We start from the raw sequence: 125,767 nt of genomic DNA, 5'->3' as shown, positions 1-125,767 counted from the left end.
CTTTTCGGAGATCTCTCAGCCCCACCCACCTCACAGGGTGCTTGTTGTGAGGGAGGAAGGGCAAGAAGATTGTAAGCTCCTTTGAGTCTCCTACAGGAGAGAAAGGGGGGATATAAATCCAAACTCTTCTTGTTCTAAACTGAGGACCTCAGATTCTCCCTTTAAATCCATGCCGAAGGGGGTGGATTTAAAAAGAAAATTTGGGGAAATTAGGGGGGTGCCTGCTGTCAGGGGTGCAATTGTTAAGCTAGAAGCACCAAACTTTCAGGGTATCTTTAGGAGACTCTCCTAATGATACCACCCAGGTTTGGTGAAGTTTGGTTTAGGGGGTCCTAAATTATGGACCCTCAAAGGTGTAGTCCCCATCTTCTATTACAGTGGTGGCGAACCTATGGCACAGGTGCCAGAGGTGGCACTCAGAGCCCTCTCTGTGGGCATGCGCAAACAGAGTGGTGCCCCCCCCCCAAATCTAGGCTGACCTGGGCCACTGGGCTCGGTTATTAGCATTAAACCTAAGACCACGTTTTGGGGAAGCAGTGTAGGTAACCCTGTTAAGCGCTGTTAAACCCCACTGATTTTCCCGCGAACTAAAACGTGATCCTTTACGTAAGTAAGCTTGGTTGATGGCAATGGGGCTTGCTTCTGAGTAAACCCTCCTAGGGTCGTGATTTATCTGTTGGAAGAGTTGCACAGTTGTTTCAAAGCAAAGCCACCGACTACCACCAAGCTTACTCCCGAGTAACGCGCGCCTCGGAGCCAACCGTTTTTTTCTAAACTAAAGTCTCAGTATTCAGGTTAAATTGCCAGGTTGGCACTTTGTGATAAATAAGTGGGCTTTGGGTTGCAATTTGGGCACTCGGTCTTGAAAAGGTCCGCCATCACTGGCCCTTTCCCCACTTATCGTAAGCCCCGCGCTACTTGAGGAGAGTAGTGTGGGGTTCCTCCTCCCTCCCCACGGCAGGGGCGGCCACAGCGCAGCCGCCCCGACGCTGCCGCTGTCGCGCCCCCTTAGTGCGCGGCATCCCAGGCGCTCTTCCGAACGGCGCCTTTTGACGACCCCGCACAGAGCGTGGGGTTGTGGGGACGCCTGGGATGCAGCGCGCTGAGAGCAGCGCGCGGCATAGGGGGGATAGAAGGGAGTGGGAAAAGGCCCACTGTTCTATTAGCTCCCATTGGAAACAATGGAGGATGGGGGCACCCCCTTTGGATGTCCATAACTTTGGACCCCCTGAACCAAACCTCACCAAACCCGGGTAGTATCATCAGGAGAGTCCCCCAAAGAACCCCTGAATGTTTGGTGCTGCTGGCCCAAACAGGCCCCTGCAGGCCAAAAACCAAAAAACGCTAAAATGTTTTTAAAACCCACAAATGGAGGGGCGGAGCTTCGGACATGAATGAGGAGGTTTGAACCCGAGAACCCCCCCCTTACCTACGTCCTTAGCCTCTCCCCATATTGCCCCGCTAGGCCCCTCCATTCTTTGGAGGAGGACCTACTGGTGATCCCTGGCCCAAAAGCTATCAGGGTGGCCTCTACAAGGGCCACGGCTTATACAGCCCCTATCTGGTGGAACAGGCTCCCGAGGGAGATCAGGACCCTGCGAGACCTGCAGAGTTTTCGCAGGGCCTGTAAGACGGACCTGTTCTGCCAGGCATTTGGCCAGCCTGGCTGAATATATTGTGCCTTTTCCATCTGGCCTCCCATGGGTATGAAGAGGGGAGGGTGCTTGACAACATCGGTTGTTTTATAGCTCCTGTTTTTATAGATTGTATATGGGGCATTTTATATTGTGTTTTAAATCTATGTTTTGAGACTTATGTTTTATTTTGTTGTTCACTGCCCTGAGGTTTATAAATTTGAAATAATAACAACAACAACGAGGAAATTCCTGACGATCCACTGGGCGCTACATCCGCGTAGTGATACTGACCGGCTGTACTTGCCATGCAAATCCGGTGGCAGAGGACTTTTACAAGTGAAACAGACTGTTGAGGAAGAAAAGCATGCATTTGCTGACTACGTAAAAAGTAGTGAACAATGGGAACTTAAAGAAGTGAACAATAAAAAACTGCTGAAAGTTGACATCACGAAGAGAGAGTATCGTCAGAAAGTGTTGAAAGAAAGGACAGAAAGTTGGCAAAACAAGGCACTGCATGGCCAATTTTTGGAAAAGATCAAAGGAAAAGTGGATGACACCAAAACATGGGGATGGTTAACATCAGGGACGCTAAAGAAAGAGACGGAAGGCCTAATTCTTGCCGCTCAAGAACAGGCGATAAGAACAAATGCAATCAAAGGGAAAATCGACAAAACTTCAACTGATCCCAAATGCAGACTCTGCCAGGAAGCGGATGAAACTGTGGACCATATACTCAGCTCCTTCAAAAAGATTGCGCAAACTGACTACAAACTCCGCCACAACAGTGTGGCCAAAACGGTCCACTGGAACATTTGCAAAAATTATGACTTGTCCACCTTTAACAACTGGTGGGAACATCAAACTGAAAAAGTCCTCAAAAATCATCAAGCCAAAATACTGTGGGACTTTCGTATACAAACAGACAAAGTCCTGCAGCACAACACACCTGACATTGTCATCGTCGAACCAGAAAAGGTGTGGATCATTGATATCGCAATACCCAACGACAATACAGTCAACGAAAAACAACAGGAAAAGATCACGAAATACCTGGATCTAAAGATTGAGATCCAGCGTCTTTGGCACAAACCAGCAGCAGTGGTGCCAGTGGTCATCGGCGTGCTGGGTGCTGTTTCAAAAGACCTGGGGCAGAACTTGAAACAAATTAACATCGACAAAATCTAAAATATAAATAAAATAAAAATATATATAAAATCAACATCTGTCAACTTCAAAAAGTTGGGCTCCACAAACATCCTTCGCTGATATGTCACAACATCCTAGGCCCCTGGCTGGGGCTCAGTGGTGATGTAGACCAACACCAACAGTGATACCTGGCTGCTGTGTATTTTGTATAATGATGATGATGATGATGATGATGATAATTTAAAAAGTTGCTTTGGCAGCATTTGCAACAAAAATATTTTCATTGCATGACTGAAGGTAAAGTGTGTGCAAGCAAGAAAATATTTAAAATCAGGTTTATTTGTTTTATATATATAAATCTTTATTAGGCATAGAATCCATATAACAGTCAACATTGTCCGAACAAGTATCCCATACATGAGAACCATCACAGGTTCATTCCAAAGTTTCTATAAGGAACCTAGCTACAAAATTTAAAATCTCAGAGTTGGAATTGTTTAGTAGAAACGTAATCTTCCCCACAGTGGAGTATTCATTAAGCACTACAGGACAAAGAGCAAAAAGTCTGGTCCTAGATCCCTCATATTTGGGGCAGTCGAGCAATATATGTTCCATGGTTTGAATCGCTGTGATACAATGAGGACATTTCCGCTCTTACAGGTCGATTTTTTGGAACCTCCCTTGTAATGTAGAGCAAGGGAAGGAGTTACAACGAGCCCTAGTAATTATTTTTATTTTATTTTAGGTTTATTTTTAAAGGCATCTTGTTTAACACAGATTCTTCTTGAAGTGTTGAACAGCTACTATTGGAATTATACATAACCTCACTCCCTAACATTTTGATATTGGCTCTGCTTTTGCTGACAGCCATAATGTTGTTGCCCCCTGCCCCCTTTTGTCAAAATTCCAAAGGTGCCTGCGTGTTCAAAAAGATTGGGAACCACTGCCATTAAGATTGGGAGTGCCACTATAGCCATTTAATAAGACCTATTAAAATTCTGATCTTTTAATGCTGGCAACCAACCTGTTGCAAAGCTTCTGTTTTAGTTTTTTTTTTTAATTACTGTAAAATATGGGCAGCCCAGTCCTATGGGGTTTGGGTGTGTGTGAATGAACCGATGAAGATGGTGTGGGACAACACTTGCACATTTGCCCCTCTGCTAGTGTAAGGTGTACCCTTGCTGGCAGAGAGTGGGAAAGGTGCCAGCAGCCAAGCACCCCTTAGCTTTGTAGTAGCGCAACCAGGAAGTGACCACTGCCATGAAGGAATACTGGAGTCCAATCAGACACTGGCACAGGGGGCATGGCGGCCCTGGGGTGGAGCCAATATAAGTTGACTTCCACCCTGGCTTTAAGGCCAGAAACATGGCATCTGGGCTTGGAGTCTAGTTCAATGGAGGGCTTTCAGGTGGCTGTGTTTTTGTTGTTTTTGTTCTGGCTGTCTCCATGCTGCCTGAAAGCCCTGTGGAGGTGGTGGAGCAGAACAGCAGCAGTGCCTTCCTGGCCACCAAGGGCATTTCGATTAGACTGTCAGTTTAAAAAAAGGTCATTCTTAAATAGCCAATGGAATCAATAAATGACAATGGCTTTAATTTCTTTTTTAAAAAACCAGTTGCATGCATCTTTATTTGCGAATTCTATGTCACTAGTGTTGATGTGCAACCAAATTCTAATGAAACAGATCATATACAGGTTGCAGTGAACATTGAAATAGGGTAGTGGGCACCCAGCTGTGGAGTCTTCTCCTGCAGAGGCGGTATACTGTGCAGATTTCCACACACACACACCCTTGCCTATTTGTGCAGTAAATATTCATGCACTTTTCAGTGAATCAGTCCTTCCTAATACACTCCTAGTTAGTATTAGTTTGGCTTCTGTGCTGTACACAACGTAGGTTTTGATCCATCCTAAAACCTGAGATATATCTCACAAATAGCTTAAACACAATTTTCTGCCAGATTGACTTCTGGGGTAACTCTGATGCAGGTTCTGGTTGTAAAACCTGATATTAAAGGTGTAAAACAAGCCGTTGTTCTTGGTTCAGATAGGACCCCAATCTGTGGTTTGTTGAAAACCAGACACACTTCAGTTCCCAAACTATGTGAAGAGAGGAGGGAGGAGAAGGAGGACAGAATGTTCCAGGACTTCTAAGGCTCATTCCCCTGATGGCAAACTGGTTTGTTGTTATATTTGAATAAATCCATTGTTTTCAAGCTCAGCCGTACCTATACAGGCTAGGGTTGCCAGATCTGCTCTCTATGGAGCAGTGGTGGGAGAAGAAAACTCTATAGCTGGTATGATGTGATTCACTTCTGGAGAAAACTGCAGAAAACTCTATGGTAAATCCAAATAATTTCTGGTGATTCCTAGAATAGTATGATGTCAGGTTCAGTTCCCCCAGAAGTGGCTATTGCCTGCAGAATAACTAGGCCAAAAGCCAGAATTAAATATAATTTGACTAAAGTTGACACAGAAAAAAAGTCTGCAGACTAAGTAGGTCAGTGACATTCTTCCCTTGGTTACATTGCTGAGATGTTCCAAACAGATTTAAAATGCAATCTTACACAGAGCTACACCCTTTTAAGCCCAGTGATTTTAGAAGAATGGGGTTAGAAGAGTGTAGCTGAGTTCAGGATTGTATTTATAACAGCTCAATCCTACAAATATTTACTAAGATGTAAGCCCTATTGAATGAAGTTCAGCTAATTCCAAGCAAGTGTGCTTAAAAGTGCAGCTTTAGTTGATGTAAGTTTCCATCAGGGAATTAACTGCAAACAATGACTGACAAAATATTTCAGGCCAGAGAAACTGCTATTTTTGAGGGCTTGAGGACTGATTGGCAGACATGGAGAATGAGGAGGAATGAGATGGACCAGCCACTCCCCTATGAGGCCTTGAGATCCTGCCGCCTCAACAATAACAGGGGTTGCCCATTGAGCGAGGGGTGCACAAGGAGTCTCACAATCTACATATATAACCTGTGAGATGGCTACTCTTGCTGCTAGTTTAATGAAGACCTTTAGTTATGGTGGACTATGCCATCTTGTTGAGAAGTATAGGAGCAGAAGTAAATACTAGAGGATGTGCTTTGTATTCTTTAAATCATTCTTTACATGCAGAATTCAATGGCTTGCCATTGCAGACCAGTTTTTCATTAGTGTAGGACTTGTCATGTGGGCACCCACAGAGAACACCTTATTCCCCATGCCATTCCACCTGGTTTTAGAACAGGTTGTCATCAATTCATTGATGAGACTTGGCTCTATATTTCTTTATGAAAATTTCCTGGAGTTGTGGTAATGGTCTTGAGCCACTTGCTGGTTACATGGCTGAATGTGAACAAGTTGAAACTGAACACTGACAGGGAAGAGAGAGATTGCTGGGAAGGCTGAGCTCTTAAAGAACAGTCTGCTTCCTATGTTTGGTAGGATTCAGCTGATGTTAACTGACTTAGTGAAGAGCCTAGGGCAGGGGTAGGGAACCTGCGGCTCTCCAGATGTTCAGGAACTACAATTCCCATCAGCCTCTGTCAGCATGGCCAATTGGGGCTGATGGGAATTGTAGTTCCTGAACATCTGGAGAGCCGCAGGTTCCCTACCCCTGGCCTAGGGGTTATCTGTTTAATCAGAAACAAATTAGTGTGGCTCCAACAGCCCAATCCTGATGGTAAGCTCAACTGGGCTTTGAAAAGCCAGCCCTTTATTAATTTGCATATTTTGCAAAGGCTCATGGGTATGTTGTTGAAATGGTCACCATAACTGGAAAAGATAGTCCAAGGCAGGACTAGGCCTGCTAAAGGGCCAGCTTTTCTAAGCACAGAGCTGGGGGGGGGGGGGCTCTGTCCAGGCTGGGGGGACTTGCCTCCTCCTGCTTGGCCTAAGTGAGAGGGGGTAGGCTGAGCTGGTCATCCCTTGAGCCTGGGCTTGACCTGGGCTGTTGTTGAAGCCTGGCTATCAGGCTGCTCATGTGGGGAGCCATTTTTCATACACACACACACACACACATGTACATACATGACTCAGCTGGAGGCGTCTGGGGTGGATGGTAGCTATGCCACTGAGCCTGTGTGAACAGATATGATTTATCTGTTGCCTAAAAGAAAGCAACAGGTGCTGGGTGAGCAAGATGCTCCTACTGAAAAATCTTTGTTTCAGGTTACCACCTTCCTTTCCTCAGAAGGTGAGGACACCGGGCAGGGGTAGTGAGGCAAGTCTTCACTGGTGGGCTGGACAATAGGGGAGGTAGCAGCCATTCAGGTATTCTGGCCCTAAAAGTATTTAGGGCATTAAGGGCAAAAACTAGAACATAGAATTGTGCCCAGAAACAAATGGGCAGCCAGTGCAGATCTTTCTGCACTGAGGTGATTGAAAATCTACCCCTGAAAATAGCCTGGCTCCTGCATTTTTGATGGGTTGAAGTTTCCAGACTGTTTTCAAAGACAGCCCATGTAGAACACTTTACAGTAATCTAACCTGGATAGAGGATGAATCTCTGTGGCTAGATCAGCTGAAGATGATAAAAAGCACTACTTACTATAGAGGTGATCCAGGCCTCCAGCTGGAGGCATAATCTGGTACTATCCACAGCTACAAACCTGTTCCTTCTGAGGGAATGCAACCCTCTCCAGGTCAGGCTGACTACTCAGTACTTGAACAGTGTTGTCATTGACAAGCAGCACCTCAATCTAGTCTGGATTGAGCTTCAGTTATTTATTTTATACTAGACACAGCATTATTGCTGAAGAAGCAAGTTAATGGAGCTGCAATACATTCATCATATTCATTTCACCCATAAAAATGGATCTCTGCCTTAATTTGGCTAATCTGCTCACTGGTTCCATGTCACAGTGACCTTGAGACACACTTTCTCTTATTGTGCATGGGTCTGTCCTTGCAGTCAAGTTGGAAACTTCATCTGGTAGAGAATGCTGCAGCTTGGTTAACTATTGATAGTTAGGCACACTATGCATATTACATCCATTATGCTGTCATTCCTATTGGTTACTGGGTTCAGCTCAGTGTCCTGGTTATTATATACAAACCATTTGAACCCTCGTATCTGCAAAACTGCCCCTCCCCTCATGCTTCCCCACAACAGCTTTGCTCATATGAACTGTCTGAAGGTACCACCCTGTAAGTGATACCACTACCGCCCATACATGTGCATTTTCTGCTGTGCTTCCACCACTTTGTGGAATATCCTGCCTGAAAAGGTCAGGAACTATCATTCTGCAAGCTATGTAAATCAGGGCATTTTTAAAAAGATAAATGAACGGTAGTGTAATGGAATGATTCAAGAAGGTTTTTTTAAATAAAAGGAGCAGTTCTATACTCTATGCTACTTAACTATCTGTTTATTGCATGATGATCCAGGCTTTTGAAGTGGGGAGGGACAGTACCCATAATGAGAATGTCCACAGCTTCATGACATTAAAGAGACATATTTTCCAATATCTGCTTCTTGTCTTTATTAGGTTAGCCCAGTTTAAACAGTACCTGACTCCTGTAGTGCACCACTCCCAGGTGCGCAGTACCATTCCACACAGGCTTCCCATGCTGTCTCGATCCCTGGCTGCTTCCCAACTATGCACAACCACCACCTTAAGAGCCCAACCCAGTAACTGGCTCCACTCTCCTTCCCCATCCCTCCACTGTTGATCCCAATTTGCCCTCAGCTCTAACAGGACTCCTTCACCTCACACAACCTCAGCATGGATTAGCCAGCTGCACATGCTTTCTATAGGCCAGGGCATCTGCCTGGCACCCACTTTGTCTCGCTGTTGGGGTCTTGCCTTCCACCTCCCTGGCTCCAGTCCCCTAGGGTTGCTGCAGAGTATCTTATTGTATTATTTTCTGCTTTTGTAATTGTTTTCTGCATTGTTTGACATATCATGTCTGATACCTTTTCACACTGTTTCTAATTTTGTATTTCTAGTCCTATTGTATTGATGTCTCATACTGTTTATTGCATTGTTCTACACAGTGTACTTTGCCTTGATTCTCTATAAGAAAGACAGGCTATAAATAAAATAAAAATCCTTGCAGAAATTGAATAGACATGCAATTCTATGTAATTTTGCAAGTATTTAAATTGTACATTTGGGGAGCTGGATGCAAAGATGCAGTTAAGTAATTACTTTATTTACAGATTGTAACTAAGAGTATATGTAACTTCATTTCTACCCTGAGTATATTTACTTAATTTCTTTTCTGCCTTTCTCCCTAATGCAGTTCCCAAGCTGTATACATCATTTCCCTCACTTCTATTTTTATGTTCACAACAGTCCTCTGAGGCAGGTTAGGCTGAGAGTGAGGGAGGATCCCGTGGTCACCCAGCAAGTTTCCATGGCACAGTAGAAGATTGGAATCTGGTTTTAACAACTCCTAATCCAACTCAACACTTTCCCTCAATCAACCTGGAAGTAAACATTGTGCTACTATCACGTTTCATCAGATCAGTCCTGAATTCATATAGCTTTCTACCCTTCATCAAAAATACCCTTCTGGCTCCAGTGTAGTTTTGGAAAATACCTTGAAGATTGTACTCTGGCTATTTTGATTGGCTTCAGTGTGGTTTTAATAATTCATTTGAGAAAAGTAATTAACAACGATGAATCAATCGAACTTTTTCAAAAGGCCGGGCTAAGGCTGTTCCTGTCCATCAATATTTTTCCTATCCCTTTTGCTACTTCCCTGGAGAGGCACACCTGATGCCACAGACGTTCTACGTCACTGGCCGACGGTGTGGGAAAGTGTAGTGGAGGGAATCCCGTGTTTTTATTGGTTGGCAGGGGCGGATCTAAGCCCCTGGATTGGTCGGTAGTTGTTAGTGCCGTCAGGACGCATTATTGGGTATGGCTGTTAGTCGTGGAAACGAGGATTGGTTATTTTTACAGACCTGAGAAGAGCAGTGCCGGCTTGGCGATTGGTCAGGGCAGTCGGACGGGGCGGGGGAGCAGCCATGGCGTGGTCCCTCGGGCCGCACTGAGCCCGGCTTGCCGCTTTCTGTCGCATTCACGAAGGGGCGGCTGAGGGTGCCGCTGCCACCGCGGCGAGGATGAAGGGCGCGCTGGCCAGCCCCGTGGCCGGCGCGACTATGCAGGAAAGTTTTGGCTGCGCCGTCGCCAACCGCTTTCACCAGCTGCTAGACGACGAGTCCGACCCTTTCGACATCCTCCGCGAGGCTGAGAAACGTAAACAGCAAAGCAAGAAGCGCGAAGAAGCCGCGGTCTCAGCTGGTCGGAAGCCCGGTCCGGGCGGAGCTGCCGTGCCGGCCAAAAGAGAGTCGCAGAAGGAGCGCAAGGGCTCCCCGCTCTCGCAACTGGAGAGCTCCCCGGCACTTGGTAAGAACGGCGGGGCGGGAAGCAAGTGAGGCGCGAGGGTCAGGGAGCGCAGGAGGAATGAATGAGAAGCCTTTCGTCAGGAGGAGGGGCGGCGGGGGTGGGGGGGTCCCGAGTAGCCCAAGTAGCCCAAGTCCGAGCACACTCAGCCACAAGTAAGCCCCACTTAGTTCAGTGGGCCATATGCCAGTATAAAGGCGCATAGCGTTTCCCCCACAGTTGCGCCCGGGAAAGACAGCCCGTTGAAGTCGGCAGAACTCACCTCCGAGTAGGCTTGCATTGGCTGGCGTTGCCAGTGTCTTAACACTGCTTACTTTCGCTTTGTGTGATTCCACAATTAATTTTTAAAAGTTTCTCGTCCTTTTCTATCCGTGGGTGGGAGTCTGGGCGATACATGTAATCTGCTTTGGAAATGTGAATCGGAAGCGGAGTGGGGAAGGGGGGGGGGGGACCCGTAGGCAGTTCGAATTAAGATCGCTCAGCACTTGACTTGGAGGTGGCTGCGTCCTTGAGGCGGGTTCCAGTGCTCCATCGCTTTGGCTTCGGTTTTTTGTGGTCCCTCCTCTCATTTGTGCTTTGGTCTGCAGAGCTGCCCTGCACGAGACACTGGGAGCCGGCTCTACCCTTTCGTACCCATAGAGAGGAAGAAGATTGTATACTCTTCACCTTGAAGGTGCCCTGTGTGCCCACGTCACTTGGGCAAAAGGTGACCAATTGTGTCGGGTGCAGGGGAGTTTCGTGTCATTTGCTGCCTTGAAAGTTGCAGCTGCATATAGTCTGTGCTTTCAGTCTGTTGGAACAGACTGGCGTCAAGAGGGAGTGGGTGCTTCTGCTATGTCCCCACCCATTGTTTCTGCTTACCCACATCAGTGGCAAGAAACTTTTATACCAAGCTGTCCAAATATGCTAGGTAAGCTGCCTTTAAAATGCTTTGTGATGTGGGTTGCCACAGCATTCTTGGATGCTGCTAGGCCAAAGAGATTGGAATACATATATTCAAGCAAGTCTAGGCAAAGTAAGCTTTCCCTTGTCTGCCTCTTATACTCACACATATTTCTGCAGGCCACACTGATTGTCTTTGTAAACAGGTGACTACCATTTATGACTGTAAAAACCAGCACTAAGTAAGTGACTGTCCAAATTAAATACAAGAGCAACAGAGGTTGAAGTGTTCTTTATAAAATTAAGCCACTGTGTAGGGGGCGTATCCTTGAGTGTAAGGAGGCCCCATGGTCTGCCCGTTCTTCTTTATTTCTGATAGTAGGAACAGCAACACCATGCCAAGGGAAGGAGTAAAGCATATACTGAGATTGCCTGACAAAACCAACAGGCATGGGGGAATGTCAGAAGCAAAATAATTGCCCACCCAATGTTGGTGTGTTTCTCAGGCTTGATGGATTGGATGAAAGGAAATATAGGATGCCAGCAGACATTAATCAGGCACTGTTGCAGAGAGGTTATCCATTTATTTATATCTTTCCAAGCAGTTCCTAGAGATGTGCATTTGAGTGATACAGGTTGCCATTGTGGGGATGAAATCTGTGCCCAGTTATCAAAACTTGGTAATCTTGCATTTTGAAATAACAGTATGTGTGTGTCACCAAGTCACAGTTGACTTATGGTGCCCCTTAGGGTTTTCATGGAAGATACATTTGGAGGTCATTTGCCGTTGCCTGTCTTCTCATGGGTTGAGAGAATTCTGAGAGATTGGCCTAAGGTCAGCAAACTTCATGTTGGAGAGTGGGGAATCAAACCCGGAACTCCAGGCTAGAGAGCCCTTCACTCTTAATCACTGTGCTATGCTGGTGGTAGTAATAGCACTATATGTAAAAATTTTCAAAAGAATCTTGATTCAAAAACTTGGCCAGATATATTGCTATGAAAAGAAACACTTTAGGAGATTATGTCAGAGTAGATGTATGACTTTTAAATCCATTGTGATTTGGTATGCAGAGTTTATTTATTGTATTGTATTTATATCCCACCCTGTCCCCAAAGTGTATAGTTGTGCTGAATGTGCTTGTAAAGATAGGGTGTGGTATTTCTGTCTGTCTCTAGTATGTAGCTTTCCTTTTCCAGATGCTTCAGTTTAACACTTAGTTTGATCCAGTGCACTTGTTTAAAATCTTCATGCTATGTAACGTAGCTACCACTGCAGATTCATCCATGTAGAGATTGTGGCTTCTTGGCAGTGATTCCATGTCATAGAGCACTTTTTGAGTTGCATGATGATATGATTTGTTTTTGATGTGATGATTTGTTACACCTATGTTCTCAAGACAGTTGGGACCTAAGTGGAAAAATTGTGAATATCTAAACGAACTGGAAGAGACCACAAGGGCCATCAAGTCCAATCCCCCTGGCATGTAGGAAGACACAATCAAAGCACTCTTGACAGATTTGCATCCCGCCTCTGTTTAAAATCCTCCAAAGAAGGAGACCCTATCACCCTCTGAGGCAGCATATTCCACTGCTGAACAGAAGGGCTGCTTGCAACTCAAAAAGTACTCTATGATATGGGATTACTGCCAAGAAGCCACAGGTTTGTTATCACTGATTTGTGTGGTGGTGTCATGGAGAACAACTGGAGATAATGAAGACGAGAAGTACAGACTCCTTTTGAAAGAGGCCTAGACCAGAGATGTCTTTTTTCATTTCAGGGGTGGAAACAAGGGTTTCAGGGGTGATATATAGTTACAAGATCTCAAATGTATCAACATTATTATAACACTGGGAGCACTTGTTTATCAGAGGCAACATGCACATGCAGCTGCATCCAGCTCTCCAAAACAAAGTACTATTGAGTTGTTCAATAATATGTTTCCCTTTACAACTGTTATGCTACTGTTGGCAGTATTAATGACATGAAAAATCAATGTTTTAAAAATCAGATCAATAGTTTCTCACTGTTAGTGTTCCTATTTATCTCAGTAGACTTCTCTGAATTGAAGATTTAAAGAGGAGATAAGCGTGTTTCCTCCTGTTAGCATGGTCTGATGTGCATATTTTCAGAGCTAAAGTAATATCCCCCCCACATGCTTCAGGAGTAATCTGAAGCAGTCAAAATAACTTAGAACTTGTATAGGTCTGCAGTAGGGTTTCTGCAGATTTCTCACTGAGTTTCTTAGGCCATCAAACTTCACTCAACGCTCACAATCAAACCGTGAGCTTCACTGTGGATGTGTTTTTATTGCATTGAGCAACTTGAATAGCTGTGGAACAAGTTTGCAGCTGCATAGTCAGTTGGGAGTCAGGTTCTGATCCATCACCACCCCACCCTGCTTTGACAAAATAGCTGTATAGTGAAGTTGCAAAAGTGAGAGGGAAAAAAGAGCTCTGTGCTCCTTTTCTCTGTAGCCGATCCCCCCACCCAACGTTGCTGGGTATAGAGCAAAATTCTTCAGCAGGAGATCAGAAGCCAACAAACCGTTGATTTCCCCTTAAGCCAAGAGTCAGCTGATGATGGTTGAAAGTATTCTTTTGCAGCAAATACATGAGCAGTTTGCCAACATCTATTGATGTAATTAACTGCCTGATCACCACTGGTGAACAGGAAGTGATCTGAACCAGCAGGTGTTCACACATTGTTAGTCTATACTATGTAGGGATTATAATAACCATGTAAGACAAACTACAGTATTAGGCAATTACATAATTACTAGGATTGAGGGAGTAAGGGGAAGCTGAAGCACTCAAGAACCCGGTTTGTCTATTCCAGTAGGTCAAGCCTACTCTTTACAAAAGGAAAAAGGAGCTGTCCTGTGGCCTCTCTAGTGAAATTGAGCATATTTTATCAGATGAGTCCTTAGTTGGGAAATTTAGTATGCTCTTGGAAGTAGAAAATTGTGAGCAATGAAGTAAGAAGGCTATGGCAAGAAATTCACAACAATGTATATGGTCCAGTTGCAAGGTAACGTTGACTTTCCACCTTGATTGTCTAAACATGGGAAGGCTGTTTCTTTATGCTTGGAAAAAGAAACCAGAGGTGCCATTGTTGACTGAAAATATATTCCCTGGCTCCGTGGCCACAGAAAGAACATTTTGTCATCTTCAGATGTTAGTGTTCTCAGTTGGAATAGATAGATAGATAGATAGATAGATAGATATTGAATCCCTGATTCTATTTTGGTTGGATTATCTTTTCTAAAATTGATGGTAATTTTTTGTAGGAAAAGAGAGTGTTCACGTTGTTTGAAAAGTGGTACAGGATTTTTACTGGCTTGTGGAAAGGGGATAATGGGTATACCCCAAGCTGCAGCCTGTTGCCCAAATCTTCTTGCTCATTCAGTATACTTTTGGTGAAAGGCAGTTGCTCTCACTGCATTCCAGATGTCATGACTTTGTATATCCTGCATAGGGTATTTTAGCATGGGATAAAATATCTGCCTTCTGAAGCCTTCCCTGATTATTCCAGTTTTCACAATGTTGCATTTTTTAAAAAAATTAACTTCACTGTACTTGCACACAGTTAGCATTTTGGCAGTTTGCCTTCTCTGAGGTGGAAGTTATCAAAGTGACTCTTGGGTGGAGCAGTCAGGACATGCTAGACTAGCCTCTTCGTGTTCATTCATTTGTGTAAAGCATTCATTTATATTAGCATTTCTTTATATTACCTTCAGACAAATTAGATAGTTGCTTCTGAGTAGCAGTGGGTGGAACTACTGCTAATTAGGTAACTTTTGGCATCTAACTACACCTAAGGTCTATGTGGTGGATGGTGTTAGAACACTGAAATGTGCGTGATACATTTTTCACTTGGTAGGTTTCATTGTATTTGGGAACATCTTAATTTATGATGTTATAAAAAGTGTTTAGTGATGACTGCTTTCAAAGTGTGATTGTGAAAGATGGCATATGCACCTGTTAGGAATATTTTTTAAATCAAAAGATTGTTGTATGACTATACTTCTTGAGGAAGAAGCGACAACATTTTCAACAGCCTTCAAACAAATACAATATTTGGACGCAGATGACAAAGATAAGTCCAGTCCTTGCAACCTGGAACATGGTATGAGGAATTTGTGTAATTCTGTTATGTCAATTATACCATCTTGAGGTCATATACGTGTCCTCCAATGTATAGCTGCTGTGTATAGCTGCAGAATATATATATATAGAGAGAGCGAGAGAGCGAACGAGAGAGAGCGAGAGAGAGCAAGAGAGAGAGAGAGAGAGAGAGAGCGCAGAGGGAGCACAGCAGCTATACATTGGAGGACACGTATATGACCTCAAGATGGTATAATTGACATAACAGAATTACACAAATATATATATGTTCCAATAGAGGAACACTTGAATCTTCCAAGTCATTCTGTAGATGATCCAAATATTCTCCTAGAAAAACACTTCAAAGGGAAAATGCAGTGTGAAAATGCTGAATTAAATTTCCTTGCCACAGTAAGAGCAGGAGCCCTCCCTATTTATGGGGGATATCCACACCATGTTTTGTTCATTCTCGGCATGGTGTCCATGGTTCTTTCCCTTTCAACTGGATCAAAACTATGTTGAACTAGTTTGAAGAGATTGTTGATTGGTGGGTTTTCCGGGCTGTGTGGCCGTGGTCTGGTGGATCTTGTTCCTAACGTTTCGCCTGCATCTGTGGCTGGCATCTTCAGAGGTGTATCACAGAGGGAAGTCTGTTACACACTGTTACACACATTGTTGATAGTTACTGTGGAAAGTGTCTGCTATTTCTTTTGCCACTATGAAAGGAGGCAAAGTGGAGCTCCCCTTTCAGGGTGGGCGATGGAAACTTGCTGTTATGTACAGTTCCCCCAACCCCTTTTAGTAAGGGCTTATTCCATTTCTCTGCCAAATTGTACTTTGCCACTATAGCATAACTTGACAGGGAAAGGGGAGCTTGAGAGCCATAGTAGGGCATCTGTGTATGACCAGTATTATGCTTTTGGACATGTACATTGAGGAAAAGAGGCAGCAGCAGTGAGGGAAGCAATCAACCCTGAATGGATTAATTATTAGGAACTGGTTTTAAATTGGTTTATTTGTAACATGTTTAATATAACGTATTTACTCATATGGAATGATGCACACAAAAGTTTATTATTGGATTTTCTATTTGTATGTGAATTTAAGTCTCTTTTGATGAATACCTGGAAAAACAGCTAGTGTTGCATTTGAGTGCATAGTATAAATGCATATGCCTCTAACAGATAGAGGCAGAGGTGGGATCCAGCAAGTTCTCACAGGTTCCCGAGAGTAGGTTACTAATTATTTGTGTGTGCCAAGAGGGGGTTACTAATTGGTGATTTTGCCATGTGATTTTTGCCTTAGTTACGCCCCTCCTCTCAGCAATAGCACGCAGAACTTGAAGCAGTCTAGCAGGAGGTGCACTGGCGTGCATGGCAGCCTGCGCCTGCGTGCATCTGTTTCCCGCCCAAGGACCGGCGCAGCAGCTGCGTCCTTGCCACAGCCCCGCCCAGGAATGCCCCTCCGCCGCCGTTCCCTGCCCAGCCCCATTGGCGCTATGCCACAGTTTGAATCCCACCACCATGGGAACCTGTTACTAAAATTTTTGGATCCCACCACTGGATAGAGGTACACTTCATGCATTTGATGACATGAGCTCTGACTTTTCAACAACATATGCTAGAAAAAATGAAATCTTGAGAGTGTTGCCCAACTCCTGCCTTATATGCTGCCACCAATGAGCATGGCTGGCTATCCATCTGGATTATAGAGACATGGCTACCCATTTATAATATAGATACTGATAGAGTCCCATTTAGCTCTGGTAAAGGGCCTTCTCTGTGAGGCACCATTGGCAGGTTTGCAGACAGGGTTTAGCACAGGATTTGTATAAGCAAGCTACTTCATACTGATCATTCATTCGTGCTACTCTGAATGATAACAGCTCTAAAAGGGAAGAAAGGTTGCATTTATTTGGATACGTTTCTATAAAGAAGTTGGAGCTAAAAATGCTTAGCCATTTTTTTAAAAATTCCTTCTGCCATGATATACGGATGAATGAGTCTTGAATAGAAGCAAGCTGGACACAGTGTCCAGAAGAGACAGTGATAGGGGATGTGTTGCTGTGTAGAAAAGTCTTGGCCTACTTTTAGTTAAAAGCTGTTGAACTCTTCATTAAATTTGTCAAAGGCCACCTTTCCATGTGTCAGGCGAGGTTGCTTTAATACAGGAGTTGTGCATTAAAACATATGCTCTACCTTGGAGCTATGACAGAGTTGTTGCCAGTGCTGTCTACCTGCCCTTCTCACTCAAGTTGACAACACTGCATAATTTCTGCAAGGGTGGGAATGGAAAGCAACAAATAGTATTGTATTTTAATAATTTATTAATTTAAGATTGTTTCTGCTACCCATTTAAACAATTTGTTTTTTGTTACCACAGGCCAAAAACGAGCTCCAAAAAGGGGAGAACATCAGGGATGGAATAACAATAGAGGTATAGAGATAAAGCAAGATAAAACTGAATGGAGACCTTCTTTCAGGGAATACCGTCCTCATGAAATGGAAAGGCAAGCAGAATTCACACTAGACAGGCAAGTGTTGTTGAAGGCATATGACTTTTTTCTTTTGAAGGATTTTCAGGGTACCTTCTGGAGTCTAGTCTAGTCCAGTCTAGAATCTTTATTAGGCATATAATCAAGAAAATGTCAAATATTTCCAGATACCTTCTGGAGTCTACAATAGAGAGCTCCTAGAGGTGGTCACAGTGATGACTTCGATCAAAAACTCATTTTGTCCCTTCTGTGCTTAATTAAGAATCACCTGTGCTTATGAGAAGATTATAGAGTCCGTTGTTCCTTTTGTGCATCAGATTTGTTTGGCTCCCTATGGCTTAATAATGTGAATGTGTCTGTACATTTCACTGTTCTCTTGAAATAAGGTGAAATGTAAAAAATCATGCTGCTGCTTTATCATGGTAGTATGTGAGGATATTAACACTTGAAACAGTTGAATCTTTTCATGTTGGCATCACATTGCTGAGTTTATATAATGTGTGTAGCATGGACATAATGGCTTGCATGGTAGCACAACAACTATTAGGTGGAGCCTAGCCATAAATCAGTCTTCTATTTTAACAGCAATTTGGAGCTGAGATTAGTATGCAGCACTCGGGGGAGGGGTGTCCAGCCAAATTATTGAACCTTTGGCTGCCCTTTAGAGAAATTTAAAAAATTAGATTGCAGCCTTTGGAATGTATCTTCACAATGAGTTTCACTTTTGCTTTTACAGATAGCAGAATTAAGCCTCATTACTGTTCATTGGATTAAAACAGTGTAATCATAGCTTTGATTTGTTTTGTAAACTTTTTAGGGAAAATGTACAATTAAGGACTGTGTAAGCTGTCAAGCCTGATATTTGCATATTCAGTGCATTTCTATAGGGTTGCTATTTAAGGTACATTGGACCAAACAAAGTATATTATCCTTTAGACCAATAGAACGGGTTGATCGGGAAAGGCCAATGAGAGGCCGTGGGGGAGGAAGAGGTGGATTGCGAGGCAGAGGCAGAGGTGGTGGAATGAACAGGACTTTCAATGGCTTTGACCAGAGAGGGAAACGAGAATTTGAACGGCAGAGCGGGAGTGATAAAACGTAAGTGCTTTTGTATACTGTTCATGGTCTGATATTCTATAAGTTTGTTTTTTATTTCTTGAAAACATATGTTAGCTGCTTTTCTCCCTTGTGGAACTCAAGGTGGCTTACAATATAAATAAAACATCATAAAATTGCAATAAAATTCTTATTTGATAAGCCAGTGGGGTTAAAACACCTGCGGAACTTGTGTTCACATAGCCACTCTTGGTATAAAGGCTTGTAATTGCCAAGGACAGGAGAGCTAAAAATACTGTTTTTGTTTCTAGAGGAATCCGAGCAGAAGACAAAAAGGGTGGAAGTGGTGCTCGCAATTGGGGAGCAGTGAAAGATGATTTGAGGTATATAATCTTGTCTTAATGGATGCTGTAGTCATTTGAGTCGAACTATATTTTTCATGCTTTGTCTATTAGGAGTGATTCAGTTTGACTTTACTCCTGGCTCCTAAACTTTCAATTGTCATATTCTGTTATATGCCTCATTCATAGACAATGTAAATTACTCAGACTTGTTTAAGTATCATTGGTATGGTCAATAAGTTTGCTACAGAAGAGATGGTGGCTTTAAACTAGCCAAGTTGTTTTTGGAGTTGCCTGTTGCATCTCTAGTGGATCTTATGACTGCCACATCATTGTAGGCATTTAGAAGTAAATGAAACAAACAGCCTGGCCAAAGCTGAAAAACCCCTCAGCAAGCGGCAAGGAATAACACCAAAACCTATTGTGATAAACGGTATATTGTAAAGAATGCCAAATATGTGAAAGAATCCTTATTAAACAACTAACGACATATATCACGTTACCCCAGTCCTGGGGTATATATATTGTTAGTTGTTTAATTGTTGTTAGTTGTTTCCTTTGTTTCTCTAATCCCCACCTCTGTATTCCTGGCTTTTAGAAGTAAACCAGGTATTTAGAGTTGACATGGGATACTTCCGGGGAAGTAAAGCCAGGCTGCGTGTTGGACAAGATAAATACCTTTACAGGGTTTTCCTAGGAGTCTGCCTGTGCATTTCTTTTGGACTTTTTGACCAGCATGCTGAGATGCTTTTGGTTCTATTTAGGTTTTTTGTTCTGCTTTCCAAAGTGAGAGGTGGCATGGAATGAAAATAGAGGGGTTTTGTAATTTAAAAATTCTGGCAAGAGGAATTGGCAGAACTGAGACAATTGTGTTTAGTGTATTTTCTCTGCACAGATGTCTTTCCTAGTACATACAACATGTCAGGGAAGCTATTGTAAGATGGTAGGTTTTCCATTTTTATCTTATTTTACATTTTCTTCATTTTGCCACCATCTTTTATGGTTAAGAATTTGTATGTGTTCCCTTGGGGAACAATTATGCTAATATTGGAACACTAGTTTTTATTTCTAGCTCTTCTAGATGCCATAAAGCAGAGAGGCAAAGGTAAAACTGGCACATAGTAAATGATCTTAATGTTAGTATCTGCAAGCTGGCTGCACCAGAGTTTAGATAGCAGTCTTTTGAGATTTTTTAAAAATTGGATTTTTGAAGCCTCCGTTATGCAGTTGTGCTGCTTTTGACATACCACACAGACTGCTCTTGGAGCCACTTCTGTGAGAGATGAAAATTGGAGAAGTACAATATTCAGAACTTAACAAAGTGTAGCCTTCAGTTTAAATGGGTAATACTAAGTGTATTAAATGTCTTTTGCAGTGAGATGGAACTGACTTCTCCTATGGAAGAGACTGCAGAACCAGAGGAGCATCCAAGCATACCAGAGGAAGAATCTCCAACCAAGTATGAGCTAGGCTTGAATACCTTGATCTGGTTGATGGTCTTCTTGAAGGCATTGTTTAAAAATGGGGTGGATCTTGCCACTCCAAAAAGCCATCCTTTAATTTAAATGCTTTTTCTGTTAGAGGAAGACACTTTGAAAGAGCCATTGCAGTATGTCTTTGTATCTAAATTTTTTTTCTAATACCATGCTAGTCGCCAAGATAGTCTGATGGCATTTACATACTGAGTGATGCACTTTCAATACACTTTAGTGATTGTTTGCAAGTGGATTTTGCCATTTCATACAAAAAAGTCCTGTTGCATTTTGAAAGTGGATTGAAATGTGCAAGAGTGCCGAAATCATCAGAATGGAATTAGTTCTGCTCAACAGTGCTGCTTGTGTTATGGATTCTTGGCAGCATTACAAAAATGTTTTTACAGACAGCCTTCTCTTGAGAGGATAATGTAACTTCAGCACTCTGCCTAGTTTATGACCCACCAAATTACATTCAGTCTACCAGCATAGAATTGTCACACACCTGGTAGTTGCAACTCCCTTGTTCTTTGCAGTCTTAAACAGGTGGCAAAAAATAGAAAACTGCTGACCACTGTGCATAACTGGTTCTAACTCTACTGAGCTAGAAACTCTAGGGCATTTATTACTTAACAGGGTCCTAGTTGCTTTCCTGATTTAAATATTCTTCACTGGTCTCTAAAAGATGGCACTGCTCCTTGAATGTACATACACTTTTATAAATGTGAACTTACCATATATACTCGAGTATAAGTAGACCCGAATATAAGTCGAGGCACCTAATTTTACCACAAAAACTGGGAAACTTGTTGACTCGAGTATAAGTCAAGGGTGGGAAATGCAGCAGCTACTGGTAAATTTCAAAAATAAAATAGATACCAATAAAATTCATGAAGGCATCTCACTAGTTGTAAGAAAAGTTGACTAAAAGCAGTCTTCATGATCAGAGGACGAACAGGATGAAAGCAAGAAGGGAGACTGCCTGGCTGCTTCATGCCAAAGACTGTGAGTACCCACAAGGCCTCCCTCAAAAATGGCTCACTAGAATTTTAAAAATGTAATTCAGCAAGGCAGTTTTTTAAAGGAAGCAGATACTGTTTGCTAGCACCACCTTGTGAACAGTGTACACTTTTATCCTTGCAAGTTCAGGGACATATTTTATTCAAAGGTAAGATTTTGGCATTAGGAAGATGTACAGTGTCTCTTTGTCTCCTGCCACACTTGCTAAATAGCGCAGAGGGTATTTCTGTCCTTAGAACTGTAAGACCCTCTCTTTTCAGCTTTAATTTGTACTGCTTTACAGAGAGGAATTTGCACAAAAACTCAGCTTGACCTGATTTTAGTAACAAATCTTGACTTGCATTTTGAAGTCTTTACATGCAACAAGTGCAATGGAATCTCTCTCCAAGAGGATGCCATGCCTGTCAGAACACAAATTTCAAGGGCACAGAGTAATACCTAACAGGGCATTCAGAGCCAATGAAGCAACTCTAATTGCCAAGACTGTGGCTTTATCAAAGCTGGAGGATTTACAAGCCTAGCTTTACATAAAAAACACAAAATGGAATGATGAATTTAATACTCAAAGTTGGATGCAGGCAAATACTTCTGCCCAGTGGCGTAACTAGGCAAACTGGAGCCCTGGGCAAAACCTGAGTTTGATGCCCCCCCCCAGGCGCATGCCCAATGCAACACGCACCCCCCCTTGTAGCTACGCCCAGTGGCGTATCTAGGCAAACTGGAGTTTGGTGCCCCCCATGGGCAGCCACCCTCCCCCACTGTGACCAAGCAATGATTTTTACACCAGGTTGTTTCAAAGTCACCATCACATTATAGAACATGCCCCAACTCACAAATCTGAACACAGCAATAAGCCATGCCACACAGCAGAAATAATTTTTGAAAACATTTTCAAAATACTTTCAAAATGTTTTATTACTGCTATGAAAACATTTTATGGTGTTGTATCCAGTCCACCCAATTGGGGGAAACAGCATCACTTTCAGTGTTTCAAAGGAGAATCTGGGCTCCCTAGTTTAAATAAGTGATGCTGGAATCCACCCCCAAATAGCATCATTTTCAATGGTGTTTAAACTAGGGAGCCCAGATTCTCCTTTTAAATCCACATTAAAGGAAGAATCTGGGGTTCCCAGTTTAAACAACATTGAAAGTGATGCTATTTTGGGGTTGATTCTCCACCACCTTGAAACAGCATCACTTTCAATGTTTAAACTGGGGACCTCAGATTCTCCCTTTAAATCCATATCAAAGGCGGGGGGATTTAAAAGGAAAATCTGGGGAAATTTGGGAGGTGCCTGCTGTCAGGGGTACAATTGTTAAGATAGCAGCACCAAACTTTCAGGGTATCTTTAGGAGACTCTCCTAATGATACCACCCAGGTTTGGTGAAGTTTGGTTCAGGGGGTCCAAAGTTATGGACCCTCAAAGGTGTAGCCCCCATCTTCTGTTAGCTCCCATTGGAAACAATGGGTGATGGGGCACCCCCTTTGGGAGTCCATAGCTTTGGACTCCCTGAATCAAACTTCACAAAACCTGGGTGGTATCAGTAAAAGATTCTCCTGATAATACCTCCCAAGTTTGGTGAATTTTGGTTCAGGGGGTCCAACGTTATCGACCCTCAAAGGTGTAGTCTCATCTCCTATTAGCTCCCATTGGAAACAATGGGGGATGGGGCACCCCCTTTAAGAGTCCATAACTTTGGACTCCCAGAACCAAACCTCACCAAACCTGGGTGATAGCATCAGGAGAGTCTCCCAAAACATCCCTGAAATTTTCGTGCTGCTAGCCTAAAAACTGCACCCTCTGCAGGCCAAAAATGGAAAAACACTGAAAATACAAAAAATCCCACAAACGAACCTGCAGTTTTTGCGCCCCCCACAGGGCTGCGCCCAGGGCAGCTGCCCACTTTGCCCAATGGGAGGAACGCCTCTGCTTCTGCCACAGCTGCTGTGATCTCCTTTCTCGGTGTGCCATAGCTCCGGCAGCCATTTTGGAATTACCGTATATACTTGAGTATAAGCCAAGGGGGGCTTTTTCAGCCTTAAAAATGTGCTGAAAAAGTGACTTATATTCAAGTATATACAGTGAATTTAAGGTGAACTTAAGACCCTTCAGTAACTCTTTACAGATCTTGTTTCAGGTGTCAGATGGTGCAGTTTTCACAGGGACTTTGTACAGTTTCACAAGACCTGTGAGACAGAGCTGTTCCTCCACGGTCATGGTTGAGGAAAGCAACAGTATCCATTCTAAATGAACTCCCTTTCTCTTCCCCTTTCCCTGTTATTCCCTTTCACCTTTCTCTTTCCCCCCCTAATACATGTATGAATGTGGAGCTGATATTAAGCTTTGACTCTGGAACTTAGATAACATGTTTTTATTGAAGTATTGTTATTAATTGTTGTGTATGCTGCCTTGAGCCTGTATGGAGAAGCATGGCCTATAAAATCAAATAAATAAATAAAACATAAAGTTACCTAGAAAAAGAAAATTTGAACATAATTTTAAAATTTTGGTTAAACCATTTTGTGCCAACTGTTTTTACCAACTATACAATTTCTCTGAATAACATATATGTTAGATGAAATCTTGAATACATTCATCAAATCATCAAGATAATTTTAACCTTTTTCTCCAAGGAACTCTTTTCCATTTTATCCTCTCAGCATGCCTGAGAGGTAGGTTACACTTAGATTATGTGACTAACCCTCAGATTTCAATGACAGTCATTACTTTATGCCTGGATGGTTCACAGCTATAGTCTTAACACCCTGATCACTACAATAAACTGGGGGTACTGCAATACTTAGGTTCATCGTCTTTAACTTTTCATTGCCATGCATCTCTGTGTTAAATGATACACATTGCTTGGGATGCTGGGCCAGTAGTGATACTCAGGAAGAATTTTCTAGGACATGTTTTTTATTTGGGAATAGCTGTAAATTTTCACAAACCTGATCAACACTCTATGATGTGAATTAGTAGGGGTAGCCTACGAAGTTTGCATTCAAGCTAACAACTTAGTACATTCAAGCTAACAATTTGAACAATGAGAGAGCCCTTAAAGGAAAATTTCCCCCTGTATTCAAGATTGTCTTTTAATGCCAAGTTTGACAAAAGTGCTTTTGCAATTGGCTAATTCTATTGTGTAGTTGGCAGCAGAGTTATTACTCCATTTGTAGTCATGTTCTCTCTAATTACACTTGCTCAAGTAACTTCATACACCTATTCAGAAAATGTATGCACCTTATTTTGCAATAAATAAGGGTTTAAACATCCAACAATGAACTCTTAGCCAATTGGTGTGCAGGACACGTCCCAAGTCATGTGCATCTTGTGCGCCCATTGGCCTGTGCCTTGCCTGACTACTCCCAGTCTGCTCTGCCACTACTCTCAAGGTTCCCCTTCCACCATCCCACTACCTCCGCCACCCTGGCCAGCCTGGCGGAAGCACCACTGAGAGGTGGAATAATAGTGGTGCAATTTGTCCATCACTGGCTCGCTTTTCCTGCAGTCCTGGTGCCCAGTCTGGCATCTGCCTGGCTGCCAGCACATTTCCCAACCACAGCCCTCCCGTGTCCCCTCTCCCAACACCCAAATAAGCCACCCAGTCTACCCCAGCACCAAGTGGCAGAACAATGGCCCTGGACCCATTCATCCCTCGTCCTCTTTTCCCCGAACCACCTGCAAGCCTGGCCCAGCAGCCGCTGGGCCACAAGGCCCACCACACACTCTCCACCCTTGAAAACCCTTCTGTCTCCCCCCACCAATACAGGCCACCCTGGCTGTAAGTTGCCTTTAGCCAAGAAAAAATGGAGTAAAAATGTTTTTTTTTAAATATATATGTATATGCCAGGCTTGTAAACAGTTGATTGTAGAGAGTAAGAATTTGTTTTAGTTCCCTGACATAGTTACTGGTATTTATGAGCAGATAAATCAGGAAAAACTTTTGTGGGCTGGTAACACTCTGGAACTTTTTTTCAGGCCTTTTCTTAGGTGAGTTTCTAATAGACTTAGTATATCAGATGCATACAAAACCAATATTAGTACATTTTAGTTCAGGTGGCAAAAACGTGATAAAATGTTTTTGGGGTTTAAGAAAACAAATTGTTTTAATCAAACATTTGCTGTTGGAGTGTAGAAAAAGTAAATCTTGCACATTTATGACCCACTACACATTCTTATAAAAAGTGATGTTAGAATCTTATAGAGCTTTTTTAATGTCAATTGGTTTACAAGTGTCAGAGGGTGAATACAGTGAAAATACCAGGTACAGGACTCTAGCCCAGTTGTATTAATGCTGGGCAAGCTCACAGTGCCACTGCTTTGAAAGTAGGTATTCCAGTCTAATACTTCATCCAAGCAAATGGAAGTCAAATAGCAAAGGTGTAGTCTGTATATTGAGATCAATAATTGAGTTGATTTTAGTGTGATGTTTCAGGCTAAACTGTTTTATGCGCAGTTGTGGAAGAAGCACAAAGGGAGAACTTGCACAAATCCATAGGCGCCATGCTTGTTCCTTGACTTATTGATTTCCTGTGAGGCTAGTAATAGAGTTAATCCTCAGCCAGATAATCAATACTTATTCTCTTTGATTAATTTTTTTTTAGTGTGGAGGGTCTGATTTTCCACAGCATACATTGCTGAGAGGTGTTTCACATGCAACTAAGTAGCTGCCCACAATGAGACATTGCACCTTTCCTTTCTTTTTCATGGCATTTCACAGAAGAATACTTTTAACTTTCCACTGTAAACCTTTAGAATTGCTGAAGGGGAGCCTGTGGAAGAAGTAGTTCACGAGATGACTTTGGATGAATGGAAAAATCTCCAGGAACAAAACCGACTCAAGCCTGAATTCAACATCCGGAGGCCTGAAACCCTGGTTCCTTCCAAAGCAGTGGTAATTCACAAATCAAAATACAGAGATGATGATGTAAGTATTCAGTAGTCACCCTTTCAACCGAATGCTAAAATGCATGGCTCTGTGTTACTGAATTTAGTGCTAAAATGTTCTGAATAGATCTAGGAAAGCATACTTGAGCCTTTCCATTTCTAGGCCCTTTTTTTGGTACAGAGCTGTTTGAGTTCTGAAGTTCAATTTTAATGATCAAATAGAATAATCTTTGCAGTTCTTTTTTTGGTTTGCTGTAGTTATTGAAAATGAGTGGTTCAGTTGGCTATGTTTCTTATAGCCTGATTTGAAATCTCATTCTGATTCCTAAAGCCATTTTGCTAATGCAGTTTTTCCCCTAGAATGTTTTGGCAGGCTCAGAGCATAGGTCTCATGAGTTAGTCATACCCTTGCCCCTTACCGTTTTTTCTGCAGCAGCTGTTTCAATATCAGAACTGCCTGCCATCCACAGTCCTCATTAGACAAGGGCTTTGCCCACTTTCCTGATACATTGGGGAATGGTGCTCAAAAAAGTCACAGGTGGGATGTCAAAGCTCATGGACACTTCTCTAATAGATGAACATGTTTGTTAGCTCTTATCTATTAGAGTCAGCCACAGGAGGAGTAGCTTAAATAAAGCTTCTTTAAGGCTGTTCCCCATCCTTTGAGATAAATAATATGTGCTCCACTTTTCACGGATAAGTGTGTAAAGTGAGGTCCCTTCTCCTTGAAATTCTGTCAGTATCTTTGCTGCAGATACTGTTGGGAGATTAGGATGTGTTTATATCAAAGGACACCCTGTGATGAACTGCTGGCTCATGTGCAGGCTGATCTGCTATCTTAGTCTTTACAGCATCTCAGTAGAGGAGTTTTTATAGCTGGTCTTTTAAACATCAGTTGAATATGATCTTGCAGGCAAGTGACTAATACATTTATGTAATTTGTTGCTTAGGTTGTTCAGTATAAATCTTGCCATCATAAGTATATAGTCTTTCTGAAGTATAATTTCTGGCTCTGAAGAAAAATTAAATGTCTCACTTCACTGACATAGCTGTAGTGAGGAATAAGCAAGAGGAGGCATAAGAATAAACTTGCCAAAAGCACCTAAGTCTCCCACTATGCAAGGGAGCTTAAGCTCCTAGGAGCCAAGCAGCATCCTCCACAACCCAGGTAAGCTGCAGTACTTTGATCTAAGCTGTTTTTTATCTTGTGCTTGAAGTGTGTTTTTATTGTGAAGTCTTGGAGCACACAAGTGTGACAAAGAAGGGACATTAATAAAAACAGGCCTTTAAAAAAAAGCTTAAATCAATGTACATTTGGGAACTGTGAAAAGAATAGCTCAGAAGTTCTTAATGTTTAACAGCTGGTCATAGTACACTGACATAAAGTGGTGGCTGCTACTTTCACAAAGGAGGAACATCTGGTGAATAGATCAGTGCCTGCCTTGTGTCATTTCTGTACAATGGAAGAGACAGTTCAGTAAGCCTGCTGCACTTGTAACACATTTGGTGACTTATGTGCACTTCAGAGAACAACTTATCTAATGCTTGCAAGTCACTGATAAGCCGTTAAAAGTTCTGAAAGAGATCACTCATTTTCCACGACCTTTTCATTGCTTATTTAAGATGCTTTTGACATTACTTTGCCTGAACAGAATGTCCAGGTTCTGTTCTTAATGGAGATAAATTCATTTCTAGATGCTGAAGGAGGATTTTGATGATGATACACACTTTTTCCGAAAAGCAACCAATGACATCACTTCTCAGCTGGACATTAATTTTGGGAACCTGCCCCGACCTGGGCGGGGAGCCAGAGGAGTGCAAGGGGGTCGAGGCCGTGTCCGGAAAGTAGAGCACTTGAGGCCCAGGCCAGAAGTGACGGTAACATTACTTATTACTGCAGGGTTAACTGCTGCTGTGTCATGTCTCCCACCATAACTTGAATGGGATGAAGGCTTAGGACACTTACCGTGGTCACGTATAGCTGAAGCAGATTAAAGTATACACTTGATAAAGTTGCATTATTCCCACTTTGCCCTCCCCAAAAGATGGTAACAGGAAGTACAACCCCTTCTGGTTGTTCATTCTGAGCCCCCATCCACTGAGTTCTGAGAGGTTCATGGAATGTCTAGGTAACTAAAACAATTGGCTTTTGGCACAAAGACTGTGACTGGTAGTGAGGAGTGAAGCAATCTGCCTTGAAACTTCTAGGATACCACACATGGCTGATACTACTTGAGCAAGGAGGTAATAGTTTTGTTCAAGTGTTACCATTGGTTGGGAAATGAGCAGTTAGGAAAAGAAACTGAATTTAGATTAAATGAATGAGGAATATTAATATCCCATTCTACAGGATGATATATGCACATATTTCCCATCTTTATTCTCACAACTATAGAGAATGACTGACCTTAGGTTACCTAGACCTTTTCTGCTTGCTTGAATTACTCCTGATATTCTTGCAAGCTGATCCACAAATATTGCAATCCATTTGGGTAGGGTTCTTCCACATGTCTGCCCTCCCTTTGCTTTTTACAATTTTGGCATCCATTTATTTATTTCTGCACAAGGCTTAAATGAGAATTTGAAGGGAGGGTTCAAGAAGAGTTGGATTTATATCTCCATTTCTCTTTTGTAAAGAGACTCAAAGGGGCTGACAATCTCCTTTCCCTCCCTCCCCCCGCAACAAACACCCTGTGAGGTAGGTGGGGCTGAGAGAGCTCAGAAGAACTGTGACTAGCTCAAGCTCACCCAGCTGGAGTGTGTTGGAGTGCACAGGCTAATCTGAATTCCCCAGATAAGCCTCCACAGCTCAAGCGGCAGAGCAGGGAATCAAACCTAGTTCCTCCTGATAAGAGTATACCTGCTCTTAACCACTACACCACTGCTGCTTTGGTGGCATCACTCCCCACACCCTTAATTTTTTTAAAAAAGTGTTAAAATATTGATACGAATGTCCAGCTTTCATTTTAAAAAAGATGTCTTTAGCTTCTTTCATGGAGATATGCCTTTTCCTTATATCTCTATTTGAGAAGAGGCTAGAGACTTTAAAAAAGTGAAAGTGGGGAATTCTAGAACTTGCTTAAATTGGCATTACAACACCACACTGATATATCAATACTTAAAGACTTAAAAAAAACTTGCAGAGAGGGGAGTGGTTTTAACAAAAAGGAGCTGTAGCCAATGGCACAGCCCCCATGGCGTGGGGTGTGCGATGCTCTGGGCGCGCCCCGGTTGGGGGGCATGGAGGGGATGCTCCAGGGCGGGTTGGGGGGCACTGCAGCAGGGGCGCAGGGTGCGCATGTGCCCCTGGCGCAGTTCCCGGCACAGTTTCCCCTCGCTACGCCCCTGGCTATGGCTCAGTGGAAGAACCTCTGCTTCGTGTGCAGCAGGTCCCAAGTTCAGTTCCTGGCATCTCCAATTAAAAAGGACTAGGCAGTAGGTGATATTAAAGACTCTACCTGCACTCCAGAGAGCTGCTGCCAGTCCACAAAGACAATATGAACTTGATAGACTGATGGTCTAATTCAACATAAGCAGCTTCATCTGTGTTCATGTGATAACAGTCCATCATTGAAGAGTAGGATGGAATAAGTAGGATGAAGAAAATTGGTAGGAACATTACGAACGAAGAAAAAGACAACTCAAAATCCCTGTCTGGAAAAAGATTGTGGTAAAACTGGTCTCAAAAGGACCAGAAAAAAAAGCTGCGGGGAAAACCCATAGTAAAAACTGAAAGCACAAAAATGCATTCAGAAATCAATACAAGGCTAGAACTAATGGGGAAAAAATATGTGAGAAAGTCTCCAGTCAGTCTCAGAACTGAATGGGGTGACAATCAGGTTAGTTCCAATGCAGTGTTCAGCTTGTAACATAGATGCTGTAAATTTCAGGCATCACTTGGACTTCTAATTTTTTCTTAAAAAGGCTTAAATGTAAACACATTGTTTTGTTCAGAGAAATACTGATGTACTTAGCATGCCTACTGAAGTTGTCTTTCTATAGTTCCAGATAATATGGACACTAATAGAGGTTTACATTAAATATTTGGTCTATAGGTCAAACTAGATGTATTTTATTTATTGTAATATGTATGTATATTGTGTTTTTCTTTATGGCTCTTGTTGTGGGGACGGGGTGTGGCTCCATGTATAATTCACAGGTCTGTCAGTGCTTCTATAAAGTAGAGGGTGGGTAAGGTTTATTAAACAAACTAAATATACCCCATGAATGTAACTAAATCCATTCTCCTTGATCCCCTTTATTTGTCTTTACTCTGCTGTGAAACATTTTTTCTAGTCGGATTTATACCAGAAGAGCACCAGGCTAGAAGAAAAATGCTTAAAATAATGGTGGCATAACGTTTTTCTCTTCCCACTTGGCTTTCTTTCCTGTTTACATGAAAATGGGTAAATCCGAGTAAATTCACATGGCTACTACGTTATATCTAATTTTGCCCCAGGGCAGTGCCACAGCAGAAATGGTGGTTGGGCAAGGCCCTCTTGATGTGTACTCTGTGTCCCCTCTGTAAAACTATAGTACAACTAGTAAACCTATTCTAATGTGCAGTGTTCCTCTTCCTAGATGCACATCACCGCTCCAAACCCAGATGACCCTGACGATTTTCCTGCTTTAGCTTGAAAGAACTAAATAACAACACTTCAGAAGTAGCTGTGAAGACACAAACCAGTTCTGTTTGTGGTGGAAAAGAATCATACAAGACTACAAAGAGAAATGACTTTTGTGTGAATTTTGCACTTCTATTGGGTTAAGGGTTTAAGCACACCCAGTGGGGCTCTTGGATTAGCAATACGAAGGCTTGTGATATCGTACATGAGGGATTTGAAATAAAGGTTCCAGATGATGATGTCAAGCAGGTACAACTGGGTGACTCTCTTTTACTGGGGTAATGCAGTATAAAACAAGTTTACAAGATGTCTGGTGTGAGGAACAGAAACAAACAAAACAGCCGTGGATGCTTTCAGTTATTGTAACTTTGCATACTCAAGCAATTGCACAATAACTTTTTGGGGTTAGCAAATTAAAAGAAGCAAACCCCAATGATCAGGTGCTATTTTCACAATCCTTTTCTCCCCCCTCCCCCCCTGTTCCATGTCACTGGAGGCTGTTGATTTTGAAAATGAAACCCATTTCTTTGTAAGATTTTTGAGCATGTAGATCACACTGAGTGGCTGTTTGGAAGTATCAGATAATTACTGGCCTGTAATTTGGCATTACAGCCAAATACCCTCAGCATGCTGGACTATAAAGAGACCAGAATAATGTGATGTGCAGAAACCAGGTTTAGCAGAATGCAGCACACTAGCAGTAGTAAAATAGGAACATGTTCAGGAATGTCTAATAGGAAAGGCTTGAGCAAGGAGGCTGTGTGAACATCTAGAGCAACAAGTCAGTCTGATGTGGATGAAAAAAATTCAGTAACCTGAGGCCCTGTCCCTTTAAACTATCCTGGGAAGCTACTGCTTAGAGCTGCTGCCTTCATTGCTATGTCAGTTGCCCTTTAAGCAGGCCAGGAATTAGATTGAACTGCAGTAAAAAAAAAAAACCCTTTCACACTTTAAATAAGAACAGAATTTCATCAATTGATGGAAAGTTACTTGTTGAAGCTGAACTAGAATAGGGAAAAAAAGTTACATGGCCTGCTCAGAGTACAAACGTGGCTTAAAGATAGTCTGAAGTAGTATTCAGTAGTGGTTGTCGGGCAAAATAAAATATGTACATGCAAATAGTGAAGAGTTTGGGGCCATAGCGTTTCCATTTTGCCTTCCTTGAAAGCTGAGGAACAGCAGGCAGGAAAGAGCTCTGCTGGATTAAAGTTGTAAGGACTTTTAACTGACTGAGGATAAAGACCTGTGTAGAGCAAGCGGGAGGGAGGCAGTATTCTAGTGTGTTACAGAGTGCATTCTCACTCTATCACTGAAATTTTACTTTCTTTCCTGGCCTAAGGCCTTGGGGAATTCAGCATCTGCAGTTAGTTTAAAAACTTACGAACTGGCTTCATCTGTGTTGGCTAGCCACCAAACTCACAGAAATCAGATTCCTTACAGAAATCAGATTCTATACTATGTGGGTCCAGGATGTTTGGTCAGTTAGACCCATTAACTGTCACTGTGTAGATTAGTGCCACACCACAAGTGAGAACAGTTTCGGTGTACTGTGCTGATCACAGAACTTTCAGAAGCAGAACTCCACTACTTCACAGCTAAACCTAAACAGAGCAGATCACACAGAGGAATGGCTTCACCTCATGTTTTTGTTATTAACTTTGTAGAATAGGATAGAGGACATGAATAGGACAAAAGACACAATGGTTTAATATACAAATGAGTTCATTAAAAGGTGTTTGTTTCCAGATTTGTGTTTTGTTGATCTTTAGGTTACATTTGAAGGATAGCTATAGGAGTGACATTCGGTAAATGAGGATTTTTTTAATTATTAAAGATGCAGTACAAGGATAGAACTTAACACACATTAAGTGATGATTTGTTCCAGCCACTACTTATATGCCAAAAAAATGGGTGCATGTCGTATGATACATTTTTGGTTAGTTGGATAATTTGTATTTGGGGAGTATATAGTCATCTTAAACGCTGAAAGTACATGGTCCAAGTAGCCTGCAAAAATTGTCAAGAGAATTTGTCTAAAATTATGAAAATAGGATCTGGAAATTATATACCTACTGATACAATTTTCTCTGAGGGCATGCTGCTTGCTGTATGGATATAAAGAAAGGGATACTTTAAGACTGGCTAATTGAAATTCATCTAGCTAGCATCATGTTCCTAAACAATCACAATATGGCTGCTAAAAGAGGCCAACTACAAAATGTCAGGAGTGAGAGTATGCTGAACTATAGTAGTAATTCTTTAATATTTTAAGCAAAAGGTATGCTTCGGGGAGATGCCTTTTAAAATGGCCATACTGTTCAAAATATTTTCTTGCACATATATAGCTTGTCTTCAGTCACATAGTGAAGATCTTTATGCTGTAGCATTTTTTAAAAAAAAAATCTGCACAACTGATCAACCCCTACTGGGCAAAAAAAACCTCTGCCATCCTTTCCACTATCTATAAAGACATGATTAGCATCTATTGAAAAAAAAATCAGGTAGGAGATGGTGATAGACCTGAGATCCCAAAATGCTGCTGTTGGTCAGAATAGGTAACACTAAGTTAAGTAGATCATTGGTCTTAACTTGGAATAAGGCAGCTTTGTGCATTCATGTCCTTCTCTAGGTTATCTTTGCAGTGCAAAAGTAGAATTCGTTTTATTAAGTATATGCATCACTTTGCTGACTTTAGGCTTTCATATGCCTTGTGTTAATCTTCCAAGTGCCTTCTAATTCTTCTGTAAATATCAGAATAATTTATCCAGCTTATTTATTACCTGAAGATACTGTTTCATTTTACAGTACAGTTTGCCATTCATGAAGAGTAATTGCAAAACCAGATAAATTTCAATATTCTCTGTTCACTCCTCCTGTTGACACAGAGCTAAAACTAAAAGCTGACATATTTGCACAAAAATGTTGAGTGTTTTACTAAAATCACCTCATTCTATTTTTGAAATTGGGACTGAACTAGTGAGCTGTTATACCAAAACTGCAGACATTTTCTTAAGATTGCGTATTATTCATTGTTGTAAAGCCCCAAACAAATCAATTTCTGCATAAAATTTTATTTGTATACAGCTTTTTACAAGTCTATATATATATGTCTGTATATAATCAAATTACACTGATAGAATAAGAAATACCTATCTTCCATATAGTACCAAGTTACCCTTTAAAATACCTTCTGTAAAATAAACTTCCAGTCTGATTTTAAAAATTAGAATTTTTTTAAAAAGGCAAGCAGTATCAATTTTACTATATTTCTGAACAAATGGTCTGTACAAGAGTTTGAGGCAGAACATATAAAACTGCCCACTAAGGGCACATATTCGGCCTGTGCTTCACCATCTGCACTGATTACCAGTTGAGTTTCAGGTAATGTCCAAGGTTTTGATGTTAACCTTTAAGGCCTTGAGTGTCTGTTACTGTTGTATCTATGGGACTGCCTCTCTCTGTATCACCCCCCGAGAGCAATACACTCCGCTGCTAGCAACTTTCTGGTGTCCCCTGGGCCCAAGAGTGTCCTGCTAGCCTCAACCAGGACCAGAGTCATTTCCACTCTGTTGCTGTTGCAAGCCTCCCAGAGCCACCCCTCCATCCTTCCTCTTCTTCCCCTTACTGCTTCTAGTCACTAGTGTAATTTTGTATTGGGAAGAACAAGATGATTTTGATGGAACTCTAGGTACAGAGGCATACTGTGGGGGATGAAGGTGGGCATTCTCCCCAAGCACCATTCACCTGGGTTACATGGATGCATTTTGGATCTGTGCCCCCTCCCCACAGATCATAATCTCTCTTGTGCTATCTCCCCCACTAGTGCCCCACTGCAATTGCCTGCCAACCCACCCTCCTCTCCTCCAGTCTCCCTTGTGCACCTGTCTGCTGGCTCCAAGAGCCGATTCTCACCCCCAAGCCTTGACTGCAAGCTACTGTTGCTTACAATGCAGGTAAAGCAACTGACAGTCTGGGATCTTTTTCTCCACTGGCCTCCTTTCTTGTGCGCTCTTTCTCCCCAGCCCTGCTTGGCCGAGCTCTTTTGCTTCCTTCAAAGAGTGGGGAGGGGGAGATCTGACACCCTGAATGGAGTTGTTTAACTTTCAGAAGACCTGCTTGAATGTCTGAGCTGCTGGTTGATATTAACTTGGGGAAGGGGGGGGGGGAGAGAAGGCAAACAGAATAAACTTTCTCGAAAGACCCAGAAGGTCATGTGGGGGGCGAGGAGGATGAACAATTTTAATTCTTGCGCTGAGCATCATTTTCTGTGTGGGACTCCTTTTTAATCAGCATATGAAAAGGTTAAATGCCCTAAGGTGGTACCATCTGTAGGTATATAATATACATATTTTTAAAATTAATTATGGGCAGTATTAAGTCTGCACATGAATTGTTTGTATATGTAACATTGTTTTAAATCTGTCAGCTGCCCTGAGCCTGGTCTTGGACTAGGAAAGAGTTGGATAGCAAACCTAATTTTAAAAAAGAAAAGAATTGTGGGCTAGAAGTAAGCTCAATATTTTTTGCCTAATCTTCAAATGGCACAGCTGTGTTGGTCAGCAGAACAGGTGCATGAAACTATGTCAATGTGTATGTCAGAGGCACAACCTCAGAGCCATTAATTTAAACCTTGAAGAGGAATAATTGCAATAGAAATGGAAGCTGAACCCTTCTTTGGTTTACAAGGCAGGAAAATAGGATGGTGCATGTTGTGGATAGATACTCAGTCACTGTGGAATCCACTATTTTCTGCCCTGCTTAGATGCCTGTAGTACATAGTCTGAACTTTCAGAACTAGAATAACCAACCTTAAGCCAATCACATCCCTATATTTGAATAGCTGTTCTTCAACTGGTAGGTTGCAGAAGTAGTGTTACTGACATTTGATCTAATGGGAAGAGGCATGGTAGTTGACAAGAATAAAAAACTACACCATGCAATAGGTTAAAGTAAAATTCTATGTTATAGTGCATGGTTTAAACATAAACTCTAAATCTCAAAAGTATGAGCATTCTGTTAAAACAGCTATTCCCAGGCCCTTCTTAGGGACAACTTTCTCAGGTCAATGTTAAATTTGACATGGATGTAGCAAATTGGGAACTAGGGAAACTGAGGAAGCCAATTTGGCTTAGGTTATTTTGAATTGCAGGCTGTAAGGAAGCCCACTACTGTCAAAGCCCTGGCTCTCACCAGATAGGGTGTTCACCTCCTGAACATTTATGAAGATTGGCTGCTGTTCATAGCAGAGTATCTAAACAACTGACAAGTCATAGCAGGAGATCAGCATGAATTCACTGCTTGCTCAGCAATAAGCTACCAAAATAGCATTTATAGTTAGCTATAAAATTAAAATACTTCTAGTATTTGTTTTCAATATGCTATCCATTTTTAAATCAGTGCAACGCTTTTACACCATTTCTAATGTTGCACCATGTTGAATGGAATTGCTTTCTCACAGTAATTTACTGGCAAAGTACCCATTTACCAAAATGAATTTGAAAAAGGGAAATTAAATATATTGGTTATTACAAAATACAGATTCATAGAAGCAGATCTTTGGTAGCTTCTCCTAGCAGTCCATTGACTCTAGCCAAAGTGGGGAGAGCGGTCTCATGGACAAAATGCCATGGAGCACAAAGGGGAAGATGGATAGGAAGGTTAGGCCATTTTACTGAACTGCTGCTTCCCACACTGGTTTGGCCTGGGGTGTGTGTGTGCGTGTTACAAGAGATTTCTAGGAACATGCAGGAAAGAACCATCCCTGGTCAATTATGGTTTGTAAGGTCAGTCCGATAGTAGAGAAGAACATAATACATATGTACTTTGTTCCAATGCTTTTGTTGCTTTATAGAAATGGGTATGTTCTCCAACAGCACCACCTCCATTGTAAGCCTGCTGCTTGTCTGTCTAGACTGCCACTCTTCATTTGACACACTAGGTTCAACCCTGGGCAAGACAAAATGATATTCAAAATTTAGCAAGTGGCTTTGAATTTAGCACGTCAGCTTGGCAATTTAGAGAATTGGTGTAAGAAAAGCTGTCTGGCTGTTCACATTCATATTTCACACTACAGTATTAATAACCTATCTGGTGTTTGGCCCTACTACAGTCCTAAATTATTTAGACATATCTTTTGGAAACACCCAGTATATACAGCTTTAGTTATGGCCATATAAGTGACCTGTTTAAGAGGACATTACTAGAACTGAATTGCTGACCTTTCAGCTGAGCCTAAATATACTAAGGAATGTCCAGGTAGATCTCAGTGCCTTCCTATAACAATAGGAAGCAGTATGTGTGCCTTAAAAGCAACCTACACCATTTTGTTCTCCAGTGATCAGAGCAGGACAATGTTAATGCTTCTGACCTTGGTGTGTAATTTGAAACAAAGCAACTGTTTGAACTCCTGATTATCACATATGCTGATGAGTGACATCCTAGCCTACATTTATTCCATCTACTATGGGAAAAGGGGTGTTTACATAAAAACTATGCTAACAGTGAAGTTCTGTAAATTTAAAACTTTTCCATAGATTTTAATCTCACACAGATGAATGTGATTAAAGAAATAATGGATGTACATTAAAACTATAAATTTATGAAAGCTTATTTCTACGGTAGCTGTTTTCTGAGATTTTGGGGGGTTTTATTGTTGCACTTTTCCAAATGAGAGGTGACATTCAACAAAAATATTCAGAATTATACGTGTCACCCATAAATTGTGGATGATATGTCCTTAGTAAACAGTTAAACATGCTTGGATTTCAAAATGGGAGCCCTACTTTCTACTTGAGTAGCCAGATGTACACTTTTCTTTATAGTGGTCATTTTCCTTTTAGCCTAAACAACAATTTAAGTTATTTACTAATTAGATTTTGAAATCCTATGCTCACTTCCCTGTGACTAAACCCAAATGAGTAAATTGTGACTGAATTCTGAGTAAACATGAATAGGACTCCACCTGAAGCATGTGAAAAGAAATCACAACTATTCAACTCCTGTAAAACAGGGTGGGTAACTAATGCAGAAATAGTAGCAGGAAAGAGCCACAAAATTTTGGAAAACCTTTCAGGTACTTTCTTTAAAGATTGAGTTTAAATCTCACACAAAATGAGCACTGCTTATTTTACAGGGCCCAGCTTTAAATGCAAATAAAGACACTGAGCCCTGTCAGTTAAGTTATTGTAAAATAAAAACTACAAGAACCAAAGATTTATGTTATGAATTCAACTAATATCCTTGAGCAGCTGTAGGTAATCCACTTTCCTATATGCCAGACCGCGGTGAGCTAAGGTGGTGGCAGTGTTGCTGGGGCTAGTGGGAAAGACATGGCTTTTATCCACCATCACATGTGTTGGCAGAAACACTTGACTTGCTGTCAGTGTGTCTGGTCAAGTTCAACCCTTATCTCTGTCTCCTGCTTCTTTTTGCCAGCACACCAACCTCTTTAACAGATGAGGTATACTTTTGGAACGTGAGCCAAAAAACCTGCTCTTTTAACCTGCTGGTTCCAACAAGAAACACATGTAGGTAGACGTACATATGTTAATCTTAGCCACTTGGGTTCTCCAGGAACATGCATGCAACATGCTCATTTCACATGTTTTATCCTGGAAAGAGTATAGAAGAAATTTAAATACATTTACTTGGAAATAAGGTTTGCCAACTAGCAAGCAGTATTTTATGAGCCTGTTTAGGAGAAAAGTGACAATGGTAGAGATACCTGTGAGACAGCTTGATGAGCAACCTGATTTCCTTGGTGATACTCAACTGTAAAATGATGTTGAATATGTTCACCTCCATAGCATGACAACAGCAAACCCTATAAGGCTGATCCATGTTTTGAATAGAAAGTGCACCTTGGGACATGTCCCAAAATCTTCGGCAACATGCAGAAATGCTCTAGACACTGTGGAAAGGATTGCAAGAGAAGCCTAGCAAACTCATTTCCTATCACTTACCTTATAAGGAAAGTCATTTCTGTGAGAGAATCTGCTAATTACCCTCCAGCAGTTCAGATGAAATTAATCTACATGTTCTAATTTTACTTTCTATTTATACTCCATATATACAGATTGGCTCTCTGTCCAATGTGTACATTACTATATTCAACTTCCTAAACAAAAACTATCTGAAGGACACAGGAAATAGAATGTATGTTCAAACCAAGAATAATAATGTTGGACAGTACTGAATGCAGATAAGGCAACAAAGTTGATGGGCCCCTGCTTGTGAACAAATAGCTCATTAGAAATAAGGGGTCTTTTCTAGATCACATATGAGCAGGCTGGCATTTTTTGTTTTTATACATAGTACAATATTTCTGAAAAGACAGTCCAGCTCTTAGAACTGCTGTGCGATGCTAAAATTTCAACTTTTCCCCCCATGCTAAAATAAGCAACTTGCTCAAATTGCCCGGGGGATATCAGTATGTTGAGGTTTTTTTTTCCATTGATCCTATAAGATTTAGATAGTTATAGGATAAAATTCAGAAATACAACTAGCTGATTAACTACTCAGACAACAGCAACCAAGTAAGAGCTTATATTGCCTTCTAGCTGTTGCAAATAATTTTTCTGTTGCTCTTCTAGGGTAGAAGTCGTACAGCTCCGGAGAACTGCATAATCCATCTCTTTGAGGTCAAGAAGATTACAGTTCTACTGTACCCTGCTAGAAAGAACACCATGCTTCTTTTTGCCTCCTTGAGGTAATGGGGTTGGTTCCCAGTTCATTTTATAGGCTGTACAGCAGCATCAGCAAGAATGGAGATTAAAGCACTATTGCATCCATCTCTTCCAGACTAATATTGAGAGCCATTGTTAGAATAAAAATTACAATGCCTATCTTATTTTTTCTCCCAGTCTTATGACGATAGATGCTACAAGTCCCTTTTATCCCTCTTTGTGTGTCAGGAAATTTATATCTATCTATGCTGTATCTCACTTCCTATTGCTAATTCCTTTACAATGATTTTCCTACCTACAACTGTATCTCTAATACCTGAATAAGATGGCAGTTCACCAGTGGCTTTAAAATGCAGAATTCATGCTTAATTCTTATTGATTTTGTGCTACGCAAAACTTCAGACAGTATTGGACCTTGGAAAAGCTGGAAAAGTGATGAAAATAAAGCACTCTTTGTGGACAGTTGACATTAACTACAGCTTGAAAAAGATCCTAAAAATAGGATCCTCCTACTTGGCAAAAAATCTCTTGAACAATGAGCAAAGATGGCATGTTAACTCAAATGTCCTTTCTATGTAGGTGCAGAAGAATTATAGTGCAGTGACAAGAGAAAGCTATTCAACAGTTCTGATACTCACCCCAATTCCCTTGTGGTAGACAGAAGCTAAGTGATTGCCTTCACATTTTGTACACATGCATCATACAGAAAGGTAAACTCCCTTGCTGAGAGGGGTCTTTAGATCAAAGGTTAAAATTTACAAGCCATTCTTTATCTTTACACTTGAGAATTCTTCTGACATAAACAGAGTTTTGGAGTAATCAGAGTTCTTTCCATAAGTCTTCTTCAAAAAGCTTAGACATTTCCATCTGATTGTTAAAATAGACCACTGTTTTCTTTTTGTTATTGTTGTTTAAAAAGTCTTCCTTTGATTTTTAATTGACAGCAATATTCACCCTTTCCCTCCCTCTGCTTCCTCTTCCATTCGAATTGCTTAACGCAACACTGTTCTGGTTCTTGGGAAAGGAACACTGCTGAAAAGATAAAATACGTTTATATATTATGTCAGAACTGTCAAAACACAATAATTCAGGCAATACTATGAATTCAAACTAAGCAAGAAAACCAAGAAATGGTTGGCATCCTCCCCCCAAAAGGATGGTAAATAATGCAACTTCAGCAGTAAAAAAAGCAAAGAGTGGTCACCCAGATGAGAAATATTAAAAGAAAAAAGCATATTTGGTATGAAAAGAAAAAGCAGTGGAATCAAAGTACCATAAGCGCATTTGTTGTAAAGCATCCCTTTTCCTTCTTTCCCTCTGAGGCATCATACTGTGGGGAGGAGGGGTAGAAAGGTAAAGAAAAATAGTTTTAAGATTTATACTTGAAGCTGTGATTTTATTCAGCTTCCAGTTTATCCAGACAGCCAAATGAAGCTGACAGCGGCAAAAGGCGACAGAGAGTTTATATTTTTAAATGTCTTACCATTTTAAAAAACACTGTTTTTTAATTTTGTTTAAAAAGAAACATTACTCCTAAAATGTCAGACGTGTGCCTTACTACCTACTATTTAATCAACAGGACAGCACTTACTGTGTATTTACTCCCATTCACCAAGTGTCTTTTAAATCCAGTCTCTCTCCACTCATCGTCTCAATATATTATCTTGTTCCCTAAACCGCTAACTGTAGCACCAAGGCATGAGTCTTTCATTTGAAGTATGGGATTTCCGGCCATTTTCAAGAGAAAGAAGGAGGGGTTACTTAAGCACTCTTGAAAAGCATCTCTCAAGAACTAACGGCTCCATTGGAAGGGGGTGGGTGTATCACCGCTTGGATGTGGTGCAGCCTCATGCCAGCATCTCTGCACTCTCCGCCAGTGTAAGGGGCACCCCTGCTGGTGGAGATGGCAATGATGTCAGTGTCCAACCGCTCCTCAGCTCCACAGTGGCGAAAGCCAGAAATGGTTGTGACTGTGGATCTATGCTGGCATCTCATCAGGTATCAGTGCAGAGGAGGGCGGGCTAGGGCATTCCACCTCAGCTTTGCAGATAGGCATCCCGTGGCCTGTGGCTTGGAGGTACACCACTTTTTTAGGTGGCATAACTCCATTTAGTCCTATGGAGAGATTTCTGTTTCATTTTCCCTGCCTCCCCATGCCACCAGAAAGCCCTCTGTAGGTGATGGGACAATGTGGCAACAACACCGTCCCCGGCAGCCTTGGGCTGTGGATTGGGCTGTAAAGGTCTCATTTTCAGAAGCATCTGAAATATGATACACTGACACAAATATGAGGGCTGGTCTATGCATTATGGTCACTGTTTGAGAAGCATCTCTTTGAGGTGTAAATAAAGTAGCTGACACACAGATTGCTCATAGTGCAGATAGAACTTCCTACCAATTATTCGGTGTCTGGCAATAGCATGAGACTTTCTCTGCCAAATGGGAGTCTCTTTCATTAGAACTGTTGTGTGATGTTACCTGGGCAACAATTGTGAACAGAAAGCTGTACTAGAATTCCTAATATTAAATTATCCAGTTAGAAATATTTTCTACCATGTATAAGGTAGAACATCCCGTTTTATTTCAGTAAATGAGTGAACTGTGAAACTGCTGGAAATTTTGATAAAGAATTTTGAAAAGACAAAACTTTTTTTAAAAAAGAGTATACACAAGACCAACTGACATCATAAGAACATAAGAACATAAGAAAGAGCCTTGCTGCATCAGACCAGAGTCCATCTAGTCCAGCACTCTGCTACTTGCAGTGGCCCACAAGGTGCCTTTGGGAGCTCACATGCAGGAGGTGAAAGCAATGGCCTTCTGCTGCTGCTGTTCCCGAGCACCTGGTCTGCTAAGGCATTTGCAACCTCAGATCAAGAAGGATCAAGATTGGTAGCCAGAGATCGACTTTTCCTCCATAAATCTGTCCAAGCCCTTTTTAAAGCTATCCAGGTTAGTGGCCATCACCACCTCCTGTGGCAGCATATTCGAAACACCAATCACAAGTTGAGTGAAGAAGTGTTTCCTTTTATTAGTCCTAATTCTTCCCTCCAGCATTTTCAATGTATGCCCCCTGGTTCTAGTATTGTAAGAGAGAAAAATTTCTCTCTGTCAATATTTTCTATCCCATGCATAATTTTATAGACTTCAGTCATATCCCCCCTCAAATGTCTCCTCTCCAAACTAAAGAGTCCCAAACGCTGCAGCCTGTCCTCATAAGGAAGGTGCTCCAGTCCCTCAATCATCCTTGTTGCCCTTCACTGCACTTTTTCTATCTCTTCGATATCCTTTTTGAGATGTGGCGACCAGAACTGAACACAGTACTCCAAGTGTGGTCACACCACTGCTTTATATAAGGGCATAACAATCTTTGCAGTTTTATTCTCAATTCCTTTCCTAATTATCCCCAGCATAGAGTTTGCCTTTTTCACAGCTGCCATGCATTGAGTTGACATTCCCATGGAACTATCAACTAAGACGCCCAAATCCCTTTCCTGGTCTGTGACTGATATCACTGACAAACAGCAATTAATTCTATGTAGAAAAAATTACTTCAACAATTTCTTGATTTAGCCTCATAGTTAGTGTCACATAAAGTAGATTCTGGTGAACACATGATAGGGAAAAAAAATCAACTCTATGAATAGCTAGACAAGGATAATGAAGTGCAGAATAGGACAGATACAGAATCTCACTTGACAGTTCCAGAAAGTGGCTAGCTAAACCTCTGTCAAGGGTTTGCTCAAACTTCAGTTTCAAAAAGCCAGACATCCAATATCAATTTTCCAAGCACATATTTCAAAGTGCTCAATCAATTCACACACACTCTTCTATGTATGAATGCAGATATATGTTTTTTACATGGCAGACATAACCAATCATTGCCTGCCTCCAAATAAAACAATGGCCAACCTGTTGATTCTTTATCATACTCCTCTATTATTTTTTATGAATAGATACTGAACTGAAATAACATTGTTTCCTCTTCAGTTTTGTTCCATCTCTGAATCAGAAAAAGATCTTGCCCCCCCTTAAAAATTATCTTAATTGCCCTTTGTTCTTGAAGTGTCCTCAACTTTTTAATATTTTATATAAAACACCAAGGCTGCAACTGTAAGTGCACTTTCTCAGCAGAAAGTCACACTGAATAACATGGAACTTACTTCCAAATAAACCTGCTTAGGATTACTCCTAAAGTTTGTCAGAACTTCTGATATATGTTCACAATAGACAGTCTTCAATTATGAAGACTCAATGCTTCCACACAGTCTAGCTATGAAACAAGGAAATACTTTGGTTTATCAGTGGGAATTAAAAAAAAAAGACGTTTGGCCCATCTTGACAGGATAGCAAATCTCACCTTTTAAAACTGTTTTTTCTTGCAGTAGACCTGGTAGTTCTTTTAGAAAAGCCTGCATTGCCAGAAATGCTAGGTTCAGAGTGTTTATTTTTCTGAACACTGGATTGAAGAATTACTCTGAAAAGAGTAGGAGAGAGAAGTTATATAAAATGAATGAAAACTGAAAGTATGTAACACACAATGAGAAGACCAACATGGCATGGTTTTCTACAAATATCTGAAAAAAATAGATTTTGTGGATAAATATGATTTCTGTTTTGCAACTGGGTGAGAATAGTCTTGCTACAGTAAGATCTCCTACTCTTCTCTTCTGAGAGAAATAAAAGGTTTTGTAAAAAATGGAAAACCAGGAGTCTCCATGAGGCACAGACCTCACATTCTTTAAGGAAATCTGGATGATGAACTTGTTACCATACCGCCCTGGCATAGTGGGCGGAAGTGCTTACTCAAAGATATCTCTGCCCACGTGCCAACCTAAAGAGTGATGCTGGTGCTGTCGAGATGGGGAGCCCATTCTCTGACAATAGCCAGGTCCATCTACAAGAATTGTTTTCCGATTCTTATGGTCTCAGCTTGCTTGCCGTATCAGCACATTTTCAGCTGCACCGCCAAGGAAGAATGTGTCCTCAACACGATACAGTAGCCCAGCTGAATGGATACTCATTTCCAGCCACAAGAAGACTCCTGATGTCATTGCCTCCCCTGATTATGTTAACCCAGATACTCCCTTCTGTAACTAACTTCTTCTGACCATCTTACAATACACTCTACTGTTTCTCAAACAAGCCATCCAGACACCTCCCAGAGGTTGTCCTAACATCCCCCAAAGGTTGTCCTGACACCCCCAGAGATAGTTCTTCACCCTATAAATATCCTACTTTCCAAAGAGCTAATCGCTCAGTGCCACTGACACCTTTCCATCTTTGAGCAGCAGGCGTAGGAGGTTAAGAGCTTGTGTATCTAATCTGGAGGAACCAGGTTTGATTCCCAACTGTGCCGCCTGAGCTGTGGAAGTTTATCTGGGGAATTCAGATTAGCCTGTACACTCCCACACATGCCAGCTGGGTGACCTTGGGCTAGTCACAGCTTCTCGGAGCGCTCTCAGCCCCACCTACCTCACAGGGTGTTTGTTGTGAGGGGGGAAGGGCAAGGAGATTGTAAGCCCCTTTGAGTCTCCTGCAGGAGAGAAAGGGGGAATATAAATCCAAACTCTTCTTCTTCTTCTTCTTCTTTGTCACTGTGTCCAATGCATTGCCCCGGAACTAAACGCTGGTTGTTTGGCTCTGAACCCTTGATCTTCATGTCGCAATCAGGTCGTATTACCCATAAATCCCATATCCCTTTATATTACAAATCTATTTTCCAACCTATCTATATCTTAGGAACTCTGTATGCGAGTTTGCTGCATTGAACCATGTGATTGTAAACCCCTTATCCCTACAATAAAGATTGTCAAATTTGCGTTATGTCCTTCTCTGTGGATTTTCTTCCGAAAGCTGATCTTCATATACACAGGTCCTAAAGATGCTTTACCCAGCCTCTTGCAACACTAAGAAGAAGTCTGCTCTAAGATAATATTCCCCACTATATTGTGAGACAGTGTCTCCACATTTCAAACTCCTCAGTTTAAGAGGTCAGATGCAAGAAATGCAGACAAAGGTATTTGCTAACCAGAGTTTCTAACAAATTAGATTTGGATATTAGATACACCAAAGAGCAAACTAAATGCCCAGACCAAAAGGACCAGATCTGCTACATTACAGAATATTATTAAGTTTGATAACAAATAAGTGCTTTTGAAAATAAGGCATTGTCTAATATGCTTAACCTATTCTATTCTCCCATTTTACTTTCGAGATGATACTCAGTAGTGAAAAAGAGGAGTTCTGTTGAGAAAACTTTACCAAATAAATCTTTTTCCTTCCTCATCCACTAAGATTTGCCTTGAAGGCCTGCATAAGTTCGGATTGAGCAAGTATTAAAGTCTTCTTTCCTACGGCTGACAGTAGTGGCTGTGCCTGGATACAGCTGCTCAATCTTTTCCTCTCACTAATTAAAAAGTCTGAAAATATGTTAAGTAAGGGACAATGAACAGAGAGCTCTTGGTATTTTCGACCCATTGCCTAGGGTTTTTAAAACATGTAGCATATTTTACAGATTTTGGGGATATGTTTAAACAAGGGCTTACCTGCCACAGGGACATGTAGGGTGACATGTCCCCAGGCACCATTCATTTGATCATTGGGGGTGCAAAATAGCACCCCCACATGATCAAGCTGTTGTCAAGGAGCTGCACATGTCCCTCTGGCAGGTAGGCGGCCTCCAATGGAGGGGTGGGGGCAGGCTGGCAGCAGCCAGCACTGGGCCGGGAGCCTGCCACAGGCTCATCAAGGGTGGCCGGCATACTCCCGGCCTGGTACTGGCTGCTGCTGTCCCCCCCATCGGAGGCCGGGGGCACAAAAATAAGGTTGCCCGGCGTGACATTTTCTTCTGGTATGCCTCTGTGTTTAAACTGATTTCTCATATTAACTATTTTTGATGCATAGAAAAGCAGTCTCTGAATTTATAAATTGCATATTTAAAAGTCAATTGAGCAACAATATTTCAGTAAAGCAATGTCTTAGAGTTTAACACAGCTTTCCTTTTCAAAGGAATCCTGACCCAGTCATGGGAGCTAGGAAAGCACTAACAGATGTTAAACCACCTGGTTTAACAATAGTGTTTCGCCCCTCAGCCACTCTTGTTAAAGTGCACTTTTTACAACTTAGAATGTACTGTAAAATGGTAGCAAAACTGTCTTTCAACACAATTGACGCCCTCATTCTGTAAAATGCATTTCTATCGACTGTGTCACCCTATTGTGCTGTTGTGCAAAGCTGATCATTGCTGTAAATTTTAAAAAAGGAAAAATATTATCAATATCACCCCCACAACTGATGTAAGTATTCCACCTACATTAAATTACTTTCATATATGATAATATAGCTGATTTGAGCCATGAAGAAAGGTGAGATATTTCATTCCACCTGTTCTCATAGCTCAAGACCATGAACAATATAGTACTCTCCAGAAGTAAGACTTAGAATAAAGCAATAGGCTGAAAATTTAAGACATATATTACGCTTAAGAAAAGCTCTGTTTTATTGACTATGTTTCAAAGATAGAATATGAATTATTGAACTTGTAAGAGTGAGGAGAGTTCATAGACACATTCACAACATTTACAGCAAGATGTTAAACAAGAACTGCTCAACACAGCACAAGATCTCACAGAGAAAGTGGAAAATGTGAAATATTCCAAAGAATCACTAGGGGGCGTACAGTCTTATTCACTCCAAATATTACCTTATAAAATGTGTTCTACCACTATCCTAAATCAAAGACAGAAAGATCTAACCTCAGACTGATACATATTTTAGATAAAAGTCTAGAACAACAGTAGCAACGCCAAAAACAAATTTTGCAATGATCTCAGTGCAAAGATTCTTTCACCTAAAGCCCAGTCTTATGCACACTTCCTTAGAAGAAAATCCTACTGGTCTGATATGCCTTATTCATAGATAAATATAGATGGCAACCCAAAGTGTCTGACTTCTGCCTAAGCACACTAGCCACTGGTCTTCATATGCACAATCTGCAGTTTTCTACAATGTAAGCAATATGGGTAAGGCAAGTGTTCAAAGAACTGAAACTCCAACATCCTCAGACACTACATAACATAAAGCAAGACCAGACATACATTCAACAGTACTGCCATAAACTGTGTTAAAACTGTATCTCAACAAGCACACAGAAAAGGATCCAGCATAAGCACGCACCTTTGTTTAAATGTTTGGCATTTTTCAAAGGAGAATTCTAAGATGGCTAAATCATGACTTGTTGATCTAGTACATCCTCTCTCTAAACAAGCAGAATAGGTTAAATAAACCTTTGCATACCCACACAAAAAAGGAAGACGTGCCAGTAAAAAAAATTGATACATGCATTTTGCAAAAGAGGCAAAAAGGTGAGCTACTGCAGAGAATGGAACGGGGCACTTACACAGTGGCTCTCTCAAGGGGGGGTCCTGATGGAACTATGTTCTTAAACCATTTAGACAGAATAGTAGGTTGGGCAGAAGGGAGCCACACAATATCCACCAGATGATAATGCTACCCAGGACAGAGACCAGAATAGCTAGGAGACATCTAAAAGGGGTGAGGGTAGGGAGGAAGAGAGGAACATGAATTCAAAATGAAATCAAGAAACTTAAAGCTACTGGCAGAACATTTCAACCAGTGGTAGTTTAAAAAACAAAACAAAGATTGCTAACTTTAACTAGGGAAAATATTTCCCCTCTCTACTTCAAGGCTATGCTGCTCTTTCTGGCATACTATTTTACCTTTCCTTTAATTTATACAATACTTCCACAAATTGTAAATGATTCTACAAATCATTTTCCACCTCAAAAAAACCCTGCCATTGAAAGAAATTAAATCTAGAATAATTAAATATCATTCAAAAGACCTCTTTGTTTAATTTATTTTACAGTCTCTGCAGGAGGATCAATGGATTAAATTACCTCTGCTTTACAGATGCGTGTGTGATTTAAGGTCAACAATATGCATACACTTTATACAAGAGGTAGCAAAGGGGACTATATTACTTTTTATGTTCAAAACTGAAGTTAAGACACACAGCACACAGCCTTATTTCCAAACATAACACACATTCAGAGAAATTTGTCAGCTATTTGCTTTCACTCACACATTGCCAAGTCCATCCTATCTAAGAACTAGTTCTAGCAGCAACTCTGCTAAATGATAAACAATAGAAAATAAGGTTCTTCAGGGAAAAACATACGTGTAAATATTAAAACCAATCTAGAATAGCCTTTTAATGTCACTGATTTTATTTTTTTAAAAATACACTGTGACAAAGGAGATTGTAGGCACTGTCCTAACATTCAAATTTGAGGAAGCACTTTGTGATGTTTAGCTGCTGGACCTGTTAAGATAGAGGATGCATAACTTGCTGGTACAGAGAAGACCGCTTATTGGTGGTAAAAACATCAAACAAGCAAAGCACAAGACTAAGATATTGCAGCAAAAGTTAGTGGCAATAAATTCATCTACACTTATTATGAACACATACTCTGGTCAGTTTGCAAGAAAGGGGCTTTGGCATTTATAGAAGCATAGTAAAGTTAACTTACGATAGTGGAATTGAGTTTGCTTTTGCCTGCCTTTTACTTTTCACGGCTCGAAGCTTATCCCCTTGTGTAAATGTGTTTGTTTCATCTTCATCACTGTACTGTAAATAAATGGCAAGCCATTTATATAGACATATAATTATTTATATTCACATTAAACTCCAAAGGCTTACTTTCAAAATATTAAATTTAATATATATATATATCACAACTGATAACATTAATGAATATTTCATGCTGTGTCAAGAGATTTTGTTTCAAAGGGTAGTGTGTTGGTCTTCAATAGAACTACTAGATTTGAGTCCAGTAGCATCTTAGATCATATGATTTTTGGAGTATAAGCTTTTGAAAGCCAAAGTTCCCTTCATTAGATACCAAATGGAGCTTTGATTATTGAAAGTTTATAACTCAACAGTGTTGTTGGTCTCCATGGTGCTACTGGACTTGAATCAAGATATTTTGATATAAGCATTTAGCACTTCTTCATTTACACACTTGAGGTCCCCTTTACATTGAGCGTACATTCCCTTTGGGTTTGATTCTTGGTTACACATGTGTTTTTGCCTCTTCAGAACTCACTGCACCCACACAGCAGAATCTCCTTGCAGTTTCCAGAACCAGTTAAAGTGTGACTTTTTGTCTCCCTTCACAGGGAGAGTAAAGGACAGCAGTGTGTTATCTGTTTTCTTCAGGTTTTCCTGATCCTCCCAATCTTTTTCCATCCACATAGGAGCAGTTACACCCACTCTTTGGGCCACCTTTTAAGGAAGATCAGAGGCACTTCTCTTTTTAAAATTTTAATGCTGTAGGTATAGCAGCAGAGCGATAGACCACATAAACCAATTTTTTAAATATAAATCAGCAGACAAATGGAAACAAGAAGGAAGGGGAATGGGCAAAATTGTGGCTCAATTTGCTTTGGTTGCCCCTGCTCTTCAATGAGTAAACAGAAAATGCCACATGCATAAATGGCCTAAAGACATTTATTTATACCCAAACTTCTACCATGGAACATTCTTTCATTTTGATATTAATTGCATGTTTCCTGCCCCAGCACACTACCCCATTCTTGTATTCGTACTAAAAACACAGAAGAACATACAAAAGGAATCCATTGACTTTTGTTTTTATTATGCTATTTTAGTAAATAATTTAGTAAAGTTAACAACAGCACAACTTTCGGGTGTTTACCAGTTCAGTGTCTTTCCTGTTTGTCCTCTCATTCATGGAATCATTAATTGAAATGTCATCTACTCCTGACAGGATTTTTGTAACTGCAAGTTTTGAGTTCTTCCTTAACTTTGAACGGAAAGAATCACCTTCCATCCAAAGTTCTGATTGTTTCCTATAAAGGAAAAGGGGGAAAAAGAGCTACCTTAGTTAGAAGTCAGGTGATTTCAATGTACAGTAAAAAAAATTAATTGCCTGGCACTTGTGTATTCAGAACATTCAGTTAACTGGCATTGCCTGAAGGGTGTGTACATGTCCCCTCCTGCCTGCTAGTTCAATGCCTGAAGTCAGCACTGCCAGACATCTTCATCATCAGGTGCCTCCTCCTTTCCCCTCAGCCTCTCTGAAGCTGAGGAAGCCATCTCTACTAGGGGATTCCTGGTCAGCTGGCCTACTTGTCTAATGTGCATAGATGACTTCCTGCAGGGGAGGAAAGGATTCCTGCAGGTGTGGAGGTTATTAGGATTGTTTTTGTTTTATTTGGTACCCCACCTTTAATTTGTACCCCATTTTTATACAGAATGGGGAACCAAAGCAGCTTACATTGCTTTCATCTCCTCCAATTTATTCTCAGACAACTCTATGAGATAGGTTAGGCAGAGAGTGTGCGATTGGTTCAAGGTCAGTCAGTGAGCTTAAAACCCACTCCAGTTTCTGAGGCAGTCAGGGTTGGCACTGCTGCCATACCACTGCGAGAGGGCTTCCAGACATTGTGAGGACACAACTAAAATGGAAAAAAAACCAAGCTGCCTGGAAGCTCTCCATAGAGCTTAATCTAAAGTCACACCCGCAGCATCCCTGGCCCTAAAGCCTGGTAGAAATTGACTAAAGTTGGCTCCACCTCTCCCCCCCCCCCCCAGAACACTTTGGCCTGCCACCTCTGTGCCAGCATCCAATCAGATGTCAGTTTTCCTCTGCAGCATTGCTCACTCCCAGGTTTCACCATCATGGAGTTAAGGGGTGCCCGGCTGCTAGCACCTTTGCCCTCTCTGCTGGCGGAGGTGTCTCTTGTGCCAGTGGAGGGGGCAAATACATCAATGTAGCTTGGTGCCACACCCACAGCCCATTTGCCCCCTTGCCCATAACATGGCTGGGGATTTGAATCCAGGACTCCCAGATACATGTCTGACATTCAGTTACCCAAATATTCTTGTACAAAGGTCTACTTACTCTAAAAGGAAATGCTGCTGTGAGCCAATCACAGAGCCAGGTCGGCATATTCTAATCCAGGCAATGCTTTCAGCAGCAGTCATCCTAAAATGTTTCATAATATAACATCCTATAAGGGTGCCAGTTCTACCAAGTCCAGCTGTGTAAAACACAAACCAAATATTTTCTTCAGTCTTTTGCGGGAATCATCCATTCAATTTTGAAAAGCAACTGGACACAATGCAAAATTGGTTGCCACTATTGTTAACCAGACCAAACCATGTTGGTTGGGGAGCTCAGTTTCTAAGACGACAGTGTCTCTGCCAATCCTGTCAACCTTTGGGGTGATCTAGCAGTGCAATGACAAGATGGGGTACCATTTGCTGCTTTGGCTCAGTGTTACCCATAAGGACAAGAAAACCTGTCTGGACTAGCCCTTACCAATATCAGCCTTGCAAAATAACCTGCCTCACCCTCTTCCTAAAGGATTAATGAAGAGATAATACTCCAGCTTGAGAAAGTCAGTTCCCATCTCCATCCCTAGTCTACAAGATTCCATGAAACAAAGAGTATACTAATATGACCATCAAGGAATTCCTTCCATCCAGTCTTCTAATACTAATCTCATTTTCTAACTTCTGACTAACCTGTCCCAACACCATCTTCATTTACATTGGCATTGTTTAGAAGTGGTGATTGTGTCAGGTTCCCTCTCTCTCTGGACACTTCTTGGCTTAGAACATTAAGTCTAAGTGTCAAACATTAGTCTTAGGTATCCAGCACTTAACTTAAGCATCTACCACTTAAGTACCCTTCTCTTGTCTCTTCTCTGGAAGATAAAATCCTTGGAAGACAAGATTCAACTCTGTTAATATGGCTAGAGGGTCTAATCTTCCCTACAAATTAGCTGCCCATTCTGCAGTCAGTGCCCAGTACTTTTGAGTCAGCCTTTCAGTTACACTGCATGCCATCTGCTTTCTACCCTGCTTCCTTGGATCCCAGTGTGGGCACTGAACTCTGCTTTTCTGGACCCCCATCTTCAGGAACAAGTAATTATGGCCTTTATTCTCTCGCAAATCCCTCACTTTTTCATAGCTATCTTCTCAACTCTATATACATCCTATGACTGTCTGAACTCTCTGTGTGCTTTGATTTGTGTGCTTGTATATTTATTATTTTTGCTTTCTTAATAAAATTGTTAAACTTTTACTCCATTCTCCTGCAAATTTCTTGGGGAGACCCATCTCCCCAAAAAAGATCTCAAACTTAACCAGCCTCTCACCACTAATTCCCCACTCTAAAAGGGGATAGATCCCATCATTTCAGGTAATACTATGACCTACAGTTTAGATGAGGTCTTTACAATAATGGCACCCCCATCATCAAGCCATTATTGTGGGGCTTGATAAACTCTCTGTGTACCCAGCTAGGCCCTTCAGATCATTTCAGTCTTGTATCTTACAACTTCCCCTATGATCAGATGAAAGAATCTTCCCTCTGTAAGCAAATACAAGCAGCCAGGGCACTTATTTAATGGTGCAAATAATTTAATGGTGCAAATAATGACCATACACAAATAAGAGGACACTACAACCTAATATTTATTTTGCTTAGTGTGGGTTAATTCTTCATACTTGTTTAACTGCTAACTCCAAGTGGTCTATAGAACAAATTAGAAATAGAAGTTTATTTGGGTCTTTAATCCATCAAATTAACATAATCCATATCTGAAAACAATAAGAGCAAATGCCTAAAAATGTACCAGATATAAAACTACATTTCAGGAGAAGACAGAGAATTTGTTTCAAATAAAAATGGTTTTGGAAACATAACTATGAGCACTGGTAGTCAACTTTTTAACACGCCAAACAAAGATAATTCAGTCCATAGCCATGAAATGAAGATCAGTTTGGGTCTGAACATGCTGATTACCGTTGAAGTACAGTTGAACGCAGGCTCTCTGAAGATTTACAGTACAATCCTAAAAAGAGTTAATACTCTTCTAAATCTCTTGGCTTGAATTGCTTAAAACTGTTTAAATTGGTAAACAAGAAGCAAAAAAAGTGACAGAAAAAGAATCAAAAGTCTAAATGAAGCATTGAATCAACTTGCATTGAGAACTGTTATAATAAACAGTGTAAAGAAATAGAAAAAACAACAAAAAAGAAAAGGAGATCTGTTCCACAACATCCAAGAAATCAAAATGAAGTTTAAAGCACAGATAGGCATGCTGAAATATCAGTATGGAAATATCTTAACGGAGCAGGGCAAAATAAAGAAAGGGTGGGAACAATACACTGAAGAACTATACAGAAGAGATAAAAGGATGAGAGATTCCTTCCAAGAAGAATCTTTTGAAGAAGAACCTACAGTTTTAGAAAGGAAAGTAAAAGCTGAACTGACAGCAATTGGGAGAAGCAAATGATCAGGAGCAGATGGAATATAAATAGAGTTATTCCAAGCCACATAAAAAAGACCTTCAAAATCTTGATAAGAGTACACCCACAAATATGAAAAACAAAACTATGGCCAACAGACTGGAAATAGTCAATTTATATTGCAATTCCCAAAAAAGGGACATCAAAAACCGCAGCGATTATTGAATCACTGCATTAATTTCTCATAAAAGTGATGCTTGAAATCTTACAACAGAGACTGTTATCATACATGGAATTAAAAATTCCTGATGTTCAAGCTGGATTCAGAAAAGGAAGAGGCACCAGAGATCATATTGCAACCTCATGATGATTACTGGAGCATACAAGAGAATTTAAGAAGAGAATCAGCTTGTGCGTCAAAGATTTTTGATTGCATAGATCATGAAAAGCTATGGCTGGTTTTTAAAAAATGAGTGTGCTATAGCATCTGATTATTTTGATGTGCAATGTGTACTCTGGACAAGAGGCAACTGTTAGGGCAGAATATGAGTAACAGAATGGTTTCCAATTGGCAAAGATGTCAGACAAGGATGTATTTTATCTCCCTATCTCTTTCATCTATATGCAGAACATAGTATAAATTAGATTTAGATGAGGGTGTATTGAAAACTTCGGGGAGGAGTATTAACAATTTGAAATTTGCCAATGAATACTACATAACTGGCAGAAAATATTGCAGACTTAAAATACCTACTGGTGAAAGTTAAAGCAGAGAGTGCCAAAGCAGGACTACAGCTGAACATCAAGAAGACAAGAGTAATGACTACTGGGAAATTACTCAACCTTAAGGTTGACAATGAGGAAAGTGAAATTGTTGAAGACTTTCTATTCCTTGGCTCTATTATCAATCAAAAGGGAGACTGCAACCAAAAAATCAGAAGGAAACTGAAACTGGGAAAGGCAGCCATGAAGGAGCTAGAAAAGATTCTGAAGTGTAAATATGTGACGCTGTCAACCAAGATCAAGTTAATTCAGGCCATAGCATTCGCTATGTATGGGCGTGAAAGTTGGACAATGAAGAAAGCAGACAGGAAAGCAAATTGATTCCTTTGAAATATGGTATTGGAGGATGGCTTTATGGATACCATATAAGTGGATTCCAGATCAAATCAAGCAAGGTTGGAGAATTGTTCCTAGGAACTAAAATGACTCAACTGAAGCTGTGGTACTTTGGTTGAGAAGACAAGAGTCACTGGAAAAGACAATATTGCTAGTAAAAGCAGAAGGCAGCTGGAAAACAGAAAGACCCAACATGACACGTATTGATTCAATGAAGGAAGCCATTGAACATAAGACCATTGCTTTCAGTTTGAAAGACCTGAGCAAGACTGTCAATGATAGGGCATTTTGAGGGACAGCGATTCATAGGGCTGCTATGAGCCAGAAATGACGTCACAATATTTAATACTACCAGGCATGGCACCTGCCTTCCGTGGTATCAAACCTTTCAGGCTTCAAGGCTACACCTGGTCAGTGGGAACATCCTTTCCTATACCTATCTGTCATATGTTAATGGAGTAGTTGTTCTCAATTTCTGTGCTTGGTAACATAGCTAAGCAGGCGACCTCACCTTGGGCCTGCAGAAGGGGGGAGGAACGGAGGCTTCAGGCAGAAGACTATTGCTTGGTTTTGAGACACTCAGAACTCCACAACAAAGCTGTTAACACCTTGTTGTTCTACTAATCTATGGGAAGATAGGAGGGGGTGTTTGAGCGGAAAAAAGAGGGAATAAATGTGTTTGCAGGAACCAGAATCCCCAGATCTGGCTTCCTGCAGTTTGAGTCCTTGTGACAACCCAATAAAGGCTACTGATTTTATATCCTGAGTCAATTTATTGAACGTTATACCATGACCTAACATTTGTTGTACCAAGACCTAACAAATACACACAAAATCTCTGAAGCTCCAACTAAACCATATTTGATTAGCAAGCTCCCACAAATATGGAACTTCTAACTGCTTTTACAGATAGTTTGATCAAGGGACAAGGACCAACTCCCTTGACAATTCCTTGTAAATTCCAAATGGAGGAGATTAATCAAACATCCTTGTTTGTGGTGCAACTCAATAGATAAAGGAGATCAAGGAGAGTTATATATTCAAGGAAAGCAAGTAATGTGGACCATGCCAGAGTTTGCCAGGTTTCTTTCTCTTCTTTACATGGTAAATTTCCCTGGGGAGGGGTTGGCTTTTAGGAAGAAGCAGCTCTTGCCTTTAAGAAAGGCACAGATTTTTTTTTCCAGAGATATCATCAGATATCTTGGAGAAGACACACCCAGGAACATGGTCTGAACAAAGATGGCAGATAAGATGAGGAAGATGGTAAAGACAGCCCAAACAACCAATACATTAAAATATTGCAGCTTCTCCTATTTTCATCACAGGGACAAATTTTAGATGTAGGAAAAAAAGGATTCCATTTTTCTTTACTTTTTTGTTTAGATGTTGTAGTAAACTGATGTTCAACTGTATGCTTTTACTTGTATTAAATGCTGGTTGCTTATACAACTGAAGATAATTTTGATTTTTAAAAATTTTGGCTCATTCCGCACATGCAGAATAACGCACTTTCAAACTGCTTTCAGTGCTCTTTGAAGCTGTGCGGAATGGCAAAATCCACTTGCAAACAGTTGTGAAAGTGGTTTGAAAACGCATTATTTTGCGTGTGCGGAAGGGGCCTTTGTCTTGGCAATCACACAAAAAACTCCTCTAAGCTTGTCACATACTTACCAAGGTGCAAGGGAAAGGCAAATAAATAAATAAATAAATCCTGCTCTAGTTGTGAATATCCGTAACAAATGGGGTAGCCAAAAATCTTCCACATCTCCATGGTAGTTTAGAAATAGAGGAGGAATTTGGTATTTGAAACAGAGAGCCGGCTACAGGTCACCAGATTACAAAACCTCCATTGCCTTGGTGGTGGAGAGTATATTCTAATTATGCAAGGGAATGTGCATGACAAAGCAGGATTCCTTAGTATGACCCGCTGAGTAAATTCTGCATTCGCTGAGGTAAAGAACGGTAGCTATGTGATCTGCTTTATCAGAGTGGTTGCTGTCACAAAAGTTTTGATACTACAGATTTTGACTTACCTTTGCAATGAACTGCTACAGCACCTTCAGCATTTTCACAAATATTTAGGAACGTTTGGACAATAGTATCAGTAGGTATACTTCCATCTGCAAAGAAGAGATCGTAATGTTCAAAACCTGCTTCCCTGAATCTTTTAGCATCATACATCCTCTTGTTCAGGCGAACTATAGTGGTAACATTATGCCTTCTGAAGTAGGGAAAATAGGCCTCGGGAGCATGATGTGGGTAACCTGAAAGGAAAAAAGGGAAAGAAATGAAGAAAGTTAGTTAGTGAAAAAGCATATTTATATGTGAAAAATGATATTTAAAAAGCCAACAATTGTGGAGGTGGGAGGAGGATAACAAATTCCACATATTGTGTGTTTGTACTTCTAAAGCTCAGATTTTTTTAAAACAGATATTACTTAATAAATAGCCATTAATTGTTTCTGTCCCATTCCCCTTAAATCATACCATTTTCAGTTCTACTTCTTGAATGAGGTCCGCTGAAGGCAAGAATTTTTTTTGGTATTATCCAGTTGAAATCTCCATTTTCTGCCTTCTGTCAAGGAAATTAATACATTGTTTATTTAATTCCTAAAGCATTCTACCATTAGTCATATTTGTGTAGGTGAACAAAGTGAAGATGACAAGGAATGCTGATGTAATTTTGTTTTGGCAATACAAAAAGTCTAATTCCAATTTTGTCTGTGACTATAAACCACATGCTCTCACACTGTCATGCGACAGCCTTCTATTAAGTATATTAAAACATCTTTTTGTTATTTACCTTACTTTCCTTGTCTCCACATATTTAGATATAGACTCTCTTGAAAACAGAAAAAATCAAGAGCTATAAGTAATGCATGCCGATTTTATGCAAAGACAGTCTCAGAAGTAATTACAACAGTACTCAGCAATGAGAATGATGCTTACTTCATAATGTTCATATTCTTCTACATCAAATGTACTGAAATCAAGGAACCCAAACTGTAAAGCCTAAAATCCATGAAAGAGACAGAGATAGAAAAAAATTGTTGAATGAATAATGTATTTTCAGAACAATTCAATGAAACACATACATGGAAGGCACTGATGGATTGTAGTTGTCACTTGTGTTTCCTTTCCCCAGCAGTCCCTTTGACCACCAGAATGATGAAAGAGGGAAGTGATTTTGTCCAGTTGTTCCTGCTTACTACAGTGAGCTGACTCACGTGACTCTGTCCATGAATTATCTTTCTAGGGGGTAAAAACAACTGCTGGGGGAAGAAAGATATGGCACAAATCCATGCGCATTGGTAGGATAAAACCCACTACTTATTTCGTCTGAATCAAAACTTTAATTCTATATGATTTACATATGTGAAGCATTTCGTACATTTTGAACAAGTAGCCACTATATAAATACTACTACAAGCAGCCTTTGCTTTGGTTTTGCCTTTTTTCCTCTAGTCAGTAACATTTTACACTAAAATGATCTGAGTTCCATATGGCTCCCAAATTAAATCCACTGCCAAACAGAATAATTTTACCAACCTTGTTTATTGCATGAAAGCAGTCAAGCAGTGTTAGATGAAAACTGCAGGTACCAAATGCAGCATCCCTGCAAGGCATACATAACTGAACTCATTTCTGACAACTGGAACAAGCAAATTCAGTTTCCAAAGCAAAATAATGTAAAGTTTTTTGATACAGCTATAATACAGTATGGGTTGCATCTAGGAGAACCATGAATAAAATGAGTGCATAGTTTTTGGGGGTTTCTGCCATTTCCCCTACCCAACTGCAGCTTCATACAACCCCAGGAAAAAGTTTATCCAGATACTAATTGTTGATCATGAAATTTCGAAAGTGAGTTGATAAAGAGTTCCCTAAAATGTTTGCAATAACTACAACAGAATAATAATTATCCCAGTTTCCCCAGCTTCCATCATGTTTCGGTACCTCACCAATAAATGGAATCCAGGGAAAGGATGTACAGCTGAAAGGTTGAGTTGTGTTCTTCAATGTTCAATGAGCCCTTAAATCCTTGCTGGTAGAAAGTGCCATTAAGTCACAGTTGACTTATGGGGACCCCCATAGGGTTATCATGGCTAGAGAAGTTCAGAAATGGCTGGCCCTGCAACCCACACACATTGGTCAGCAGCAGCACCTGGCAGCAGCATGGTCAAATGCTTCTCAGGGCAAAGTTGGTCACTTCACAAAGGCTGTTGCAGCTAGATTTGGGCCACAGGGTCGGTTTTTCACCTGCCAGCTGGCCCAGGAATCCATGCACTGCCCCCTTACTACCCCAAAATTTCTCACCACCTCCATGGTGCTGCCACTGCCCCCCCCCCGGGGGTGGGGGTGATAGAGCCCATTTTAGGAATCTCTTCTCTAAACTATAGATCAAATACCATGTGTATCGCTTCATCTATATCAGCGGTTCTCAACCTGTGGGTCGTGACCCCTTGCCTAAGATTCTCTGCATCAGTGTCCTCCATCTGTAAAATGGATAAATGTTAGGGTTGGGGGTCACCACAACATGAGGAACTGTATTAAAGGGTGGCGGCATTAGGAAGGTTGAGAACCACTGATCTATATCTTGTGGCTTGTTACTTTGTTTCTGCAGTCTAGATTGTGCTGCAACCTCTGGGGTGGCAAGGCTTTTTGCAGAAGATAGTACTTGAGGCAGGGAATTTGTAAGGACCCATAACACCCTTGAGTGTTTTCATGGGCTCTGTACTATGTGCTGAAGCTTCTTATTTTAAGTGCTGGCAACCTTATCCTAATAAAAGTAATGATGCCTTCCCTCCTATGTGGAAAAAAAGCACTGCAATTGGGGTGAACATAACCATAGAAGCCAAAAAAGAAAAGAAAAAAAACCATTAGCCTCCTCTTACAATATTTGATTTGGCCTCCATCCACAATAAGCTAATGGGGTGGAGTATTGCATCTCTGGGTATACACCCTCACACATGGCCCATATGACAAGAACTCTGCTAATGTAAATATTAAGCTGTGTAGGTTTCATGTCATCAAGGATAGGCACAGTAGGTTTCAGTTCTGCATCTTCTGCCCATGTTTTGTGTATCAGCAACTCAAATGCAATATACAGAATAGTTGCTCAAGCCCTTACCAATAATACTCATAAACAAGTGTACACTGAAACTGCCTGTTACTGTTTTACCCTACTGATTTTCCAGTACCTGTCATTTAACTAATTGGTCCTAAGAAGTGGAGGAAAAGTACCAAAGTATACAGTAACTCTAACAAAACAAAATAATCAAAAATGGCTGAGCAGCCAAGACTTATTTTACAGAAAGGAACAGGAAGAATATGCAAGTGCTAAGTCCTTGGTCAGAACTCTGAGAACCACGGTGCTAGTTCCATTTGCTCAGGAGGTTTAGGGTTATTTTTCTTAAGACAGCAGTTCCCAGTGACAAAATGCTCTGGTCATCCAGGGGAGGTCCTAGGTCTGTGGTGGCGAACCTTTGGCACTCTAGATGTCATGGGCTACAATTCCCATCAGCCCCTGCCTGCATGGTCCTAGGTAGTTTGTGATAATGGCATGAAGAGTCAGCAAATCAAAACAGCTAGCTCAAGAATGCTACATGAGTTTAAGTGGCTTTTTACTTAACAAGTAAAGTTTTGCTTAGCTACTGTAATCTGTTGAGTAAACCACCCAAAGGCTGCATGTTTTTCCAAGCAAAAGACCTCACCTTACCCTGAAAATGAACTTTAAAAGGTTATAGGTCATCAGGAATTTCCATGCAGTAGATAGAAAAAGACCTTAAATGGCTAGGAAGCTAGTTTTCTCTCCCCAAAGAACAACTTCAAACCAGCATTGTTAAGGATAGGTGGAACTTACACATGTGCTTTTTTGTTTTTTTTACCTGAATGGAAGATATGCTGTGTTCCCAGACAATAAAAGCCTGTACGCAGTTTCTGGAGATTCTCCCAGATAGATTATCTATTTAAGAAAGAGAAAAAGAAGATGAGATATTCTTATGGAACTTTACAGAAAAACAATTATATTTTGCTAATAATTTTTTTTCCTGTAGGCATGGTATAAAGCAGAGAATATGATAACATGCACACAACATTACAGAGGATGACCAAGCAAAGTGGATATTACAGAGTATTTGTGGCCCCTACATAAAGCCAGGATTACAATAAGCAGAACTCAAGAATATAAATATATTAGGACTCCAAGCTCCAAAAAGCATTATTGTAACAATTGTAGCTCAACATCAGATATTTATTTTAAGAGTCATGTCAATGTTTACTTCGTGAGTGGCAAAGCTGGCCCAAAATAAAGCTAGGACTTGCCAATCAGGAATTTTAGAATTAATTTTTTTGGCAAAATCAAAAGCAAAGCAACAGCATGGGATATAGCAACCAAAGCCAAGAGTTGTAGTTAATACCAGACCAATCCATTTAGACATCGTTTCTTATTAAGTGTTTTTATCCAGCAGTAAAAGTGACACGTGGTTTGCAAACTCAGAGGCAATCATGTGGTGGAAAATGCCATCAAGAAGCAACTGACTTATGGCAACTCCATGGGGTTTTCAAGACAAAAGACATACAGAGGTTGTTTGCCGTTGCCTGTCTCTGTGTCACAACCCTGGATTTCTTTGATGGTCTCCAAGTTCTAATCAGAGCCAAGCCTGCTTAATGTCCAAGATCTGACAAGATGGGGCTCGCCTGGGCTACCCAGGTCAAGGCCAGTGGTGACCATATCACACCTATAATGAATCAATTAGGTCTCAGACTGTAACAGATAGCCCCCATTTGGCTTAAAAGGCTAGACTTCTAACAACTGTATCTCTGAATAATTTGCTTTACACTGCAACAAATAGAACTTCTGGCTAAGCAAGGTTAGTAGTGTTGATATGCACAGCAGAAAATAGTCATAGTCTGGCCTCAGCCCCCAGTCAGCACAAGATGCAAAGAGTATCTGCATCACCATACTACTTATCTCATATTCTAATAACAAAGTTGGCCAAATGTGAGAATACTTAAATCTAGTGACTAGACATGTGAACAGGCAGGGCAGAGCTTTCTGAAAATCTGAAAATGCCCTAGGTTTGCAGAAAAGTGTGAAATCTTTTTAAAAAAAAGCATTAGAGGTTTTAAAAAACCCATAAAACAAGCATGTGTAATTTTAAGCAATAGATTTCCTCAGTGACTGTTGCTTGGCAACAACAACATTCCAGTCTGGAGTTCAGCAAGGAAAAGGCAGTGTGAGGGGGGGCAGGGTCCTTTCCAGGGTTGTTTTGACCTTTGAGGGAGGATTTATTGGGACAGTGATTAGCCAGGGTTGCCAACTTTAGGTTGGGAAATCCCTGGGGATTTTGGGATGAACTCTGGGGAGGGCAGAGTATTGGGAGGAAAGAGGCCTCAGGATATAATGCAAGTCTACCCTCCAAAGCAACCATTTTCTTTAGGGGGACAGATCTCTGTTGTTTGGAGAGCAATTGCAATTTTTGCAGAACTCCATGTCCTACCTGGGTTTTGGCAACCCAGTTTGTATGACTCAGCTAGGCCTGGCTGCTCGCTACTATTCAACAGCAGCCAGTGTAGTATAGCAGTTAATTAAGAGCTTCAGAGTAGGTTCTGGGAGACCTAGGTTCAAATCTCCATCTTTCAGTGGAAGGTCACTGGGTGGTTTTAGCTTAGTCATGTCCTTTTACCCCAACCTAATCTACCTCAAAGGCTTGTTGTGAGGATTGAAAATGATGTAAGCTGCTTTTGTCCAAACTATGGAGAAAGGTGGGTTATAAATGAAGCAGATACATAACAAATATAGTGGAAGATGAGAGGCAGGTAAAAGGTAGGTTGGTGAATGGCTGAGAATGACAGAATAAGGTAGGGAACTGGGAGAGTTATGGGTTGCCAGAAGGACAGAAAAAGAAAACAGTGTGAGAAGGGGAATACAGGGGAAAGTGATGTGCCCCTTTGAGAGTTTCCTGCCATGTAAGTTGGCCTGGGTCAGTAACCACCACCAGACAACATGGGGGGGGGGGAGGGGAGGAGTTAGCACTCCAATGTGCTTGTTAATTTTTAAGATTTCAGACTTTTTTTACAAACCTAGGGCATTTTTCAGGTTTGTAGAAAGATCTGTCTCATCTATTCATGGCTCCAATTTTGGATTTAAATATCTCTGTTTTCTGGAGTTCAGTTGTAATTTGGGAGATCTCCAGGTCCCACTAGGAGGTTGATAAACCCAGGCAAAAGAATAAAAAGTTGCAGAGAAACAATATATAAATATGTATTATCAAAAGTGAATACAAAATATCTCTGCCTAGGTTGCTTCTGCACATCCTTGTGTATTCCCATATATGTTATATTGTCATTGTTACTGTATTATTGCTATCTTATTATGAAATGTTATGCTATTGTTGTTATGTAACTACCATTTAATGTCATTATTGTTATGAAATGTTATATTAATATTGTTGATGCTGTTATAAATTATAAGTTGATTAATTTGTTATTAGCTGTTAACCTGATAGTATTATTGATTATAATTGAATTGCTGGTTTGTGGGGCTAGTGAAATTGGTTTTGTTATTATGTTCAGATCTACTGTACCAGGGGCTGATGGGAATTGTAGTCCATGAACATCTGGAGAGCCACAGGTTGCAGTTCCCTGTACTGTATTATTATGTTATTGTTTTTTATTATGTTGTGCACCGTCCTGAGCCTCCGGGGGAGGGCAGTATATCAATTAAATATCTACCGTATATAATTGAGTATAAGCTGACCCGAATATAAGCCAAGGCACCTAATTTTACCACAAAAAACTGGGAAACTTATTGACTCGAGTATAAGTCTTCGAACTTGACTCCGTAGCAGCTAAAAACAGAAGATTTGGGAGCAAGATGAGATAGAGTTGCTTAACAGAGTTTGCATTAGGAATGAGCAGCTTTCTAGCACTCTTGGAACACAAATGAACCACTGTTTTTTCTCCAGTGTAGAATAATTCTGGGATTCATGGCCATGCCAGCCTAAACTTTGTTCCAAAGAAAGTCTTTGTCTTCAGCAACACCAGTATTTGGCATTAAACTGCTGTATGAAGAATTGTATTCATCTAGAATGCAACGCACCAATAACCCTTAGGAGAGAAATGCCTCTGTTTCTTCTCTCTCTCTCTCTCTCTCTCTCTCTCTCTCTCTCTCTCTCTCACTCACTCACTCACTCACTCACTCACTCACTCACTCACTCACTCACTCACTCACTCACTCACTCACTCACTCACTCACTCACTCACTCACTCACTCACTCACTCACCCTAGTTGTAATGCTATGCAGGCTGTCCTTACAGCTTGTTTTTACACCTTTCTGGTGAGTTAGATAAAAAGCAGCAACATGCTTACCAGATCTCCACAGCAGCTCCAGCTCCAACCTCCATCTTGGAATTACCATATATACTCAAGCCGAGGGGGGCTTTTTCAGCATATAAAATGTGCTGAAAAAGTCAGCTTGTACTGGAGTATATGTAATCTAATCTAATAAAACAGAATTTTTAGGACTAAAATCATTTTGTAGTAAAACAGGACTTACAGAGACAGTTCACATAAAGTATTTGAAGAAAGGAACATATATCATGTACCTTATTTAAGTTCCTCAACAAATGTATATTAAAAAAGTAACAAATGCTATGCAATTTAGTTTTGTACTCCTTTTTCAAAACAACTGTATTCTTCCATTAGATAAAACAAAAGCTAAAGTCACTGCCAAATATATAATTCAGTGGCTGCAAGTCTTGATTATCCAATTAGCATTCCCAAGGTAACGTGACTGTACACAAGGCTATTATAAATTACATGACTGAATCGAGCAGGCTGGCCATGTTTAAAGAACATCCAGATCCTGTTTTGATGAACAGATGCTACACATTCAGCAACACAACAAGCTATTACTGTGAAGGAGAAGTTCACTGGCTTTGCACACTGGCACTGTCAGTGCATCAAAACAACAAGTGTCCCAAGAAGTATAAAAATTAGAGGCCTCATGCAACAACAGTGAACATTAATAGACACTGACAAAAAGTTTTAAAAGGCAATTGCATTAACACTAAGACGCTGTACATAGCACTGTCATATACATGAGTAAACATCTACTGTAGCAACATGCAGGCAGACACTGATCATGTCTTTTAAAATGTATTTTAAAGTGGCAGCTCCTCTTTGCTTCTCCAGAGGTTGCTTCTGAAATTTAGGGAGGGTGGCACAGAGAACATATACAGTTCTACAAAAAAGCAAGATACCTGCTGTAAATAAACAGTCCCAATTTTAGCTATAGAGGCATCTTCTAGATCAGAACCCATGAATGGAAATTTCTGATGATGCTAAAGTATTGTACAATTTATACATAATACACTAACACCACCTCTAGAGTGAAGAATCTCCAATGTCAGCATCACAGGAGGGCAGTATGAGAAATCACATTTCTAATAGGGAAGTGTGTAAGCAACCCTCACAAATAAAGGAGGTGGTGCTCACTCCTTCCTTATGGTTTTCCCAGGACTACCTACCATCATAGTTCAAGATGACAGCCACCTATAATGTGAGAAACGAGACATGTGATTGCACACTCCCTCTCCCAGACCTTCCCTGGTTGGGTAAATTCTCACTGCACATCATAATCAAATGTAATATCACAGAAAGCTGGTGGATTCAAAAGCAAGAAAAGAAGGTTGCTACTGATTTTTTAACAGCTAGCTAATAATAGATTGGCACCAGCTGCAAGTCACATCTTTAACTAACATTTCCAAACCACCATCAGTGTGCCACACAATAAATTCCAGGGGAGTTATTAATGCAGTTTCAAAAAGTAAGCAATGAGACATAAAAAGATTTGCAACCCCCCCAATCTAGAACAAAATAAGCCCTCAGTACTCAAACAATTTTGCACCCAGCTGTACATTTCCAAAGATGATACTTTGTCCCTCCCACTATTAACCCCCCTACTGCATGGGTCCAGTGGCCCCCAGGAAGAAGAAAATAGACAGGGAGAATCAGTGCGCAATAATAGAAGAATTTCTCACTTGCTGAAGTAAGAAAATCATATGTGCTCCATAGATTCCGCAATCATAATGTTTTTAAAACAACCATCTTTTCCTTACAACAAGAAAAAGGAGCAGCTCCCAGAGAAATGCAGCGGGGTACAGTGGGGAGCTCCAGAAATCCCTATTCTATACTAAGGCACAAAACGTAACTTAGAAATGCTTAGAACAACACTGCAAAATAAATATAACTGACGTTACCTAGCAAATATAAGAATGTAAGGTAATTTAAGTGCAAGAGAAATCAAATCTTCAGTACTACATGAGAGAATAATGTATCAGCCCTTAGGAAAATGAAAGATAACACCACTAGCTGAAATATGCATCCAAAGAGAGGGAACGCATTATTAAAAACAAAACAAAACAAGAACACAAACCACCACCAGATTTTGAAGAAATATATTTTTAAACAGCATAAGTAGTACAAAACCCAGTGCAAATACTGCACATTAAATATGTTAGCATTATTTCCCATGCACGAGCTTAAAAATTAAAATTCATATTTATTCTCATACATTTAACTGCAACCACTAACAGAGAAGTTAGATGTTCAAATTTTCATCAGAACAGTTGCTCCTGCTGCCAAAATTCCATCTAAAACAAGGTTATGTCTAGAAACACTGACAAATTGAACCTAAGAAGAGTTTTAAAAAGAAAGAAAGAAAAAAATAAGGATCACAAGAGGTGAAGGAAACTGCTTACCCTGAAGGAAGAAGATGAGAAAATAAAGTACACAGAGATGAGTCCTGGAGAAGATGACCTGAATTATATCAATTCTTGGGGTAGGACCCTAGAAGGGTAGCCCTCCAAAAGGACATAATTAGAGCCAAGCCTGAGAAAAAGAAATACTGTTACTAAGTTAATGCAGGAGTGGGAAGGAAGAGCTGAGGGACAGGAAGATCAGGAGAAAGGAAAAAAAGAATGGAAAGTAAACCTGGGTTTAAACTGACGAAGGAAGATAGAAGACAAGAAGTTCTCTCTCTTATTTCCTGAAATATTAGAGAGGATCAAAAGCACTCATTACAGAATACAAAGAGTAATATGAAAGACTACATAATACCAGCTTTATTTAGCCATAATTATTTATTCAAATTATGGGAAAGGGTGTGTATTAATTATTTAAAATAAGCAAATCAAAACATTAATTTCATAGTTCAGAATAACTAATGTTACTACTTTGCTGAATATTCCTTATGTCCTTTATACAAACATATGCTTCTAGACTGATACTATTCTGATCAATTTATGGCAGAAAGTATATCAGAGACAAATTCAGATCACTATTACTGGGATTCAATATTGTTAGCGTTACTATTTTGGATTATTATTGCATGACATTGGTTTGGCATTAAAGTTCATATCTAGGTAGTTCATTAGTTAGATCACACAGGTGGCTTAGATCATCTGTTCTAACTTTTTGTGAGAGCATGGAGAAAGCAAAAACAAGACAGAAAAAGACAGCAGAAAGGCAAAGCATCACCTAGAAGGAAAAGATCTATATATATCTTTATATTGTATATTATATATTAATTATATATATTATGTTATATATATATTAATATTATGTATATTAATTATATATATTAAAAGTTAACTAAGCAGTTGAACCTCTTAGCAAGTGCCACAATCCTAATGGAATAAAGGAGCAACACATTCTTCTCCATGCTTCAAATTCCACACAGCACAAATATAAAGTCTTCAGGACTTTATAAAAACTGTCTTGGGGAAGAACTTCACACAGCATTCTTCCCCAAAATGAGTTCAGCCCATTATATTCCTTTCAACCTGAGTTTTTCAAAAACCATTGAACCAGAGATCTTTTCCCCCCAACCCGGATTGAGGACCATTTCTACCTGCTGAGTGAATGTCAGCAGGCAGGAAACACTTTATTTCTCTTGCCCAAACCTCTTACTTTCATTTCTGCCGCTCATGCCCTGTAGAGAGTCCTTATGGAGATTTCCTCTGCTTGCAGCTCATCCAGTTGCTATTTCACTATCATAAGTAGATGGATAACGTTTGTTTAGCCCTAGTTATCCCATCCACGTGTCATTTTTCTATTTTGTTTGTTTTGAGGGGGCTGTCTGTGAAGCTACGGTGACACGACTAGATAAGCTGCAATATGCTTATGTTTGTGTCATCGTAGCTTCACAAACAGCCCCCTCAAAGCAAAAAACCCATGGGCACAGGATTGCTAGGCTAAACAAACTTTATTCATCTACTTTTGACAGCAAAATGGCAAATGAATGAGCTGCATGCAGAGAAAATTTCCACGGGGATTCTCCACAGAGAATCTCCTACAGCACACAAAATGGTGGGCGCCACTGTGAAACTGACAAGAGCTCTATGCAGCAGGCGGGACAAAAGATCCATTTTGGCTGTGGGAACACAAAATGCCAAAAATGGATCTTTTTATAATGTCCTAAAGATGTTAAACTTATGCTGTGTGGAATCCATCTCTCTGACATAAAAATAAATAATCACTACAAATACATTATAAAATACTCTATTTGTTCTGCAAAATATCTCTCATAGCATTAACATTCTGATAAGCTACTGGGCATGCTATTGATTCTACAATGCTTCAATTTAGTTTTCTGAAATAACATTGCAACCTTGAGGGTCCCATGGTAGGGACCTTTAAAATGATGTTAACATTGCCATGCATACAAGAAGAATGTTCAAATGAGCAGTATTCACTTTGCTGAAGGTATGCTGCACTAATTTTGCTTGCTAAATATTTTCTTCAGCTGGGTCAAAGTTATTGAGACACTTCCTAAATATATCTACTAAAGGGAAAAACAGATGGTGAAAATGCAAACAAGTCTTCACAAAGTCATTAGCCAACAGATATTAAAGATGGTTTAAAAACCTGGTCCATTAAAAAGTAATGCATTTATTGTTCAGTAGTCCATGATACAAAAATGAGGACATGCTCATGGCAAAGTACAAAACACCAGAGTTAAAATAACAAATTAAAAAGCATGGACTCAGTCTGTATTAAATACAGTTTCACCACAGCAGTTACATAAGAAACTAAAGTGAAGATTTTGATTTCCCACATAGCTGTGCATTTGTTTTCCCCAAATCCAACTTCCTCAACCAGTGTTAATAAAAACTCAGTTTTAACAACCTACTTGCAGCGGGTAAGGATCCTTTCAGCTACAACAGATATTACAAAAAAGGTAAAATGCATAGAAAATGTTGAACTTCGTCTGATGCAGTAACTGAAGTACCACTTCACAATAATAATCTGAGCAGCCACTAACCGTAACAGTTCACTATGACTCAGGTCATATGAGGTTTAATTGATTAATTCACTTGATTAATTCTGAGAAATTTATTGTTGAAGGCTTTCATGTCTGGATTCAACTGGTTGTGGTGGGTTTTCCGGGCTGCGTGGCCATGGTCTGGTAGATCTTGTTCCTAACGTTTCGCCTGCATCTGTGGCTGGCATTTTCAGAGGTGTATCACTGAGAGAAGTCTGTTATATACTGTGTCTAGTGAGAAGAGAATGTTTAGTGCAGTGGTGGGATCCATAAATTTTAGTAACAGGTTTCCATGGTGGTGGGATTCAAACAGTGGTGTAGTGCCAATGGGGCTGGACGGGGCAAGACAGGGGCATGGCCGGGAATTCTGGGGGCGGGGCATTCCTGGGCAGGGCTGTGGCAAGGATGCAGCCACTGCGCCAGTCCTTGGGCAGGAAACAAATGCACGCAGGCGCAGGCTGCCACGCATGCTGGCGCACGTCCTGCTAGACTGCTTCAAGTTCTGCGTGCTACTGCTGAGGAGTGGAGAAGGGGTGTAACTAAGGCAAAAATCACGTGGCAAAATCACCAATTAGTAACCCCCTCTCGGCACACACCAATAATTAGTAACCTACTCTCGGGAACCTGTGAGAACCTGTTCGATCCCATCTCTGGTTTAGTGGGGTATATATTGTCCATGTCCCAGGGTGAGGAACCAATCAGTAAATGTTTGGGTGGAACTTGCTATGCAAAGGTGTAATTGAGTGCATTGTATTGTGGGTGTGGTTATCAGTCCATTTACATTTGTAGTCACATTTGCATTTCTTGCAGCAGCAGCAATATTGGTGAATGCAAATCCTGTGCATGGGTGGAGTCCATTGTCCATGAACTTAGCATGCCCTTGGCCTTTGATTCTGGTGTTTTTAAGAACTGGTAGCCAAGCTTTGTTAATTCTAGGAGTCTCTTCTTTCCTGTTGAAGTTGTCTTAGTGTTTGTGAATTTCAGTGGCTTCCCTTTGCAATCTGACATATTATCCATCGGAATTGTCCAGAATTCGTGTTTTCAAATAAAATGTTACATCCAGTGTTGTTTAGGACACGTTCTGCTACTGCAGGTTTTTCAGAATGGTTAAGCCAACAGTGTCTTTCGTGCTCCTTAATACGAGTCTAAATGCTGCATTTTGCAGTTCCTATGTAGACCTTTCCACAGCTGCAGGGTATGCAATAGACTCCTGCAGAAGTGAGGGGGTCTCTCTTGTCCTTTGCTGAGCGTAGCATCTGCTGTATTTTCCTGGTAGGTTTGAAGATTGTTTATAGGTTATGTTTTTTCATCAGTTTCCCTATTTGATCTGTGATTCCCTTGATGTATGGTAGAAATATTTTTCCTATAGTGTGTAGCAAGTTCCACTCAAACACTTACTGATTGGTTCCCCACCCAGGGATGTGGACAATATATACCCCACTAAACATTCACTTATCCCTAGACACAGTGTGTAACAGACTTCTCTCTGTGATACACCTTTGAAGATGCCAGCCACAGATGCAGGTGAAACGTTAGGAACAAGATCTACCAGACCACGGACACACAGCCTGGAAAACCCACCGCAACCCACCAATTTTTCTCTGCATTTGAGCTAGTGAGTTATGAGGCGGAAAGGGTTCTTTCACAAAAGTAGTTCTGAAGGGTAGAAGCAACCAATGTAGCAGATGCAACTGTAGCTCACAATTGTAACTACACACTCTTCAACTACTGACCTCTCATCTATTATGATATAGCAGCATAATGTTCTGCTATGCATAGATTTTGCTGGTAAAAATGGACAGAACTGAGTGTGAAAATGTGCAGTATCATGATCATGACAATTGCATCTAGGGATCTAAACAGCATATCTCTTTAATCAGAAATCCTGTCCGTGCTTCACTACACTATCATCATATGCTAATTTAGGTAAAACAGAAGTTGACTCCCCACATACTCAGCATAGGAAGTCTTGTGACTTCTCATTAATACAATAGGGAGTCCCATTTTGTCCTCAGTTTCTGCATAACCTAAAATATACATAATTCAAAAAGACTTTAGAACAATGTGTTGCTATTTTGCCACACAAAACTATTCAGAAAAATTGGCTTCAAAACATTCCACCTGCATTCTGAGGAAGCCCAGCATGTTATATAGGACTCTCAGGCACATGTGAGGTGTAGCTTCAGATCTGTTTGCCATTTACTCTGTGGGGATGCAAACCCCTAGAATACACCCAACACTCTATAGCTGCCAGTTCTCCCTAGTAACATCCAACCTTTGACCAGAAAGCTTGTTCACTATTACTGATCTTCTCACAGATGAAACCTTCTAAGGAACTCCAAGTTCCTCAGACCACAGTCTGAAAACAATTCTAGTTTAAAAGATTAAAGTTTTTCACACCAACTTAAGATCAACGCTCAAAGAAAAGTCTGCACCTCAATTTCCAGTATGAGTTTTATAAGTATAGACGCCAGGGAGAGATACCCCTCCCAAGTCTGATTCCCAGATTATATACTGCATGATTTGTTTCAACAGAAGCTTTCTGCATGTCACTGCTTAAGTATTCTGTTTCTTTACAAGCAATGTTTTTCTGCCATTCTTGATGTTAGGGTTGTTGTTTGTTAAACTGATCTCACTCAATTTCCACTATCCTGCTACAGATTTTCCTCAAATCTCTGTAATTTTAACACTCTTGACTGTTAAGAAAAAATTTGAATTAGAGAGAAACCCACCAGTAAAACTATAAAACAATGTAATCATATAATGCACTCCTTTACACAAGTGGGGGGAAAAGGTTGGGTGAGTCCAATACATAGTTTCCAGGGTTAGGGAAAAAAAATCCCAGAGACAGCATCATGAGGATTGTGGGCCTTTTTGAAGATAGATGGTTAGAATACTTACTGTATAAGAACCTATCAGGAAGGCTGCATTGGCTTGCTTTTTCTGATCAAAACCAGTATAATGAACAATCTTCTTCCTTATCACGGTAAAGGACTGCATTAAGAAATGAACAGAGTTACAACTGGATTCCTTCCATTTTAATTTTTTATACTGTAGTAATGAACAGAAATGGCCCCACCACACAAACACCCAGAAGTGACTGCATCACAAACAATGCCATGTTACATTGCACTTAAATGTAAAGCAACTTATAACAGTCCTAAAGTATTGCTTCATTATTAGTGCCTGAAACAGAAGAGAAGAGCATTGGGACCCATCATGCACAGAATAGTGTGGGTCAGTTGAAGAGGAAATAGTACCCTAAAATGAAACCTATCAGCTTTTCTACTGGCATTGGAAAGAGAAGAACTTGCCAGATTCTTCACCTTGCAGCAACTAAATCCCACATAACTTTCTCCACATGGGTCTCACAACCGCAGCATAGCTTATAAGAGTTAAAAAAGGAGATCCTTCTCCTTTGAATCAGTAGAAGAGCTGGTAGGATCCAACACACAGCCATTCCCCTTTGCTTTTATTAAATGATTACAAAACAATGTTGAAATGTTTTGCATTGTTGTTTTCAGTGATGCTAAAGGATATTAATAATGTCCTATTAATTAAGATCTGAGGCTGCTACTCCTAACTTTTCCAGGTTATTCTTGTTTCGGATGCACTTTATAGTGCTTGTGAGATATTTCAACTTCAGGAAAAAGCAAAATAAAGTATTTTAAATGATGTAAATAAATTACCATCTCAGCATTTTTAAAATGATTAATTGGCTTGGATTTATAGTTTTAATGCTTAATGTTTAGAGATTGTTTTAAATTATGTTGTAACCTGCACAGAGCCCTTTGAGATAGGGCAGGATATAAATCCAACAAAACAAAACAAACAATCTATAGAAATAATCTCAAAAGCATTTTGAATTAAACATAGGTATTTGAGCCAGATATACACCCTGGGCAAATAATAAGCTCATATGAACAGCAATTTCCCTCAGCTATATTATTTTGACAGAATTTTCAATCAACTTTAATTATATTCTAAGTAGTGTGTAATTTCTTTTCATACATGTAAAATTAACTAGCCATTGCACTTTTGCTATCAAAAGACTTACATTAGCACCTATTCTGTTCCAAGACATGTCCTTCTAAACCTCCTGTTCCTAATCACACTGCATCCTCATTCACTAGAAAATCATGGCATCATCACATTGGAATTCTGAAGACAGCCTTGCAAAGCACAATCTATGACCCATGCCACAGCCAAGTCACAGATTTATATTTTAACCATAGGTACATGCTTCAAATCTTGTGACTGTTGCTAAATGCTGTACTACATATTTCAATGCTGTACTATCAATTTGCAGTTAAAGTTTTTCAGAAACTCTCGGACAGAATGAATTTAAAGTTTCTAATTGACTAAGTTGATATCTAACCAAACAGGCTTTTGCACTGCTATCTATATTGGCAAAGCTCACGCTAAATCTAAAACATATGGAAAGGCTTATACACTGCAACATAAAAGTTGTTGTCACAATTGTTGAGAGATCACAACACCAAACATGCTGCATTTCTACAGTACAAAAATGTTATTGAAATGAGAACCTATTTTTTCAATGAACTCTTGCCACACACTCCTCTTAATTATTACACTAAAGAAAAGAGCAAAATAGCTACAAGCTGTTAAATTTGTAACTAATAATTCCTATCAACAGAAGAAGAAGCATGCATAGTAATAATGAAGTTTTCCACCTTACAGAAACCATCAGGTTTCTTTACCATTAAATATTTTTTCCACGTTACTGGGGTCTCCAAAAGAATAGACTACTGGGGTTAATTTTTGTTAGAATATTTAGTTTTACAGGGAATGTTTGATGTTCTTAAATCTTTCTAAAGAAAAAATTAAAAACCCTCTCCATTTATATAAATGTGTTTCTGTGCCCTGAAGCACTCCAGACATTGGCAGGTGGCCAGGAAAATTCCTAAGGTGGGAGGGAGGGTGGGGATCACACTACAAAGAACACTGCCTAATAAGTTTCTTCTGTTCCCATGGCACCACTACTTTAAAACCCCAGAACTCTTGTACTTCTCGGCTTCATACTTCAACCATTAACCGCAGTACAAGGTCTCAGATTTATATTCTAAAATAAAATCAAGCAAGACCCATCACCTTATTCTTTCCCACCTTCTGTCAAAAATGCAAATATAGCTCAACCCTTGACTATCAGTGTAAAAATCAACCTAAACCAATATCCTTACACAGCTTTTCAAGCATATATAAAATAATATATGCTTTAAAATTAGCGACCTAGAATAATATTAGCTTAGGTTGTGATCACTACATCTCAGCATTAAAGGAACACAAACCAATACAGTTCTATTTGGTGCAGAGTAATTTTTACCTTTAATTTTTTATTTAGCTTGCAACAGTATCTATAAAGCATTGCCAGATTGAGTGGTCCAAAATCTGCATAGAAGCTTGGGAAGGAGAAGAGATAAAAAGAAAAAAGTTAGCTTAAATTGCAACATCTGCATTAAAATTGTTCAAAGTATCTTTTTCACAGCCTCACATGCTATAATTACTGCTGATACAACAACTGATATATTGCACAACATCTCTGAAGTATCTCATATTAGAATGTCTATGGATGTTGTCATGATTTTTGGACTCGCAATAAACATTTCACAGGCACTACTTTCAGAATTCAGTTTGAAATGGCACAGAACATAGACGACTTACAGCCAATCCACAGCAGGCCATGGGCAAGGATGGGACCACTCTGGCACCGCAATGCCTCCCCCAAAGGGCTTTCCCACAGCACAGGAAGATCAAAAAGTGTTTTTTAATCCTCAAGAGAATCTCCCAAAGGGGATAACAGAGATGTGCAAGCCACCCCCTGCCAGTGCATGGGGGCTGGGCCGACAGTGGAAGCCAACTAAGGTCGTCTCCACCCCCTGATCCACCCCAACTATGCTGATGCAGCTGGGAGTGATATGGGAGCTCCAACATGAGGCTGGGCACTGCAGCTGGTCATATAGGGTGCCATAGCAGCCAGCAGCCAGATTTGCCCTTTCGCTAGTAATGGTCCTGGTGAGGGCATTTCTGCTGACATAGGTCCATGCTGCATCTAGAGGGGGATTCACCCACCCTTGGACTGCAATTTGAAAAGATAGAAAAGCAGCCTTTTAAAAAGTTACAATCCATAATATATACTTAAATGGCTAATCCAGTTAACTCCTAAACTGTGCATCTAGAGAAACAAGTATGCCACAACAGTATGGGCACTGTGTTGCAAAATAAATATGTAAGATAATTAAAGTACTCCATGCTGCACCTATAGTACTCCATGCTGTACCTCTGTATGACTGACTGCTCTGGTTTTGCCTCTTTTGGCTTTGTATTAAGCATTATAGCACTGAACTACTACTGATGCAGAGGCAAGACAAAATTATCTACCTGCAGAACAAGTTATCATTGTTTGTTTGCTTCTACTAAAAAGTATACATAACACTATTACTGGTGTAAAAAACAAAATATATGGATCCTCTGAAGGCTGGCAATTTTTATTCTGACATACTATTAAGTACTGTAACATCTTGCTCAGGAAAAAAGTGACTCAACATTTAGAAGTTTGAGGGAAAAAACTGTATTAATCCAAGAATTCTGAAATGTTATACAACCTACTATATACAGAACATCACAACAATGAGACAACATACACACACCACATTGAGCAACTGGTGGCATGAAAACGTATGTTCTTGCTGAAACCAGTGGACCCAAACGGAACAAACAGCACAATCACTGTTAAATAGAGCTTTCAAAGTCTCAAAAAACATACAAACCAAGGAAGATTTTTAGCAGTAAGATTAGCACATACTTTTAAACCATGTAAGCCAAAGTTGAACAAGTTTGCCTCCTGGTCAACCATCTAAGCAATTTCCTCTGAGCACAAAATCCCCCCCCCCCCCAACTTTAGCTTGTCTGAATTTTAGAATTTCATCATAATCCTAGAACTACTGTTCTAAATTTAATCCCACCAGCTAAATTCTGAAGTTGGACCCTACAAAAAAATTTAATGAAGACCTTGGCCTTAACCCAACAGACATATCTGGATCCTTAAAAGATAAATTGCAAGACAGCAGTAGCAAGGAATTGTGAAAGAAGCTTCTTAAGAATAGAATGAGACTATATGAAAACTTAAATAGTTCTTACTAGGACCACAGTTATTCAGAAGATATTTTATTCTGTGTTTTGACATCAGCCCTCCCAAAGGGGCATGCAAAACCTTGAAAAAAGTCATCGCAAAACTAACAATGAAAACACAATTCCATGATAACTGCAGAAATATAAAATACAGAAGAAATATTTTTTTAAAAATATAGAAAGACCATAAGTGCAGCCATTAGGAATGAAATAATCTGTTGTCATTTCTAATGGGGAGGGTTGCTGCTTTCATGCTCTGCTTTCAGATCTTTCAGAAGTCACTGGCTGCCCATGTTGGAAAAAAAATACTGGGTTAGGTGGTCTAATCAAGCGGGGCTGTGGTGTCTCAGTTTTATACTGGTTACCTAACATACATTGTTTTGTTTAACTGTAAGTAAACTTCAACAAGCATTAAGATTTTATAAATTAAAGTCAGAGAATGCAGATGCCTTGTATGCTATAGGAAATAAACAGTAAAAATACATCCAGAAATTATCAGAACATTTCCCTTCTAGTTTACTTCACAAGCCATGCCTCTAGAGCAGGGGTCTGCCACCTGCGGCTCTCCAGATGTTTATGGACTACAATTCCCAATTGGCCATTCTGGCAGGGGCTGATGGAAATTGTAGTCGATGAACATCTGGAGAGCCACAGACCACTGCTCTAGAGCAACCACAGATTTTCCTTCTCAGTCATAACTTTTATGATCATATTTTTTTAAAAATCCCCTCATAGGTGCTACTCATATGCTGTTAATAGTTCCAGTAGCTTTTACATAATCAGAGGGCTGCAAACTTATTTCCAAACGAAGGTAAGTATTAAACTGCCAAATCTGATTGTTGTTGTTTATTAACAAAAATAAAGTTCTACATGGTTGCAGTCTGGGATATTTTCACTCCTGCAAAAGAAATTATGTTTTCATAACATTGCCTGTACCTCTGATGACATTCAGACCATCTTACTTGATGCATTACATTTTCCATCAGAGCTATGTGTCATAACATCTATGTGTCACATCTTCATTAAGACTACTATTCATGTTACTATTCTGTCTTACAGAACAAGGAAATAACATTCTACTTACTTCTCATATGCAAATTCATCATCAGTGCAGAAATAGTGCGTACTTGTACTACCGTTCTTTGGTTTCTGGCAGATAACGGCAAAATAAAGTCGATCTGAAATTGAAAGAAAGAAAGAAAGAAAGAAAGAAAGAAAGAAAGAAAGAAAGAAAGAAAGAAAGAAAGAAAGAAAGAAAGAAAGAAAATTACATTGGTACTTAGAATACAGGAACTGGAAAAAGTATATCGATATTATGATTTTAACAGTAACACAAACACCTCTGTTCAGAATTTTAGGAGCAAATATCTGTTAAAGAGCCAGGAAAACAACCCCGTTTAATCAGTGTAGTAACTAAAATGTTGCATTTGAATGTGGAAAATCCAAGTTCACATCCACTCGACCTTCGGAAACTCTCTGGATGGTTTTAGGCAAGTAGTGGTCTCTAACCTATCTCACAAGGTGGTTGAGAAATTAGATTAAAACTCTGAGTTGCATGAAAGTAGTGTGGCAACTATACTTTGTTCTGTTGGAGATAATACTTTAATTTATCAAGACTAAATAGAAGGAAAGAAACTTGGCATTGTTCCTTTAAATGTCTGATGCGTCAAAGTGGAGGTCAATCCAATGGCCTTGAAGAAACTCTTACAGCCCATCTCTAATTTCCTGAAGTTTGAAATGCAAGTATGGGAGGAGGATAAAGAGGAAACCTAAAAAGCTAGGCTAATTTTACTTATTTATTCTATTTTACCCAGGCCATTCCTGACACACTGGGCTCAGAGCAGCTTCCAACAAACTTCTTGACAAAAAATCATATAAATAACATTAAAAGCTTAATTAATAAAACTTGAAAGGTGCTAAAACAACCTAAGCCAATCAAGGAAGGGCAAGCCAAATTAAATTCTAATAAAAAGGGAACAATTTACACTAGTGGATAATAAGAAAAGTGGGAAAAGGAAGAAAAGGGAAAGAGGAAAGGGGACAAGCAAAAGAGGGGGCAGCAAGATGGAAACTGCTGCAGTCCTCAACCATAGGTCTGGCAGAACTTCTCAGTCCTGCAGGACCTGAAGACTGGCATCAGGTCCATTAGGGCACAAGTCTCACTTGAGAGAGAGCTCCATCAAGCTTGAGGAGAGCTGGATACTTTTTGGGTCAAGGACTACCAGCCAGTTGTCAGCTGATGAGAGAAGTGTTCTTTGGGGAGTTTATCAAGAGGGGCAGTCCCACAACTATGAGGGTCTCGGACTGTTAAGGGCTTTAAATGTCAACACCAAAACCTTCAACTTGATGTTGTACGCATGGAGCCAGTGCAGTTGGTGGAGAACTGGCTGAATGTATGCCCACCATGGTGTCCCTGTGGCTAGGTCAGGGTGAGATAGGTTGGGCACCAGTTGCTGGAGGCAAATATGGAAAAATCCCACTCTGACTACACTGGTGACCTACACTTCTATTGATAAGGAGGCATCTGGAATCACCCCCAAACTCTCAATTGATGGAGCTGATGTCCACTGAACCCTGAATCTGAGGCCCCTTCTGCACATGCAAAATAATGCATTTTCAAACCACTTTCACAACTGTTTGCAAGTGGATTTTGCTATTCCACACAGCTTCAAAGAGCAGTTTGAAACTGCATTATTTGGCATGTGCGTAATGAGCCATAGTCTCCCCAGCCCAGTCACAGAACTTCTACCTTAAATTGATTCAGTTTCAGCCAACTCTGTCTCAATCACTTCAACACAGCCTCCAGAGAACTGGCCAAAATAACTAGGGCAGTATCAGGCTGGTCAGCCACCAATGAAGTATAGCTGGGTATCATCAACATATTGATGGCAAACCAGTCGGAAACTCTAGACTGGCTGGGTTAGGGGGTGCATGTAGACATTAAATAACATAGGGGCAAGGATTTGAATGAACATTTCTCAAGGTCCTCTTGATACAAAAAAATCAAGAAATCTACCATATGAACACTGATAACACCTATGTTGCCAACCAGAGCCCTTCGGAGATGGGTGGGGTAAAAATTTGAAAAAGAAATGTGCCAAAATATATGCCAAACTCTTCACTGCACCATTTCAGGAGAACTGCCATGTTGGTCTGCTGCAGCAAAAACGAACAGAAATCTTGTTTATATTAACCATTTACATCTAGCATAAGTTTTTACAGACCAGAACCTAGTTGCATGAAGCAAGTCCTTGTTAGGTTATTTAATTTTGTGCTTCATTTGCAATCCTACTTTCCCACTGAGACTCAAGATTATGAAATAGTGTTTAAATTGCAAAGGCAAAGGGCCATCAAATATAGGGAGTACAGGGGGGAAATGTAATTATGTAAATCTAAAATGTAATAAAAAGAAGTCAGAGACAATTGCAATCATAATACAATTTCTCAGAACTGCTTGGTTAGAACATATAATTTGGAAAAAAAAACACTCTGATTTTGCCAACACTGAGAAATATTACTCAGCCCTCAGAGGATAGTGTCAAATTTCTTGATGAATTCTAATTCAGCAGCTTTGCACTGGAGTTTTATGTTGAGGTTGTTTTACTAGAAAATACAACAAAACAGTAAGTTTTGGGAGATTTCTTTGGCTATATTTCTAACAGGGCAAGGTTTAACACAGGCACACCTTTCTACTTCTGTTAAGGGCCACAGAAAGAACAACTGTTTTTAACATCGTACTGTTAAACAGTCAACTTGTTAAACTCATTCCCTTTCCAGGAAATCTTATTTCAAGGATCTACTTAGAACTTCTGCCCCTGTAGTTCAACCCTAAACATGTGTACAATATAAAATGAAAGATATTGTAGCTTCTGTTTGTTTATTTTCTTTTAAAATGAGCGATGTTCAAAACACCCTTCCCCGGAAAACAGTAATTTATAAAATTTGCCGTGTGACTAACATTGCCAAACCACTCCTATTTATTCCAGATAGTGTTGCAACGTACTACAGCTTGGGCTCCGAGAAAGGCAGGAAGTCACGCCTTCTCTTAAACTGAGACTCTTTGTTACTCTACCACGCTACACTGGAGCTAACAGACCAAGCGATGTTGACTCCCATCGACTCCAAGTAACAGAATATCAACTCGGGTAAGAAGTGGTTAAAAAGCAGGTTCTCGTTGATTCCCAGCCTCTCCGTTCCTACTGAAAACTTGTGCCAAGAGAAGTTGAAAAGACGGGTGTGGGTTTTTTAAAACTCACAAGACAGACAATAAAGGCAGTCCCACCACCGACCATTTCAGTGAACGACCAGCCTCACCTTTGATCCACTCCACACAGAGGCACAGGTCCTTCCTGCCACTCATTGTTTACAAACATTTAAAGACGAGCCAGAACACTTCGAAATGGCTGCGGCAAATGCGGAGGGCGCAGGAGAAGCCGACGCGCCCCTCTCAGCGTCCTCCTCGCCAACGCGAAAGCGGAAAAGAGCAGCTCTTCAAGCGCCAAGGCGGCCAGCAGAGCGCAGCCAGACCCGAAAGCCCGTCGGGCGTCTTTCTTCCCCAACACAAGAGACCGAGCTAAGCTTCATCCCCGCCGAGTTCCTCTTCGGCAGGCAGCCTTTAACTGGTCGCAAGACTCTTGGCCCGGCTTCCCTTGCAATTGTTTGGCCTCTGCCATCCAAGAAACAATTTGCAGACACGCAAGTTACTTTCTTGCCCCAGGTAATCGTGGAAACGTCTGAACGCTCTTGAGTTTGCACCCGCCAGCAAAAGAACTTGCCTGATAGTGGCCTCTACTACTGTGGCGAAGGTAGGCAGGCTGGTCATCAACTAACCACCCCCCCCCGCCCCCCGCCCCCCGCCCCCCGCTCGGTGAGTTCAGCGGCTCTACAAACCGCTTCACTCAATTGGCGCCACTGGCTGGCCAACGGGGCAGAGCCAGAGCGCCGCCACTCCCGCGGACTCCGAAGCCGGCCAGCAGCGCTCTTCGCGTTCCAAGCTGGGGCCCGGCCCGCTGGAGAGACAAATGCAGCTCGCAACCGAGAAGGGTGGCCGGCGCCCGGCAGGCCCAGCTCCAGGCCGTGGCGGTCGCTTCAAGTCTCTTTTGCCGGCTGAGTCTACCGACTTGCGCCTCTTTTGGAGGGAACTTTTTTTAGTCTCCATAACCGGAGTGGAGTGCAGGTGTTTACAAGAAGCGGGGTTATAATGGTTTGAAAAGCTTCAAGTCTCATGTTTTGTTCTTCCTCTGGCGTCCATGGATCTCCAAGTTGGGCAGCCGTTTACGGAAACGCAATAAATGTACAGGCTGCCCTTTTGCTTTTTAGCTCGAGTATCACAATGCTTTTCTATATTCACACATTACGCTTTCAAGACTGCTAATGTAACCCCTGTGTCAGAATGGGATGACCCAGAAAGGGGTGGAGTCTGAAAAGAAGCAGAATGCTGCAGAACTCATGAGGTTGGAGGAAGCAAGGCTCCCAGGCTGGGACCTTGATTGATTTTATTAAGCCCTTAACACCTTGTTTAAGGTAACTGCAATGTTGTGGGGAACTAGTGGGAAGGGAGTTTATTTTCTTGCTATATTTTAAATGTTAGAATTTATTGTTTCAGGGTTTTTGTGTATGTAAATGGTGAGAGTTTTCTGGGAACCTTCATCATCTTGAATCCCGTTCACCAAGCCTCTGAAGTCTTCAAAACCAACCACCAGCAAAGAAGAATTGGACTTGGCAATATCAGTAGAGTGTAAATATAAGGACTTGAAATGCAAAACCTGAACAGGACCTTGAATTGTAAATGTTAAATGTTGATGTTTAATGTTATTTGTAAAGAGAAGTAAACTGTTTTGTTTAAATTTGGTTCTTTGCAACTCCTTCCAAGTACTGCCCCACAGAACCCACAAGCTGAGGTTACACTAACATTATGCAAGAGTTCTCTGGCCAGCTTCAGTGCCCGATCTACAGGATGAGGATACTGACTTGGCTTCCAGTAGGTGAAACCAGAGAATATCTAGGGGCAATGGAATCAGGGCAAAATCTGAGTGCCCCCCCCCCCCCCAATGCATGGCCACCCTCCCTCTCCCCACCATGACCAAACAACTTTTTTTTCACTAGGTCATCTCAAAGTCACCATCACGTTATAGAACATGCCCCAACTCAAAAATCTGAACACAGCAATGGTCCATGCCACACAGTGGAAATCCTCATGATTTCTGCACTAAGTCACCCCCAAATCACCAGCACATCACAGCTCAAGGCCTTACACACATGTCTGTACACAACAATCACACACTCCGCACTCCGTGGCGCCACAGTGGCACAAAAACGTACTTGAAAAACACGGATCCTCGTGGATCCTCAAGATTTTTGCACTAAGTCACCTCGATTTTTGCACTAAGTCACCAGCACATCACAGCTCATGCCCCTGGCATGAAACTGAAATCCAAAGACTTTCCACCCTAAGGAAAGGAGGAGAGGGGTGAATTTAGCAAGATTTTTTTTTGTCCAAGATAGTTTAGATTTAGAATAAACTTTACATGTATAAAAGGAGGGGGGGGGGTCAAGTTTACCATTAGTTGAATGCAGCTAAAGAGAACATTGCTAGTTTCAGTTCATTGGTGCTTGGTCCTAATCACTCAAGGGCACACACTATTTCTTCAATGCTTTCCCTACCCTAATCTTTGCACTCCAAGGAAAGGTTTCAGTATATCCCCCCCCCCCATTGTTATTTATTCATCCCAACTGCTCAAGCGCCTCTCCTTCCCTGTTCCTATCACTACAAGAAACTGCTAGTTTCTTATCTGGATTCCCTATTTTAATCAAGGTCTACTTTCCATATGATCTTCCTGGCAGATTTCCCTCAGATTTACTTATTACTGAACAATAGAGGGAGGGTGGGTAACAGAACCATTTGTGCAGAATACAATAACATCTTTTCTGCCCAGATCAGACCAAAGCCATCTTTATGGTTTCTCTGTAGGCAGCAAAAGAAAAGGAGGAGAGAGGTGCTGCCTAGGCAGGGGGCTCCAGCAGATGTGCCACCTTTGGAAGAAAGGAGGCTGCCAAGCCCACAGCAACTTCAAATCCAGTCCTCAGTTTCCCTTTGGCTGGAATGATCCTGGATCACAAAGCCAACACCTCGCCCCACCCTCCTCCATCAAACATGGCGAGGGATCCAGTGGGGATCCTTCTGCACCTGCCGGGCCAACTGGCTCTATGTGCAGCACATTGCCCCCCTCCCCAGACTGACTGGCACCGCATTGGGGGGAAGAGGACCCAGTCAGCCTCTCCGTCCTCCGCCACTCCCCAGGCTCCAGCAGAGGCCTGCTGCAGCTGCCCCAGGTGCCCTCTAGTGTGAGACTTGCTCATGGCTGTTACCTCACTCAAGCTAGATCAGGGGTAGGGAACCTTTAACACTCAAAGAGCCATTTGGACCTGTTTTCCACGGGAAAAGAAAACACTTGGAGCCACAAATAATTTTTGACATTTAAAATAAAGATAACACTGTATATATTGGGGTTTCTTTACCTTTTACTCCACTCATTCTGAGAAGCGCATGGATGCGCCCGCCCTGCTGCCAGCAGGGTGGGCAAGGATAAAGCCGGCGGCTTGGCCTTGCCAGCCCCCGGGAAAGTGCCCGCCCCGTTCCAACGGGGCAGGTGAGAGGGGAAGCCCGCAGCGCGGTCCAGCTGGCCGCAGGCAGTTGGTGCGCCCACCCTGCTACCTGCAGGGCGGGCAAGGATGGGGATGGCAGCTCAGCTCGTGGAGCCGCAGTGCAAGGGCAGAAGAGCCGCATGCGGCTCTCGAGCCACAGGTTCCCTACCCCTGAGCTAGATGAACCAACTGCTCCTTCTGAGGGTAGCCCACACGGAGGGAGCCACTGGGTGCAGGGCATGGAGGGAGCTGCTGGGCACCACGCTGCAGGAGAGGCAAGGTGCAAGGATCCGACTGGCACCCGGCAGTTCCCTCCATGCCAGGGCCCCACTTGCTGGCTTTGGGCTGGCTGCAGGCCTGCTGGAAGCTGCTGTTGCTGCTGCCTTCTAGTGAAGTGGAGGGGAATTCTGCACCCCCACTAGACTAGAAGGCCTGTGCCCGGGGACAGGTGAAATGTTTTGAGCATTTGACAGCAGTATAAAAATACCTCAATTATCATCCTCTTAGTGGCACTTCTGTGACAGATGCATGTAGCGGGGCCTCACAAGCCAGAGACATACATACAACACGATGAAGGAAAAGCAGCTGTAAACAGCAAGGTCAAAAGATCGTACAATGCAAGTGTGTAGGATGAGATTTAACTTGTAAAAATAGGATGTATTCAAGTTAAGTGCAAAATGGGTTCTGATCTACAAAAGAATATACTAAAGAAATGTTAATCTTTAACATGCAGCAAGACTCCTGTTTGTATCTGATTTAGTTAGTGAAGGAGAAATTATACCATTACAAAATTTAATAGAAATGGGAGGGAGAGAAAATTGGCTGGCGATAAGAGGCTTATGGGAAAAACAAAGGCTGATTCCACATGGGCCAAAAAACAGTGGTGTGAAAATGGTGTGAAAACAGTATAAACCCTTTTACATCGTTTTAAACCCTTTTACACCATTTTCACACTGCTGTTTTTGGCCCATGCGGAATCAGCCCAAGGAAATTTAGAATAAAAGATGATTGTATAATAACTCAATGGTTAAAACTCCACGAAATATCACAAGGGAAAATTATAGGAGCAGTATACAAGCATATGGTAGAGGATAAAGAATTTATGGTAAGAACTTTAAATCAAAAATGGGAGAAAGAAAATATCTTAGATCCTGAAAAAAATAGAAAGAATCATGGTTAAAACTCACGAGAAGTTAAAGATAGGTGAAAATATGTGGAACTAGACAAGAAAGATTTTAGAGGATAAATGGTCACAGAACCCCAATACAACTAGCCTATATGATAAAAGGACTGGAGAGTATGAAGAAGTTAAAGATTGAAAAATATGTGGAACTAGAAAGAAAGATTTTACTTAAAATGGTGCAAGAACCAATACAACTAGCCTATATGATAAAAGGACTAAGCCCAAAATGTTGGCATTGTGGAGAAAAAGGAGCATATTACACTCATATGTGGATAGAATGTAAAATGGTGAAAAAGTTTTGGGAAAATATATTGAAATATGTTGAACAGAGTAAAAGTAAAAAATTGATATAAATAATGAATTATTAATTGTGGGGATAATGGATGATAAAAGAGTGAATAGAAGCTTGGAACCAATGTATAAAATAATGATTAGAGCAGCAGCACATGAAAGTGGCGTTAGGCTGGGCTGAAAGATAATAAAATGGACAGTGTCAAAATGGTTGGAATACATAAGGGAACAAATACAGTTAGAGATCTTTGAGACTGAAAGCAAAATAAACTATGGGAAGAAAAGATGGAAGATATCAGCAAATTATGGACAGTCTATGAAACATGGATGGAAGAAGCCGGATTTAACAAAGAACTATGGAATAAGAGAATAAGAAGAATGAATCTCCTGCTGCTTTCAGAAAACAACCAATAGATAAGGAATAAAAAAACAAAGAACTACAATTAGATAAGGGGGAAAAATGAAAAAATGTATAGATGAAATGAAGATATTGAATGTAAAAAATGTATACATATTCTATACAATAAAAATCTATATATATATATATATATATATATATATATATATATATATATATATATATATATATATATATATATATATATATATATATATATATATATATATATATATATAAAAGACTCCTGTTTGTGTGCACTGTGTTTTGCAAATATAATCATGCTCGTAACTTGGTGAAAAGATTCACTTAGGCTTTCATTTTAACCTATGAAAAATTAGAGGAAATAACTTGCTAGTGGTACCCTGGGCCACAGTGGGTATTTAGAGGAAATAAGTGGGAGATTCCAGTTCTGGCTTTGGGTGGGTTCACATGCCAAGCAGGAGCTCCTTCATTAACTACAGATAAGACTCTTACTATTTAGCTTCTGAACTCACTTGCATGTACTTTTGTGCTATCGTTTCTTATGATTACTGAGACTATTGTATGCATTCCTGACTTTTTTCTAAAATGACTGCTGGAAAGCATCCCAGATCTAAAGGGGAAATAAGCCCTCCAGTATGTAAACAAGCTAAATTGGAAGACTATTTTACAACTACAGCCACTGAAATGAATACCGAACTTATACATACATACTCGGTTCTGATGTTAAACCACTTTGCTATTCTGACTCAGGAGGAGAACTTTGGTGGAGAGACTCCTTCAGCGTCCGAGAAACCAAATGAAGATATAACAGCTGAAACTCCTCCAGAGCCTGATGATAACAACTGCAATAATTTGCGGGCTGCAAATAAACTGATGAACAAAGTAAAGAGCTAATCTTGGACAGTGATAAAGATTTTAAATCACTTTGTAATCTAGTATGCTATTACTGTTGAGAAAATTTGTAATTAAATACAGAAGATCAATTTGAAAGTGGATACTATAATTAATTCCATGCCATACTGTCTGCTACCGAAAGGAAACCTGAATCAAGCTAAAAGGGAGAACACAAGCAGTAAGCAATCCTCTCAACACCTAGTCTTGGACACTAATAAAATCTGTTCAACAATTCACAACTACAGAGGGTGTCAACTGAATTTGAAAAAATACAGCCTGGCCAGAAGACATCTGAACATTCTTCTCAAAATGGAAGCCAGGGATATTGATTGAAGAATGTGGAAGATATAAAGCCCAAATGTGAGATAGGATAATCACAAAGAATATTGCTAATATTTAATTCAACAAAAATTCCCCAAAAGGATTCTGGGCATTAAATGTCATCTCATTAATAAGGGGGTGTTTCCAATTTGTGCCTTTCATAATACATTAACTCTCCCACTGTTTGAACCTCAAATCTGCCCAAGGATAAGGCCAACAGATAACAAGGCTATCAGACAGACGACCAATTTAGGAAAATGATGTTTAAAATATTTGAAATGGAACATGATTCTACAGATCCTATAGATGGAGGTATGAGAGAAGCTTTCACTCAACTCTTAACTCAAGAACAAGAAAAGTCAATTAACAAACTTATTAAAAACTAGCCTTCTGTCCAGTAAGGAAGCATTGCAGAGGAAGAAAATAACAGAACTGCTGACAAACAATGAGAGGAGAGGTAAGAGTAACAGCTTAAACACACTGAAACTATTCCATTAAATCTGAAAACTTCAAACAATAGGTGTGTTTTTGTTGATCACGAGAAAACATTAGAGAGACTGAGTTAAACTGACACCAGGCTAAGCAAGATCGGCAGACTATGGCCCTAACTAATTCCTATACACAGAAAATACAGATCCTGTCATTAATATAGCAGGATGGAGTAACAAAATGGCCAATCCAGGCCTTACAAAATATTTGAATAGGTTTGACTGTATATTATTGCAAGTAACCTGGTTCTCAAGGGAAATTAATCTTAAGGGGTTTACTGCAATAAGCCTGGTAGCCAATAGAGTGACTGGGAGAGGACGGTATAGTGATATTATACAAATCCCACCTGACAATGAGGCTGATTTATGAGTTATCGCCACTGGCACAAGTAGTTTTATTTCAATTTCAAGAAACCAAAGCAATAATAACCATTACATGACGTACTCAAAAAGGGAAGATGGGGTGACCCAGTAGAATAAACTCTCCAAGCTACTCATTGCCATACAAAAATAATACAATCCATAAGAAATATTTATTCTTGAGGATTTAAATGCCAGAATTGGGCAAAGTAATTCAAAAATAGGGAATTATATAGGATTTGATTCTGAAGAATGTCTCCCTGAAGTTGTGTCCCAACTAAGATATTCAAAAGGCAGAATTGTAAACACAGTGAGTATCTGCCTAATGGAATTTTGTATAGGAAATAACTTGATCATTCTAAATGGATCTGTCAAGTTTCCTGGATCTGAGGAATTTACTTTCATATCCCCTAGAGGCTATAGCACAATTGATTGTGCCATCTGTTCATCATCTGTACAAATATGTAAATCATTTAGCTATAGGAAAGAGATCTGAGCATGATCACCAGCCGATAGAAATTTCACTATTTAATAAAAACATGACTGATTGGATTTTAGAAAAAGACACCTAAGGTAGATCTAAAGAAGTAATCAAGGGAATAAAATAGTCACCCAAAGCTGAAGGAGAGTTAGAATAATGAAGCCTGATTGATCCTGCTATCATCTTCTTATGAAGATTATATTAATAATGAAGATTATATTAATAAATATAACAACCTTATAAATCTCTTTAATGTACTTAAAACCCCTGTACATGCTAGCTCCCCTAATAATTTAACATGGTACGATATGGATTGTGTAAGGGCGAAAAAAATCTTTGCTTATTATATGAGAGCTTTTGCAAATGTGATAACTCAGATGCCCTTAAAACTATATAATCCAAAAAAACACAATACCAATTTATGCTTCAACAGAAAAAAAATTCTTCCAAAAATGGGAACAATTATTGATGTCTATCAAATTTAAAGGGGGGGGGGGACTTTCTGGAAGGCAATTGGCCCCTATTTGAATACAAAAGAATCTCAAGACCTAATCTGGACTCTGGTCTGATCCAGCAGGCTTGTTCATATGTTATTATGTTCTTAAATTTTGCATTTAAATGTCAAAAGGCAAGCTTTCTTGCTGCTTCTATAATTGATTACAATGTATATATTGATTTATACATTCATTTTGAAGCTACTTTGGGTACCTTTCTTATGTTTTTTACTAACCATTTTTAATTCAGTTAAATCTCACATCAGGGACACTCCATTACAAATCTCAAATCCTCCCACAGATATGGGTAAGTCACTTTTGTGCCATAGAAAATGATCTTACTATCAACTTTGCCAAATCCAAAATTATGATACTTTCAAGAAGTTGGAAACGATATAGTCAGGAACAGAATTCTTAATCAAGTACTGTACTTACTTCGGAGTGAATTTCCAATGTAATTTAAGACGGAATGCCTATATATCTAAAATAACTAACTCAGTGAGATGTACAATAGTTGCTTTAAAATGTTGCTTCTATCTTCTACCTTTATTGTAACCAATATATACCTGCAGCCATGAAAGTTTACGATGCAAAAACTCTGGCTGATTCCGCATGGGCCAAAAACAGTGGTGTGAAAATGGTGTAAACCCTTTTACACCATTTAAACCCTTTTACACCATTTTCACACTGCTGTTTTTGGCCCCTGCAGAATTCGCCTCTGTCCCAACTTATATATGGTATACCCGTGGATGGAGAGATTTAAGAAGTCGACTGAGAAAATTCAAACTAATTTTTTTCAACAAATTATAGGTGAGCCTGGGTGTGTGCCAAATCTATGTAGAACTGGGGCAACATCTGTTTGAATCTAGAGTCTGGATATAAACCATCTGCCATTGGCTCAAAATACATTTTAGAATGAAGCAGAACATCTTGCTATTTCATCTACAAAACAACTCTTTTAGTCACCATTGGTTGTTTTTTTATTGAAAATAAAATTCATTCTATAGGGTTTTCTATTGAATACTTTAAAAACATGAATGAAATTAAAATATTTAGAACAGTAAAACAAATAATTTTAGACCAAGAGATCCAAAAATTGAATCCAACGAATCCACCAGTATGTTCGCCATCTTTCCTAAAATTAAAAACATATAATGGGAAGATGGCTGATTATGTATATGAACTGGACAACCCCAATTTTCAGAGAGATTTGTATTAGCACACTTCAATGTTTTTCCATTGAATAATCTTTGGAGAAGATTCCAAAAACTTCCCCCACACAAGAGAATGTATAACTGTGATGGTAAAACAATTTATTCACTTGAACATATTATAATGGAGTGTAAAACACACAAGAGCAATCCTAACACATATATAACCCATCTAATACAAAAAAATTAGATAATACAAATATTGTTCAATACCTTCTTCAAGGAAGTACAAATGCAAGTGAGCTAACAATTGCCTTAGCTAAATTTCTCACAAATATATTGAAGTAAGCTAAATTAAGTCATCTGTAATAAGTTATGTTAATGTTAAGAAGGAAGAATAACAGACAATTGAGTAATTGGTTTAATATAATGTAATTTCCCATGCTTTGGAAATGTATGAGATTTTCTGGAATTACTATGTAACCTTGAAAGAAGAAGAAGAGTTTGGATTTATATCCTCCCTTTTCAGTAGGAGACTCTAAGGGGCTTACAATCTCCTTGCCCTTCCCCCTCACAACAAACACCTGTGAAGTGGGTGGGGCTGAGAGAGCTCTGAAAAGCTGTGACTAGCCCAAGATCACTCAGCTGGCATATGTGGGAGTGCACAGGCTAATCTGAATTCCCCAGATAAACCTCCGCAGCTCAAGCAGCAGAGCAGGGAATCAAACCCGGTTCCTCCAGATTAGAATGCACCAGCTCTTAACCACTATGCCACTGCTGCTAAAGACATATATTTATGCCTAATAAAGGATTACTGATTGATTGATTTAGAACCAGTATCCAATTGGGAACATGACATAATACTTTTCACATGCGGCCATAAAATAATAGTTTTCACATGTGGACTTCTTTTCTGTGAATTAGACTTCCATTTGTAGATCTCCTGTACCCAAGTCAAAAAGGTGGAGGGTGAATCACTCTTGTTGTAAATCACCATGGTTGGAAAACATAACGTATGAATAGCCTATCCCTGAGACTGGCTCCTCTCAAGTGGACATTTTAGACTAATTTATGCACGCTGAGGAAAATGCAGAGAAGTGTATTGAGGTGGCAAATTGCAATCTCAAAATGGGGCAAAGCATTCAGAAAAGGCTTTACATAGTTCAACCATAACTGTCTGTCCATCTCCATTCTACTCTGATCCCCCCAGGACAATCAGTCCAGGTATGGTTGACTTTTGGGGAAGCAAGGACATTGCTTTTCCTTGAGGAGAGGAAGAATTTAAGTGACTCCCCTTCCCTCAAAAGAAGTCTGTTTAGAATTGCATTGTTCGGTTTTCTTCACATTATTCTTAACACTATTATCATTCTTACTGTTTTGACCATCTAGTGCAGTGATGGCGAACCTATGGCATGGGTGCCAGAGGTGGCACTTGGAGCCCTCTCTTTGGGCACGCGCACACAGAGTTCGTTATGTGGGGGGGCGGAAAATCACCCCCCCCCACACACACACACATCTAGGCTGGCCTGGGCCTCTGAGCACGACGTGTGCGCACCGCGGTGAGCAGGGAGGACTCGGCTGGTGGGCCTGGTGCCTGTGCTCTGGGTGGCTGTTGCCTTGGGTAGGGGCACAGAGGAGGTAGAGATGCTAGATACGGACAGAGCACTGTGTGCGGGACTTGCTGCAGGCTAGAGCAGGCTGGCCCCTGCTCGAACGGGTGGGGCGGAGGAAGAGGGAGCCAACCGTTTTTTTCTGTACTAAAACCTCAGCATTCAGGTTAAATTGCTGTGTTGGCACTTTGCAATAAATAAGTGGGGTTTGGGTTGCAATTTGGGCACTCAGTCTCATAAAGGTCCGCCATCACTGATCTAGTGGCAGCAACCTATGAGTATAAAGAAAAGGGTTTTGATTTATTTGCTTTTAGCTTTTTTCTTGTTAAGCAAGTCCTTGGGTGTATCATGGAGTATCTCAGAAGTTATGTTTAAAGATGTAATTGTAGGGTGTGGAAATATTGTTTCAGGGTGCTAACTTTTAAGGAATGCTCATGGCTGAATATTTTTATAGTTCTTTACTACACTTAGTCATGCTGAAGAAACACTTGTTGGCAGGCAGCCCAAGGCAAGATGTGGGTCACCTCTATTGGTGTCATAGACAGTTTAAACTAAGATGGATGCCAAATCTTAATTCTGGACTGTGATACCAACAGAGAAGCTTCACCTGAACATGTCTCCCTTTCTCAATCAACATTCATAGCAGCTAGCAACACCTTTCCTGCAGCTTTGACCATTGCCATCTGGGTAACCATAGGCTGGCCCTGGGAAGGGCACACCTGTTCTCCAACCCACAAATGAAATGCAAACACCAGCCAATCATAACTCAATCAGTTCTCCTGAGTCTTTTCTTCCCTAGCTGAACCTATCACACCCTTCCTGTCCAACTACTGGAGAACAGTCCAACCTTACTCCAAATTAGAATACCCTGGAGATGTACATTCATCAACACCATCTAAATCTAATCAACAACTGGCCCATCCCCAGCTCTGACTCATCTGAGTAATCATCCTCAGTATTGCTCTCTCCTTAGAATTGAAACTGAGCTTTGTCCAGGAAGTTTGGCTTTTTAGCATCACCATAGGTTAATTTTTCCTATATGTAGCCTGCCCAAACAACATCTCTTTGCCCAGCATTTTCTGAACTATTTTTGGTTTGGTTGCACTGTATGCCAGACATTACCTCCTTCTCTGCATCTAACACAGGCATTGGATTCTGCCTCCTTGGACCTTTGTCTTTTAGACTAGGTAAATATCACCCTTCCCACAACAACCTCTCTTATTCCAAACCTGTCTTCAACCGCTATCTAAATCTTTGGCCTCTTGTCACAGCAAAAGCTTTTCTCTGTGCCAACTTCAACTCTCTGGAATCCCTTTTCATAAGAAATTATAAGAGCCAGCTCTCAGATATTCATAAGTGTGTGCATGTGCATGCATGCAAGAAGGCCTTTCTTTTTACAATAATTTTTAATCTGCATGTGTGTGTTATGACAAGGAGTGCCTTATTCCTAGGGCAGAGTTACACTGATTCTATTTTTACCCCATCATGTCTGGGTTTTAACTGTTAGGATTAAAATGCATAATGTGAATATGTTGCAGATTGTTTTTAATGCTCATCACCACCCTTGAGTTTAAGGAAGATGCTATGTAAACAAGTACTACCTCTGTGAGTGCTTTAACCAGTTACACATTCAGTTGAACTGTATTGCCTCTTGTGTCTTTAAGATTTCAGTACTTTTGTAGATCAAGTGTCAATATTTACAGAATAAGGCTGCATTTGGAGAGTGACTAATGATCACTGTGAGAAAGCACTGCAGTATTCAGAACAGACACACAAAGAGTAATATCCTTGCAGTATGGAATATTTAAAATTAATTAGATGCCTACAAGTTGGAAATACCCCCCTTTTTTGGCCAGGACCAGCATCAGATATTAAAATATCATTTGTTTCTTGAGGAAAAGTGACACCACATCCAAGCCACCCACTTGCCAGTTCAGTGAGTATCTACTCAGGCTCCCTTCTTTCCATTGTTTTTACTTGCCCCATACATACAATCAAAGGCAATTTTATAGTACTACAAAAGGTCCATCAGCTGAAATACATCCCACCCTTCCCTGCTAAGATGTCCTGCAAGTCACTTTAGCCCAGACTTCCCATTGACTTCAGCAAAAAAGGCAACATTATGTGTTCTGAGTGACTTCCGATATAAACAGTTATAATGTAGTGAGCAGCTTGAAACTGTATGGATACTCTGTATGAGACAACTGAAGCAACTCTGTTTCATTATGTTACCAATTGAAATACCATTGAACAATCTACTAGAATTCACCAGGCAATATGCCAACATACAAACTCATAGTGACCAAGAGATAATTAATTTAAAAGGCATTTAATAAGGTGCACAGGAGTGTTTTTCCTTAATAATTGGTGGAGAATAGTGGTCAAGAGTAGCCAATGAAAGTTAGAAAGCTCTTGGTTCAAAAGTGATCTCAGCTAGAATAGCTGTAAGACAAGCCATTCTATCCTCCCCCAACTTCCAACTGCTTTAGAGAAACAGTACTGACCTGCCTTGTGGGTATCTGGTAAGAGTTATCATGATTTCCCCTTTCTTGCTGTTAAAAATAAATCTTTAACCCAGGAGTGTCAAACTAATTGGGCCACATATGACATAAATGTGACAGTATGTCAGACAATGGTCTTTCAGTCTTAAGATTTTTTTTTGACAGGTAGCAAAATTAGGTTGAGTACTTGAAAGACTACCATAGGTCTATGGTCAGTTGTATTCATCTTGGGTAGACACATGTAATTTTCACATGTAACTAATTTTAACGGGAAAAGTCAGTTTTATGTTAATATGCCCATTTGTGAACTGTATTATACATGCCCACCATACATATCTCGCAGTTAGTTCAAGGTCTTGTCAATAAACCTTGAGGCTTCGAGGCAATAGTTGGGTGAATTATTAAATGGGTGACTTATGAGCAACCAATACTTAGGATATTTTTTCAGTCCAAAAGAGTTAAATTAATAGTTTTAGGATCAATAGCTTACAAAATACTGCTGTTATTAGATCACATATTCTGCAGTACTCTCTCATTACTTCTAGCATTTCTATAACACAAGTGATTACAATTCCTACCCTGTAGAAAAAGCTGAGAATGAATGATCTTCATGAGCACAGCCTGAAAATAGTTCTCTGAGGTCTGCTTTATGCTATACCCAAGACACTACAAATCTTCTAGTCACTGATGCATACCAAGGGGAGAAAACAGCTGAATTTGCTGCATATTTTCAAGAATTACATGGCGTGTTTCTGTCAGGGACATTTGGCAAGAGTGACATCTGAAATAGACCTCAGATTCAAGTCTGACGTGTCATCCAATGGATCACTCACATTCTTTAACATTCTCATCATGAACTTGTACAAATAACTGATTGTTTTTAAATGCTAAATTAACATGTACTCTTAGTACTAGAGTCATCCTACACTGTTTGTTTCTTGTCTATCTACCTCTTCAATGACTAATCAGGCAACACTGGAATAACTTCTCCAGCCAGTCTAATTATATATCATCTCTACATTGAAATGTGATGCCTTTATCCTTCCTGGTTTTTAATTTTTTTAATTTCTATGGCATCTCCAGTTCACTTTTAAAGGATGTTGTACTCCCTGCTCCAGTAACAAGTGGAATGGTTTACTTCTGGTGAAATTTTACTTTAAATTCTGTATGTTACAATTGAATTGCTTTCTTATTAAAATGCTAATTTTAGTTTTATTCTTCTTGTAAAGTAATATTAGTACTGCAAACTGTGGAAAGCATAACTTGATGCTGTGTAAATGAGGCCTGTACTCTTATCTCACTTATCCGTATATACTCACATATAAGTCGAATTTTTCAGCACATTTTTTGTGCTGAAAAAGCCCCCCTCGACTTATACAAAAGTGAGGTGTATTTTAAAAAATATTTTAGGGTTTTTACTTTGTCAGCCACCAGGGGGCACAGTTTTTAGGCTAGTGGCACCAAAATTTCAGGGTATCATCAGGTGACACTCCTGGTGATACCAGCCAGGTTTGGTGAAGTTTGGTTCAGGGTTTGGTGCTGATTTAAAGTTATGGACCCTAACAAAGGGAATGCTCAAAATACTCCGTTGTTTCCAATGGGAGCTAATAGTAGATGGGGCTACATTTTGAGGGTCCATAACTTTGGATCCCCTGAACCAAACTTCACCAAACTTGGGTGGTATCATCAGGAAGGAACCTCTCTAAAGATACTCTAAAATGTTAGTACTTTTTTTAACATAAATGATTCCTCCTGACAGGCACTTACCCTCAAATTAAATCACCCAGTGGATTTAAAGGGAGAATCAGGGCTTAGAGAGCTAGTTTACTGTTTTTCTTTGAAATAAATATTCAAAAACATTTAACCTACTGATGCCTCAATTAATGTAATTTTATTGGTATCTATTTTTTATTTTTTTGAAATTTACCAGTAGCTCCTGCATTTCCCACCCTCAACTTATACACGAGTCAATAAGTTTTCCCAGTTTTTTGTGGTAAAATTAGGTGCCTTGACTTATACACGGGTCGACTTATACACGAGTATATACGGGCACTTTTATTCTGTCTTCCTTCCAAGGACTTAAGGTTCTCCCTTTTCTCCATTTTAACCTCACAAAAACCCTGTGATGTAGATTGGGCTGAGTGAGAATGATTGGCCCAAGTCACCCACTGAGCTTTATGGCAAAATAAGGATTTGATTCTGAGTTTCTCAAATCACTGGCTCATTCCGCAGAATAATGCACTTTCAAACTGCTTTCAGTGCTCTTTGAAGCTGTGCGGTATAGCAAAATCCACTTGCAAACAGTTGTGAAAGTGGTTTGAAAACGCATTATTTGGCGTGTGCGAAAGGGGCCACTGAGTTAGTCTTACTGCTATATCACACTAGTCCTCCCCCATGGGCAGTAAGCCTCCAAAAGTTTCTGTTTTTGCACTGACCACAATTTGATATAGCATCTAGCTAAATAGATGCTACATCCATTCCAAATAGATGCTATATCCACTCCAACCCGCTCCAACCCAGGACTGCAAACCAACTTCAAATATGGTTTGCAAGCCTGCCTTGGAGAAAAACCTCAAATTGTAGTTTGCTGGTCCTCAGGTAATGGCAACCTATAGTTCAACTAAATTTTAGTTATTTCTACCATGTACTCACACAAGATGTTATGCAAGCACAGAGACTGTGATGTCATGATGTATGTAAAACTATGTAATTCTATGGATTTTAAGAATATATAAACAATTGCCAAATATAAATGCCAACATTAATACAGAGGAACTTGTCTGGCACTATATAGACTTCAAAAGCCTGCATGATTTTAAATGTTTGTTTACCTTTCACTTAACAGTAATAAAGAATACACTATATAATTGTGGGCCGGGGGAGGTTTACAATTTTTTCCTGAGTACTTAGGCATAGAGTTCATTTATAGTGACAAAATGCTGTCCACAAAAGCAGATCAGTTCAATTATGCATTTATGGGAGAAAGATTTCCTATCATTAGAAGACTGATACGGATAAGAAAATATGAAGCAATCACAAGAAATTTTATCAGGTAAATACATTGAGTCTCATATTTAAGAAACAGTTTAAAAACTTGTTTAAACCCTGCAACAGTTTAAAGATTTCTCATATTTTTAATATCACATTCCTAGCTTTATTGCATTCATTATGTTTTATAGGTCTTGTTTGATTTGTGCATTTGCATTATATTATTTCCCCTCATATTCATTAAATTCATAACAACTTTCTCTTAAGGAGAGGAAGATCTAAAAGCCACATAGTCTCTCAAGGAAGAAGGGTCATGTTGTTGATTAATCACATCTCTTATTTAAAAGATTTTCAGTTCAACCTCAATGAAAACGTGGAATCATTCATAACTGGAAAGATGCTGAGGCTCAATAGCAGAACTCCTGGTCTAAAAACAATGTTTCACTTTAGGGCAAATACCAAGATAAAAACTGAACATAAATACTTTGTGTACAGGTTGAATTGATTAAAACAAGTTGATTTAAACCAAAATTTGATTTTCTAATGTATCTGTTTCCTGACTGACTATGCTTATCAATTGGTTGTTATAAGCAGTAAATTGTAGCATTTAAAATACACCAAAGACGAAATACCAAAACCATTCATTGTGCAGCTCTCTCATGATTTTTGCACTTAAGAATTTATATCTACTTAGAGACATGGGAACAACTGTGAATTGCTGCTGTCAAAAACACCAGAAAACAATATTGAACAGAGGGACCAATGGTCTGACAAGAGTATGGTATGTTCATCATGAAAGCATTATAAAATATTTTCATCATCACTCAGAATCCTACTGTCTTCAGCTTGCTGATCACAACTTATACCTTTTCTTGGAAAACAGTAGCATTAGTTGCAAAGGGAAGGGGTGGATGGATGTCGCTATTTTGCTATATTTGTGAAATTAAGGATTTCCTTGACCTTGTCAATTTCACCAAGCATGTCTAAATTTGCTTAGGTATAAATTCCTGCATGCATTAAAAGAATGCAGTTTTAGGGCATACAACATTTCCAGGAAAGTAAAAGAGCTGTTCAATAAAGAAAGCACAACAGTGGCATGTTTGCTGCCATGGGTGATTTTCCATCTATCCCTCAGAATAGGCCAGAATAGAAGAGGAACCACTACTTGAATGAAAACACTTTAAAACTTTAGCAACCAAAATACTTTACAGATGTGCTATAGAAGGGTAGTTCAAAGCTAGCATTGTTTTGATGTACTGCTGCTATCTAACAAATAATATTCTACAAAACATAACATTACCAGTCTACATTATGTAATTCCAACAATATCCCGTTAGCAGAAAAATAGTGGCAGATCAACTCAGAGTGCTTTTCACTTTAATTGCTTCCCTATCAAGATAATAGCCAGCAGAATCACAAAGATTCTTGCATCAGCAATAGCCTTTTAAAAATAAAAACTATTCCTTGAGCAGGTAATTAAAAATTCCAGGAAGCAGCAGTTTTTCCAAGAGAACTCACAAATAGGAGCCAGAACAATTTCCATGGGTTCATGTGAGTAGACAATTGCAATCCAAGTCTTGACCCCTAATCAAGATACCATATTAACCAAGTGCCAGGGAAGCAGAGACAAGAATGCCTGACCTATCTGAGTTCTAGAAATACCAGACAAACAGTTATTCCAGTCGCTGGTCATAGAGGTTAGAAACTTCCTGCTCAAATAGTTTATCTGGGTTTTAAGCCTGTCCAGATTCTATAGGGCTGAAGGCGCCTAAAAAGACTTGATAGCGGCACCTGTCTCATGGATAATTTGTACAACTTCATCAAAATGTGTTAAGTGTTCACCGAACTACGTCTGCCAACATGAAAGGTCTGCCTCAAAACTGAATTATCAGGAGACCCCAAGGCACACTATTTTGAAAGTTATTCTTTGGAAAGCAGTAAGGCTCATTATGAACAAGTTACGATGGTGAAAGTTCGTGGCTTGAACACACCCCTTTTTGCTTATTTCGAATCCTCCCCCTGAGGAGCATCTTATTGTGTAATAAGACACCTCCCCCCCCCGCCCGAACGTCCCGTGCACCCCACTCCTGCTTTGTTGGAGCCGATCGCTGCTTGCATCACCCAGGCCACCCCTCACCTGTGATCTGCAGGCAAGATTCCCGGCTGTGGGGTCGGGGAGATGGCTCGTCCTCTTCGCTCACCTCCTGGAAAGTGGCGGAGCTCCGAGTTTTCTTGACCGCCGGCGGCAGCGTGGCAGGGTACGTTGCTAGGGCCGAGTTTCTCCGGCTCCCCGCCACCGAGGTCTTCCGCTTCATGGCGACTGTGCTTCCAGCAGCGGTGGTGGCGGCGGCTGCTGCAGGGCACCCGAGCTCATCCCTGCCGCTTCGCCCTACCCCCCAAAGGGGGCTTGGGCAGCCCAGGCGGCGAAGGAGGGGAGGGCTGCGGTCGCTATCCCAAGCTCCGCCCCCGCCTGTTCCCAACCTGCCGTTGCTGCTGCTGCCGCTCTCGGCCCCCTCTCCCTCCCCATTCGATCCCCCACCCTCCCGCTTCTCATTAGGTTATGTCAGTGTGGCGTCACAATCACCCTGGCTTCAGCCTGGGTGATGTCATAGTGAAACACTTGAATATCAACAGCAGGGACAAAGAGGGAAATTGAACTTGATGTGTCACCCTTCTACAAGACGTTAGACATCAATGATGTTTGGTGCTAGCCATCTTCCTGCCACATAAAAGCTGTTTATATATTACACAAAGGCATTGAGATGCTGACCAAAAATGGCAGATGGAAAACCTCCTTTATATCTGAGGAAGGGAGCTTTAATATTACATAAGCCATCATAGAAGATAACTGTGGGTAATTTTTGTTGGTCACTAAGGTGCTCCTATACATAGCATAGACTCCTATACACAGCATAGCACAGACTCATGATGGTTTTCAAATTTTTCAATATTTCTTCAGTGGCCTTCACATAACATGTCAACTGAAGACACCTGCAAGGATGTGTTACCCAGTTATCTTCTATGGCTAATGTAAAGTATGGAGGTTTTCATGGCATAATATCCTACGTGAACTTCCCAGGGTAATCACACTTTAACATTTATTTATTCTCCCCTCCCAGGTCAGATTTAGTCCCACTTTAATCAATGTTGCATCCCTCATTTGTCATAATTTTGATACTTTCCCCTTCCATTGAGGCATACACAGGACAAACAATACCAAGCTTACACAAGGTAAGCCTCAATCAGCCACACACATCCCACTGATCATATGTGGTTGGTGACAAGGGGCTCAATTCACTTCCTGGGCCAGCTGGGCACTGCCAGGGTCCCCCTCAGCAACCCCATCATACCCAGGACAGCATGGTGAGTCTGCACATTGATCTTGCTCACTGAGCCCAGCATGTATGGACCAGTAGTGTTATAAATCCAGACAACTGGACTTTAACTGCTCCTCTTCACTGGCCCTATGTACGCAGGCCATAAGGACAAAGGCAGGCACTGCCATGCTCTTTCTTACCAGTGGCCAGGCAAATCCAGGTGCTGCAAGCTCCTTATCAGCAGTACTGTAGCAAGGGGTGTATGTGTGCGCTTTGGGACAGGTGATCCTTCAGGGAAGCAGCCTCCTAAGGGATTTTCTTCCCCAGTAAATAGCCCATCCATCCTTGGTGTACAAATTGCGCAGATCGGATATTCATATAAGATTAAAACAATTCACATTGAATTGACTTCTGTTTGAGAATTTTGTCAATATGCTAGCAGATGTGTGCTTCATTTTTATTAGCGGAGAAAGAAACTGTGATACTGATGAATGTATTCAGAGAGACTGTTAAAGGATGGAGTTCTGTCAACATGGTCAGCTAGGACATCTTAACTGTCCTCCCTGTACTATGGTAGTTACATAAATGTTCAGTCTTAATTTTGTGTAGTTAATCTTAACTCACAGCTAAAGTCCAGTGTGTCTGGATTTACAACAAATGGATTTTTGTGGCACCCTGAAGACCAATAGGTTTATTGTAGCATGTGCTTTCATGGACCAGACCACATTTCATAAGATGGATGTGTGAGCCTATTGGTGCACATATTACACAACACAAAATTGTGAATAGTACAATCAAAAGGCCATGAAATACAAGACTGGCAGACTTGTTCCATTGTTTACATTTTTCCTTTATACCAGTGTGTGTGCACTCAGGATCATGCATGTATGCTCATATATATGCATGTTTTCAAACAGGATATATTTCATGCACCAATGAACCCAGACTTTAGAATTCAAAAAGCTTGTCACAATAATTATTGTCCTTTACATGCCATAATACTGTTTCTTGCCACTAATTTTTAAAAAAGAACCCAATATACTAAGAATGAAGGTGTCACAGAGACCTCAGATATATTTGTATCACTGAACTCCTCATGACAACCACAGAATCCACTGCAAAAATCTTCTACACAAACCATAATTAAAATAAGAGAACAGTTTATTAACATTTCTTGCTGGTAATAGTGTATATATTTGTAAATGACCTCACTGTAAATAAATTCAACAAATATAGTGGAAAAGTATTTAGAAAAATGTTCTTGAATAACCTTAAACACAGCTACATGGAAGAAAATCACACCACTCCAATGTTTAAGTCATATTAAGGATGTGAGTAGCCTCCTCCTCTTTTATGAATCACACCATCATCTACATTACATAAAATGTGCCTTCTGCTCTTTTTGTTTTCTTTTAGGAGATGCCTGCCATCTGCTGGATATTCAAAGATCATATTTCAGTTTCCCATGTACTTCATTGATGAATGATTTTAACAAACTAATTTTGCACAAACTTTTAGCTGGTTGCATTTATTAAAAATCTCACAGATTGTAAAACAGTTGTGTATAGTTGAACTTACTGTTTGTACAAAACTGTAGGTAGCTGCATTGGTCCATGAAAAAAAAAATCCAAAAAAATAGCATCAGTGTAATACTCTTGTATTAAGACCCAACCAATTTGTTACAAAGTTTTGAACAATCTTTTAAGTTTTCCAGAATTCTTCATCAGTAAGAATGTTCAGTTCAAAATACAAAAGCAGAAAGGGAGGTGGAGAGAGTGATGTTTCAGGGCAGAATGGAAAAATTAAGTCTGCAATGATAGCTTCTTGAAGGGGAAACCAAGAGGTGTGAAAGACTCTGGTAAAGAGGATATAAACAGTTTATACAATTAATAACAAGTGAAACGACTTCTTTGACTAAATAGCAAAAATAAAGTGCTGACAAATGATCTATTTGCTTTTCCTGGTAAACTCAGGGAAGAATCATGAGCAGAAACTGTAGGATGGCTGCTAGAGTGCTTGTGGTTAAGAGTTTGTAAGCCAAAATATAATATGTAAAAAACAATGCTGAATTCCTTATTAAAAGGTTGAGATCAGTTCTTTGGGGAATCTGGAAGACCTGCATAGAGCAGGGGTGTCAAACTTATTTGTTTCGAGGGCCAGATATAACATAAACGTGACTTTGTTGAGCTGGGCCCTGGGGGGCTACCTTGGCTGGTTAGCCTCCAGCAGGCTCCCCAGCCCAGACTGGCACTGGAGGTGTGTGGCTACCTCAGCTTATCAGGCCCACAAACCAGCTAAGGTACAACCCTCCACACACATAGACTCACCAGGCCAGGTTGGGAAGGGGGGGGGGGTTGTCTCAACTGGCTCATGGCCTGATAAGTCCTGTCAAGGGGCTGGATCTGGCCTCGATGCCACATATCTGTCACTTCAGCATAGAGTCTACTGACAGAAAGAAAGAAAAATTAGTCATTTTTTTCCACTGCAAATATAAAAACCACTCACATGAAACGACTGCCTATGTTACATTGGAGGATGATGTGGTTCATAAAGCCCTGATTTATTAATTCTTATAGTAGTACTGATTGAGTGCTTATGGGGACAACATAAGCATCTGAATTTGCTGCATATTTCTCCTGACTAGTTTCTCTGTTTAGGTGGCCCATTAGGTGGCAAATAACTGTTTTAGTTTACAAAGCTGCTTCTAAGTGAAGAAAGACCTACTATTATAGGTAGATGCAATCATCTGCCAACAATGCCCTTTTGATAATTATACAGGACAAACAAACTGGTCTCTACAAAAGAAAAATTGATACATATTTAATATTCAGAAAGGCAAAATTCAGTATGTTACCCTACCATGCTGCACAATTCTTCAACATCAAAAGAAGACTCCCAACATGAACTGCTGAATCACAATTCATCAGGAACCTTGAAAACGATCCAATAAGGGCTCAGTTTTGACAGTGGGTTTATATGACACTACAGGTAAATCAGCTATTCTAGCTAGTTTAAGATATCTATTACGGCTTAATAATTATGCAATTATGCAAGATAAATACCAAAGTGATATAGAAACTGTCTCCCCATTGTTTTTCATTTTTATATATGCTAATGCGTATCATACCCATTCATCTGAAGACTGATGCCATGAACAGACATGACAAAAACGTAAGAAAAGACCAACCTGAAAACTAAAAACAAATACACTGGAGAGGGGTATTTGCCTCCCAAAATGTGCTCCCCAAAATGTGCAGGCAGCATGTATATTTACAAAGTACAACCACAACAGTGTAGAATGTCTTCAAGCCTTGGTTTCTGTCAATAAAAGAGAGAGAGACCAAAGCTTTTTCTAGGGCTGTTTTAGTCTGAGTTACATGTACTACTTTTTTGGGGGTGGGGGTAATTGAACCCCCTATGCACTTTTTCCCCCTGAAAATCTGGAGATTTTCTCAGGTTTGCAGAAAGGTCAGTCTTGTGTATTAATGGCTGCAAATTCTGGTTTGAAATATCTACAGATTTGGCCATGTTTCGAGTTATAAATATTGAGGACAGACACATACAACTGAGGACATACTTTCTGCATCTGATGGGACCTGTGACTCAGCTCTACAAAACTTAGGCGAGGTCACAACATTTACCTTTCTGAAACTTTCATAACTATCTCTCTGATACCTTAATATCCATTTGGAATTGAGTGTGCATTCTTGCCAGAAAGTCAGGAATTCCCTAGCAGAAGGAGCAAGGAAAACTGCTAAAGTTAAAGAAAATATATTTACAAATATTGCTTTGTAAAGAGTCCCACAACATGGATTCCCTGCATTCTGTTTATTTATTACATCATAGCATGACACTTCTAAACATGCATTCCCAGCATTCTGTTTATTTATTACAGCATAGCATGACACTGCTAAAACATGATATAGAGAGAGAGAATACTAGAAACAGCCATAACATTTACTGATTATTATATTGCTTTTGTGATTTTGTTTTAAATAAGAAGTCTTTGGAAACAGTTAAAGTAACATATAAAACCTTTTGGGTCCAGCAGACTTGAACATACAATTTGCTATTCAACACTGGTTCCTTGAATGCACAAATGTGAAGTCTTTCTTCAGCTATTAGAAACCACCTCACTCCATAGCCAATGATTTTCCAGTTTGAGAAATAACAGTATTGGTCAAATACATTTTTGTTGTACATCCAATTTAGCTGACGATCCAGGAAATTCTTGTTCCGACAAGTCATACATCAATAATATGAAATCTGTTTGTAAAGTCTACTGTTTGAACTCCTGCAAGCTGTAGAACTGCATTAATGGGAACATGATCCAACCTATTCCTGTCAAGGTACACAAAGTGGATTTCATTACCTAAAAGAAATTAAATACTATTAATGCCTTTGTAGTGATATTTTATTAGTTCCAGTTTTTTCTTGCTGATTTTAATTGAGTGTTTAAATACTCTTCAACTGTCAGTGAACTCTGCTTAAAAGTTACTTTAGTCTTTGACAGTTAATTGAAACAGTTATAGAAAAAGTAAGATTAATTGTTTAATAGGGGATAAGAATTAAGACTGGCCTTCTTGCTTTATCAGATGAAACTCATAAGCCCCTGATGATTGGCTCATTGCACTTGTTTTAATTATCTCATATTCAGTTAAGAGCCAATCATGTGTCTAGATAGTAATCACATAAGAACTAGCCTGCTGGATCAGACCAAAGTCCATCTAGTCCAGCACTCTTCTACTTGCAGGGCCCACCAGGTGCCTTTGGGAGCTCACATGCAGGATGTGAAAGCAATGGCCTTCTGCTGCTGCTGCTCCTGAGCACCTGGTCTGCTAAGACATTTGCAATCTGAGATCAAGGAGGATCAAGATCCTCCATAAATCTGTCCAAGCCCTTTTTAAAGCTATCCAGGTTAGTGGCCATCACCACCTCCTGTGGCAGCATATTCCAAACACCAATCACACATTGCGTGAAGAAGTGTTTCCTTTTATTAGTCCTAATTCGCTCCCCCCCCCCAGCACTTTAAATGAATGCCCCCTGGTTCTGGTATTGTTTGAAAGAGAGAAAAAATTCTCTCTGTCAACATTTTGTACCCCATGCATAATTTTATAAACTTCAATCATATCCCCCCTCAGACGTCTCCTCTCCAAACTAAAGAGTCCCAAACGTTGCAGCCTCTCCTCATATGATTATGACAGAAGAGATTTAGAGGAAGACAAGATTGCTATTTTCTATAAATATGCATTACCATGATAAGGAAATCAGATTTCTCTGGATGAAAGTCTTAAAAAAAGATTAGATGCGATTTCTGGTTGTATGTAACTTGGGATTTTTTGAAAATCTCTGAAAGTAGTGAGATAAAAACCTCAACCTTGGTTTGTATTTTATAATTATGTTATAATTAGCCAATGTTAGGAACTTTGAAAATTTTAGCAGTTATTTCTACAACAATTGTAGGATTAATGTTTGCATTTATTTATAAGATTTGATAGACTGTCCCTCCTGTTCCAGGTTTGGGATGGCATACAACAATCCCATAAACATTAAATAACATTAGTAATAAATATTAAAAACATCAAGTAAAACAACCAATAAAGATAAAATAACCCCAAGTGGTAAACCAGAATTAAATGTAACAGTAAAACTCACCACACTGAGGGGCCCTTGACAATTTGTTGGTAATTAAAAATCAGAATAAGCTAGAAATCACAGATGTTAAAACGTTAGCAGTTGATGGAAGTTAGCAATGGTTGTAGGAGGTCTAGATGACAACTGTAGCTGCCTCAACCATATGCCTGGCAGAACAGTTCTGCCTTACAGGCCCTGCAGAACTGCATTAAGCTGCATAGGACTCTAGTCTCCTCACAGAGCATTACGCCAGATTGGCTTCAGGGCTGAAAAAGTCCTAACCCTGGTTTCATTGGGGCTGGTAAGTTTGATCACAAGTCAGTTGGAATTTGGTGACTGAAGCACTCTTTGGGTGGCACACCAGGAGAGGCTGCCTGTAAGTATGCAGGTCCCAGAACATTTAGGACTTTGTATGTTAGTACAAGAAATCTGCACCTAATTTGGTGTTCCACCCAAAGCCAGTGCAGCTGGCGAGCACAGGTTGTATGTGTGTCTGCCATGAAGATCCTGTAAGAACCCTTGCTGCTGCATTCTGGATGAGTTGGAGCTTGCATAATAAAAACTATTCCCCCCCCCTCCCCAATAAAAGATAGAAGTCTCTACAGACACTGATTTGCTGGTTATATTTGAAGAACTAAATTGATGCCTTACTTATTTGTAGTATCAAATTTAAAGGTTGATAATCAGCCTTTAATAGATAAATTCTGGAGAACTTTGCCACAAAACAGTTTGAACAAGCAAAACCTTTTTAAAATGGTTTAGTTTGGTTTGAATAGGCAAAACCCTTTAAAATCATTTAGTCCATATTCTGTAATTGGATGCAGGAGTGAAGCCTCTCATCACGCTTCTCTGTTTAAACTATTGTGACAGCCTCCTATATCACTTTGCAGCCAACATGGTTGGCAGGTTAGATTCAGATTTAGAGATGATTGTTAAAATAGAATCTCAGATATAGATGTATTGGATTTCTGTTTGAGACAGCAAAAAAATCCCCCCATTCTCCTTTTTTTCCCATATTCACACTATCATGTAATTGTACCTCTCTATTCTGCATTGGTTAGACCTCACCTGGAATATTGTGTACAATTCTGGGTACCACAATTCAAGAAGGATATTGACAAGCTAGTATGGGTCCATAGGAGGGCAATGGTAAAAGGTCTGGAATCCATGCCCTATATGGAGAGACTTAGGGAGCTGGATATGTTTAGTTTGAAGAGAAGGTTAAGAGGTAACATCATAGCCATGTTTACCTATTTGAAGGAATGTCATGTTGGTGAGGGAGCAAGCTTGTTTTCTGCTGCTCCAGAGACTAGGACCAGGAGTAATGGGTCAAGATGAAGGAAAAGAGATTCCACCTAAACATGGAGTGTAGGCAGAGGAAGGGAAAGGAGTTTGTAAACCCCTTACAGGAGAGAAGGGGTGGTATAAATTCAAACTCCTCCTCCTCTTCTTCTTTACCTGAATAACATTTCCATGTTATTCAATGAGGCTCATTCTGAAGGCAGTGTCCTAAGGACTGCAGTCATAGTCACTGCAGAGTTAAGAAAGAGTACCAAGAGAGCTCCAATTCTTCTTCAGTTGCCAATAGCCTAGAAAAAAATGTTCTGTTTCTGTAATAGAGGCTTAATGGGATGGTATTTACCAGGTAATGCTATTTACTTCAGTACCATGAAAAGCTCCAGCTGGCCATTTCCACTCAAAGCTTCTGAGAAATAGACAGGATTTTTTTCTCTCTCGGCCTATTGGCAACCCTAATACCATCTTAAGTGAGAAGAAATGCAACATGACATTTCCAACTTAAGATGGGCCTTTTCTGCATCTACAGCTTACCACAGATTTTCCCACTGGTCCAAACCCTTGTGTTTTAGAAATGTTTTTTGTGAAATCATTCCACATACCTCCTTTTCCATTCCTACCCCATCATTTTGGGTTTCCTCCCCCTCGTATCTTTATTTGCATTTATCCCACACACTCTGTGCCCTAACGTTACATTGCTAGTTTGATATGAAATTAATGAAGCTGATCCAATCAACCATGTTTCTTTGTATTTCTGCCTCAACAGTACATCACTAGTTTCATATGACAAAGATTTTTTAATGTCTTTTTGAGAGGGAGGAGAAAATGGCTGAAGTGACAACTACATGGGGGCGTGGATAAGGGCCAGGTATTTGGCAGGGTGAAAAAATAAAGACTGTTTCAACATGATTGCATGCTCAAGGGAAGCTGGTTCAGAAGTGGATTTTTAAAAATTGTGGTAAAGGCACTTGGGAAAACAGCAGAGGAAAAATGATGGGGAAGTTTTCAGAACCAAACAGATGAAAAAACAAGTGGAATTCAAAGAAAAAAATGTGGCACTGTAAACAATTTGTGTACACAATTTGTGTGGAAAAGGCCATTATCTTTCCATGTCAAACAGATGCAGCAAGGAGTGAAAAGACATTCACAGACAGAACTATACATTTCTTTAAAGTCTTACCTGGACCTAAAATCAAAGTCCCTCCCTGCTGAGCTGGATCTCCTTGGAAATCAAATGCAGGGCTAGCCATGGCTCTCCACATGCTCTTAATGCTTCCTGATAGCAAATTGGATTTGACATGAGGACTTTGTACTGAAATAGTGTAATACAGAAGATTAAGCATATGTGGCTTGAGAATTGACATTTGCTTTGCAAGTATGCTGTAATCTTGTACTGAGAAAATAATTCAACTAAAATTAAAGGTCTTAACAGCAATGAAATATACTTAGGATCACACTGTTTGAATATCTGTAGAACCCATCTGAATAACTCTGCTGTGCAGTGCTACATGTACAGTATGGGGGTTTTTTTGTGGGGGGGGGGCAGTAGAGGATGCTTGAGGGATCCTAATTTGCTGATGGAAAGATAAGTTGTAAATATGTTACATATGTGAGTGGCTTCTTGTAAACCCTAGAGTTCAAACTAGTGATCCATGAAATACATGGAGACAATTAATGGGTGTGACATTTATTCATTATTATACATCAATGATATATCACTTTTTCATTTGTCTGGCTATTGATAGTGTCCCTGATGATACGAGAATCATGAAGAAGGGGAATAAATATGAAACTCCCCATGACCCAAACTTCCCTCTCTTAGGGGCTTCTAGTTTGTTCTCTATGCCAGCCACTCTCAGCATTCCAATGAGAATGAACATGCTCAGTCTAACAAAATCATTTTGGTGGTTGATCTGTATTTTTTTCCTAATCTACAAATTAATATTTTTCTGCATACCAAAGAAGACTCCTGTATATATAGGAACATCAAACTCTTCTGTAGTTTGGCACCTTTCACTACCTTCACAATAAAGATCTGTCACCATGCAGTATGCTCCTAAAGGAAACAAGTTGGGAACTTTGATTTATTAGAGGGGAATAAACAGTTTGAAAATACTTTCCCCTTAAATCTTCCCTTCCAGGTTTCTATCCTTTCATAAGTTTGAACTGGTCTATTTCACCTTCCTTATATTCCCCCTTAATTGACTGTCAGTGGCTTTCAATATTAGCCTGTTCTCAAATTACAGTGAAGATAAGTAGAAGCCATGTACACTTGATCAGTTTTTATACATGCTTTCAGTAGTTCTCAGTGCATATTCAGGTGAATGTGTGTCTCAAACCGCACATTAATCCAAGGACTGGTTCCTGATTTCATTTGAGTACACACATACATACTATGTTTGTTCATACTATGTTCATTCACTTCAACATATGAACAGGGCTAGTCTGTGCTTCTTGGAGCATATTTGGTTCTCATTCAGCCACTTTTTTGATTTTTTAAAAAATGTGCATAGTCATGTGATTCTGCATCCTTGCAGAAACTCTTACTTTCCCTCTGTGTGGGCTGGTTTTGAAACTATCCACTTTATATTCAAATAATGTATATTCAATGTAAAAACAATGTATATTCTTTCGTGCTTCTTGAGCTGAAGTCATTACTCTTCACATTTTATACTATTTCCTACCTGATGTGATGGATGTTTCCCCTCTTTTCATGCCAAGAGCTCTATAAATTTTCCTTTCAGGATCTACAAACATTTCATGGGGATAACCTGTCAAATTACAAAACGGCTGCAAGAAATATGTAAGTATCAATTGAATTAATTACAAAGTTTTTCATATTGCCTGGAAAATGGGCAGCCCCATCCAAACCCGGAGGTGGTGGGCCACAGAGCCAATACAGCACTGCCCTACTGTCTCCAGAAGGTTTTTTGGTGGCACAGGGAGCAAGGGAAAGCCCTGGCCCTCCCAACTGCCAAAAAGCCACATAGGGCTGAAGGGATGTACACTGCCAATAGGCAGGCATATGTCTGAGGGCCAGTATGCCGAGCTATTTGCCCTCAATCCTGGTGGGGAGCCAACTAAAGTCAACTCCACCACTGTGAATACTCCGGTCCACTCCCTCTTCTGCTGGTGGGACACCAGAACAGCCTCGCCACAGTCTAAACTTCCAGGTTCTGCAGTGGCAGAGCTGTGGGGTGACTGGCTCTGGTGTGCCTGGCCCTCTGCTGGGGTAAGTGTCCAGGAGAGGGCAAAAGCCCCACCATGAAGACACGCAGCTCCCACTAGCTCTCCCCCTCCTTTGAATGGGACTGTAAAACTGCACTTTTAGGCCCATGGTATCACATTGAATTAAATTGGACTTTCTCCAGGGTTGTGCTGCATGACTGCTATCCAGTGGCATTCCTGCCTAGGGACAGGGGGTACCCTATGTCCTGAAACTGACTGATCCCTAAAGTAGAGTAACGACCTCAAGGAGTCTTTGTGTGTTTTAAATATTTAAGTGTTTTCACATTCCGGTTTCACAGAGTAGCATTTTTTTAAGGCTAGTGGCACCAAAATTTCAGGAGTACCATCCAGAGACTGTCCTGATGATACCCACTTAAAATTGATGTTTATTGGTTCAGGGGCAGCAAAGTTATGGACCCCCCAAAGGGGTGCCCCATCCCCATTGTTTTCAATGGGAGCTAACCTGGGATGGGGCACCCATTTGAGGACCTGCGTTAGTCCCCCAGACATGCTCGCAGGTAGCATCATAAGAATAGATACCAGATGATACCCTGAAAATTTGGTGTCATAGCTTTAAAATACTTCAGGCACCCCAAGAAATTTGCCCAAGATTCTTTGTTTTGCAGTGACTTTGCTCCATTGTAGCCAATGGGAATTTCTAATTAGTAAGGCAGGCTGCATTTATAAGATAGAAACTGCCAGACTTTCAGGAGTGATAGCTCAAGGAGACCTCCTGGTAATAGCATCAGGTTTGGAGACCTTTGCTTCTGGGGGTTCAATTTTATGGGCTATTTAAAGGAAGCCTTGTTTCCACCACTCCTGTGGGCTGAGCTCTCTCAGAACTCTCTCAACTCCCACTCCAGAAGCAAAGCTCACCAAGCTTGGATGCTGTACTCAAGGCCTCTTGGAGCCACCTTGAAAGTCTGGCACCTCTATCTTCAAAATGTGCAGCCTGCCTCAGAAATTCCTCATTAGCTGTGGAGCAAAGTCACTGCAAAACAAAGAATCTTAGGCAAATTTCTTGGGGTTATGGAAGGGATATATTTTGGCTAGTGACACCAAAATTTCAGGGTGTCATCCTGGTAACTATTCTTATGATCGTGCCACCAAGTTTGGTGAAGTTATATTCAGGAGACAAAGTTATGGTCCCTCAAATGGAGTAGCCCCCATCTCAGGTTAGCTCCATTGAAAACAATGGGGATGGGAGCATTCCATTTTAGGCGTCACAACTGCTGCCCCTGAACCAAACATTACAAACTTGGGTGAGGTATCATCAGAAGACAATCTCTGGATGCCCTGAAATCATCGTGCCATGGCTTTAATCATCCACAGGCGAAGAACACCAAAAATACCCCCCCAAACCCAAATACCTTGCATTCACGTTTGTTCATATTTGGCAGGACATAATTGGACAATTTTTGTCCAAATTTGCCCAAATTTGCCCAGATTCCAGCCGAATCTGCTATTTGTTTCATCTGAATCTCCAACCCTCAAAAGAATCCACCCCCAAACAGCATCACTTTCAATTTTGTTTTCACCGGGGACCCCAGATTCTCCCTTTAAGGTGGATTTAAAAGAAGAATCTGAGCTCCCTAGTTTAAACACCATTGGAAGTGATACTGTTTGGGGGTGGATTCCACTGGAGGTGTTTTGTGAGAGATGATGCTAACATTTGTTTGGTAAATGTTTTGCTGGGGGTGATTTGTGAGAGATTTACATGCTTAATACCCACTTGCACTGACTTGGAGTTGTTTCTGAGGCTAACAACCTACCTCATAGGGTTGTTGTGATTAGGAAATTAGGAAAAGAATTGGTGGGGAGAGAGCCATATATGTTTTGATGGGAGTGGGAGGTGTTTTGTGAGCTGGTACAAAAAATCATTGTTTGGTCATGGTGGGGGAGGGTGGCCCATATGCCGGGCGGGGGGGGGGGCGCGCCAAACTCAGGTTTTGTCCCCGGGGGCCAGTTTGCCTAGGTACGCCCCTGCTGCTATCATAAGGCCTCATCAATGTATTTATTAAAAACATTTATTAGCCACATTTCTCCCTTGTGGAACACAAGGGGGCTTACAATATAAATACAACAATGATTAAAAAATCAATGAAAAGTATATGAATAAAATAACCAAAAACCCATAAAAGTTCACAATGTTAAAATTCCAGTTAAAACTGCAAATAAATAAAAAGTACATCAGTCAAATGCAGTCCTAAATAAAACCATCTTCAACTATCACTTGAAGATCAGCAGTGAAGGGCCAGGTATGACTCCCTGGGGAGGTTGCCCCATTATTCTGGGACTGCCACCCAAAAGGTAATGTTGTGTGCCCACCAGACAAGCTTCTTTGATTGGCAGGATAGTGAACAAGGTCTCTCCTTGAGATAGTAATTTCTAGGCAGCAATAAATGGTAGAAAATGATCTTTCAGATACCCAAGTCCCAAATCATATAAACCTTTAAAGGACAAAATCAACACCTTGAACTGGACTTGGGACCAGGTTGGTAACCTTGCAGCCAATGTCAGAACTATGGCTATGAATTTACAAAGTTTACAATTTGAAAGGGACTTGATAAAAGGTTTGGTGCAAAATATACCTCCAACAATGGCTGAACTACTGAAGGGCATTAAATATATTTTTTAAAGTATCTATGTTAAATAAAATCACGTTTGCTCCAAAATACTTAAAAGCAATGCCCAGAAATCAAGTGAATTTATTCAAATGTGTTTTAGTATACTCCCTTTGTGGAATACATATATTGATTCACTTTAAGTATTCACTTAAACTTTACCACTTTAAGTATTCACTTAAGCTTTACCACTCGAACTCAGCTGAGGTCACAAACTTGGAAAATTAGCCCCTAATTATGTGCCCGGAGTTGATGTATACATTAAACTAATTAAACATTTGATGAATTTGCTTTGATACAATTATTAAATATAACTACATATCCTATTTTGACCTTCCTCCAGGTATGGATGCCATTTAAGAACATAAGAACATAAGAACAAGCCAGCTGGATCAGACCAGAGTCCATCTAGTCCAGCTCTCTGCTACTCGCAGTGGCCCACCAGGTGCCTTTGGGAGCTCACATGCAGGATGTGAAAGCAATGGCCTTCTGCGGCTGTTGCTCCCGATCACCTGGTCTGTTAAGGCATTTGCAATCTCAGATCAAAGAGGATCAAGATTGGTAGCCATAAATCGACTTCTCCATAAATCTATCCAAGCCCCTTTTAAAGCTATCCAGGTTAGTGGCCATCACCACCTCCTGTGGCAGTATATTCCAAACACCAATCACACGTTGCGTGAAGAAGTGTTTCCTTTTATTAGTCCTAATTCTTCCCCCCAGCATTTTCAATGAATGCCCCCTGGTTCTAGTATTGTGAGAAAGAGAGAAAAATTTCTCTCTGTCAACATTTTCTACCTCATGCATAATTTTATAGACTTCAATCATATCCCCCCTCAGCCATCTCCTCTCCAAACTAAAGAGTCCCAAACGCTGCAGCCTCTCCTCATAGGGAAGGTGCTCCAGTCCCTCAATCATCCTTGTTGCCCTTCTCTGCACTTTGACTGGTGCTGTTGTGGGGGAGTAGAAGAAAAACAAAGGATTATGTTTCAGCAGGTGAACTGTTGATGGGAAGGAATGCCAAGAGGTAAAGAAGGCTGAATTTATAATAAATATTTAAATAAATTGTCACTGATGTCACTTGTACTTACCTTAATATGGTGATGTGATGATTGTCCAATAACCACAAGTCTTACATTTGCATCCTAAACAAAAATACCATATAAATACAAGTCTCTAACTGATACCAGTTCTTATAGAATGACCCTATGCCCACACTTAGGCTTTTTTTAACAGTTGTGAGTATTGCAGTTTCTCCAAATGATACAATGTGTTTATATTATCACAGTAACGATACAATGGTGTTGCTGGCAGATGTGTTTTTGGATTTTAGTGCCAGTTCTCTAATGCTGCTGATGAAAAGGTCTGTCTTCTAGACTGATAATTGCTAACTAGCCCATACGGCTAACTAGCCCAAATCAAAAGCAAAGAGAAAGGAACAGGGACTGAAGCCAGAAACAACAGTTTAACAGAGCCATTAACAACTAGGCACTATCACAGTTTTCAAAAGTAAATGAAACAGAAAAACAGCCATTCAATACCAAAATTGGTTGGGCGTATTAAAACTCATAACATCTCTTCTAACTGTGATGAAGCAAACAAACCTACTTTATAAAGTATCATTAAAATCTTTATTTTCTGGTAGTAGTACAAGAAGTAACTTACATTAACAAACATTTCACACTTTCAAACAGCTTTCAAAAGCATGAAGAATTTAGAGGGTTAGTTTTAGTTCTTGGATGCTGGTTTTGTATATTGTAATGCTGTAATGCTGTTTTAAAGGTTTTAGTAATGTCACAGAGCTTATATCATATTTGTCTTAGTTTTAATTTATGCTCTGTTTGTTTATATTTATTTTGTACACCGCCCTGAGCCCTTCGAGGGAGGGCGGTATATAAATTTAATAATAAATAAAAAATAAAAAAATATGTACTTCTAAGTTAAGCAGTACTTATTCCTTACAAACCACGCTGTAGCCACTGGCCCACTGACTGTACAATATTTACCATATAATTTTTTAAAAAATCAAAACATATGTGGGGTAAACTTATTCACTGGGTGTACTATACACTGATCACTGACTAGCATAAAACAGTAATATTTTCATTCTATATTTTGAAAGATAGTAAGAAATGTTTTACTTACTTGTAAAAAATCTTTGGAAATTTTCCCCAGATCTTCCACATATTCCTTACAGGCATAACACAAGAAATGCTGAAAAAACCCGGCAGGGATGTCAGTGGACTCCATTGCAATTGAACTATTATGTCTCAAAAGTTAGCAGGGAGTCGAAAGTCACATGCATGATATTTCACAAATGGAAATGGGAATGGATGGTGTTGGTCTCAATTCATACTTGTTTCCTCGGAATATTTAACAACAAAGAGTTACAACTCTTCTCTTCTTGTGGATCAGGAGAACCACATATTTTGCTGAAACAAGCAGGTCCTGCCCTCCTAGAAGTGACTTCAGAGTGCAGCCAACCTGTTGTTCATCTATTGGGACAAATGAAAATAAATGGGGATGTATCTAATTGAAATAACAGAGGCTGATGGAATTATAATTGAAACTGAAGAGGCAAAAATGAATGATGTGCACACGCAGGCTTTAAAAAGGCTAGCATAGAGAGAAATACAACAAGAACTCAGTAAGGCTGTTTGAAGATGCTATTAAAGATCAATTCTCCAGTCAGTCACTGTAAATTATATGGAGCTAAGCAAATGTTGGGCTATCGGTAATAAAGGACAGACACAGATATGATGCAGAACAGGTCTATTTTGTTCCCCTTTTGTTCACAATAGCACCCTCTTCCCCTCCTTCCATTATCTCATGTGTTATTCTCTCTGTACCATTTGTTCCTATTGTCCTTCCTTGTCACTTGGTGATCTGGCTGCTCCCTGCTATTATACTAGCTGTGGAGGAGCTCAAGGCCAGGCCTTTCCTGTACACTTGAGTTAATCTTGATTTGCTTGGGAGTTGATCCAGAAGTCCTGGAATCAGTTTGGGCAGCTTCACAGTTGTGAAGTCAGTTTACTTTTCTTCTGGATGTGACTAAAATAAGTTGGGTTTTCAAGGAAGGATGATATCATCATCAATGGTGTCATTGGCAATGTCACACCACCTTTCCTTATTTTTAAAAAATACCAATGCTCAAAAGCCAGTGTTACCGTTTTCCATGGGACTTACTTCTAAGTAAACGCCCAAACAAAAGACACACAATCATTTCTATAAATACCAAGTAGAAGAGTGGGTGTGGGGGAACGGTGCAAGCTTTTGAATTCTCTAGAATTCTTCATCAGGTTGGACATTAAAAGCAATGCATGTGTTCGTTGAGGCCAGCATCTTGAAGCCTTCTTCTGCTTCAGTTGTGGGAATACTGCAGATTTAGGATGCAATAGGGTGCTTGACTTGGACCCCCCCCTTTCCCCTTTTAAAAATCCAGCCTGAGAGAATTCAAAAGCTCACATATACTATTTCGTGTCATTTTGATTTGCTCTTTTAATCTGGCTTTTGTTTTTTGGGTGCCCAACGCCAGGGCAATTGTGGGATTTACTTCTAAGCAAGTGTTCGTTGGATCAAAGCCATTTCCTCTGCTGGCCCTTATTACCGAGATTGGAGGATTTTATGGTCAGGCCGTTTGAGACTGCCTTCGGGCTGGGACTCTCAATTATATCACCCTTTTTAAATCAGTTTTAACGGCGATCCCAAACATTTCCTGGAACTCCCACCCTCCCAAGATTCCTGGATGTCACTTCTATAAATGCAATTCGGGAGGCTCGCATTGTTGCTTCTCTCACCCGCACGAACACCAGGATAGTCTTCTGTTGCTCGTAGAGGGCCCCGAAAGGCATCTCTTTCCCAGCTGCGTCAACCACCAGACACGAATAAGCGTCTCTTAGCTCCACGGGCTCGTCTACTATGTTCTGCAAGGCACTTTGCCTGTGGATCTGCCATGTAACAGGCAACGTCTTTTCGGAAGGATCTGCCATGCTGGGGAATCGCACCTCTGATGGACAGTCTGTCTAGGGTAGGGAGGCCTAGAAAGGAAGAAGAGGAAGATGGGGCAGAGCTTAAGGGATACGATGACTCGGAGGAGGCGTTCGTTGGAAGGGCAGCCTCCCTTTCCCTGTGGCTCGGCGAAATCCTCCGCCAATAGCAGCAGGAGCAGCGATTTGGGTGCCTCCTGAACTCGGGAGCACGGGGGAGAGTACGGCTGTGCAGTTTCACTCTTTTCCCACTTCTCATAGGCTGGCTGAGAAATACGTACAGCCACTTAGTCCACTCATTACGCTGCTGTATATGGGGGGGAGGGGGGAGGGATGGGGGATCGAACAGGGCTGAGCAAACTCTGCCCACTAGTGGAAACTTGCTTCTCAGTTATGAATTTGTGGAACATGAAAATGATCTTACAATCTTTGTAAGACTAATGTTAAGTAAGTATTATTAACTATTCTATTTTTGAAATTAGTATATATTACCGATATACCAAGAACAGTAACAACAAAGATACACAGCTGTAGTTAATCCATAGTGTCTGATAGCAGAAATCTGCAAAAGGATTGCAGGATTGATGAAGGGTGGACATTTAGTATTGGCCACCCCCAAGAAGCACAAGCTCTGCTATCCTAGTCAGTTTTACAAGCTGACATACGCTTTCAATTTTTAACAGTCAGGTTTTGCCAGTTTGTTTCTATGTCTTGGTAGTAGTAAACAGATTAGCTGTCATATATCTATTTACCATCTAATAAACTATCTACCTGAGAAGTATTTGAAATTCTATCTTGGTCATACATTTCTTTTCAACTATAACTTTTATGGAATATTGCTTAACAATGGGACAAGACCAGTGGTGGGATTCAGCCGGTTCGCACCACTTCAGCAGAACCAGTTGTTAAAATGGTGCTTGTAAACAATATTTGTTCTTTTGTAGGGAGCATCTCCTCACACTGCAGGTGCCTGCAGTCAGTAGAAAATGGGCCCTATAAATACTAAAAACAGTGACCAAAATTAATTTGCTTTCATTTTTTTGTTCAATTTTATATCCTGGATTTTTAAATAAAATATCCTGGGTGAATTACAGTTGTTAAAACAAATAAGATATAATTTTTTAACCCATGGAAATAAATTATGATCACAGCATTAGCAGTGAAAAGCAGTAAAGTTCAAGGGAATAGGCAATCTTATCAGAATTGCTCATCAGAATAATAGCATTGTACTGTAAAGTCCTAAAGAAAAGTTACAGAATTGGGGGTCAATTGAAGCCCCTTTTTAGAACTGCACTGTTAATCTGGCACTTAAGGGATAACCTTGGACCAGTTACACACTTATAGCCTACCTACCTCACTGGGTTGTTGTGAAAATAAAATGGAAGAAAATGGTGCAAATTGCTTTTGGTCTACTTTGTGAAAAAGGTGGAACATAAATGTAGTATCAGTAATTAATATAGCTGAAGATAGGGGGTCAAAAATGTAAATTGATAGGTGGTCAGGAGAGAAGGAAGGAGGTAAAGGTGAGGATGGTGGGAATGCCAGGAACAAGAAATGAGGCAGTGGTGTAGGAATGGGGATATAGGGAAAAGTGAGGTGTCCCCTGCAAGTCCTTGCAAGTTCCCCACTGTGGAACTGGGCCCAGTGGCTGGCAACACATACACTGAACCAATCCTGGCTGCCTGCACTGCTTAGCTGGGCCATAGTTCGTCCAGGTAGGGGCTGCCAGGTAGAGGCTGCCAGGTAGAGGGAAGGATGAAAGGTGAAGATTCAGGGGAAAATAAAGGTAGTTGGGTGGTGGGTACGAAGGAAGCAAGAAATGAGGAGAGGCTATGGGGGCTGCCAGGGAAGGGTAATAGTCAGAGAGAAGAAAATGAAATACCCTCTTTGTTGGAACAGGCAGTGTCAGGTGCACAAAGAAGAAGAGAAGACCCTGCAGGAGGCATCAAGAGGGCAGTTAGGATAGTGAGTTGAGTGCCTTCTCTCCTGATAAATATCTTCCTTGTTTGTCTCCAGATTTCTACTCTTAGGACAATAGTCTTCTTCTTGGAAGTTCCACTCTCACTCTTGGCTCTCTATCTCAGCTAGTCATGAGGACCCTGTCTCTTTCCTTTTTATTCTCAGTTAGTTAGAATAAAGGTTTCAAGGCTGACATAGCCTTCCATCCCTCCAAGGTCATTAAAATGAGTACCCACTTGCTGGGGATAAAGTGTAAATGACAAACCACCCCGTTAACACAGTCTGCCTAATAGACTTCGTGATGTGATGTCACACCATGGATCAGTAATGACCCAGTACCTGCACAGGGAACTACCTTTGCCTTCACTTTTAATCAGATGGTGAACCTTTGCTGTGTTAATTACTCTGCTAACAATCTGCAAGTCATTGAGGTTCCTCCTCTTGTTTTTTTAGTAGCTACCTCAGAAATTATAGAAAATAAAACAATTGTGGATATTTTATTTAGCAGTTTTTTTAAATGGCTGCTGTTATATTTTACTGCTCTGGATCTTCAACACAGCCAAGGTTAAAAATCTAAATTCATTAGTAAACAGCTTCAGCCAAACAAAGGAGTGAGATTTAATTCCTGGAGACACAGAGTGTAATTGTCATAAAAATGATGGGCACTTTTCTAATACAATCAGATTTTGTGGGAATTATTTTCAATGTATAGTTGAATGGTTGGAGGATATGCAAAATATTCTCTGCAATGCTACTTTACAAACTGACCACTTGGTGTCAGAGACGTATTACACACCGTTGCTCCTATGCCATTGCAAAGGCCTTCTAAAATCTGACAGCCTGTCTGTCGTAACAACAGTGTTCACATTTATTGCTGAGACAGTTCTTACCAACACAGTCCTTATCATTTCTATTCTGATTCCATTTTCTCTAGCATGTCCTGTAAGCCTCATCAGTTTCTATTTCTCTCCCACCTTCCCTTTTCTTTATCTGTATAACTCTGAATGGTAAAACAAGTCTGACTGAAAGGTATATGACAGGAAAACGTTAATAAAATATGTACTTGTTTTCCCTGGAGATATTATGTGCGCTCATAATTAGGTCTGTTTGGGGAAAAAGATTAATCACAACAACTTTCAGATAGTTTCTACTGAAATGGTATATCCCATCATTAAATAATTGCTTGTGACTTTGTTTCCCATTAGGAAAGCTCAAAACTCCTGGTCAGCAAATTGAAAGGAAGTTATTTTAAACAGAAGTTTATATTTCTTGACTAAAATCTTCTGTTTTTAGATTTTTGAATAGAGATACTGAATGTTAGACTAAGCAAATACAATACTACCCTGACCAGGCACTTAAGTCCCAAATAAAAATGGAGCATTTGTCACCAAGAACCAGCAAGGCACTTGAGTCTATGGCCAATTATACACTGGTGCTCTGCTGTACAGTGAAGGTATGTTTCCTTCCCAGAAGAGTTTTCACAGCAGATGTGCTCGCACTTAACAACACCACATATCCTGGAAGCCCTGCGATTGCTGAGAGCAGGCAAACCCAGATATTTTTGCTTGCTTCGGGGGTTTCTGCTCTCTTTGGTCTCCCTCACCCACTAACTCGTTGCTCCCTGCTCTGTGAGGGTGGGGCAGAAGGACAGCTGTCAGAGGGAGAGAGAGAGAATGGAGAAAAAAGTGGCGGCAGCAGCAAGGTTAGAGCTGAGCAGAACTACTGTACTCTGGCATCATCCGAGAACCCCTGGCAGCTAACTTCCCTACTGGAGAGAGTGGAAAAAGAATTCAATTGGGGCACACATGCAGACTGCCCACACTCCACTAAGGTAAGCCCACCTCCTCTCTCTGATGACAGTTGAATCTGGCTTGAAATAGTTGAAAAAACTGTCTCCTTGAACAGAGGAGGAGAACACTTGTCCCCGCACCTCCGGTCAAATTCTTGCCTATCAGCTTTTGTGGAAAACTGAACAATATCGATACTACACAGAAATATCACTATCACACAGAAATAATGATATAATAATATAAACATTTTAAAGGCTATAAAAACAAAGACAGCAATTTTGTGATGACCAGGAGCAACCCGGAAGTGGTGGCACTTACAGTTAAAAGCACTTGGGCATCTCACAATACATTTTAATAAATCAATAATTGTAATAAAAAATTAAAGTAACCCCCCCAAAAATCAATGAAGTGGGTTGTCAACATGAATTCCAGACCAATAGTTACCTGTTTTTTTAAAAAATGAAAGAGCTTTGATACGACATCTGCTTTCTTTTCCTGATATGTCTGTTCTCAGGTCTAGATATAAATAGATCATGACCCAGGACAGCTGGATACAGCCCTGAAGCAGTCCACAGAATTAAGTCAATGGTGCCTTTCCTACTTTGCTCGTTTGCTCTTAACCGTGCACTGCTTGATCATGGCCAAACTGTTTTGTCTTATTTTATGCCTTCCCTGTCAGCATATACAAGTTCATTCTGTCCTTGGAAGTAATCAGCACACTAGGGAGTAGTCAGATATTTCTGGTATATGCACAGAAGGGACTGCCTTAAGGACCAGCCCAGCTTCTTGGCAAATACAGATAATCATTGGGGGTGGGAATCAAGGTGATTCCTCTACTGGCTAAAAGGGAAGTTTGGGATTAACTGGCTTCTAGAATCTACATGGCTGTTGATTGTGGTCTTCTATAATTGACATAGTACACCATGGAAGTCTTTTGAAAAGCTTACCCAGTTTTGTTTTTACATTGTTTATTTTGAAATGCCCATGACACAGAGCATTCATTATAGACTTCTCAATTAGGAATTGGAGAGGGAGTGTTGGGGAGAAAGCATAGTTTGCCTTGGGGCACCAAAAAACCTTGGGCCAGCCCTCCAGCCTCCGAATGCATGGCCAGACAATGATGCTATACATCTGGGAATTCAGCAGAGTATGAATAAAAAGCCCAAAGAGAAGAAGAAGAGTTGGATTTATATCCCCCCTTTCTCTCCCACAGGAGACTCAAAGGGGTTTACAAACTCCTTTCCCCTTTCCCCTCACAACAACCCTGTGAGGTAGGTGGGGCTGAGAAAGCTCAGGAGAACTGTGACTAGCCCAAGGTCACCCAGCTGGCATGTGTGGGAGTGTACAGGCTAATCTGAATTCCCCAGATAAGCCTCCACAGCTCAGGCGGCAGAGCGGGGAATCAAACCTGGTTCCTCCAGATTAGAGTACACCTGCTCTTAACCACCACTCCACTGCTGCACCCGTGCTTCATCTGTAGAGAAGGACTCTACAGATGTGTATGTGGTTGCTCCTGCAGGATTGCATCTCTGTTAGGATTCCCAGGTGCTCACTAATGGTGAGCAACCTCCTGGTGCCTCCTGCCTTGGCTCACCAGCACTCAGTTGTTCATCAGGCAGAAACAGGTCAGCCAAAAAAGGGGAGTGATCCAAGTCACCATTTGATGACATCACTTAGATGAAATGTGGAAGTGCTGGCATTACCAGGTAGGAGGATCCATCACTCTCCTCAAAACACTATGGAAACCATAGAGTTTAAGGCAAGTGCCAGAGTGCCCCACTGGTGTAATGCTGGCATTTCTGCATCATGCTGGAAGTGATGTCATCTTGCAGAGGGGTGAATCACTGCCTCTTGTATCCCCCTCCCAAAGCCTCCCACAGGTTGCTAGGAGGTCCTGATTGCTACACACATCACAAATTAATTTAGCATTCTCTAATTTGCCCATAAAATATAATTTGGCATATAACATAATATGACAAATATATAACAAATGTAATATAATATTATATGATCAGAAAAGTTAAGAATATCATCTGTTTACTATTGCATATTCTGTAGTGACAGCCAGAACATGGCTGTGGCAGGTACTGTACTCCAAATTAAGATACTATTGGATATTTATATTAATTTGTTTCCCTTGTGAATATTCTGTCACATATGTTTGATTTATGGTGAGATTTTCTTAATGTTATTCGTGTAAAATCATATTGGGATGTTAAAATCATATGTTTTCGCTCTCTTCCATTATTGATCATAAATAACACCACAATTACAGTTTAAACTGCAGATGTGTATTTGTATCTTTTAAACAAAGAGAAAACATACCACGAAAACAAGAAAAATATTCACATTGGTTTTTTAATAATTTGTGGTACAGATAAATATTTCAACAAAAGTAGGTAAGTAAAGGCAATTGGTTCACAAAGTTGTTTTTCATATTCACATTAACATTTTTATTTGAAATATTTTTTAGACCCACCTTCTTCCCCTTGAATATAAGATGAATTCTTACATTTCTTTGGTATCATAACTGCCTCTTTCTGCCAGGTATTTGCCTGTGGTAATATACGTTATTCAATGACCAAGTGGGAACAGAGAATGAGAAAGATTAACAGGCCTCAAGTAACACGAGAATATACATTCCCCATGAGGATAGTCCTTTTTCCACTTGGGGACTTGGATGAGAGATATAACTGAATTCTAGTACAAAGGAGTTCACAATGGACCTCCGGCATTTTCGGACTCTCGGGAGGCAGCAGAAGCGTTTCTCTGAGCTGGGAAACCAGCCCAGGGAGGCGTGGGGGAGGGGGGGCGGCTGCCAGAGAGACGGCAGAAAGACGGAGCTAGCCCGGCTGTTAACTGAGCCAATAGGCTCAGTTACATCTCTTAAATGATTGAGTAATTACTTTCTTTTTCTTTCAAATTGGGCCTGTGCAAATTAATCTACTTTGGCTGTGGTGAGTTTTCCAGGTTGTGTGGCCATGGTCTGGTAGATCTTGTTCCTAACGTTTCACCTGCATCTGTGGCTGGCATCTTCAGAGGTGTATCGCAGAGGGAAGTCTGTTACACACTGTGTCATGTGAGAAGGGAATGTTTGGGGTATATATTGTCCATGTCCCAGGGTGGGGAACCAATCAGTAAGTATTTGGGTGGAACTTGTTAAGCAAAGATGTGGTTGATGGTATTGTATTGAGGGTGGGGCTTATCAGTCCAGGGAGTGATTCACATTTTTATGCCCTGCAGCAGCAGCAGCATTGGTGAATGCAAATCCTGTGTTTGAGTGGAGTCCATTGTTAGCAGGCCCTTGAAGTTTGCTTTTGGTGTTTTTAAGTACTGGTAGCCAAGCTTTGTTAATTCTCAGAGTCTCTTCTTTCCTGTTGAAGTTGTCTTGGTGTTTGTGAATTTCAATGGCCTCCCTGTGCAGTCTGACAAAGTAACCTTCTGAATTGTCCAGAATTTCAGTGTTAACTGGACATAACATTTTATTTGAAAACACTTAAATGTTTACCAGAATTATATCTTCTAGGACTAGGTCTTTGTACTACAAAAATGTATAAAATTAAAAAAAAACTTTATTTCAATATCTTGCAACAGCAGCTAGAATTGTTTTGGCTAGAGGCTGGAAACAAACAACAATACCTACAATAATAGATTGGCAATGGAAAGTTATGGAACTGGTAAATTTAGAGATGTTTATAGAATATGAATGTTTAAATATTAAAAGTAACTTTAAGGAACAATGGAAACTTTGGATGATATACTTGGTTGAGAGATATAACAAAAATATACAGTCTTAGATGTTATATGATATAGATTTTTCATAATACAAGGTACAGATTTTTCTTTTTTATTAATGTATTTAATTATATACATCTGTATACATTTGTAAAAGGGAGAATTTCCTCTTTTTCGATTTTTGTTTCTTCCTTTATTCTTCCTTTATTATTATTCTTTTCTTTTTATAATGTTCTTTGCTTTTTTATTTAATCTTTCTCTATTATTTGTACTACTAATTAGTTTGCACATTCAGAAGTTACTATCATTATGTAGTATTATGTAACAAACAAAAACATTTGGATTTGTTGAAATAATATGTTACATCAAAAACATATTTAATATTTGTAAAAAACTTGTTTCATAATAAACACTATCATTTAAAAAATCCCAAGACGAAATGGTAACCACAGCTACAGAGTAGGACAAGAACCATTTCTAAGTTTTGGTAAATTGTAGTTAGATGTATACCAAATAACAGTTCATCAGTATTAAGTACTTCATTCATGGGTCTTTTAACATATGGCAATCAGTAGTTTGGATCCTGTGATATGAGGGCAGACAGGAAAATGTACTTAGCATATTTTCTACTGCACAAGTAATAGAACAAGTGCTGCAGCACCACATGGCAACAGTATAATAGCAGTGTACATACGAAGCAATGGAATGTGCAGCTGATAATTCATTTGATGTTATTTTAATTTGCTTTTGAAGTAGTTTATCCACATGAAAAAGATAGAAGGCACACAATCACTGGCACTTAGCATAAGAGACAGAAA

At 40.3% G+C, this 125,767-nt stretch overlaps 3 protein-coding genes and 1 long non-coding RNA gene across 12 annotated transcripts; 2 read left to right on the top strand and 2 right to left on the bottom strand.

Moving 5' to 3' along the window:
• Positions 1–9,709: 9,709 nt before the first annotated feature.
• On the top strand, positions 9,710–31,257 carry HABP4 (hyaluronan binding protein 4). The gene is made up of 8 exons (XM_048503675.1): positions 9,710–10,125; positions 17,491–17,641; positions 18,539–18,700; positions 18,970–19,041; positions 20,375–20,458; positions 26,249–26,420; positions 28,076–28,258; positions 30,962–31,257. The coding sequence occupies exons 1-8, from the start codon at positions 9,840–9,842 to the stop codon at positions 31,016–31,018; spliced, it is 1,167 nt and encodes a 388-aa protein (XP_048359632.1). The 5' UTR covers positions 9,710–9,839; the 3' UTR covers positions 31,019–31,257.
• Positions 31,258–32,689: 1,432 nt separating this feature from the next.
• Positions 32,690–99,814, bottom strand: CDC14B (cell division cycle 14B). 7 transcript variants are annotated; one of them, XM_048503669.1, is made up of 15 exons: positions 99,521–99,814; positions 77,680–77,773; positions 74,791–74,866; positions 72,348–72,440; positions 61,005–61,081; positions 58,666–58,732; positions 58,066–58,128; positions 57,604–57,691; positions 57,150–57,380; positions 51,641–51,779; positions 50,432–50,585; positions 49,244–49,341; positions 44,050–44,166; positions 40,963–41,019; positions 32,690–40,721 (listed from the first exon to the last, which is right to left on the bottom strand). In XM_048503669.1, the coding sequence occupies exons 1-15, from the start codon at positions 99,696–99,698 to the stop codon at positions 40,682–40,684; spliced, it is 1,572 nt and encodes a 523-aa protein (XP_048359626.1). In that variant the 5' UTR covers positions 99,699–99,814; the 3' UTR covers positions 32,690–40,681. The 7 variants fall into 7 exon arrangements, 6 of the variants coding, with proteins under 6 accessions (XP_048359626.1, XP_048359627.1, XP_048359631.1 ...); XM_048503670.1 differs by having other exon boundaries at positions 32,690–40,718; XM_048503674.1 differs by lacking the exon at positions 99,521–99,814 and adding an exon at positions 80,910–81,446 and having other exon boundaries at positions 32,690–40,718.
• Positions 99,460–102,255, top strand: LOC125436557. Its single transcript, XR_007245074.1, has 2 exons — positions 99,460–99,641; positions 102,117–102,255. It is a non-coding gene; the product is annotated as an uncharacterized LOC125436557 (long non-coding RNA).
• Positions 102,256–104,513: 2,258 nt separating this feature from the next.
• PRXL2C (peroxiredoxin like 2C) lies at positions 104,514–117,668 on the bottom strand. 3 transcript variants are annotated; one of them, XM_048503679.1, is made up of 6 exons: positions 117,277–117,668; positions 115,625–115,693; positions 114,571–114,624; positions 110,315–110,420; positions 108,811–108,942; positions 104,514–105,041 (listed from the first exon to the last, which is right to left on the bottom strand). In XM_048503679.1, the coding sequence occupies exons 1-6, from the start codon at positions 117,466–117,468 to the stop codon at positions 104,980–104,982; spliced, it is 615 nt and encodes a 204-aa protein (XP_048359636.1). In that variant the 5' UTR covers positions 117,469–117,668; the 3' UTR covers positions 104,514–104,979. The 3 variants fall into 3 exon arrangements, with proteins under 3 accessions (XP_048359636.1, XP_048359633.1, XP_048359637.1); XM_048503676.1 differs by having other exon boundaries at positions 104,514–105,072; positions 117,277–117,661; XM_048503680.1 differs by having other exon boundaries at positions 104,514–105,072; positions 115,625–115,974; positions 117,277–117,380.
• Between the last annotated feature and the right edge of the window lie 8,099 nt (positions 117,669–125,767).

Source organism: Sphaerodactylus townsendi, linkage group LG07, assembly GCF_021028975.2.
Source record: "Sphaerodactylus townsendi isolate TG3544 linkage group LG07, MPM_Stown_v2.3, whole genome shotgun sequence".
Lineage (NCBI taxonomy): Eukaryota > Metazoa > Chordata > Lepidosauria > Squamata > Sphaerodactylidae > Sphaerodactylus > Sphaerodactylus townsendi.
Note: the sequence above shows the minus strand (reverse complement) of the source record. Positions and strands in the feature narration are given on the sequence as shown.

What these genes read in the sequence shown, in the direction of transcription:
- HABP4 (XM_048503675.1), top strand. Translation starts at nt 9,840, where the DNA reads ATGAAGGGCGCGCTGGCCAGCCCCGTGGCCGGCGCGACTATGCAGGAA. An exon ending in CAAAATACAGAGATGATGAT is followed by an intron (nt 26,421 to 28,075) that starts GTAAGTATTCAG and finishes ATTCATTTCTAG; the next exon opens with ATGCTGAAGGAGGATTTTGA. An exon ending in GGCCCAGGCCAGAAGTGACG is followed by an intron (nt 28,259 to 30,961) that starts GTAACATTACTT and finishes TCCTCTTCCTAG; the next exon opens with ATGCACATCACCGCTCCAAA.
- CDC14B (XM_048503669.1), bottom strand. Translation starts at nt 99,698, where the DNA reads ATGAAGCGGAAGACCTCGGTGGCGGGGAGCCGGAGAAACTCGGCCCTA. An exon ending in GATGAATTTGCATATGAGAA is followed by an intron (nt 74,867 to 77,679) that starts GTAAGTAGAATG and finishes CTCCTTCCCAAG; the next exon opens with CTTCTATGCAGATTTTGGAC. An exon ending in AGAAAAAACAGTTTTAAAAG is followed by an intron (nt 41,020 to 44,049) that starts GTGAGATTTGCT and finishes TCCTCCCCACAG; the next exon opens with TATGATGCCTCAGAGGGAAA.
- PRXL2C (XM_048503676.1), bottom strand. Translation starts at nt 117,468, where the DNA reads ATGGCAGATCCTTCCGAAAAGACGTTGCCTGTTACATGGCAGATCCAC. An exon ending in TTTCCAAAGATTTTTTACAA is followed by an intron (nt 114,625 to 115,624) that starts GTAAGTAAAACA and finishes ATTTTTGTTTAG; the next exon opens with GATGCAAATGTAAGACTTGT. An exon ending in GGAAACATCCATCACATCAG is followed by an intron (nt 108,943 to 110,314) that starts GTAGGAAATAGT and finishes ACACTATTTCAG; the next exon opens with TACAAAGTCCTCATGTCAAA.